We start from the raw sequence: 121,896 nt of genomic DNA on the forward strand, positions 1-121,896 counted from the left end.
GAGAGGAATCAATCCAAATGGAGCAGCTTTGATGAATCAAGTGCCAAAGAAACACGTAGATAGCCTTCCAGTGAGAGACAATTCAATGTACCAAACTTGTGTTCCTAAAGTGCCTGTGGCGACCGTAGAACCTCCTGGACAGGAGCAAGCGTTGCAAGGGGAACAACAGAACTGTGAGTACACTGAGTTGCCCTGTTAGTATAGCCTGTATCGACGTAGAATAATAAAATACAGTAGAGCCGCGATTAAATGCCTTGAAGAATTCTACAGTAACTACTGTCTGTATGTTAATATAATTTATAATACAACACTAGATTGTATGCACTTTTACTGTAAGAAACTTGAGTGCTTGAGAGTGGTAACTACATGAGAACAAACGGAGCTTACTCCACCTTTTGCACGAACTGCCTTATTATCATATTGTCTATATATGCAGGCTAATCCCAAATAGCACGATTTAAAAAGTTTTGGCCTACTAAAGAAACCGGCTTCAAAACTTATACCTTGTACTGAGAGAGAACTGTAGCAAATGAAGAAATCTGTCAACAAACCTCATATCATCTACTTTGTTAACGGTAATAATGCTAACCTACTTCCACTGAAATATTACCATAGTGTTTCTAGACAACAACAATTTTCTAAACAAAGCGTGTATGCAATAGCTTAGTAAGTGTGTAATGCATAGTTGAAATCGATGCACATTGAGCATGATGATGATGATGATTAGCTTCCTTTCATCCATACGGATGGTAGGGGAAGCTATGCTACCCTACTAGGGGAAAGTGACTATGAGCAAGGTGGAGTCCCCTTGCCCTCCTTGCCGTGCTGTCCTATGGCTGTGTCCTGTATGTTCACAGGTTCGGTTTGCCTATTTGTGGGATGAAAAACCCCAGAATAAACTGGGGAAAACACCCTACTCCACGCCCAAGACCGGCTTGGCAATGGCTGAGGAAAATCCTTCAGCTCCTCACGTCTCCCACGGGAATCGAACCTAGGACACTCCTTCCCCAAGCACATGGTTGCAAAGCGCAAAGCCACTAGACTAACCGCCCGGACACATTGAGCATAGATTAATAAAATATCCTGAAATGTCGTTTGATGAATCCTCCATCTATGTTTATCACAATGTTCTACGTGCTTGTGTTCAGTTTAATTTTGCTTTACTTTGCTTTGCTCCAAGAATGTCAGCAGAGATATTTGGAAAAATTTGGCAATGAAAACAACTAATATAATTTTCACTTTTGTAATAAGATTTTTCTGTCCAATAGGTAGGCAGGCAGGTTTTCAAAATCAGATTGGTTATCACTGGATAGTAATATTAAGACTTTTATAGTCTAGGTACAAAAGTTTGATGTGTGTGTGTGTGTGTGTGTGTGTGTGTGTGTGTGTGTGTGTGTGTGTGTGTGTGTGTGTGTGTGTGTGTGTGTGTGTGTGTGTGTGTGTGTGTGTGTGTGTGTGTGTGTGTGTGTGTGTGTAAAATATTTTCCCAATAACAGCGTGCACTATTCTCACTTAAAGATCGGTTGATCTGAGCATGAGTCGTAATAAATGAAGGGCATTTATTACGACTAACAAATACCTGCTTTTTCAGGTATTTGCTAATTGCATTTTTTTTTTCTCAAAAGGTTTCCCAACTTGATCATTCTGTCCATGTGTGCGTGATGAACTGAATTGTATGTCATTAACCGAATATGAATAGAAAATAGCGATTTGTCAAAAAAATGCAGCGACAGTTTTTCGATTCCTTAAACATTTTTCTCCATTTTGACTCCCAAGATAATAATAATAATAATAATAATAATAATAATAATAATAATACTTTGGATATTAATAACACAAAATATGTTTGAAATAAGCACGTCTTAGGAGAGTCATCACTTCTCAAGTATTCTAGGGTAAATGCCACATTGATCGTGTAATAGTGGGGAAATTGTAGACCACATGAAACCCAGATAGATAGAGAGAGAGAGAGAGAGAGAGAGAGAAAAAAAAAAAATCCGGAGATTTATCCGACGGCTAATATGACTTTCGGATTGTTATTGTAAAATATATAGAAGTACAATTTCTATATTAAATTACTTTCTAATATTACTGTTAATTTTATTTTACTTTCTAGAATTGATAATATAATTTAATTCTCATTCAGTATTTTATTTTCATTTTGTACATTCAAGCACCGCATAAAGGCTGAATTGGTGAAGTTGTAGTCTCGTGTAGGTTTATCAATCAAAGACTACAATTTTTGATTTTGATTTTTTCAGAGATCTGCAAAACTCTTTTGCGGATCATCACCTATTTTGGTAAAAATAAATATTTAAATAAAGGAATATGAAATATGTTAGAAGTTTTACTATTTTTATAACCTAATTTGTATTAGTACATTTGTTTTATTATTATTTGATATTAGAGTTGAGAAGCATATTAAAAAAAATTATATATATATATATATATATTAGCCTCCGGAAACCTTTAGGGTAGGTGCACTTACTTTTCGTTAAAAATTTTCCAACTATAGTTTAAGAAAAACTACTTTATGCTAAGCCTAATCGCTAAATAGTATACTATAGTATAGTTTTCATTATAAATACAAGTTTCAATTGTGGATGGAATCAGCTACGTAAACTATACTAAATGGTTCTATATGATGTAAATGAATATTCGTAATTTCTGTTGGTTCTTTTCTTAGATTTTATTCTCTTTTCTTTTATTTTTCTCTTAGATTACGAAGACGATATCGCCCCTTATGCGACCTTCCGACTGCCTGGATGTGATTCGGATACGGAAAGTTCCCAAGGCACTGTTCGAGAGATGCAGACGTTTGGCCAGCAGTATCGACGGTCGCTTTTTGACCCTTCGGCTCAGTATGAGGTTCTTTGCCACGTAATCATCTTTCAGCGTTGACTAAGTAACTGATGAATGTCATCAGATCATAGCACAAAAAAAAAAAAAAAAAAAAAAAAAAAAAAAATTAAGTTAGCCTTTTGGCTTCGAAATTCCGTAACGCTCATGAAAAATGTCATTCCTTTCAATACACTTAAACGCGAATATCTCATATCCTACTTTAACATTAAACATTAAACTGCAAACATCTACAATGGTGGCAGATCGTAGTTTTAATGTGTTAAATTCAACTATGGGAATCAATGTAAAATCCATACCGTTCAAAATGTGGGCGACTAATCTCCATGGAGAGAACAAAAGGATTTTTTCAATACACGTGCTTTATGGGAATACATTGTACTCATGTGTGCGGGGATTATGAAAGCGGGTGGGGGAGAGAACAAATACAGTTGACCCTTGAACAACGTAGGGGTTAGGGGCGCTGATCCCAGCGTTGTTCGAAAATCCGCGTAAGCCCTTAACGTTTGACTCCCTAAAAACTAAACTACTAATAGGCTACTGTTGACTGGAAGCCCTACCGATAACATAAACAGTCGATTAACACATATTTTGTATGGTATGTATGTATATATACTATATTCTTACAATCAACAACCGTTTCTTTTCTCTAGCTTACTTGATTGTAAGAATATATACTATATTCTTACAATCAAGTAAGCTAGAGAAAAGAAAAGGTTGTTAAAGAAAATCATAAGGAAGTGAAAATACATTTGCAGTACTGTACTGTATTTATTGATATATACCGATATCTACATCAATATTGTCTTCTTTGATACAGAACACTGTAGATGTTATACGTATTACTACTAACACTAGACATCTAAAATGAAAAGATAATTTGAAAAAAGAAATTCATAATTATTTGCAGGTATAACGATTCATGCATTGATAACGAAGAAGCAGCTATATAATTGCTTTATGGTAGCCTAGTGTAATCGATACATTGCTTCCCGGTAGCCTACACTAATGAATGGATCGTCGTTATAATTTTTTATTTATGCTAATTAATAACAGTTAATTTTATGCAGTTATGATTTAACACTGCATCTTTACGTTTGTTTGCATTTCTCTCGACTGCGAATGGCTCATGTACGGTCTGTAAGTGTTTGTGAGCGTCAGTTTTGATACATTTTAACTTTTTATAATAGACTTGTGTATATTTTATGGCAATAAATGACAAACTAGATGAGTATCTACATACAGGGTAGTTCAAAATTCCACGTACAAACTTTGAATGGAGATAGAGAACATCAAAATCAACCAAAAGCATGATCGGAAAGTGATAGGTGGCGCTGTTCGCGAGCGCTCCAGGTGAGCAATTGGAGCGTTCTCATTCAAGCTTTCGACGTCGTACGAAGAACATGCGTCGTTTTTCAAACGCTGAGATGGCAGACATGCACCTCGTTTACCATATTATGTATCCAACTACTGTTGAACTGATCAGTTACGCCTAATAAAGTTTTTTACACTACTTGCTGCCTTGTGTTATTTCTGTATCTTTGTGTCCCTGTTAGTACCTTCTGGTCATGCGTTCCTATGTAAATATGGTTGATTTTGGTGTTTTCTATCTCCCTTCAAAGTTTGTACGTGGAATTTTGAACCATCCGATATATTTTATGCATTCATGACATACCTAACTTTTTCTTAATTTTTTTCGATATTTCTAAGCTACGTGGTTCGTCTGCGAGTTTTTTCAAATTGTCTCAAATCTCCAAAAATGTTTCCAATATGTTTATTCATAAAAAACTCTGTATAAGTGGATCGCTCAGTTCACCGCGTTCTTCAAGGGTCAACTATACTGCTGCTTTTGCAAACTAATTCAAACCACCAATAAGCAGAATGGTAGTGTCGCACCAGGCGATGAAAATCATTTACCACCTTCTCAAGTATACATGGTGTAGTAGAATTCGAACCCATAATCTGCAAAGTAAAAAATAAAGACATTGAACAACTAGAACGCAAATTGTACAGGGGAATATCAAACAGAGATTGATCACTCTTGGTTTTTGAGAAGGATAAAAATTAGTTTTCCATTGAAAAATGTCTAAGCAAGTTCTTTTGTTTTTTAACAAGACTAAACTATACAGATGTTATTAGGAAAGAATTGAAATCCAAGATCTAAATCCTGAAGATCTAATCATGAAGTCTGATGCAAAACATTAAATGGTTCAGCCAAGAAAATTTATTATTATAAATTTTATAATTACTTAAATTAAGGGGATATTAAATCCCACATAGTTTTAAAACCGAATAAGAAACTCAAAGATAAGAATCAGAGAGTTTCTTGCCGAATATAGTGAACTATAAAGTATCGGCGAACACTAGCGTTAGCCAAATGCAAGTGATCCTAGTACATAGTACAATACTGGGCAGCTCGTTGCAAAGGTGGAGGAAGAAGTTCAGATCGCTATTCTTAGGTATTTTCCATAATGTAAAAACACATTTCCTAGGAAATGTATGCTGTTATTACATTATGGAGGGAGGTCATTACCCCTCCATAATGTAATAACAGCATACATTTCCTAGGAAATGTGTTTTTACATTATGGAAAATACCTATGAATAGCGGTCTGAACTTCTTCCTCCACCTTTGCAACGACTGCCCAGTATTGTACTATGTACTAGGATCACTTGCATTTGGCTAACGCTAGTGTTCGCCGATACTTTATAGTTCACTACATTTGGCTAACGCTAGTGTTCGCCGATACTTTATAATTCACTATATATTCGGCAAGAAACTCTCTGATCTCTGATTCTTATCTTTGAGTTTCTTATTCGGTTTTAAAACTATGTGGGATTTAATTTAATATCCCCTTAATTTAAGTAATGTTTTCATTGCCGAAATGAAGCTTATTAGCTCTTTATACGTAAATAAATTTTATAATATTATAATATAATAATAATATTATTAAAAATAATATTATTATTATTTTATTATAATAATAAAATAAGAACTCTGTAATATGTCAAAAAAATGTAGATAACCCAGACAAAAAGATGAAAGTTCCTAGCAAGTAAGTCAACAGGTGTAATGAAATTTTCATAGAAAAAAAAAAATTAAGAAAACTAAGCATAGCTGTGAGTAAAAATAGCGCAACAAAAATCATAGGAATACTTTACGAAGAATATCAGAAAGGTGGTAGTTGGTTTTGGAAGCTATGGAAAAAGCTTAGAAATGAAAGAAAAAATAAGGGATCAGAAATAATCATTCAGTAAGGATATTCTGGAATAATTACTTAAAAAGTATTCAGTGAGATCAGTGGCAGAAATTTTCAGGATAAATTTGGGAATATATTTCAGGTAATTGGACGTAAAGTCGTTAAGAACCTGTAATATGAAAAAACGGGATAGATAACATAACCAGAAATATTAAAATAAGCAGATATTATTTTAGAAAAGCTATATCGAATAATTAAAGATGGCTTAGTCAGAAAGTTACCAGTGTTCCTAATAAAGTAGCCACTCAGTAGCCACTCAATAGAACTCTTAGGACCCTATTTTTACTTTACGACAAATAATTATTTGTTGTAACCATTTAAATAACTGCATTTAAGTTTTATAGATTTCAAAATCCCACGACAGAAACATCCGGATTGGATGTTTCTGTCGTGGGATTTTGAGATCTTGGGACTTTATAGTGGGTCTACAGGGACTATAGGTGAAGAAGAGGATCTGAAGAAAGACATAATGACAAGATATAATGTAATAATATGATGCAATTAGGACATAATACAGAGAAATAAATAATCTACATTTCTGCAGTTGAAACTGAAGGAGATGCAGGAAGATAGTTTAATGTGAAATTAAGTAAGACAAGGGTGCATGCTACTCCACTATTATTCACCAGCGATATGAATCGCATTATGAAAGAAAGTGACATTAAATTGGACATCAAAATCAGAAATATTAAACTCATTTGTTTAAGTTATGCAGATGATGGTATAATCTTCAAATACACTAAAAGGCTTCGGAAATTTAAATTAAATAAATTCTAAGTGACATTTGAAATTAGCAGCAACAAAATAGATAAATGGTTCAAATTTATCTGTTTTGTTGCTGCTAATTTCAAGTTTTTGTTGCTGCTAATTTGAAATTATGCTAATTGCATAATTTCAAATAATATCTATACTGAGCATAAAGCAATATTTTAGTATTCTGAGTTATTAGTTATCAATGTAATGCTTTCACAAAATCTGAGGCTCGTGATGCTTTTGGTGATCTTTTTTGTCTTTTATTTTTCGTATAAAAAAAGTTTATATTTTTTTTCACTAAATGCGAAAAAAATAAAAAGTAATTTTACATTATTAGACAACTTCGATTGGTTATTTTAATACACCTAAAAATTTATTACATGAGGTATTTATCTTAAGGTTATGAAGTCAACTGTATTATTAATATATTATTAATAAATATATATTATGAATGAAGAATATTAAGAATGAAAACAGAAAGATTACCAAAACAAGCCAGTACAAGCCATTAGGAAAAAGAAAACCAGGACGTCCTCTTAAACGATTCAACGATGACTTCTAAGGCCGGAACAGGCCATACTAGGCCTAAATCCTTGATACGTATGATGATGATGATGATGATGATGATGAAATATATATTATTCATATATTTTCAGAGTTATTTTTTTAGAAAAATTAGAACATCATTTCAAATAATATCTATACTGAGCATAAAGTATATATATTATTAATATATTTTGATGTTAACAGATTCGCATAAGGATACAATAAGAGAATGGATGACACATCCATTCTGCTTGCGTCTGGGCGCCCCCCCCCCGCCACTCCTAAAAATTATTCCAAAAGACTCAGTCGATTATTTGTGTATTACCCGAAATAGTAATCTTATTCATTGGATCTTTATAATGATATTTGTCAATATAAGACCCGTTTTTGCTTTTTTGATAATATATTTTATTTAGTTACTTAGTGTTGAATATTTAAATGTATTAGATGTAGTTAAAATTTTTCTAGATTGTATTTTTTCTAAAATAAACACTTTTACTTTCTGTTTCCTTTCCCTTCGTGTAGTTCACTTGTAACTTGTTGTGGTTATCCCTCAAGTTACACTTTTTTGATGAACGCACTTGCTACCAGGACTGTATTTGCAACTCTGCCGTCTTGGGATATTTTTTTATAATTCCGATGTATCAAACCTTCATCCCTTAATATCCTACAAGAAAAGGAGGAAGAGGTTACGGGGTTTGAAAATTAAGGAACAAGAACGATGTGGAACATCTTTGATAGTTTGGGTTAGCTCAGTGATCGCAATGAGCCTGTTTACATTGACATCCTTGTGCCATATTTTCGCCCGTTTTGTTAGTCCACAAGCATTCTCAATGTTCAGCATCATCGCCTGATATCGTTTCACTTTGGATCTTGGAAAACAATTAGATGTTTTAAATTGCATTGTTCGTATCCCCATTTTAAACATACCAAAGTTTTATGTGACAGATTTTGTCAATTCTGAAACAGAACTTTATGAATATGCACCGATCTTTCTTTCTTATTCATTTTTTTTATTATACTTTGATTTATATGAAGCCAACTGGTGACTGTTCTGAAAAGCCACTGATATTTTTCTCATTTCTATGCTTAATCAACTTTAATACTAGAATATATAAATAGTTTTCAACACTTAGCTTATAAGGTTAACTCAATGATTGAGTACTAAAATCATTTTCATGTGTAAAGTTCGGTAATCTTTGAATTTTAGACTTGTAGAATAACTTCGTGGATGTTCCACACACACACACATGTAACTTTAGAGTATTGTTACCATGGGTACATGTACGAGAAGCTCAGGTAGAACCATTTGAACTATGGACAGTAATCCACTTCCCAAAAACAGACAGTATGCAGTAAAGTAGTACCATACTTTTTTAAATAATATTACGCCTACCCTTCAGGAAGGGTTCTCCGAAAGTAGATTTTTGTGGGAAGCGTAGCATTACCATGCATGGGTTAGTAGAAGTCCAGAGAGATGTCTTACATTCCGACAAAAACCTCTTGATTTGCTGTTATTTGTGATAGCTGCAGTTGCCTTTGTTCAGATTCAAACAGTTATACTGTTCGCCATTGTTCAGATATCTGTTTTGACCGGCATAGATGACAAATGCCTGTTAAAATTTACGCAATGCCTGTAAATTTTAACAGTCATTCTATAATTGTTTATGACAATCTGGATCTCATGTCAACGATAACTTTATTTTCAACCTTTGGATCTCTGGAACTTTATCTAAAAGGTATATAACCAATCTCCGCGAAGTTATTTTACAAATACTTTATATTCAAACATATCCAAGAAATATGAATAATTCTCGCAAATGTAAAGGCAAAATAATGATATGGTGAAGGTCACTAATTCATTTTGACTAATTTGTGGATACTTCTAACGAGTGATTTTTTTTTCTTTTCGTAGTGCGCCAGGCCAGCATCTACTGGTAAAATTGGAAGTAGGCCAATATCAAAAGCCTGGTATGTAGGATCGCCCAACAAATGTGCATAACTCTCTCTCTCTCTCTCTCTCTCTCTCTCTCTCTCCAGATAATTTTTGTTGTGTACGAAGTTTTTCTTTCTCCCTTCTTATTTAATTACCTCTTCTTTTTTCCTTAGTTTTTATTTCTTTTGATGTAAAATTATCGGGAAATTTAGATAGCGTTTAGGTATTTAGCAATCATTTAACAACGTCTTTTAATTTTTTTATTATCTTTTAAACAGCCGAATATCTGACTTATGACCGTAAATGGTCCTCGCTGCCGTCAAATGTATATAGAGAAACTATTCCATACATGACCAAAGAAGAATGGCCTGCCCCGGGGGATTACCGAGATCGCTGGAGGCGAAAAGAGCTCTATCGGAAACTGATTTGCCTCATGGAACCTTATCGAGGAAGGTATTTCTTATTCTTATTAATTAACTCTTAAATAACTCACTGCAACTTCGTGTATAGTATCGTTCCTAATGTGTTCTGTTTGCTTGGTTTCTTGCAGTAAAGCCCTGCAAAAGTGTAATCAGGATGGAGGAAACGATCTAGAAGCAAACTAACGTATGTAAGGGTCAAGATGTGACATCTTCGCCCCTCAGAGGAAATTCAAAACCACTGTGTTACTATGCTTCCTTAGATGAGTTTAGTTGCCTGGAGTAATACAACCACTTTGCTTAATGGAAACCTGAAATGACCAAAATCAATGTTTGGATTCCAAGCAAAGTCCAGATTAATTTGCTCCCATTCTCCGCAAAGCATGCGATGGAATGTTTATTGTGGAAAGATCTAGCACTTCTTTTTATTCTGGAAAGTACAGCTTTTGAAACGGTTATTATGCAGTCTGGCTTATAGATAGTCTATTGGACTGAACCTAATGGCAGAACCTTAAAAAGCTGCTTTCAAGTCAGTTAGTCAATAATCTTGCTGCTGTTGTTCTGACTGTTGTGCTATGAGGGAGTGTGAATAACGGTATGTGGGGAGAGCTGCAGAAGTCAAAGTTTGCATAGTAGTGGCTTAAATTCTCCATGTACACGGCTCAGTTAGGAGTCCATTATTACATATTCCTTGATCTCCAATTTGAACTTCTAAGGGGAAAAAAAGAAAGAAAAGAAAAGAAAAAAATTGTCAAGCGAAATATTACATGCGGATAAATGCAATCCTCTCAAATAATTTTCAGATTCACTTCGCAAATAAACATACTCTTAGTCCCAATTTCAGTTATGTTCATTTCAACCTCCAGTTCTCCTAACAGAAATTCAAATTTTTGTTAGGAGATGAATAGTGCTTCAAGAAAATTGATTGGGAATCAAGAGATTAAGAAAATTGAAATGAGCAGTGCTTCTTCAATTTTCCCAATCTCTTTTACGTTTTTTGTCTCAAAGATACATTAATGCATATATCTGCTCCAATATACCATGCTGAGAGTTTTTGCACTTAGAATCTTCTCCTCCTTTTGATCTTCTTTGGCTACAAATCTCTCATTTCCATTCTATCACATTCATTTCTTGTTTTGTTGCTCCTCTAATGACACCAACCTGTCTGTCTGGACTTCTTGATTTCCTTTCTGTAACTGTTGATTTTCTTAAATCTTCCTATTCTCTAATGACATCTTCCTTGGAGAAATTAATGTTTCACAACTCAAACTGGCTTTCCTTTAACTCCGCAAAAAAGTTGATAGAGATGCGGAGATATTTTGCCATAGCTAATTACATTATTACAACATAGTAATATCAACGTTGTTGTAACAAATGATTCCATTTCCTCATCGGAACGATTGTTTTTGCATAATTCCTATATATATATAAATTCCTATATATATATATATATATATATATATATATATATATATATATATATATATATATATATATATATATATATATATATATATATATATATATATATATATATATATATATATCGTTATAAATAATCTGATTATCTGATCGAACTCTGAAGTAGAAAGCCAATTCATTTCCTATTCGAAATGCATACATATATCACCTCTCCATTTGGAATGACCTTAGTTACTTTATATATAAAGAATCAAATAGTGTTTCTAAAAATTTCATAATTAAATATTTGTTTCTTAAAATATTAAAATTATTTTAAATATTTAGCAAGCATATTATAACTAACAATACATTATTATATTTTATTTATCTTTTATTTGGATAATTTTGCATATTTTGCATAAACACGAGAAATATTCTACTTAGCAATTTTATGAAACTTAAAACCACTAAAAATTCAACTTGCAGCGATTACTGCAATTTTAAATCCATATGAAACCTACATGTCAGATTAGTTAATTTTTATCTGACATATTCTAAAAAGCATTTCTCAGTTGGCATTGATATCAGTGAACAGGAAGAATATTTGCAAATCTCAAAATATTTTTCCATCTGAATAACTGCTAAATATGTTGCCATATTTATGTTCATAAATATAGTACGCCTCACATATTCATATTCTAAACTTCACATTTCTGCGTAATTAGGTGACTTTTCTTATTTCATGTTTGATTTACTTGAGTTTTCCTGTTTCCATGAACTACTATAATAATGATAAGGATAAAAAGCTTCGCTAATGACAATATGTACCGAATTATGTCGTAAATATATTTTACTACATATTAAAATATTTCATTAAGGAGGAATGCATTTTATTAGATAAAAATTCATGATTAATATTTTATAAAACTGATTTTTAAACATTTTAAATCAACTGCTGTAATTTAGCTCAATTACGTAAATATAAATATAAAAATTAAGATCTTAAACAGCTGTAAAACTTAATTTAGTTGGTTCTCTTTCTTCTTGTTTTAGGGACGATATGGAGAGCGATGTAGACGATGGGGAAGACTATGGGAAAAGAGAGATGGAAGAAGATTTGCTTGTAAGACAAGAAATGTCAGAAGCAGAATGCGATTGGGACAGGGAACGTCTATATTAGCCCTTCAGACAAATCAATGGATTCACACCCACACATACATTCATACAAACATTTTTTTTTTTAAAGCATTTATGCACTAGGGCATCCAGAAGACTGGGACGAGATTTATATCACTGAGTTGGGCGCCAATGCGGGGATTTCAGGAAACGCAGTTGACAACGACGATGTTGAGCGGGACCAGTGTTTGCAAAAGACTTGTATAAACTCCTGTACATACAATAGACACTGTCCAGTCTCGTAATAAATCTTCTCATCCTGTTACGTTTGTTTGTTTGTTTTTTTAATCTTTCGTCCAGAATCCTTGCAGTATTAAAATATTTTACCTGTTTTTAGGAATACAAAATAAACAACACGTGATAAGAAATAAATATTTATTACAATTCTGTTTAATGTACTCTAATACATAGGGCAACAGTGCTGCCCTCTGCATTTCCAATGGCATATCTACAGGCTGGATCTTGATGTCTTGGAGTTCGTCTGTGTAAATGGACACAGATGCAGTGATAGTACAAAACAAGCTTCGCTCTCAGCAGGTGTATGTCTCGTGTCGTTTCGAGCTGCATAAAAAGGAAGAAGAGTGATTAAGATTCGTATAATAACCAATATTATTAAATAGACATCTCCAATTATTATCAGGTCGAATATTTTTTTTCCAAATTTCACCATAAAAATGAACTGATTGAAACCGATATCGAATCATTAGAGTATTTTCTTGTATGCAATTTAATCTCATATTTTTATAAAATCCGTTTACTATAGCTATAGCAAAGTTATTGCAATTTACTATTACTATATTACACCGTTTGGTTCATACATTTGGCGAAATGTGCATAACTGAAAATGAAAAAATTTTTCATTAACAGATTTTACTAAAATATAAAGATGAATGGAAGGTAAAGATAGTAATCCTAATGTGCAAAAAAAATTGCATCAACATATATTAATAAGATATATAAAATGAATACACACTAGTAAAAGGAAAGACTATGGTAGTGATCCCAATATAAAAATGAATACCCACATGGAGACGAAAATAGTGATCGTAATACTCAATCCAAATTTTGATAAAACATAAAAATAAATATACACTAGAAAAATGGAAGATGAAGGATAGTCAACGACAAGTAATTTCTATGCCATTTCAGTTGAAATCCAGCTAGTTAATCTCTCAAAAGAAGGACGATAGAAATGAAACTTTTTTTTTTGACCCAAGGGCTGGGTGATCTCTTTTGGAAGCAATACTATGCTATATTGCAGGGCTAATGTAGGCCCATGGCATTTTAAGGATATGTATGTGGATAGATTTTTTTTTCTTTTTAATCTTGTTTTAGGAAAACGCAGTGCTTATGTCTATATGTATGGACGAATATATATTCTTAGATTCTATAATAATTGTGAGCGTTAAACGGTATCATAGCAACACGAGTCATGCTCCATTGAGATCATTGAGTAGTCACAGATATGATTCATTTGAAATGCCTAAAAGTACTGTTTGGAGAATGTTACTTTTTTTTTTTGAGTAGGAAGTTTATATATATATTCCACACACAATTACAAAAAAGAATAGTTCAGATATACTTTCACATATTTCCTGCAAACACCACATTCAGGATTAAAGTCATTCTTGCCGAAGACAGTTCAACTGCTACACGTAACTCGAACTCAGTTGCAATATTTTACACATTTCGAAGTAAACTGTAAAAATGGAAATACATCACACCTTGGGTACTTACTGAGGAAAGATTGGATGTCCATGCGAAAGAAATGGACGTGATGTTGACTAATGGCGTATGATGGGATTCTCTGTACTAGATTGCGATCTTTGGCGTTTTGTACAGCTGCACTTATAGTACATGGATTGGGTTTTAGAGTGCATTTTGCAATAAATGCTTGAACTGCCGTATTCTCTGCAGGGGGAAGCCACATGGTGAGGATGGCATCGAGAAATATGACTTCTCGGTCCACTTTTTTTTCCTATTAAGCTATGAGTGAGAAAGAGAATAAATGAATTTGCAACGTAGGCTATAACTCTATACTTCTGTTCAGTGATGAACGTGTAATTTGATTCTTGACAATGTGACTACCGTAAAAAAAAAAAGTTGAATTTTTATTTTATTTTTTAATTCGGAAAAAAAGCGTAACATACGATGATGATGGTGTGTTTATAATAAACAAAAAATAAATACTTGAAGAAGACATATTTTGCCTTCACATGTAAGGTTTAAACGTCAAACATAAGTTTTAATCATTTCTCCAAAAATTAATGTGTGTATCGATATTTATCACTAAGAAGTGATAAAGTTTGGCAAATGGCATCGTTACCGTTAACTAGAACTTAGATTTAATGACTATGTGATGAACCTAATACCAGGTTTTAGTATATTATCAATGTGCCAGACAATCTAACTATGTACGACAAAAGTTTTGAAAAGCTATAAGTATCTAGTGTTATCAGCGATTAATAAATTTAATAGAATATAATTTAAATCGAGACTCGGTAGCTTAAGTTGAAGTCATTTCGTTGTATAAGATGTAGGTTCGAATTCCGTCTAGAAAGCCAAGAATCTTTATAAAATAATTTCACTTTCAATTAGCCTGTCTTAATTGGTGTTGACAGGGTTTTTCCCCCCAAATTCGGTCTCGTTACATGACATAAAACTAGTATAAATATACCCATTGACATACCTAGAAAACTATGCAGATTAAAACAAAATCTCTGACCAGGAATATGTCAGTGATCGAATAAAAATGAAAATTAAAAAAAAAAGGAATTAAGAATACCCTAATTTGCAATATATAACAAATTTAAAATAATAATCTTTTTTTAAATTTTTGAACACAAAATAAGTTGGAAAAATAAATGAGTATTTATGATTATATAATAACAAATAAAATAGTAAACATGAAATGTTGGATATTAGAATGCTAGCTTGTACGGACAATGGAAGTAATTGTGAACTACTGATGGGAAAATTTGACTCAAACAAAATATAAAAACAAAGCAAGGAAATTAATTTAAATGATCACAGCAAAAGTGTAAAAAAATACCTTACCAATGCATTTAAAAGTGCAATTGCAAGCAAATGTGTTCAGTAATGTGGAAGATATAAATTCTCATCAGGAAAAACACTCGATGAAATAAACAAATTGCAAAACGCAAAAGAAGGTAGACTCCTCATCCGGGTATATACTGAAGAAATAAAGCAATATTAGCAATATAAAACGCATTCTATAAACGTTTACATAATACGTCCAAGAATGAAGAGCATAAAAGAATAATGAATAAAATAAACAGCAAAGTAAAGCTAAAGCAAAAATATTGGGACGATTATTCGAAAAATAACTGGAATATTATTTTATGGAGTACAAGTATGGGGAATAATACGAAATCAAAGAAAATAAATTATGTGAATACATAATTTTTCGGTCATAGAAAGATAACAGTGGGAAAATTATGTGACCATATTATGTGAAGACGGAGAAGATATAAGAAATTGAAGTAAACAATAATTTAATAGAATCACTCATATCAAAACTGAAAATTAGGAAACCAATGTTAGCTTGGTTGTATATGAAATGCTAAAATATGGAGATAAAGAATTAATAACTGTTAACAATGAAAATATACCACAGAACCAAGTTATAGAACAATAACAATAAAGTGAAGGCTAATAAAATATCAGCATGTTTAAACTGAACTATATAAAAAAATAAATATCTAGCAAAAGTAAGAATCTGTAGGTGGCCTACTGATTATTGCAAAAGTAATTTAAAGCGCAGCTTTATATATATATATATATATATACAGTATATAAACATGCATTAAGAAGCATATACTGATAGCACCTACTTTACGAGTTTTGGGGTTTACGATTTTCTTTTACGTACCAAAAATTCGAAAATATGAACGTGAATTGCAACAGATATAGATGAAAAACATTCATAAATATTGGAAATTCAAAAATTTCGCCTGCCTTATACTTTTCAATTTATAGATAAGTTTGAAAAAAAAATATATATATATATATATTTAACGAGAAGGTTATATATATATATATATATATATATATATATATATATAACCAGAAGACTGCTTGCGGGATGAAAAACCCCAGATAAACCGGGGAGAAAAACCCTGCTGTCCACGCCCAAGACCGGCTAACTTGAATACGCCTGAGAAAGATCCTTAAGCTCCTCAATATATATATATGAAAGGATGATCATTAACTCGGTTAACATACATATTTTATAAAGAATTGAATGACTAGAACCGAGATTTAAGTAAAAAGGTTTTAATATATAAACACGACTAGTTTCGGCTTAACAGCCTTCATCAGGTGAGATTATAAAAGAAAGAAAAAAGAAAAAACACTAAAACACCGAAGCTTAAATAAACTATGAACATCATAGAGAGTCTATATACATAATTGACATTAATCGTTGCGGTTGTATTTAAAGAATACTAGCACGCACTTTCCCAACAATATTACTAACGAAAGAACAGTTGGGAAAGTGCGTGCTAGTAGCATCTCGTGAACGCCAGTACATGATTACAGCTGTATGACAATCTGGGAGGTTGTAGCTCAAGTTATTATTTAGATGAACAGGACTGAAGATGATTTCTCTAGATTCCACGATTTTTCTCTCTAGTTCATCATTGCAACGGAAGATGTTAGTAGATTTTTCCCAGCAGACTTTGTGACTTTGGTTTTCATCATTAGGATTAGCTGAGAAAAGGATATGACTTGATAATGCACTCGCTCGCTGTCTCTTGTAAGTAATGTCCCTCAAGTGTTCTTCCATACGCAATTCGACAAATTTGTCTGTCTGCCCAAAATAAGGAATATCACAATCACACAATATTTTATATACACCAGGGTATTTGAGATAATGATGACAAGGTTTTGGGTGGCTTATTAAGAAACGGATCTTTGGAAGTGGAGTGAACAAGGTTCTTATATATAAGAAGAAAAAATATATAAGAAAATAAACTATTTACCGAATTCCACAAGAAATAAGACAGTGCTGCCAGTGTTAGGGTGAGTTTGCTCCTTTCAGGAATGAAATAAAGGCGATAGAAGATATATTCATAAAAATAGAAAATTGATTTATAATTCATAATTTAAAATAATAATAATAATAATAATTTTTGATCTGAAATTTTTCTTATCAAGCACAAAATTTTCGATTCCAGTTAACGATAGTAAAAATAATACAATGACGTAAAGCAAAAATAATATTGCGTCCACAACACAATGTCCTAACCACTAGAACGATCACGGGTTATATACTGAACGTTTTTCTATTTTCTTAAATACACATTTCAGCTATACGTTGTACCAGACATCATGTGTATCACGTCAGTCAGTTTTTATCTATGTACCCATTTTACGAGTAGTCAGGCGTGCACTCTAATGACAATAGCAATACAAGAATAGCTCTATTGCTATTGTCATGTGCAGACTTCATCTTTTACTTCTTCAGCAGCTTACAACAGCATACAGAGTTGATTTGCTTCAAGTAATTATAATAATAATTATCATTTTATTATGATTTCAGAATCTTCAAAAAGATTTTGAAATCAGTACCAAAATGACAGTTATGCAATTAACTACAAAACTTCGTTTACAGATATTTGCATATTAAATGTTATTTATAAATTGGAATTTTCACGAATGCACAACTACCTTCATAATACCAAAACTTTTTCTAATAAGAAACACTTTCATATTCATTTCACCAACATTACACCCAAGGGCATACCGTACGTATCAACGGATACCAGCTAGCAAGTGGTGGTCTACCACACGTCATTGATGACCGGGCTTGATGTAGCTGCCCAGGCTCGTACAGACCAACCTCAGGATAACGGTTGCACAAATCACATCCAGTTTCTATCGGAGTTCCAAGCAGCGTCAGCAAGCGAACTGTACCGAGTACCCTGCATGGCATCGGCTGTGGGAGCTGACCCCCTCATCGCGGACTACTCGTCATCGACCACTACGCCTAGCCTGGTGTCGAGACCATCAAAACTGGACCTCTACAGAGTGGACCAGAGTCGTGTGGTCTAATGTATCCCATTGTCAGCTGTACCGAGCTGACGGGAGGGTGCAGGTGTGGCGAAGACAGCAGCATGAGGCCCCGTCATGGAAGGTCGGCTGTTTTCAAGGAGAGGGTGGCTCTGTGATAGTTTGGGGAGCATGCATTCTCATATGACACATTAGGTCCCTTAATATGTCTGGAAAGGTCCTTAAACGTGCAAACTACTAGAATGTGCTGGCTGTTCACTCATACTTTCATGGCCTTCGTGCATCTTGCAACTGATGGTCTGTTTCAGCAGGACAATGCGCCGCCTCACCAGGCCGTAACCACCCAGACATGGCTAGAGGAACACTCATCTGTGTTTGGGACCATCCAGTGTCCTCTCCAAATGTTTCTGGATTTAAATCCGATCAAATCTAGCTGGGATTCCGTAGAACGAGACATCAGATCCATGTATCCGGGACTGACGTCTAAGGCGCAGTTGTGAACAATGCTGCAACAGGCATGGCTGGATTTACCTCCGGCAACCCTCCCGCATCTGGTGGAGTCAATGCCTCGGAGAGTACAAGATGTTATTCACGCTAGAGGAGGACCGACATGCTCTTAGGTAAGTATCGCTAATGCTTTGTTCATTAAGTGCATATCACCATCGAAACCTGATCTCTTTTATCCTAACAGAACCTCAGTTCGAGTCCTCACTTTTAGATCAACTCTGACTCAAGATTTCCTTATCTCACTTTACATTCTTCTTTTGCTGTCTTTACCGTTCTCCTAACTCTGACAATCCTCCTACCCTTTCTGACTAATTGATTTCTTACAAATTAATTACTCAAACTGATAATCAACCCGGTAGGGAAGCTGAAACATTTGGCATCACTCATGACCTAACCCATTGACGATTCCAAATAGTAAATCTACCAAACAGAATACCGGACAATCTTCATCATTCTACCAACCGTCTTGACCTTTTTAATCAACTCTCTATCGAAATATACCGTAGATGTCTGATCTCCCCTGGGCAACTCTGACCACAATTTCATAACTCTTCTTCTCTACAGTTCGTCCTCCGCTCGGCCAATTCTCAGCCTCTTACTATATGGCACTATAATTATGCCAACTGGGATGACCTCCGAAATTTTTATGCTACTTTTCTATGGCCAAATTAATGTTTTCGCTCTCATGATCCAAACACCTGCGCTGAGCTAGTAATCGAAATACTCGTAATCTCCACTGGAATGAGAGCCGCCATTCCGCACTCCACTATAAATCCCCCGAACTATATCCAAGCCCTGGTTCTCCAAAACGTGAATCTGCTGTCCATGATAAACATCCATCTTTTGTTTAATGGCTTAAATTAAAAACTTCAGCTTCTCACCCAGCTTACATAACAACTCGAAACATGTGAACAAAAAAAAAGTTATCAACGATTTCAAAGCAGACTTCGCAAGAATGAAATGCAATAATCTTGCCTCCTGCTTAACTGTCAGTCAAACCTTCTGGCCCATTGCTAAATCTGTTGGACGTAACTTCTGTCCTTCCACGTTGCCACTTCTCTGCATCCTGATGGCACTATGGTAACTTCATCCAAGGAAAAGGCAGACATCTTGGTATCAATTTCCTACCCCCCCCCAACTCTTGCTTAGACGACCAAAGCAAATCACCTCCCGTACTTCCATAAACTTCCTGTGAACTTTTCCCAAAAGGACATCAGGAAAAAAAAACCTCGTTAATCTTGATGCTAAGACTCATGGTCCAGATGGTATTCCTCCGGTTATGCTTAGGACTTGTGCTCCAGAATTGACATCCATCCTGTATTGTCTGTATAAACTTGGAACCATGGAGATTTGGAGAAACTCACGTGTCCCTCTAGATAGTTCTAAGGCATTTTAAGTTCTAAGGGATTGTGTCTGGCACTGAGACCTCCGGAACGAACTGCCATCTTATGGCCTCCCTCCTACATTCTGTGATTGGATTGCCAGCTTCCTCACTAGTCATTCATTGTGATGGTGAATGGTTCCCTCTGATCAGATTTCTCCATTAATGCTGGACTGCCTCGGGATTCTGTGCTCTCACCAACGCTCTTCCTCCTTTACACCAATGACCTCCTTTCTCTGACTTCAAATCCTATTCACAGCTTCGCTGATGAGAGTAATCTTCATTCCTCTTCGTCATTCGATAAACCCTGCAGTTTCCTAGAGTTAGATGTCTCAAGATCTTCACTGACCTCTTCATCATTACCAGCAAGAAAAATCCTACCTGATCCTCTCTCATTTTTGATAATGTTCCAGTTCCCTTACAATATCAACTTTCTCTTCTTGGGCTGAGTGTCATATCCAGTTTATCCTGACACAAACATATTACTCAGAGGGCCTCCTTAACCTCTAAACAGCATGCTGTTGTTTTTCATTCTAAACATTGCTTCTCTTCCTCTCAACTCTTAACACTTTATAGTCTTAGGTCCGTCCATCTTTGGAGTACTGTTCCCACATTTGGGGTGGAGCACAGAAGATCTCTCTAAGAATTATTGATGATATTAAGAAGAGGGCAATCCACTTAAGAGACGACTTTTCTCCTCAAATATTCCCTTCAGTTACTTTCTCATAGTCACTTTGTTTCCGCATGGTGCCTTTTCTATAGGTACTTTCATGGGCATTGCTCCTCTGAATTGGCTGCTACCATTCCTCCACTTTCTTCTAAACATAGAAAAACTAGAGCAACCACTGACCAACACCCATAACCGAACTTCTCATCTGCTTCTTTCATTCCATCCACCTTTGTTCTTTGGAACCATCACCCCTATACTCTTTTTCCCACTGAGTACAACCTATCACTGTTTAAAAAACATATCAACAGGCTACATTTTTTTCCTCCTTAATCGGCTGTCCATACATGGTGGGTAAGTGAACACTACAGCACTGTGGTATTATAGATCTTGCGACCTTTCAGGTTTAGGGTAAACATAAAAAAAAATCCCTTTATATTTCAAACGGTATGCCTTTGAAATACATCTATCAGGTCTATCATAATTGAAACTGATGATAAGAAAAAGGAAATTAACGAAATGAAAGTATCTCAGGATCCCATAGTGATGATATCGTTTTTCCTTGCAAAAGGGGTCACATAAAAAACTAATGCAAAACAAGAAATATTTAGAAAATATAGTTTCTTTCTGTATTTCTATGTTATTTATTTAATTAGATTTTATTTCACTTTTTCCATATTATTTTATTCTCTATAAAGTAAAATTAATATTTTGTATTTTACTGATCAACGAATTCCCTAATTTCTGTTTATTTCTTAAAATATTAATTTTTTTTGTTCTTACTTCGATACCATAGACTCTGTAGATGGGATAGTAATATGCTACAAAAGTGTGATAGAGTGGTTACGAAGTAAGAGCATAAAATGTAAGCATGTTTATTTTCTTTTGTAGCCTTTCACTAATTTTCTAAGCACTTAAGACACTTATTCAGATTTGTGTGTGTGTGTGTGTGTGTGTGTGTGTGTGTGTGTGTGTGTGTGTGTGTGTGTGTGTGTGTGTGTGTGTGTGTGTGTGTGTGTGTGTGTGTGTGTGTGTGTGTGCGCGCGCGCGTGCGCGTGCGCGCGGGGGGGTAGCAACCCAAGGCGAAATATCATTTTAATTCTGCTGTGAAAAATTCACTTTAGACGCATGCACCTATGCAGACATATTTGGAATGATCAACTATAGCGAGAAAGTATAGCTAATGGACAGAAAAAAATGGAAACACTGTCCTATCGGGTCTAGTTATCGGAGTTGCAATGCAGCGTCTACAATGCCAAATACAGATGCCGTTGATATGCAAATATACTCCCGTTATTCTTAGGGACGCGTGTGTAAAGGGAAACGGAGGTCTGCCGCCGTTTATTGCATGTGAGAATGGAATCCAAAGAGGACTTCAGTGACTTTGAAAGGGGCATGATTGTTGGAGCCAAGCTGGCAGGTGCATCTGTGACCAAAACAGCTGAAATTGCACAAGTTAGTCGAGGAACAGTCTCTAGGGTTATGGCAGTCGACAGGACAAACATCATCAGCGAAATGCAATAGTAGACAAAAGCGCTTACTGCAAGAGAGGGACGTTCGACCATTAGTGCGCAGTACACCGAAAAATAGGTCGGCTACTGCTAAGCATTCGCATGAATAATTCAACACCGGTCGTGAGAAATCCATTTCAACGAAAACTCTGCACCAGGAGCTGCACAGAGTTGGATATGACGGTCGGGTTGCCTTACACAAGCTTTTGATCACCCCCGTTAATGCACGCGTCGTCGCGTCCAGTGGTGCAAAGATCACAGACTACACGACACCGGGGGGATGCGTATGGTGCGATCATATTTTTTTCTGCAAACGGACGAATACGTGTGGCATCATCCAAAGGAAGCTTACCAGCCAGAGTGCTTGTTTCCAACTGTGAAAGGCATCCTTGGAAGCTGAGAATGAATGCCGCTAAGAAGGGGATAAGATCTACATTTTTCTCTCATAGAGTGGTACGTGATTGGGATGGATTTCCATTGGATGCTCTGAGTGCAAGCAGTGAGAAAGAATTCAAGAATTCCACATACTACACATGTGTTCTCCCTCGATGAGTCCCTAACTCACTGGTGGTCCCTCTTAATAATAATAATAATAATAATAATAATAATAATAATAATAATAATAATAATAATAATAATAATAATAGTAGTAGTAGTAGTAGTAGTAGTAATAACTGTGACAACTGGGTTGACCTTCATAATTTTTCCCTTCGACCCTAGGTCTAGTTACTGTTACAATTCTCCTTATCCAAACACTTGCTCTGACTGAATACGTGAAATTAATCTTTCTGAAACAGAGTTCTTAATTCTAGTTCCGTTTCTAATGGTCACCATCTTTTCTTGTTATTTCCCATGTGTTTGAATGCAGTCCAAGTAAAACGTTCATCAATAATATTACAGTTGGCTAAACACAAAACACTTAGTTTCGCATATGAATCCCCACAGTGCACCTAGTAGCAACGGTAAAAAACTATGTATAAATTCAAATTCGATTTTGAAAAATCATATACATAATCTTTTACTTAACTTACTTAACGGAATTGTACATTTTGATTCCTTGCCAAGGTAACTAGGCACAATATCTGTGTTTCCATGTTTCCAACGCCTCACACCCAGAGAGATGGTAAAATCATCTAAAGATAGTGTTGGCTTCTTGGCACTGTGCCGAAGTACCAACTCATATCACGACATACACACACACACACACACACACACACACACACACACACACTACATAAGAAGAGTACAATGCTTCCAGTTTTTGCTAGTAGGGCTTTATAAGGAACTTGAATAACTTGCATACCAAGGTCATGAAATCTAACGGATCAATTTCAGCTGTGCCCAAAACTGCAACATCATTATACAATATACATCCGATGTCGTTTGTATATACATCTTGCACATACACATTGAAGCATGCCTATATTCAATTCATTAAATAAATAAAAAGAGGAGGGCCATGACCATCAAACTATCTTCTAATTATCCTCATCTCTGTTCTCTTGAAAATTACCGCTGTCATGAACACTTGGTGATGAACCTGCATTTCATCGACATGTGAAGGACTACAAATTCTTCAAGTAGCCATTAGTATGCAATTGCTGTTACCTATTATTTACAGAAACCATAAAAAAAGTTTGGGGAAAACAGATGTTGTGGCTGTTTTATATTACCAAGGAATTGAATCACCTCGCCATAAAGAAGAAACATTTTTTTATTATCCCTAAAACGGACACAATATATTGTGTGTATTATGTCCGTTAATAGCTTTAACAGAATCTAACAAATGCATAAAAAAAACTGATTCGATATGAACACCCATATTCATATCGACATAAATCCTTATAAGGACTGGCTTAAAGGGGCGAAGAATGCTTTTCATCTTACCCGTTATCTGTAGAGGACAGTGTAGGGATAAGGTGTTATTGAGCTATTAAAGCTCTGATCATGGAAAGAGGATAACAGCAATAGCCGAGCCTCAGTTACAACCTCATTGGCTACAGCATTGCCATATGTTAAGGTAAAGCCGTCTCTAAAAATTCGGACGATCCCTAGGCCACTCAATCGTGGGCCAAAGGCCGTCCATCTCAGCGATGGCCTTCCACCTACCACCACCACAGAGCAGAATCGCTCATATTCCGAAGAAAAGCATTCACCGACAAAGCCCCTCAGCGGGCCGTGCCGGAGAACACCTTCCCCGGAGACTCAAATTGCTCCCTTAAGGCAAAAACCTTAAGAGAGCGAACTCAAACCTCTCTAAACTCTGCGCCCAGCAACAGCCAAACCTCAGTTAAACTTCATTGGTATATAGCATTTAGCATTGCCATCCATTACCCTCCAAGGGTATTAATCCATCGATCGACAAAAAATAGTCCTTATAAGGACTGGCTTAAAGGGGTGAAGCAAGAATGCTTTTCATCTTCCCCGTTATCTGTAGAAGCCAGTGTAGGGATAAGGTTTTATTGAGTTATTAAAACTCTGATCATGGCAGGAGGGTAACAGCAATAGCCGAGTCTCAGTTAGAACTTCATTGGCTACAGCATTGCCATCCATTATCCTCCAAGGGTATTGGATTGAATGAATCAATCCGATCGACACAAATCTTATAGTTCTTATAAGAACTGGGAGATGGACTGAGTCCTTGACTCTTTATCCCGTTATCTGAATGAAGAAAATCTGTGTGGATGGAGTGTTATTGAGCTAAAAAGCCCTAGTCATGGCTGGGTAACGGCAATAGCAGAGCCTCAGTTAAAACTTCATTGGCTACAGCACTGCCATTTGTTACCCTGGAAGTCCTAAAAAGGACTTTATTTCCGATCGACACAAATAAATATTAAGATATGAATTTAAACCAAGATAATTTTTTTTTGTAATAGGTGTGTAAACCTAATTGATGTTTTAATCTTTAATTCTAAAATATCTTAATTAATTTAGGCCAATTTGACAAAAACCATTTAAATGCTATTATATTATAATAAGATATAATAAACAGTTAATATTTTGATATCTAAATAATCAAAGAACATATTGGTTATTGTTTATCCAAAATAATCATATTTCTTTTTTTCTTATACTTACAATATTTTAAATATAAATTACAAATTGTTTGTAATTATGCGTATAACATTCTGTGTATTCTATCACTTCATTTGTTTATTCTGGAGGAAAAAGTGAAAACCTCCAGGAGACAAAACTTATGTAATAACCCGATGCAAAAAATCATTTAAAATAAACCGTATGTGCGAAGTCCAATTTTGAAGGATTTTTACATGGACATTTTTGCTATGGAAAAACGATATTATCATTGGCCGAATCCTAACATGTTTCATGGTACTGATTTCTCGTCCCCCTAACACTTCCATTTCATACTCAACTACCGGTGACTTGTTTCTAAAATATTTAAGCAGTGGATGGATGTCTTTCCAAAGCAGTCAGAAAAAATATAGTCAACTTCAAAATATCAAGGCACTTGTAGGTTGATTTCTTTCACTAAAATTGCAGGTTATAAATAACATTTAACATACAGATGGAAATAATTATTTTTTATTTGGAAAAAAAAAAATTTTATAACATTTGATATATTATTCCTTAAATTGAACAGAAAATCTCATAATTCATTGTTGAGCTTCTAGACAATATTTTGGCAATCTGGTTCATTATTACTTCCTAAGAAAATGCCAATAACGTCTTTAAATTAGTGATCAAGTTCATCATTCTTAATTAATATTTCTAATTGTCCATATAAAGTCAAGTTCCATTAACTAAAAACTAGCAAAAACTTTTATTTATTTATTTATTTATTATTTTCTAATAGGCAACTTATCACGTGGATACGTGAAGAAATCGCAAACTTTCACTGAAGTCTTTCGAACTGTTTCAAGACAAAATGTAATCTTGGGATGAAAAGATTAGCAGCAGTATACCACATTGGTGGAACGGTATTCCATGAGATTGATGAGGCCAGGGACTTGGGAGTGTTGGTGGATAGGGAGATAAAGTTTAAGGGGGGAACATTGCAAAAGTGGCTAAATCAGCTCATCAACTAACTTGGTTGTTGAAAAATACCTTGACGAGCAGAGACAAGCAAGTTATTATACCTCTGTACCGAGCCTTGATAAGACCTCATCTTGACTACTGTGCCCAGATTTGGTCACCTCGGTTCCTTCTTGATGGGGAGGAGGTGGAAAGGATCCAGAGCCGAGTGACTAAGATGATAGCAGGTCTATGGAATGAACCATATGATAGCAGGTTGAAGTTTTGTGGGTTGCAGAAATTAGTTGATAGGCGGAAAAGGGGAGATATGATTGAGACATTCAAATTACTGAAGGGTTTCTATAGGATTAATTCAGAGGATATTTTTGAGATCAGGACTGGTGGTGGGAGAACTAGGTGACACCAATGGAAACTGGGCAAGAGTATGGTTAGTAGGGGTGTTAGAGCTGGGTTCTTTACTTTTAGAGTAGTAAATGAGTGGATTAAGCTGCCAGAGTCTGTTGTGGGTGCTATGACAGTGAGTAAGTTCAAGGCAAGGTATGATAGATACTCTGAGAATGTCGAATAGTTGTGTGGACGTGATGTTTAGGGCCTCCCTCGACGAGTCTAAGGACTCTCTGGAGTCGCCCGTAATAATAATAATAATAATAATAATAATAATAATAATAATAAAGTCCAGTTTTATGTTAAATGGAGATCATAGGACAATTTTTTTTCATTTCGGTTCACAGTTCAAAATATCGCGTTGAATGATTTTAACAGCCGAAATCAGATCAACTCTTCTCGGATTTTGTTTCTATTTTCAATCCAGGTACTTGATATGTAGACCTATTCTCACAAAATACATAAAAGCTTTATATAACTGAATTTGAACCAGTAAGCCGCAACGAAGTTTTCAATTTCCACAAAGAACAAAGAAGCTATTCATTTATTCACATTTTTGAAGTTTTCTTCAAAATGAATCAATTACCATACTAAAGAACTCTTTTTGACTTTTCTCTCGATATCCTTGATATGTACGTATGAAGATAACTCGCTTTATATAAAAGTAAAAATGTGATTTTGTGAAAAATCTGTACGTGATACAGAAAAATGGACACGCATTTCAGTACAATGAACGAAGTTATAGAGCTACACATACTGGCTCTGAATTCCTGAATTACAAAATTTTATTTAATAGGTGTTAAACCCCCTTTAGCCCAAATTATAGCAAATATGCAGTTTGTCATAGATTGCCTTGCATCTACGTCTAAGCCGTTCACCAAACAGTTCCTTTAAATGGCTCTCATAGTTGGCAGAAGTGGACTTGTTCCCGGATCTTTCTACCTTCCTATTCATTCATTCATTCATTTTCAATTGGATTCGGATTCGGAATTTGTGATGGCCGCAGAAGATGGTGGAAGTCACTGTCATACTTGCTGAACCAATGCTGAACAATTCTTACACGATGGACAGTAGCATTGTCATCTACGAAACAACCGTCACTCACTTGCCGGATTGTTACAAGATGGATTTAATCGGCAACAATGTACAGACCTTCCTATGAGGGCACTCGACCTTCTAGCAATATCAGGGGACCTGTTCCGTAACAGCAGAATGTTGCCCAACCATGACACAACCTCCAGAAATTTGAGTTGTGTTTACAGGAAAAGCTGGGTCCATTGCCTCATGAGGCTCCCCAAACTCTCTGCGTATTCTCGGTACAAAACAAGGTGTGCCGTCACTTGTCATCCCATATGATTTTTTTTTCAGTTTCCGCTTACGGTGTTCCTGACACCACTACAGACGAGCTTCTGACTCCATACGGGCACGTATGGAAATCAATGGTTTTCGTATAGCCATGCGACTGCCAATACCGATGCTCTTCAATTCCCTGCGCATAGTTCGGTGAGATGTGGGTCGGGAACTGCCTTCATTAAATGCATCAGTCAATTGCTGCACACAAAAAGTTCAGTTTGTCTGTACAACTCTTTTCAGACGATAGCGATCTCGTTCCAGACGGACTGTGTTAGGGTCAAAGTCACGCCTCTTAGACAAGTAATGAGGGTTATTTTTTTTTTTTCAAACTGATTAAACACCCAGAATAATCTGAACTTTTGAGAAACCAGTAAGCTCCACTCTGTTTCAAAATCTTGGCTCGAGCCACACGGGCACTCACAATAAAACCTTTATCGAAGTCCAAAAGATCGTATCATTTTCCCATTGTGACCAACGCTATTGACGATTACTGACTAGCAGTAATCTTAAATACACTACTTGGAAAGAAGTCAACGGAGACCATAGTACGAGGAACAAACAGCCATGGCGTCTACCTTAATAAGATGTAGAACCTCCTTTTGGTGCGATCACTGCAGCGATCCTATTGAACATACTTTCCACAATCGTATGACAGTGATCAATGAGAATTTTGGACAATTCGCCCTATAGGCATGTAATGAGGTCCTGGACTATTGTAGGGTAGAAGACGTCCCTTGACCTTACCCGACGCTGCAGTTCATTCCACAGATGCTTAGTAGGGTTAAGATTAGGGAGACTCTTTGGAGGCCAATCCACAGAGTCCCCCCTGTGGATATGAACATATCATGATGTCCATATCTACAAACCACGCAGCTGACACCAACGTTATGACACGGTGCATTGTCTTGCTGAAAGAGACCATCGTCAGTTCCGTGGAAACACTGCAAAGTGGGAAGCATTTCACTGTCCAGAATGTTCAGATACCTCTTGAAGTTCAATGTTCGTGACGCTACAAACAGAGATTCGAAGCCAAACTAGGTAAAACACGACCATACCATCACACCGCTACCTCCGAATTTCATAGTTGGGTTACGCAGTCTGATAAGAGGCATTCACAGGTAATCCGTCTACCGAGCACATGGGCCATACCAGTCCATCTGTTCGGTTCAGCTGTTATGGGATAACGTCATCCCATAACAGCTGATCGTCCTACTGTGCAGGGTCTTTGCACCAGTGAAGACGACGATGCATGTTGGTTCGGGTAATGTGGGGCTTGCATATTTCGATTCTACCATGAAGACCCATGTTGTGAGATTCTTCTGAATGTTTCTGTGCAGATTCGTGTCCCACTCGATGCCCAGAACTTCGCATTCATATCGGCCGACGATTGACTTTTTGCACATTATCCTTCGTAGCACCCTACGGTCACGTTCGGTGAGTGTAGTGGGTTGTCCACTGCGGGACATCACTTACAGTTGACTCCGTGTGCTTCTCTCTCAGTATGGTATTACTGATTGTTGGCCTAGGACAGTATTAACAATTTGCTGAACAGATAGGCCTGCAACATGGCATTCTATTGCAACACCTCTTTCAAACTTTGTAATTTCCCTTCGCGCAGCCATTTCCCCCGGACACAGTTGCACTGACTTGGGAGCATTATATTCCTCCAATTTATACAGGCTATAAACACGTGACTTGTTACAGGGCATGATGCGCTTTGCCGATGGGGCTGTTCGTTGACTTCTTTTCAAGCAGTGCAGTTGCCTAGAACACGTGGTAATACACGTAATTAAGTATTTTGCATATACTTTGCGTAAGTCACGTTTACGTAATCTGCTGAACGCTTTCTAATTTCGTGGCTGGCATGCGTATGACAAATAAAATATTTTAGAGAATGAAATCATTACTGGCGTCTATTTATGACAGAGAGAGAGAGAGAGAGAGAGAGAGAAAGGAGAAAATGAGTAAAGAAAAAAGATGATGGGCTGCATTCGGACAGTTACACACTTGAATGCAACAAGAATCGAGACGAATTAACATCATCTCTTGGTTACTGCATCCAAAGACCCACAAACTTCACCTATACGAGTTTGGTTGCTTTATCCTGGCTGTTGCACTACAAACGGAATTGACCTTTCTTTCGTGAGGGAAAATATTTTCATCTAATATGCTGATTAAAATATCACGTCTTTCAGGTATGTTTATTGAGGTCAGTTTCGCTGTTGTGGAAATTTCAGAAAATAGAAATCAATATGTAGAGTTCTGAATTGAACAGAAAACAGAATTTCCTGGAGAACATCGTTTGGCAGCAGAAACAAACTACGTAATTAAATAATATCTGAATTCATTACTCGACTTATTCCAACTATTTGGCATCAAAAGAAAAAACGTTTGATAGCATAGCCCAAGTTCAAATCCATCCTAGAAGGCGATTATCTTTGACGAGTTCTTTTCGATTAAAGATGATTTAATCAGTCATATAGTTGATGACAGGTTTTCGCTCCAGAGAGCAAGATCCGCTAGAACACATACAATATAAAGTTGCAAGTCCGTTTGCATGCTGCAGCTGATCAATGAAAGAATTTGGGTATTGTGCATCGTAGCATTCTGTGAACCCTTTTCACGGTGTTCTTCATTCTTCATTGTTATCATTCTGAGAAATTATTTTACAGTATCATTTGGAGATTATCACCCTCACTTAATCAGAAGTAAAGAAGAGATTATTTAATATGGTGACATTCCATTTTCTTGTATAAAAAGATAAAAAACGTACGTGAAGTGATACTGTTCTATTAAAAGAGGTATCTTTGTATGAAATGAATATCAGTGTTATATTGATTTCATCAACAAAGAAGAGATTTAAAGAATTTATATAACAGTTTTGATATTAAGAAAAAGAAAAAAACAAGCAGATGTCCGAGTCCAGTCACTATCTATAACGTACTAAGCCTATTAACTAACTCGGTCTGAAAATGCAGTAACTGTTACTATTCCACATAGAAAAAAAATTATTTTCTTCTTCTTCAGCTGTCTGAACTTCTAAGGTTCTTTGCTGCATGTACCAACTTCTTCCATTCCTTGCTGTCGTGAGCGCTTTCATTCCAGTCCTGGATTCTCATCTCAACTAAGTCTTTTTTGGATAATATTCTCCCAACGCATCCCTCCCCGGGTCTACCTCTTGGTCGCATTCCATAAGACGTCATCTTGAATGCTTGTTTAGCCATTTCTCTCCTCACCCACTCTTTCCAAGAGTTCAAGCCATGTCAATCTGCATGCGCTAATCTCATCAATTAGAAGTGGCGATCTATAGAGTTCATATAATTTTTGATTATGTCTTCTTATCCTTTCACCTGTTGTGTTATCTTTTACAGGTCCATAGACTTTCTGAGGATTTTATTTCCAAAGATCTGCAACACTTTTGTGCGTCGTCGTCTGTTGTTCCCCAGGTTTCTGCCTCCATACAAAACAATCGGTTTAATGATTATCTATATATTTCTGTTTTAACTCTGCTTGATAGCATTTTGGAAGATGATAAATAATGTAGTGAACGATAAGATCTATTACAAGCATGTATTCTAGCTTTCATATTTATGCTAATTTTATTATCTTCAGTAATCAATGTTCCAAGATCTTTGAAGGAGGTGGCACTTTTAAATTTCAGTTATCAATGGTAAAACGGTGATTTTTCCCCTCTATTGTGATTTCTGTATACATTTAACTATTCAGTTTTATCCTGGTTGAGTTGTAATCCTAGTATTTCAGCAGCAGTTTTGAGTTTTTTTTAAATGTTGGTCTAATGTCTTCAGCATTTTCTCCAACAAGGCAACATCATCTGCATATCCTAATATTACTGTTCTTTTTATGTTATCTGTTACAATTTCTCGAATGCATGTTTCTAATGCTAAATTAAAAAAGATGAGCGAAAGGGCATCTCCTCGCTTCAATCCAGTCTTGATATAGAAAGGTTCAAATCTAATTCCATTAGCCAATATTTCGGCTGTGAGTGGTGCAAATTTTGATTAAACACATTATCTTACGAGGTATTCCTAGTTCATTTAATATTCCTCAGAGACCTCCTCTATGAATGCTATCATGTGCTTTTCTAAAGTCTACAAATAAAATATGGACCTGCAAATTATATTCCCATTTATTTCTATATCTCTCTAAGTGTAAACATTTGGTCAACTGTCGACTATTTCTTCGGAATCCTGCTTGATGTTCACCAATATTTTCTTCAGAATAAGGTAAGATTCTATTACACTTTTTTATATATAATCTTTGTCAAGTAGCTTTATTTTATCCTCCTACATGTTTCGCCAATTTTTTCTATTGAGATCCTCAGGGAATATAAACTAGTAAGCTAAAATGAAGGTTAGACTAGGTTATAACTGATGGTTCTAATTCATACAAAAAATTGGTATTGTGCGTGACAATGTGCGTGTCTCGTTAACGTGATTTATTCGTTATGGTTCATGACGTAATTGTCATGAAAGTTCATTTCTTTGATGTTTAATGATCTGATAAAAGTTTTCCAAATTTCTGGTAAAATTAGACCTTGATTCTTGTTTAGGTTTTCAGTTTTACGGGCGAATGTAGCTGCTTCTTTAAAGGTTCTTGAATAGTAGTTATCTTCTATGTATTGGCATAAGACTCTTATCCCACTCAATGTGATGGTTAGTCGCGGCAAAGTGGCATGAAAGGCCTGAAATGTCTTGTCTGTTATTTCTGACATACCCTTTGTGTTCTTTCTTTCTCGTTTCAAAGCTTCTAGAGGTCTGACCTACGTAACTAATACCACATGAGCAAGGTATATTATATACTCCAAGAGTACTTGTAGAATGGATGAGGATCTTTTGGTGATCTTAAAAATTTCCGAATAGTGTTGATTGGTTTAAAAGTGTAATAGTCTTATGAATAATTGTCAAGAAAAAATTCAACATAAGGTAAGATTCTTTTTAGTATAATATTAGATAAAATTTTGTAGTCTGCTGGTTTTTTGGTTTTCAATTGAATTGACTTCAATCAACTTTTGTCTGTTCTCTTGTCTTCCTTGCCAGGGCCGGCTCTACCGACGGTGCAACACATGCATTTGCGGGGGGGGGAGACAAGTTTTTGGGAGCGGAAAATCAATCTAAAGTATGCGAAAAATAAATCATGAAAAAGTCATTTATTCCTTCTCTGTTGAAACCAGACTTCAGGAAGGCGTTAAATTTTTACATAATAAAACTTCATTGTACTGCATATTTTTTTTAAAAATCATAATCTTTTACTAAAACCACTGTTCCTTGCTGTTGTCTTCTTATATCGAAACAGCCTAAATAAAATATAGATATAGTTGTCTAAAATATTTAATAAGATTTATGAATAAATGATTTATGTGTGTTATTAATGTTACATGTTTCAAAACTTTATTGCAGTGAATTAGTTTACTGTCAAAGAAACGGCAAGTCACTCAAATTCTTTTTTCATCATTTAGTATAGTAAATCATCAACAGATGGCGCCTTCAACAATCGTGTCCAACATAGCAAGTTAGTTGGGGAAATTTGACCGTGATCAACTTAAAAAAACAATTAGGCTATTCATGTTGCGATTTACCCCGATGCCAATATAAGATTATGAAGAGAGTGAGTTATGCCTATTAAACTCGCGTATGCTCGGGTCTGTTTGTGTATTTCGCAAGATGTTTATCACGTCCAAGACCGGATTCAAATTTCCCTTTCGAAACTGCCCTTTCCAATCAACGGGCAGTTTCGATACCAACTGAGAGGTTTCATTTGGTGCTCACGGAGTTCGTATTAGCAACCTATTTCCTTAAAAAAATACAGCTACTGTTTAGTCGAAATGATTATCCTCGCTAAAACAAAAAATACTGAATTTTAAAGAAAATTTTGAGAAGACATACAGTTTCAATAACTCATCACTCTTCTTCTTCTTCTTCTCCCTACTACGTATTAGGCCTACTGGCCTGTTACAGAGCTAATTAAGCTCTTCTAAGTCGTACCCATCCCTAGGATAAGGTGACTAGCCCTATGCCTCCCGGTATATTCTGTGACTGTAGCTCGTGTGTTCACTGGAACGGTTTTTGCCTGCTTGCGGGAGGAAAAACTCCCAGCTGTTCATGCCGAAGACCGGATAACTTGGCTATGTCTGAGAAAGATCCTTAAGCTCCTCACGCGAGCGACGGGATCGAACCCAGGGCACTCCTTTCCCAGGCATATGGTTGCAAAGCGTATAGCCACTAGATCTTGTTCGAGTACCATTACCGTTTATTTTAACTATAATTAGACATCCACATGACCAGGGCATAACTCCACCAAGGCCAATGGAAGACATACTCATTGATAAAGTACAGTTATCAACGTTTCAGCCTCCGCTTTCACTTCTTTAACTATACCTTATTCCTTTTGTAAATTACCATTTTGAATCTGTGACATTCCCATTGACTTGCTCCGTCATTGTCCGCTCTGGCTATTGTTTCAGCCCGAGGGGATTTATAGACTTTGCAGGCAGGCCTGGGAATCCTGTTGAAACTTATAGTCTGAAGGTAGAGGGCAGATAGGAAAGCGGAAGAAAAACTGGGCTTGAAGTGGGTGGGAGGGGTGGGTTTCTGTTAAAATATTCATCATTACTTGGGTTGAGGATCTCACTAATGAAAGGTGCCAGTCCCTTTCCTAGTTTCTGTTCACCGTACAGTCTATCCCATCCTAACCTATTAGGGTTAGGCTGCAGACTACACGGTGAGACAGGGGTTAATGTGTTAATAATTATTGAATAATATACTAAATCAATGCTTCTAAATAAATCTAAGTAACTCATTACTTGAGTAATTTGGACAACTTGATAAAAGCTTGGATATCTTATTTAAAAAGAGATAAGTGGACTAAAGAAGGAAAATCATAGCCACTAGACTAACCGCGCGGACAATAACTCATTACGTTATGAGTTATTGAAACCGCATGTCTTCTCAGAATATGCTTCACAGGATGATGTTTCCTCGGTAATATCTTTTATAACAGAAATGGTTAAATTGTTTAAATATCTCCCCAACAAGAAATTCTCTTTTGCAAATAGAAATAAAAAGAATGATATATATATATAGATATATTAGGGTTACCAAGTAATTTTATAAACTTGGTTATTTTACTCCTAATCCTAAGTAAGCAAACAGTTAAGTTTGCGCCTGAACGTAGTTCAAGTCTAAAGGTGGTGCAACACCAGGGCAACTCATTGTAAAGGTGGGTAAAGCTCTGATCACTATTCTTAGTATTTTCCATAATGTAAAGCACATCTCACTAAGAGATGTATACTGTTATACATTATGGGTGGGGAGTCACTACCCAGACCGGTTTCAACCTTTTTTGAGGTCTCCTCAGTGAGTAGCTAGACCCTAAATACCAAGGTTTTAGTAATACAGAGCCTTATCAACTTTACCTATACAGGTTGCTACAAGGTGTTTTTATTTTGAATAAAATAAAAACACCACGTAGCAACTTGTAGCTATTCCCAAAATAATTTTTATTTTATTTTGGGAATAAAAAAACTTATTTTCATCTATATCTCCTCCAGAGATTCTTATTCAAAATAAAAACACTTTGTAGCAACTTGTATAGGTAAAGTTGATAAGGTAAAGTTGATAAGTGTATCAACAGTCTCCAGTTGATTTACGCCGAAGCGTGTATCAACTGGAGACTGTCAAGAAGATTGATTTTTAAGGCATTGTGGAAGATCATAATGCTTGGATTGGTACAGCGCTGCAGGACTTGTCAAATGAAAATGAGAAATGGAATATCATGTCATCAGAAAAAAAAGGGGGAAATAAACTACAGTATATGAATAGAATCTTTGCTCAGTGAGAGAAGGTTATTAATGTATAAGAAGAAGAAGAAGAGTCGTTTAAGCAAAATTTACAGTACAGTTGGATGCCATCACAACGAGAGGCAGCGAGCGATCCTAGAAGAAAGTAGGGATCTAGTTGCAAAGAGTAAAGCATTAAACAATAGCTTTAAAAAGAAAGAATTTATGAAGGCTCACTCAAATTCTATTGAAAAGACAACAGCGATCACACGCACGTCTCAGAAAACATTTTTATGGCTTGTGTCTAAAAGTAGGTAAGGTTAGCTAGGAGATCCACAGGAAATTGAAAATAGTACAACCGCTGATTTATTTATGGACTCGTAGGATTACAAAGCTCAATACGATCCTAACATCGATACATGACTTCCATCCAAGTCTAATTCACTTGTATTCATTTACAGTGTTGAAATTGTCCAGTTTAAACTATGATCTTCGCTACTATAGATAGAACCATATTAACATACCCTCGACCACAATACAAAGCATTGTGGTCGAGGGTATGTTAATATGCAGAGGATTTTTACAGTGTGGTGTCGCACCTTTCTGATGGTACACTGACTGGAGTGTCATGCTCTGAATTGAGAATATTAAATGCCATTTCAATGTGATTTAATCCATATTCCATCAAATATTAACAGTAATCGATAAGATTCATCTATCTAGAGAAGATGGACCATTATCGCTGGCCATCAATATTTGGAATTATGTATTTGACTTAAAATTCGATTCCCACTCACTTGTCCAACCTGCAAACTTACCAATGTCGCCTCCCCGCTATATTTTGAATGAAAATGTACTGATCGAGTGTGTGATCCAATCTTTAGCAGTGCGTATGTGAGCTACTAGCCTTCTCCTGTGCCATTACAGGAGGATTTTACAGGAGCATGATATATATCATTTGCATATCATGCCCTTATGCTCAAGTGCCCCGATACATTTGGAAACATGAGTGAATTTTTTTTAGATAATATGAACAGAGATGATTTTCTCATATGATTAAAGCCATGATCAAAAAGACCTGCTAACTACAGTGGTATTAGTTTATTGAATGCATGCTACAAAATATATAGCAGATATACTTAATGAAAAACTAAAAATATACAGCGAAAAAATATTATTAGAATGTCAAAATGGATTTAGAAAAGGACGCTCTACAATGGATGCCGCTTTCTGTTTTAAACTACTTATTGAAAAAAAGAAGAAAATTTAATTTAGAAACTCATCTTTTGTTTATAGATTACTAAAAAGCATTTGACAAAGTAAAAAGATATATACTGTTTGATATATTACAAAGAATTTACTACATGCAATATCGAATATATATAAAGATAATGAAATAAAAATAAAAATAGATGAAAAGTTGCCTGAAAAACAATCTCTAAACCAAGGAGTAAGACAGGGAAGCCCTCTGTCTCCAACACTACTTTTCAATATTTACATTAATGAAATATTAATACAGTGGAACACCTTAAACAATCAAGGTATAGAAATTTCCCGGAATAACAAAATAAATACGCTATTATTTGCAGGTGATCAGGTAATAATATCAGATAAGGAAGACAATTTACAAAGAGCAATATATAATTTAAACATTATAGTAGAACAGTTTGGAATGAAATTTTCCATAGATAAAACTCAAACAATGGCATTTTGTGGACAAACTCCAGTTAGAAGCAAAATACTATAATTGTTAATAATAAAATAATAGAACAGATAAATACTTTGAGTTATCTTAGACGTGAAATATCATACGAAGGAGAAAAAGACATAAAATTACAAACTTCAAAATTTTTACAGATTATAGGCCTGATAAATAGAACACTCGACCCAAATATAGTACAAAAAGAAACACGCTTGAACATATACAATACTTTAGCAGTGTCCACATTATTATATGGCAGTGAAATTTGGGTAATAAACAAACAAGATAAACAAAGAATAAAAACAAGTGAAATGAAATTTATGAGAAAAACTGCAAAATACACATTATTAGATCAAAAAAGGAACGAATACATTTTTAAAAGAACTAAAAACAAAATCAATAGAAGAAAAACTGAACAATTATAACCAAAAATGGATTGAACGTGTAAACCGAATGGCCAACAGCCGACATCCTAAACAAATACTAAAATATAAGCCAATTGGAAAGAGAAAGCAGGGTAGACCTCAAAAAAGGATATTGGATGGATAATGAGACCAGAACAGACCCGTGATTGGTCTATACCCGTAATTAGCATTATGATGATGATCAAATAGAGAAACAAGTTCAGTTGGTTATTGGATCAGTTAGGTTATTGGCTGGATTCTTATGCTATACCCCGGACACCATCCTGGTTGTTATGATGGAAAGACAAGACACCATTAAAACGATGTAGAGAAATGTGAAGGAATATCTTTAACAGCACCCACAGTTGTGATTTCAGGGCTCAATAGTTTATAGTCCGTTAGAGTTAATGTCCTATCTATTCACGGAAAAAGAATTATTTATTATATTTTACAGTCTCCCTTACGATGATTGTAACTCTGTGGTCACGTTTAGTTCTAAGGATCAGATGAGAGATAGTAATTGGGCTCTGGAGACTAAGAAATATGGAACTTTTTGAAACCACTGAGGACTTTCAAAAAAACAGGATGGTGATCTCATACCGCAGGGAGTGAATAATTTATCTATCCACTCGTTGCGGCGTGCGACTTCAATTTCATCTATGATAGATTTTTATCCTTTACGCACTCTAGTCAGTCAACCGGTCGACTGGTGGACCAGATTTTTTTTTTTTTTTTAAGTTTCAACAATATTTCGTTTCCTAGGGAATTTACAGAAATGCTAACAAAATTCATACTGAAAAAAAAAAAAAAAAAAAAAAAACGTTGATAATTTAAAAGGCTGGCCAGACAAGTTTTTCTCAAAATTTATGCTACCTCGCCTTAAAAATATACTTCTCTTAGCAAAAATGTGAAAATGAAAACCTATTCAAAAGGAAATTTACAAAGAAAGTAGATTAAAATTATAATCTAATGTGAAAGCTGATATAGCAAAAATAGCAAAATCATTCTTGTTTAATTAAATATTTAATAGCTGTATGATAAAATCCGCTATTTTAAACCAGCTGAAGAAATGGATTCTTTCAAGTGGATTAAAATACCGATGACTATATAAACGTACAACGATTAATCTTTCTTTGCGCTTCTTTGGTAATCAGATAGATTCAGATTATATTGTTTTCTATAAAAATATACTTTTAATTTATTAAATGTATCAGTCGTTAATTGCAAAAAAATACAATATATTAATGCTGGTTATTAAACTAATATTTTTAAACTTAAAACATAAAATAATTAATTCTAATTATAAAAAATTATTGAAACTTAAATTTTTAAAGTAAAAAAGAATTAATTTATGTATATTTTGAAAATTTCAATTAAATTCTCTTAAAATATTTTAACACTGAAATCATTTTTGTATATAGTTACTATTATTAAAACTAATGTTAAATGGCGGGAGAAGGGGATCAATCGACCGTGAGATGCGGTAATTAATTCATTCAATCCAATACCCTTGGAGAGTAACGGATTGCGATGCTGTAGCCAATGAAGTTCTAACTGAGGCTCGGCTATTGCTGTTACCCTCCTGCCATGATCAGAGCTTTAATAGCTCAATAACACCTTATCCCTACACTGTCCTCTACAGATAACGGGGAAGATGAAAAGCATTCTTGCTTCGCCCCTTTAAGCCAGTCCTTATTATAAGGACTAATGTTAAATGTTGGATTGTTTACCCGTGTGGTTGCCGGGATAAGAATAGCACCAATGTAGCTAATGCATGTCGTACGAGGCGACTAAAATTGGTACCTTTGGAGGGTAATGGATGGCAACGCTGTAGCCAATGAAGTTCTAACTGAGGCTCTGCTATTGTTGTTACTCTCTTGCCATGATCAGAGCTTTATAGCTCAATAACACCTTCTCCTTACACTGTCCTCTACAGAGAACGGGGAATATGAAAAGCAATATTGCTTCGCCACTTTAAGCCAGTCCTTATAAGGACTATAAGGATAAGGTTGGATTGTTATTATATAATATATGTTGATATAATATATGGATGGGTTGAATCAATCGACCGTTAGATGCGGTGATTGATTCATTTAATCCAATCCCCTGGAGGGTAATGGATGTCATTGCTGTAGCCAATGAAGTTCTAACTGAGGCTGGACTATTGCTGTTACCCTCCTGCCATGATCAGAGCTTTAATAGCTCAATAACAGCTTATCCCTACACTGTCCTTTACAGATAACGGGGAAGATGAAAAGCATTCTTGCTTCGCCCCTTTAAGCCAGTCCTTATAAGGACTATAAAGTTGGATTGTTACCTGTGGGAGCCCACTTAGTAATATTTGTAGGCAACTCTTATTTCTTATATACCTCAGGAGTCTTGATCTTTCATTAGATGCCGCGTTAATCCAGTAAATATCCCTAAACAGCTTAAGGTCTAAGTAATAGTTACCGGATGCAGAATAGTCACGTATTTAATACCCCTCCCCTACCACTATAATCAAATCTAATCTAACGCTCATTGACTACTTATAGTGTCTGAGGAGGTTTCAGTTAAAGACGTAACTATTCTGCTTCCGGATGGTGACAGTGATCATGTGGTACTCACTTGGAAAGTGGCTAAGTTTATGAATGTTCCATTCAGAAAAGGATACATGCTGAACTACAAAGAAGAAATTATGACCACCTGAAGAGTATACTGAGTTCATCACAATGGTATTGATTGCTGGATGGGAAGAATATCAACAGTGCATGGGAAGCATTGAAACAATACTTAAATGATGCGATATCAGATGTACCCCTAGTGTTCGAAGAATAAATAAAGTAGGAGTGAAACGGATGTGTAATCTAATTAATCAAGAGAGTCCTAAGAAAAAATATGATGTGGAAGGAATATCCTGTGCATAAGGATGATATCAGTCATGATGATTATAAGCAGCAGGTCAGAAGAGTCACAAGCAGGGGCCGGATTTAGACTTGCTGAGGCCCTAAGCTATACAAAACCCAGAGGCCCCTACTATTTTAAATTACATCAGCTGGTTTCAGAAAAATTTTAAATATATACACCTTTTTAATATATGAAAATATACTGTCTTAAATATATAGCTGTGATATGCCTGACTTCATTTGAATGATTTTTCTACGAATATTTTTTATCAATTTTTATATTTTTTTGTTTTTTTATTTGAGGCCCCGGCAGATTGCGAGGCCCTAAGCTGTAGCTTTTTTAGCTTATACGTAAATCCGGCACTGGTCACAAGGATTGTACGGAAAGCTAAGTCTTAGGACGAAAATAAACTGCAAGTTAAAAACAATCCAAAAGAATTCTATCGCTATGCTGCAAGCAAAAGAAAGAATGAAAGAATAACTCTGCTAAATGCAGAAGAGATTGTTCAACTAATGAGTAATCATTTTGATAAAACCTGTATATACAACATTGGACTCACCACTACCTCTTCACTGTAAGAAGAAACTCGTGTGTATGAGGAGGAAGTACTAGAGCTGTTAGACTAACTTAATGAGATTTCTGCAATAGGAAATGATGGGCTATCAGCACGGATACTAAAAGAGTGTTCAGCTGAACTAGCTATTCCTTTGACCAGGCTATATAATTTGAGTCTCAGAACAGGGAAGATTCCACGGGAATGGAAAGAATGTATGGTAATCCTAATGCACAAGTGTGGTGTAAAGACCGATGTATCCAACTATCGACCAATTAGTATCTCAGGAGTTGTGTTGAAGATTTTGGAAAAGCTGGTTAGGACTCGCATTCAGAAATTGGTTGACACAGAATCTTTACTTTGTAATGAATAGCAAGGGTTTACTAAGGGAAGGTCATGTTTTAGCAACTTGCTCACATTCTATAATAATGCTACCATTGAACTAGACAAGGGGAATGGATACACCATGATACTTTTGAATTTTGTTAACGCTTTTGATAGAATACAGCATGGAAGACTGCTGCATAAATTGGAAAACATGGGATTGGATTATAAACTATTGGCATGCAAAAGAGGATGGCTGACTGACAGATATGAAAAATCGTATATGATGGAGAGGGATGAATCTGCAGGATTCAAGGTAACCAGTGTGTGCCTCAAGGATCAATCCTTGGTTTATTGTTATTCAAACTGTAGATTAATGATATTGGGAAAGATTTGACATGCGACATACAGCTATATGCTGAAGATGAAAAATAGTTAGGGGTAATGTGTTAGTGAAGTTAGAGTAATAAGTTAGTGATGCTGATATGATATGCTGATACCTGCAGAATGATTTGAATAAGCTGGAATTGAGAGAAATGGGAAAATGGCTGTCAGTTCAATGTTAATACATTTAAGTTCATGCACTGTGGTATGATTAGATATCCAATGGCGTAATATATTGGTGGTAATATGCTATAAGAAACTGATCAGTCTAGGGATCTAGCAGATTAAGCAGACAGGAAGTTGAAGTTCAAGGCCATAGAATAAATATTGTAAATACAACTCAGACAATAATTGCATTCCTGAAACGAACTTTAACATGTGAAGATAAGGAAGTCATTTTACCTCTTTACAAAGACCTCAATTGGACTATTGTGCGCAGGTCTGGTCACCTGGTTTCCGTTGTGATTCTGATTATAGTGGAGAGAGAGAGAGAATGAAGAGGAGAGTGTCAAAAATGATATCAGCATTGTGGAATGCTGATTGTGAAGACAGATTGAGAATTTGTAGGCTGAAGACTAGCAAACAGGAAAAAGAGGGGTGATATGATTGAGACTTACAAATTTCTGAAAGGGTTATACAGAATTTCAGTAGATGGAATTTTTCAATTTTCCCATGAAGGGTGGGATAAGGACGCCAAGATATCCATGGAAGTTGAGACTGATTGCTGTCAAGAAGGTTTTCTTTCATAGAGTGGTGTGTGATTGGAATGGATTGCCGTTGGATGTTGTGTGTGCAATTCGCGTGAATGAATTCAAGAACAGGTGTGACAGCTGGTGCGAATAGTGTGGACTTCTTCAATGAGTTCCTAACTCCCCAGAGGTCTCTCTCATAATAATAATAATAATATAATAAAGGGGAATCTTAAATGGTTGATCTTAATAGTTCGGGTTTAGCACAAAGGCCTATTAAATAAGTAAGCTTCTATTATACAGAACAGTATTTCTTAAACTTCGGGGAACCCTAGGGTTGCGAGAAGGCTTGTAAGGTTTCCCTAGTGTGTATAGATATTTAAAACTTGTTTTAGATGTAGTTTCTGAAAAAAAAAAAATCTTTTGTGAACGGGGGAAAATCCTATTTGGCGAAAGCACTTTCGTGTGTGTCAGTCTGTATTATTGCTCGGGGGCATCACTCATTGCTATTACAGGCCAGTGAGGGCGCTAATATTACTGCAATGATTCATTAACTTTATTTACCGAACGGACAAACAGCATAATTGAAATTTCTTTTAAAAAACAAAGTACATTTTTTAATATTTTTTTTGATTAAAATATTTTGCTTAGCACCGTTCAATAGCATCATTGCCATCCTTTTTGCCATAATTTGTGTGAAAATTTTCATAGTTTCGCAAATAATAAAAATAAAATGTAATAATAAAATTAAAATTAATTAAAAATAAAATAAATTAAATTAAAAATAAAGTAATAAATAAAATACAAAATAAATTATAAAATAAATAGAATTAAAAAATAAACTAATAAATTAAATTTAAAAATAAAAATTGAATTAAAAAATAAAACAGTTCCGCAGTTTGATGCAGGAGCTTACTTAAGTAGACGTAGTCAACTTCTCTCAAATAGTCTATCCGCTGCAACTGGTTTGCCAGCTGCCACTGTTCTTTTAAACTTTATATTCATCCACGGCATTATTGTACTTGTAGGTTGAACAGACTCACATGGATGAGAATAGGATTATGATTTTAAAAAAAAAATTAAATGGAACACAATAAAAGAACACCAATAGAGTATGTGAGTTTTTCTATCTTTTTTTTTCAGCAACACTTTAAAACTTTAAGAACGAATTAATTAAAAGCAGACAAATAGTAATGCAATATTAGAAAGTAAATCCGTGTTAATTTTGTTCCAATTAATATGCATTTTACAGATTCGTTGATTAGAACGCCTTAGAATAAGTTAGCTGGCCTCACTTGGAAGTGGCAGGACTTTTTTTCTCCTGGAAACTCGGGGTTTTCTTCCCGCAAAACAGACAAACCAGCCACAAAATGCACACAATTTACATAGCAGACAGTGCAAATAGGATTAACTGCCCTATCACCAGGTTTAGTAATCACGTTTCGATGATGCTAAGTTAATTAGCATTAATAGACCATTGTGCCTAACACGAAAGAGAAGATTGGGATAACTTGATTGTTATTATTGTTGTTGACAACATAATTCGAAATTAGTTTCATGGAATTATCGTATCATCGAAAACAGAAAAAATAATCAATACAGAAACTAGGTTGTATATATACACAGGTGTCCAAAAGCTAAGGGCGAACGACATTTTTACCTATACATGAAAAAGTTTCCATGACTACAGCCAACTATGGACATAAATTTATTGCCAGCATACCAATAAATTATATTTCACCAAAAATGCGTTATAAATTTCTTACAAATTAAATTGCAATACGTTTTTGGCAAAAGTTACACATTTCCTAAGGACGTAGTTTAGGAATTAATGCACAGTGCTTACAGAAAACTGTGCGGAGAGACATTTTTATGAATAGAACAACCACTGAAAACATCCACTACGATGATCTGTGGATAAAGGGATGCAGACTACAAGCCTTCAGGCATATAAGCCTACTAGTCGCAGATGTCTTGCCACAGTTTGTCGAGATATACGCGTATCTGTGTTTGAATAGAACTAACTTTCAAGCTGACCTACTGTGGTGCGTCGATTACGTTTTACTGTCATAAACAAAAATCTGTCTTCATGCTCCGTGGTAACGCAAGGGCAATATCTTAGCAAACGAACACATTCTATTGGTTTAAAGCGTTGCCCGAGCCCGGATACAACTATATGAGCTTCCAAACTCTCTGGAAATATTAGTAATTCTGTGGCTTTCTTCAAGCTTTTCAATAATTCTTCCGCACGTGAAATAATCTAGATGATGTCTTTGATAAAAACCAAAATAGAATAATTTCAAAATTATTTTAATAATAATATTTAATATTACTTTAATATTAAAATTAGTTTAATAATTCCATTTGCAGCAGAACGGTGCTTTCAAATCCACATGACGTGAATACACACCTTCACAAGCATACAACACCCACCCACAGGGCAGGATAGCTTAATTATTAACTTTACTTAATTTTTTTATTGTATAAAAAAATTTTCGGTCATCAACAACATAACTGAAAACGAGGAATGTTTACAAATCTCAAAATATTTTTCCATCTCAATAACTGCTAAATATGTTTATAAATATAAACATTCACTGGCTTGTAAGCCTGAAAGGTAATTTAGGTAACCTTTCTTATTGATTTACTTATGTAGTATTACTTATCTAGTATTACTTATTTACTTACTGATATGTTTGATTTACTTGAATTTTCCTGTTTTCATGAAAAACTATAATAATGATAAGATATGTCCGAAATATCTAAGGAATTATGTTGTTGTTGTTGTTGTTGTTGTTGTTGTTGTCGAGTTCATTGAAGAGCTTTTAGATATGACCGTGGATCTGTAGAACTGCTTTGGCAACCTGTTGAACTTTAATGGAGTAGAGCTTTTCTCTAGGGTTATTGTTAATTTTCTGCAGAGCAGCAGCAATTGCTGGACAAGAATAAATATGGACAGGTGTTAGTTCAACTCCTGGACAGTTTTTGCATGTTTCATAGCTCTTACTACCGTCTGGATGAATTTTAATACCTTTAAAATGCTCCATTCTTAGTCTGGTAATGATGTGGTTATTTTTCTATTTTTATTAATTTCACTGATTTCATTCTTCTTCTTAATAGCTTGTTTTACCAATCTTGTTTTGGCAACAGAGTTAGCATCAGTTAGTGACAGTGGGCGTAATTTTTGAGGTAAGTATCTTGCTTCTTTGGCTAGTCTGTCTGCTCTTTCATTGCCTTCGATATTTACATGGGCTGGTATCCTTTGCTGGTATATTTTTCAAATTTAAGGTTCTTAATAGTTCATGAATTTCCTGTGTGAGTTTTGTATTTCCATTTTTAATGCCTCAAGTAAGTGCAGATTTTGAGTCGCTGTAGATGGTTATTCCCTCTGTAATGTTTATTACTGGATTTGACAGATAGAATTTGAGAGCTGTTTGTATGGCTGTTAATTCACAAGTGAAGTTTGAAGCTATTTTGCCAGCTATGGTTTTGATTTGCATTTCCTCGCCTCCAGATAGAGTTAGAAAAACCCCTGAACCTCCTTGGTTGAGTGCTTCATCGGATGATCCATCGGTGTAGGCAATGACATGGTTTGGGTTGTTTAAGTGATGAATAGTGTCAAGTTCTTTTCTTTTATTTTCTTGCTGTGAATCCTTTTTTTGAACAAAGTTCGGGGAGATTTAAGTTTATCATTGTGTTTTTTGGTAGAATAGTGGAAAAGAATGGCTCTTTGCCTATTTCAATGGATGCTCTAAGTCAATCTGTTTTCTAATTTCATGATCATATTGTAACGTAGATGATCTCTTTAGTCTAAATTTTCTTGTCCAGGCATCGAAAGTCCTGAGTGAGATGTGATAATGTTGGTGGTTCCTGATTCTGTTAGTGAATTTAACTGTGGAGAGTTTTCTTCTGTCTTCTAGTATGCTAAGCCCACACTCTTGTTGAGCTTTTAATTTATTCGTGGATGAGACTGCACCTATAATAATTTTTGCTGCTCCGTGAAGTTTTTCTTTTGAGCTAGTAGAAACTGGAGCCCAGATTGATGAGGCACATTCCATAGTGGGTCGTATGAGTGCCGTATATGTAGTTTTCAGTGTCTTCGGTTTTGCACCTCACTTTGTTCCACAAAGCCTTTTGATGATATTAAACTTTATTAGGTATATTTATAATATGAGTTGTAAATCTCACTTCAGTATCTAGGGTTAGGCCTAAGTATTTTGGAGACTCTTTTTTTCTATTTTGCTATTATATATTTTGATTTGGGGGTTGTAATTGTGTCTATTTTTTTTATCAGTGAAGGAGACGCCAGTTTTGTTTTTCTGGATTTATCTGTAGTTTAAGTTCCTTTGCTCATCTTTCTAAACCTTTTATTGAATGATTTAGGACTTTTTCAGATTGTTGAGGATTTCTGCTTGCTTGTGTTCCAGATTTCTATGTCATCTGCATAGCATGTTATTTTTGCGTCATTTATTATGCGAGGATGAATATTGTTCATATACATGAGAAATAGGAGTGGGCTTAAAACAGAACCTTGTGGGATTCTAGCCCATGTTCGATGCATGTGGGAATAAATTCCATTAACTTTTACTTTCATTTTTCTTCCTTTCATGAAATCTGAAATCCAAATTAATGCATTTCCCCTTATTCCAGTATCGTATGCAATTTTTATTAACTTTTGTCTCCAGACTCGATCATAGGCAGCTGTGAGATCCAAGAATATTGCTAATGTCTTCTTTTGTGGTTGTTATTGAAAACCATCTATGACTGATTGGCAAAGATAAAAAATTGATCTTCTGTACTGTGTGGAGACCTGCATGCAGTTTGTTAGGAGTTGATCTTGTTATTTTATAAGAGCCAATTCATGAGTCTGGTATGTATTATTCTTTCGTTTAGTTTACAGAGAGAACTAGTCAAAGCTGTTGGTTTGTAGCTTTTACAGTCACTAGGGTTTTTGTTAAGTTTTAGTAAGGGTATAATGACTGATGTTTTCCAGATTTTTGGTAGTTTATCTGCATTCCAGGAGGTGTTAAATATCTTCAGAAGGCAGTTTTGAGCTATTTTTCCCTATGTGTTTTTAATCATATGTCAAAAGATAAGATCAATTCCGAGTGATTTGTCGTGGTCAAGTTGACTAATTGCTGTTTCTAATTCTGTCATTGTGACGTCCTGAGTAAAGATGTCTTCAGAAGGACAGGTGCTGGATTGTATTAGCAGATGTTTTGCAATTTTCCTGCACTTTTTTTTTTTTTTTTTGCTGTATTGCAAATTGCTTGCATTAGAATAACGTTTGGCTAGTAAATTTTCCATCCATTTGTTTCTTGCTGCTGTATTGGTTCCTGAGGAGACTGTGTTTGAAGAGTGGTCAGTATGTGGAAGTGCTGCGTTGTTTAATAATCTGATGATGTTCCAGTGTTGTGAGTCTTTTCTTGGATCTACTCTATTGCGCAATTCTTCCCACTTTTTTGTTTGCAGTTAGAAATTTCATCTTCTATGTTTTGATTTAATTCTATTAACTTCTTTCTGTTGTCATCTGTATTATTTTGTTTTAACTGTTCGTTGATAATATCTCTTTCATTGATCATAGCACTGATATTGCGATCTTTCCAAAATGGAACCCAATTGTTTTTCCTGAGTCCTCTGGGAATTGAATTTTTTGCAGCTTTCTGTATGTTGTCAGTTAGTTCTAGTAGTTGCTGATCAAGTTTGTGCCTGTGCAATATGTTTCTAATAGTTGTGTGCATTTAGGCCAATTTACTTTTCTGAAGTTCCAAGATCTCTTTGTCTGTGGTTTTTGGTCCAGCTTCAAATTAATGGTTGTGATAATACGTCTATGATCACTGATGGCATTCTTTAGTATTTTACACTGGGTAAGACATTTTCATAATCTACTACACATCACAGCAGTTTCGTAATCTACTGTTGTGATGGCTAATGCTGATTCTGTGCCTGTTGTTTTTGATATATATGTATTTTGTTTGTTGTTTATGATCTCAAGGTTTAGATCATAAATTATGTCTTCTATTTGTGCTCCTTTCCGATCTAGTTGTGTGGGACCCCCAAGTTGAGCTTTTGGCATTTAGATCTCCTAAAAGGATCTTTGTGTCTGACGTTGTTTGACTTATTTGTTGAAGTAGTTCTGTATTTATATCTGTGTTGTCTGGGTGATATGCATTGACTATTATAGTAGTGCGTGTAATAATAATATTAACAGACTATTGCAATAGTGTAAAATTGTAATAGTAAGGAATAATATCGTAAATATATATTAAATATATAATTGTTCTCGCAGTTAGCCTAGTGGCTATGCGCTTCGCACCCATATGCCTAGAAAATGGGTTCGATTCCAGTCGTTGACGTGAGGAGCTTAAGGATCTTTCTCAGACATAGCCAAATTAGCCGGTCTTGGGCTTGGACGGCAGGATTTTCCTCCCCAGTTTATATGGGCTTTTTCCTCCGCAAGCAGGCAAACCGGTGCCGTGAACACACGAGCTACAGCCACAGGATATACATGGAGGCATAGGGCTGGTAGTCACCTTATCCTCGGAGCGAGTACGACTTGTTAGAGCTTAATTAGCTCTGTAACAGGCCAGTAGGCCTAATACGTAGTAGGGAGAAGAAGAATAAGAAGAAATGTATAATTAAGAAAGAATGCATTTTGAATAGATAAAAATCTTAATTCATCTTTTAAAAATTCATTTTTTTATTTTAAATTACTTGTTGTAATTTAGCTCCGTTAAATAAATGTAAGTATCAAAATTAAAATCTTAAACACCTTTAAAACTCAATTTATTTTGATTTTCTTTCTTTTTTTGTTTTCGGGAAGATATGAGGAGCGATGAAAATGATGGAAGATTTGTTTGTAAGACACGAATCTTGAATCTTGTTTTTTTTTTTTTTTTTTTGTTTCGACTTACCTGTTTTTAGGAGTACAAAATAAAAACACGTGATAAGAAATAAATATTTATTACAATTCTGTTTAATGTACATCACAAAGGATAGTTTAGTATTCAAGTGTGACTAATGGACTATTAAAAATATTTCTGCTTTATCATTACGCGTTCCTTACTTGTCGGTGTATAAGATAAGGAACGGGATATTTCAAGCAGACGACAGATTCTCGAATGTCATTAAGGTAATTCTTAGTCCCGAATAACTGAGAAAATGTCCTGACTATCTTTCAAAATAAACAGAATTTTTTTTTTTTTTTTGAATGACGCGATACAATAATGAGAAACAAGCAAGAGGTTTGTGAGAACGGTCATAATAATTCCATCTCGGAAAATTATCTCCAAAAATGGTAGTGATATCTAAATTAGCACTTAAATACCAACCTGTCCACTTATAATAAATACACAAAATGTCTTAAACTTTCCAGGAGTGAACACTGAGAACGTCGAATGCTCCACTCGACTCTTCTTAAGAAAATTCGTTCAGATGGTTGAAAGCCTTAGCAGGTACGGAGCCATATTTTAAAAGACGGATCACCACTGTTATTTTCTGTTATAAATAAGAATTCTGGAGGCATGAGAAACATGAACATTCTTACTTGGACTGCTTGCATCTTGTGACGTGACAATTTCTTGAAATTCAAGTGGTGGAATTCACCAGGATCCATTCTGAAGGCGAAAACCCTACACATCAGAACGGAAATCTATAGGAATCGTTTCCGCTTAGAAATTTCCACATCACTGTGACTTATTTGAGCATTTATGAAATGGTTAGTTGAATAACGTCAACACGCTTACGTGGACCTATATAACAGTATGGTGAGGTCTTTGTATGCCAACCTAATGTAGCATTGCTTCGAATGAGTGACGCAGCTACCCCAATTCCTCCCTACAATGCAGTGCCACGTTGGATGGAACATTTGATCAAAGTCCTGCTTGATACTTTCAGCAATGTGCTTCTCGGTATTGAATAACTTCACTGCTTGAGCTGCACTCAACAATGCTGCCCTCTGCATTTCCAATGGCATGTCCGCAGCCTGAATCTTAATGTCTTGGAGTTCATCTTCGTAAGTGGACACAGTTGCAGTGATAGTAGAAAACCTACTTCGCTCACGACTGGCGTATGTCTCGTGTCGTTTCGAGCTAACGGGAAAGAAAAAAAAAGAGAGATTAAAATTCGTATAATAGCTAATAATTTGACATAGGGGAAAAACAATAATTACTTGATAATCTCACTTAGATCTAAACCGGGCAGAATATAAATTATAGACTTAAAAACGGAAAAGGCAAAGAAAATATGAAAAAGAAAAAAAATAATTATTATATTGTTAATATTAATATATATGCACCTGAAGGGAGTCACTGGCTCATCCATAAAGGATATTTGAAGGCATATTATTTATAACGGAGAAAATAAAGAAATACGAGGAAAAGCTGGAGAAATTATTTCGATCCATAAATTAATAAAAGCAAAATTAATCCACTCCTATTTCAAATTTTCATAAATTCCACCAGGCCGGTAGAGAATTTTTAATATTAGATCGAATCATTTTGTCTATAATAAAAAAAGTGCTGATTGAAACTGAAATCAAATCATGGGAGCATCTTCTTTTATGCATCTTTCTATCTAGACTAAAGTTATTGCCATTTATAATTTCGAAACGTTTTGTCCTTTCCTGTTTGCAAATGGTTTCATTAAAACATGGAAGAGCACAACAAACATTTGTGTAGATTCGTGAATATCAAATCGTGAATAAATCTGTCCAGCGAGAATGTTGAAGTAACTATTGAAACCTACGATCCAATACAAAACTTGTACCTTTACAAGTAAACCACAGTAGATAAAATAATTATTTCATTTATGATAATTAATAATATGTAGATGAATGAAAAATGAAATGCAGATAAAAATATATAAAAATCTTCTAATATTTTTTAAATTACGAGAGTTTGTTATTTGTAACACAGTTTTCAATCTGGAGTAAAGTAGTCATCAATAATAAAATCATAGAAATAATAAATATTTTACATTGTACTGAATTATGTAGCATAGTAAGATAAAAATATATTAAAATAAACTTCTAGTTTTTTCAAGTTAAGACAATTAATAAAATTAATAATCGTAATTTAGTTAAAAAGAAAAAAGAAGAAAAAAAACGCGTTTTAAAATGTGCATTTTAGCAATATCCTCATTACTGTGTTAAAGTGAGATATGGACATTAAACGCAACAAGATAAACAAAGAATAAAACCAAATGCAATGAAATTTATATAAAGAAAAAAAAATAATAATAAACCCTTCGGAAATATTGTGACGACAAATACTCTACTTTGATGGACTTCTGTTTATAGAGATTTCAACTACCATCACTTATCATAAATATTCTTTTTTTTTTCATTCGTCCATGATAACTATATTTCCTTATTTTCGGTATAAGAAAAAAAAGTCAAATATCGAGTCAATTAGAATCCCATCTGGGCTTTAGGAAAAAACCTTGACAGGAGCTTTTGTCTAGCTAACAAATCAGACAACATAATTTAACCCACTGAAAAATGGATAGCATCTCCATCTTCTCAACCTAGAGTCCGTGGATTAGAATCCGACTTAGACAAGAATTTCATCGTTCGTGTAAGACTGCTGCTTCGTTTATTGAAGACTTGAAAAATCCATACTTGCGGAAAAAGTTCAATGATTGCTCCATCTGGAACACATGCTTCAAGAATTATCTAACCATTACAATACCAGTTTCTTGTATGGTTTCAAAGGCCAAAGTTCGTATTGTGCCAGTGACAAGGAAGTTCTTCTATTTCTATTTAGTCGAAACTCAGCTGGTCAGTCTTTCAATGGAAGGAAGGGATTTCTGGAAACAGCAAACCTTTTTTCAACAAAATGAGACAGCCACAGTCGGCAGACATAATGCATGATTTCTTATAGACATTCCTGCATTGGTCCTAATAAAAATGGTCGCACCTTTCCAATCTCTTGTTTACGACTGGCTCATGTTAAATATTATAACTAAGTTTTTCAGACAATGATATATTGTGTGAGGATTAGGGACCACGAGATGGGCACTTGTTTGCCGTCTTTTCAACTGTATTCTGCCTAAAATTACATGTGGTTCCAACATGACGGGACTCCAGCCCATTTTGACATTTCTGTGCGTCAGTATTTGGACAGGTCCTTTGGGGCTCGATGGATTGGGCGTGGTGGACCCGGTGCATGGAACAGCTGTCTCAATAGTCTTGAGACAGCTGTCTCTAATTAGCTACCGGTGGAGACTGAATTGTCCACTCAGTCTCCACCGTTAGATAAGGCCAAAACCGCCTACTCTTTAGAAGGGAATAAAAAGAGTTAGCGAATTTTTTTTTTAGAATGCATTTGTGGTTTTGGTCGAGTTGTAATCTATGGGAAGGGCTGAGCATTCAAAGAATTTAAAAATAATAAAATAAGTCTTATTTATTCCAAAGATTAAAAAAATTTCTATTTTCAAAAGTATATTACTTCATGCTTCCTATATAAATATTGAAAAGGAAATAATGTCTTTAACTAAAATATTTCATTGGTTCAAAGCCATTTTAAAACAGTTCCTTTATTTAAAAAAAAAAGAAAATAAACTTACTGATTTACGAGAGGTCGTGGTATATAATCATCCATCTTCATTCGATCGAGTCTTGAAGAAGATTCAGATCCTCCTGTGACTTCTAAATAATAAAACAAAAGTCGTCATATGTCGGTTAGGAGATCTATTCATATATTTAATTGTGTGTCGATGACGAACTCTTAAGCTAATACATAATTATACGGAGTGGTTCAAAATTCCAAGTACAAACTTTGAACATCAAAATCAACCATATTCACATAGGAAAGCATGACCGGAAACGCCACCGGAAGGTACTAACAGGGACACAAAGATACAGAAATAACACAAGGCAGTAAGTAGTGTAAAAAACTTTATTAGGCGTAACTGAATAGTTCAATAATAGTTGGATACAAAATATGGTTTCACATCAGGTGCTCAAAGTTAGCAGCATGACCATTACGAGCATGATACATGCCTGACACCGACGACGCATTGATTGCCGTACATTTTCGAAAATACCTGGAGTTATTAGTTTATTCTCGGATATTAGCAGCGATGATGGCGATTCTTGCCACGAGGTCCATGTCAGAGGCAACAGGCGTTTCGTACACCATGGTTTTAAGGGTCCCCCATAGAAAGAAATCGATGCTCGATAAATCAGGTGAGCGTGGGGCCATGCAACGGGTCCACCACGCCCAATCCATCGAACCCCAAAGAACCTGTCCAAATACTGACGCATAGAAATGTCAAAATGGGTTGGAGCCCCGTCATGTTGGAACCACATCTGCCGACGCACAGTCATTGGAACATTGTTCAGTAAATCCGGCAGAACTTCTTCCAGAAAGGTCCGATACTTCTGGGAGTCCAGTCGGGGTGATAACAGGTATGGGCCGACTAAACAGTCAGCGACGATACCTGCCCATACATTAAAGCGTTGCGAAGCGTTGTTGTGCAGCATGTGATCGCACAGCGTGTGGGTTCTCATGGGCCCACACATAAGCATTGTGGTGATTGAAGACCCCTTCGCAGGTAAATGAAGTTTCATTCGTGAAAACACAAGTTGGAAAATCCGAGTCTAGGGTACTTTTCTGCAGAAACCACTTCGCGAATTCCACACGTTGAGGATAATCTTTGGCCATCAGTAACTGGATCCGTTGCAGATGAAATGGATGTAAGGACTCAGAGTGCAAAACGCGCAATGCACTGGATCGAGATATTCCTATAGCAGAGGCAACGGCACGTGTGCTTGTCTCTGGATTATTGTCCTTCGCATGCAACACCTCCTCTTCCATGGCGGGATTTCGCGTCGATCGTGGCCGCTCACTATCATGCCTGTGATCCCTGAATGATCCATAGTCATACAAATTCTGATGCAAATTCGCAAACATTTGGTGATCCGGTACACGTCTCTTTGGGTACCTTCTGCGATGCATTCGTACAGCTGCTTGTCCATTACCGTCAGCTAACCCGTAAACGAGGTGCATGTCTGCTATCTCAGCGTTCGTAAAACGACGCATGCTCTTCGTACGACGTCGAAAGCTTGAATGAGGAAGCCCCAATTGCTCACCTGGAGCGCTGGCGAACAGCGCCACCTATCACTTTCGGGTGGCGTTTCAGCTCATGCTTTCCTATGTAAATATGGTTAACTTTGATGTTCTCTCTACCTCCCCTCAAAGTTTGTACGTGGAATTCTGAACCACCCTGTATATTATGTAATCAATCATATAATATATATATTTAATTATTTATAATGTTTATAAGATATACTAATTAAGAAATGTATGTGTGTATAAGGTGAGGTAGATAGTCTCACACGGAAGTCTGAGAAAGGCAAATTTGGGATTGTAGGAAAGATGGTAAAGCAATTATCAGTCGTATTCAACCATCACCAGCAACCAATATGCGTTCCAGAAGATAATTCTCATGACTTGCCGATCTAGGATTCTTTGGAGCAATATTGTGATGCTATTCCAAGCACTGTTGCTTGGTTTCGAAGTGAAGTGATAGACACAGCTTTCATCACCCGTGACAATGATCACCAGTAACATTTTCCCAATATTTATATTTATGTTTATACTGCTCTAAAATAAGTTATTCCTTCATGAGTGCTAGAAAATAAGTACTTTTTTAGCGTTGATGTAATGTAGAGTATTTGCTTGTGGCTTCAGGTAGGCTTGCATTTCGTACTTAAAATGTGAAAAGAGATACGAAATACTGACATTATATCTGTCCTAGTTAGTAGATATAATGCAGATCGATGAGTTGACTCTCTCTCACAAAAATAGTTCGAAATAATTCAAAATCATAATATTGGGCAAAACCTATCCAGAAGAACAGCAGACAGCTAATTTTTCGCGCAGAAAAAGTAGTTTATAATCTTCCCTGCCTGCCCCTTAAAAAAACAATGTATTGGAATGTTATAATCAAAGGAAATACGCAATTTTCGCCTCCTACCTTAAAAAAGGCGATACACAAAAATTTGTAAACAAATCAAATCATCAACGCGTTAACTTTATTAGCAGTAACAGCAAACAACTCAAGCATGATAAGCATTTGTGTGTTATCGAAAAATAAAATAAAATAAAACTTCGACAATTTTCACTTAATTTGCAGCCAGCTATCTTTCACTGAAGCGTGAATGTGTGTGCAAAGTGCAACGGACAGTATACAAATTTTTCATAAGAATTAACATAAGTGAGACAAAAGTCTGAATACGTAACAAATATACACAGTTAAAAAAAAAAGGAAACTAAGTATAATGTAGCATAAACATAATTCATTCCCGTTCGTATCCTAACGTTAAATTAGTCAACCATATTAAACCTGTATGTTATTATTGTTATTTACAAGGGATCTCCAGGAAGTCAGGTCTCATTGTGGGAGTCTGAGAAGAATGACAAGAATGATGGTACTTTGCTACACACGAGAATCCTCGTATTTAGTGCATGCCCATCTCAGCTAGCATCCGTGTAATACTTAACTATATTATTGAAATATTATAAAGCGTATATATGTTGCATGCACATAAAGCAAAAGTATGTAAAATATGATTCATGTTAGAGATCATTATGATAGTGAACGCATGACTAAGCGTTTAACCCTTTCTTCAGGCACAAGATTCTCTTGTGAACTGGAATGTATCTTTATCGATATTGGCATGAGATGCCAAAGTTAATCAACCTTGACTTTTCATTAGAAAAATTTGCAGCGGAGTTCTCAAAAGAAAGAGTGAATGACAGGCTTTAAAATAAAATGAAACAATAAAAAAAAATGATTTGTCTGGTAGCAGTAGAAAGTACTGAAATCGGTTCCACTCTTTATTCTTCTCTTCCTAATTTTTATGACAATTTCACTCGAGAAAGATTCCAAATGTAATAACACAGTCAGTGCTATAAGACTCAGGTAATAATCAACGTTGCTATAATTCATTTTTCAAATTTCATTTTTGCATTATTATTCAGATAACCAAAGAGAAAAAATTGTTTCAGCTGTCAAAGCTGTGGGAAAGAGAGTGAACTCGAGCGTTGTACACAAATACTTGGTACTCACCCACGACATTTTCAATGAGTTGCCCAGCTTCAAGTTTAGAAGGGAAGCAAAGTATTTAAAGTGCTTTTGAAAACACAGAACATGAAGTACATTTTAGGGTAATTAATCCGTTCTGTCAGCTGCTAGTGCTAAATAAGTATGCCAAACATACGCGTAAACAACGGATATGAAAAGGAGAGAGAGAAAGAGTTTTTTGTTACTACGTTGATTTCATAACATGTTAATGCACTAGAGGAGAGTTCGAAATCCACCGGGATGTGTGTGTACGAAAGTGAAAAGTATGACATGTTCTTTGTCATCAAAAATAGTACTTCGCTAGTTTTAGCGCCAAAAAATAATTCAAATGTATTTCTTGATCATTATTCGAAAATAATTTTTGATTTGAAATGAGGAGGAAGTTGAAAAATCACCAGAATTACAAAATTGTAATTCTAAAAATTTACATTGTAATGAAGAGAAGTGTAGATCAATAGAGTGTCTGGCATTTCGAATAACTGACTACATGAAAATTATGAATTTTATTTATGTACTCGTATATATTTATGGAAGCACGTAAAACGACCTTTATGTTTGAGGCTAACAAAGATGTATGAAAGCCAGCCTTCTTATAGCAATGTTTTCGCATATTTTTATTGCCCAAAACAGGCATCCGAAACCATACACACACACACAAAAAAAAAAACTCCATTTTAAATATATAATTGAAAGTTTACATTAAGTTGGCCGAGTGGTTCAGGTATCCGTTCTCCAACCAGGGGATTCCAATTACGCTATGGACATGGATGTTTATTATTGCTTATAGGTGGAAGGTGAATGTCATCGCCCGGTGTAAGACCACAGCCACGCTTACTGAAGGCCTGAAGTGACTTGAAAAAGTTCCATGTTTAGTTCCATGTGTGTATGTGTGTGTGTGTGTGCGCGTGCGTGCGTTCATAGCACTGTGCACTCACTTAACAACTGGGATGGCTTCCGAGATCCAAGTAATTAATTATTAGTTTCCCATATCTGTCAATCCCTGAATTCTATGGCCTGCTTAGCAGTTTTGGGGATTTTCCGCCACAACATGAATCCATAGGAGACACTTAACCACACATTTAGTTGAACATTTTCTTATAAATATCCATGGCTTCCTAGATGGTATACGAATTCTAGTCGGAATTCGAATTCTAACTAAAGGGCATTTTTGATACTGTGGTTTCCAGTTGCCTTTCTTGTCCAACAATAGTCTGTGTCTGTAGACAGATCCGTAGCTGTCTGCATTCAAGGAACGGGTTGTCATCTGCCGCAGTATGAGAACAACTAACTCATCTTTGATTGAAAAGCCCCGATAAAGGTTCTTCGCGTCATAGTGGAATTTTCAAACCAATGAGTTCTATCGAAACCAAATGAATCACGGAGGCCCTAATCGTATATTTTTCAATAATAATAATTTTTAATGGTTTTATTTCTTCCTATACTGCCATATGGCTGTGAAACATGGACACTGCATGCAAAGGAAATTCAAAAACTAAGAACAACACAATTTAGTATGGAAACAAGTATGCTTGTTATCACAAGATTGGATCACAAAAGGAATACATGGATAAGAAATCAAACTAAAGTGACTGACATCATAGGAAGAGTGAAACACTTGAACTGGCAATTGGCTGGGCATATTGCTCGAAGACAAGATCAATAATGGACAAAAGAAGTACTGGGATCCACGAAAGGAAAAACGACCACAACGCCAATCTAAATCACGGTGGATTGATGATATCATCAGATTTGCAGGAGTGACATGGATAGACAGTTTTGGAGTAATCTTGGAAAGGCCTTCATCCAGCAGTGTATCGACAATGGCTGATAATGATATATATATATATATATATAGATAGATAGATAGATAGATAGATAGATAGATTTTTTTTAATTTTATTTTATTTTTTTTAGAGCAGATATAAGATTGATAAGATTAGAAATCAACAGATATACAAAAAAAAAGTGTAATTACTATAAAAAGCTGTAAAAAAAAAAAAAATCCACGGGAAGGCGAAATAAATGTTGAACTGTAAAATTTGGACTTTAAGAATAGATACCTACGCCGATGAAACTGTTCAACAACATTATTATGTATATTAGTAAGTGGATTTATTGATAAGTAATATCCTATAGACGCTTCAGTGGAACAGGGTGTAACTATTGAATATATCAAAATAATCGGAGCTATTTGCAAAACTCAAGAAGCTAGTTGCACTGCAGCAAAGAGAGATTATCTTCCAACCAATAAGCGTGTTAAAGAAGATGACCGAAATAACTCTCTGAATTTTTGCTACGGCTACACAGCTTACAGCTTATAAGATTCCACTGATGCAGGAGCTACGACAAGGAAATATCAAATATAACTGGATCATCGCAGTGAAAATATTATTGAGGGCAGATTATGTACTGCATTTATAGACCATGATGCCACCTTTTACGTTATTAGTAAGATGGTGACACAAGTGTCATCTTTAGGGAAGTGAAAATCAGCTCGTTTTAACGGTACATGAGCGCATAGTTCCAAACTGAACAGGTTGTGGTGCTCTGACTTTGGATTCAGCGGATGGGTCATTCTTCTTCGTGAATACCACAACAATAGGGGGCGATGTACTGAACACGCTGAAAAAATTAGTTGGTACCTCAGACACCTTCCAAAATGACGAAATTCCATCACATAATATCATGAAAGCTTTCTGAAATGAGCTGTTTCCAGAGTAGTTTTCAGTGACTCTTAGGTCACCACCTTTGACCTCTCTAGATTTGCGTGCGTACGTGTGTGTGTGTGTGTGTGTGTGTGTGTGTGTGTGTGTGTGTGTGTGTGTGTGTGTGTGTGTGTGTGTGTGTGTGTGTGTGTGTGCGCGCACGCGCTCGTGTGCGGGTATATATATATATATATATATATATAATATCAAAGGAGTAATAAATATATATATAATCAGATGTATATATATAATCAAAGGAGTAATAAATAATGAGATGTAAGAATGGGAGTTCATATCTCTCATCATCGGCCTTTGGAGTATAAAGAGTACTGAGGGTCAGCAAGTAGTAAGAGGGGAAGAGAACGAAAGGTAGAGTATGATAGTAAGAGATAATAAAAAGGCTTCAGTCAACCTGTGTAGCTATGTAACCAAGAGGTTGTGGCTAAACGGTCCGTGCATGTCATCTCTTCTCACCTGTTCTAAAAAAAACTTTAAACGTACTTTACTTTCTCCCATAGCTTAAACTAGATTAAACCAGGTGTCTGAAGATGACATCTCCTAACACCTATTGCTCTATATATATAAAAAAAAAACGTGACTTAAATTAAATTAAACCAGGTGTCTGTAGATGTTTCCTACAAGAAATAAAAACTGAAAACATTTTAAACTTAAATTATATAGGATTGCATTTTGGAACTTAACTGATTAGCTTAGTGCCGAATTAAAGGGATCCATTGTTTTGAAGGGCTGAGGGGAGGAAAAAAAAAACCTGAGAACGGACATTTGGGGGAAGAACCTGGCCCGAGTGATGCAGCTCACGAGGAGCCGCAACGCCTTGACGTAAAGCTTTCGCTGCTCGGGTTCTCAGGCTGATCCCTCCTGTTTGTGGAACTGTAAGATTTGTGGATTATCTTATAATAAAAGATAGCGTTTTATTTGCCTATGTATAAGGAAACATATTATGGGTGGTGTGCACCATTTGTTTACAAATTTGTAATCTCCTAGGAGATGCCTTTCTTGGGCTAGAAACTTTGGCAGATAGAAAAAAGCCCGCTTACGACTCTTGCGTAGATTACGCTTTCGTCCCGTATCTGGGACTTTTTCCGCACTTTCCAGATGTGATACTTGATCACGTTGATCAGAAAAATTATGAATTTTTTGGATTTTTCTGACCGGAGGAGGGAATTGCAGATGTACGACCTCCTCCTGTGTCAGCATCGGGATTTCCAACACTATACTTAGTCTTTGCCAGACACGTTGGGAGGGGGGACAAAAGTAAAAGAAGTGTCCCACCGTTTCGATGCTCTGGCAGACGTCACAGAGGGGGTCGCACAGACTTGGTCTATAGCGGGACTTGATCAGTTTCACAGGGGAGTTGTCCGTAGGCTATTCGCCATGCTAAATTCCTGTGAAACGGCTGTCCCCAGCTATTCCTGATGTTTTGGAATAGGATTTCCATATTTGTATCTAAATTTGGCTTATCACATCTGGAAAAATTCCCAGTATACTGTTTGTGATTTTAATTTTAATATATCTATTCCCTCTGTTTTAAATTTTTTGATGTGTTTACTAAGTGAATATTACCAGTTATGCAACCTTCGCGCAGGGACCAGCATGACCAGTGATCCCGAAGTAGGGAAGGAAATGTCCTAGGAAGTATTTAATTAAGTTGTCTGAAATATGGTTAGACTTTAAAGCCTTCAGTATGGTTTTAAGAGTATTTGCGTAAAATAAACATTTAAAACTGGGAAGTGAGAATCCCCCTTGAATGCTTTTTAATTTTAGATAGTCTTTCCTGACTTCGTGTTTTCTATTATTCCAGAAAAATTCTATCAATGGTTTGTAAAGCTGATTTTCTTCTATTCCCTTAACATCAGCAATATTAATTGTATGCATGTACATTAACGTAATAATGGTTTTGATAATTATTGCTCTTCCGTAAAATAAGAAATAGTTGGGTTTAAACGGTTTTAGCTTTCCCGCGCAGGCTTCCAGTGGTTTTGAGACGGGCAGTACGGGAGTCGCGGGAAATGGAACGCCAAGTAATGTAAGAGACTGAGTTTGCTGTGTTAAACCAAAGGGAAGGCACGTATTATGGAAAAATGTCTAATCCAAGGAGTAATAAAGACCGAAATCTTTATTTTCATTTCAAACACTTTCATTTAAAAATGAAGTTCTTATAAGAACTGGGCGATGGACTGAGTCCTTGACTCTTTATCCCGTCATCTGAATGAAGAAAATCTGTGTGGATGGAGTGTTATTGAGCTAAAAAGCTCTAGTCATGGCTGGGTAACGGCAATAGCCGAGCCTCAGTTAAAACTTCATTGGTTACAGCATTGCCATTTGTTACCCTGGAAGTCATATCCATTTAAAAATGAAAGTTCTTAAAAGAACTGGGCGATGGACTGAGTCCTTGACTCTTTATCCCGTCATCTGAATGAAGATAATCTGTGTGGATGGAGTGTTATTGAGCTAAAAAGCTCTAGTCATGGCTGGGTAACGGCAATAGCCGAGCCTCAGTTAAAACTTCATTGGCTACAGCATTGCCATTTGTTACCCTGGAAGTACCGAATTTCTTTGTTAGCAGCATTGTTAACTTAAAAATATACTAATTTATTATTGGTGGGAATAATATCGTTAATATTATATTATTTAAAAAAATTAATTCCTTATGCAATAAAAAATTTAAAATATATTTAATACTTACATTATTATTTTATGTATAAAATATTAATTATTTTGTTAGAATTCTGTAGTTTCCTTTTAATTTGAAATTATTTTAAACAATATATAAATTTAAAACGGACTAATAAAAGAAACATTTTAACGATTTCAATATAACTAGAAAGCGAATACAATTAATTTTAAGAATGTCATTAAAAATATAAATCTTTATACAATATTTTGTTAATACAATAGAAAATATTAATACATATTCCCAGATTAAATTTTACTCCCGACATAATTTTCCCAGCTATCTAAAATATTTTATTGCTTAAATACACGAGTTGTTTCGAGAATTAATGAAGGAACATAATACTTACGATTTTGATACGAGTCCATGGCTCCATTTTTGGCTTTTTTGTAATACGAAAATACACAGACAACACTGTAAACCTGTGGAAATTGCATAGTATGAAACGTCCATAAAAACAGAAAAAATTAGTGTATAAATAATTTTTTTAAATCAAATATTCTGTTAACAGTAAAATTTAACTTTGTTGAAGAAGATAAGAGTATATTTTTTTATCAATTAAATGCATTCTGAAAGAGAGAGATGAGGTAAAACATAAGGTAAAACAAAACAAGAATTTCAAAAATTTAGATGACTTGTTTTTGTAATTTGTGAAAGAAAGAAAGACACGTGGAATACCTATATTTAAAATTTAAAAAAAAATGCTCCGCTTATATTGAAGTGAAAGGAACAGCGTACATGAGGGACAAACAACTCGATCAACAAAGAAATAATAATAAAAAAAATGTTGTTCATTATATGAAAACAACTTAACCTGGTTATGTTAGAGAGAAAACATATTTCAGTTTACTTAAAAGTGTATATTAAGTTTACAATATAAACATAATTTCCATAAAATAGGAAAAATTATGTTTTTTCTTACTCTTCCCTGTAGGAAATTTCAGAAAAAAATTATATCTTATTATAAATATAAAATAAAAGTAGAATATTTTGTTTAGTAACACACTGAATATACCTTTCTCATATATTTATGAATACAAAGCAAACCACACAATTTACTTTTCTGAGCAAGATGCTGTTCAACTACAGTATCTCTATTTGTGTTCCTTATATCCTTATAAGGACTGGCTTAAAGGGGCGAATCAAGAATGCTTTTCATCTTCCCCGTTATCTGTAGAGGACAGTGTAGGGATAAGGTGTTATTGAGCTATTAAAGCTCTGATCATGGCAGGAGGGTAACAGCTATAGCCTAGCCTCAGTTAGAACTTCATTAGCTACAGCATTGCCATCCATTACCCTCCAAGGGTATTGGATCTCCTATTTGTGTTATAGTCCTTATAAGGACTGGCTTAAAGGGGCGAAGCAAGAATGCTTTTCATATTCCCCGTTATCTGTAGAGGACAGTGTAGGGATAAGGTGTTATTGAGCTTTTAAGGCTCTGATCATGGCAGGAGGGTAACAGCAATATCCGAGCCTCAGTTAGAACTTCATTAGCTACAGCATTGCCATCCATTACCCTCCAAGAGTATTGGATTGAATGAATCCTCCCATACACACAACAGCCCCTATTTGTGTTTAAGGAAATCATTTTCTTTTGTATCTCCTTAGTAACAGTTTTAAAATGGTGTACTGTGATAATTTTCATCAATTCGTTCTACATTTTTTTTATTCCTCATTCATTTCTTTTCGTATAATTAAAATTTATCAATATTAAATTTAATCATCTTTAATTAATTTCAAAATTTAATTGAAAAAAAATTGCTATTATAAGTGCGCAATAAGCTCAAAATACTTCAGATCTTGAATGCGCAAAGAATTTAAAAGAGACTACTCATAGCCGGCCTGGTTGGCCGAGTGGTCAGCTGTCTGCTCTCTAGCCAAGAGGCTGGGGGCATGGATGTTTGTGATTGTCCTACAAACTTTGTGTGGGAAGGGAATATGCGACGCTACCACTTATTCTAGCAGAAGACATCATTGCCAAAACTACGTGAGGCACGGCAGTGACCATACAGCGTCTACGGACGTCAAATGTGCAAATTTTTTTTTTACTCATATTCAAGACGAACTGCGCATGCGCAAATCTCTCGACTTTTAGTGTGCAGCGATTCCTCATGGCAAAACAAGTTGGAGAATTACTGCTGTACAGAAATGTTAGCCGAAGCAAACAAACAAAAAAATGCAAACGTAATGATTTCTCCAGTAGATTTTTTTTTTAGTTAATTTCTTTCTTTTTTTTTTTCCTTTTTTTTTTTCTGAACCATAATACTTGTTATTCCTGGCTTTTCGGAAACAAATGGATAAAAAAATAAAAAAATAAAAAAAAGTCGCCAAATAAAACTTATTATATTTTTTTTTTATGATGATGATATTTGGAGATAAAGATAATGAAGAGCGCATCTGATTCTATTCTTGTTCTCGGAAATCAAAAGCAGAACTTGTTACAGAAAACTTGAGTGACAACATTTCTGACATGGAAGCAGAAAAGAACAGACGATTAAGGAAATCGCGCAAAAGATATTGTGCTGTGTCGCTTTACATAACGAGATAACTTGATTGGGATTGGTTCCTCTCAGAAGTTTGCATGATAAGCCCGCAAAGAAAGACTTCACTCAAACTAGACAAAAAAGAAAGGAAAAAGAAAAGAAAATGATAGAAGAAAGAAAAAGAAAGAACAGAAAAGAAATATTCTGCATGTAACAAAAATCAGTTTTTACCCCCCTCTGAGTGAGAGCAAACCTAGAAGGAATAACAAGGAACCTAATTGCTTTTGGCAGCTCTTGTATTAAATAATGTCAAGTTTTAAGGTTTTTCCACAAAAATGTGTTTATTACTGGAATTATATTAGGAAATTTATCTATAATTTTTAAATACTCATTCAAAGTATAATTAAATTTCAGACACTTTAGTAAAACATAAATTAAACGAAAGAGAAAATAAAATAGTTTGAATACACCACAATATTTTTAATATAATCATTATTTTTCAGATTTTTTCAAAGAAAGTGATATGTGATTTATTTTAGACTAAACAAATTGCTTTCTTATTTAGAAGTTTTATGAGCGTCATCATATGCGATAGCTGGTAGTACACGTCTTCAGAATAAATTGATTAGGATGGAGATGTCATGGGGGAATACTTATTTACTTTACACTGCTTACAAAGAAGAAATCAGTAGCTAATAAAATAAAAGCAACACCTGATATAGAGGGACCTCTTAAACGTTATACCTTAGGATCCACCAGAACTTTAAATCCGGTCCTGGGACCGGACTTGATGTAAATATCACCTTGGTTTTTGTTACAATGAGGGTATGTAACATTTCTAAGCCTTCTTCGAATTTCCTAAGGAAATTGTTGTCACAATATATGGCATTTCTGTTTCTTGTCAATGTACTTATCTTCAATCGTTGCTCAGGAGTCTAGATTTCTATTTTCAACATCTCTGGTGTGTTCTGATACAGGAATATGTCCTGCTCGACCTGTTTGTGAGTGCAGTACATGCCAGATGATAAGCGGATATTGTAGATATCTAGTTTTAAGAAGTTTTGGAGTACGGCGAGATTTTGGAGTAGTTAAAACATTATGATATTGCAAAGAGGGATGAAGGCTACTTTTTTCGTTGTATGATTATCTTTGATAACCTGTCTGCTGTATGTTGGATATAAAGAAAGAATCGTTCTTCTCTGTAGTCCCAATTCTATTATTAGAGGTTTTCTACCGCCCCCTCTCCTTAGGAGGAGCTGTTATAGAATGTCCTTTATCCTTTTATATACTGGTATCCGTTTTGAGATAGGATAAGACTGAGATTTACCTCCCTGTACTACTAACGACGTAATCCCCAGGATTTGAATGAATCTGATTTTTTGTGTGTGTGTGGGGGGGTGTTCGATGGTGGCGGGAGGTAGCGTTGAGGTATCTTTCAGGATGTTTGGCTTTCTATACGCAGAATAAGTGAAAACTTCTTGCTGGGAGACCTCCACGAGGTTTTCTCAAAATGGGAGGGACCTATTGTTTTCCAATTCCAGTATGATCAGAATGAAGGTTATGGTAATAATATAGCTTTAATTTAGGCAAAACTGGTTATGGTATTTAATTTTTTTTCTCTTTGCAAAGAATTCATCATCTTCATCAAATTCATGATATATACTCTCAAGGGATATGCGTACAGGACATTAATTGCAACTGCCTATGGATAATTTCCGCCCAAATTAATATTTTGTTTGTAAGGACTCATATTTCTACCGATCTTATATTTCAGTCTTCTAAGGTATGTCTTACTGCTTTACTCCACCTACACCCTGGTCTTGCTCTGGGTCCTTTTTCCTCCCATCCTTCGAAAAACAAGTTTTGCTAATCTTTCCTCTCCTATTAGGTGCCATACCACCTGAGATTAGTTCTACTAACACATTTCTAAATTGGCAAGTTTTGGCAAACATTGGCAAGTTCCATCCTGATATCCTCGTTTTTAATGCGCTACTGCCATTGATGCCATCTGTTCACTCTCCTAATCATTCTCAGGACTCTCATATCTGTGGCCTCCAGCATTTGATCAAGTGCTTTATTTTTAACCCAGCTCACAGATTCAAAAGTTAAAATGGTTTGAACACTGTCTTTTATACAGATAGTTTAATGTTTTCACTGATTTCTCTTTTATTCATAAATATATTCAACTGCTTCCTAACATACCAGCTTGCTTATTCTGTTTGTCTATTTCCATATTTAATTTTCCAACTCCACTAAAAATTGTACCTAAACACCTGTAAGATTTTATTTGTTGTTTTTGTTCGCCATATGATATATATATATATATATATATATAGCAATAGATACTTCGAATATCTATTGCTGAGCACTTTTTCTACGGATCTCTTGTCTGAAAAAGGAAACTTCCGTCCAAATCTCGGGAGGAACCTTGTTAAGTAACTTAATTTAGCTGGTTTCGGGCAGAAATAGATGGCAATTTCTTTGTTTCTTTTTTTCCCTCCCTTTTTTAGTACGGAACATGCTCTCGGTGTTGATGAATTCTAATAGATTTGATTATGATAATTTAGTTTTGCGTAAATTCATTTTCTCTATAAAAATGAGGAATATTCTGACAACAACCATCTTCGGTTTTCACGGCAATATCTGGTATACTAATTCGTCTATTCTGGCTTCAATCATTTCTCTTCAAGTCCGAAGAACACACGGGTGGAGTTGTTCATTCTCCTTTGCAAAGTGTAACTGCATTTCGATTATTGAGTGAAAATCATTCCAAAAATTCGTTAAGATTACTAAACAAGAAATTATCATATTTACAAATTATAAACTACAAAATAAGTAGTTTACTTACCCTTAAGCCAGTGAGGAAACCAACCACTACAATGACCAAAATATCCGTGCTTCCGCAGCTAGACTGAAAGTAGAAACAACAGTTTCATTTAGATCTATAAAAATAAGCGTAAACAATTTGATTAATTGGGGTTAAATGTTATAACCTAATCAGTTAACCCTTAAAAGCAGGCTCAAACAGAAATAAAAATAAATGTTGTACTTCCTTAGAATGAGAAGCGATAGCATTATTATATTAGCTTTAATGCTGGATTATTTTCATCCGATAGCTTCGACAGGTTATGAAAATTCCAGTTGATAAAAGATTATATTTTAATGTCTAAATAAAGTTTACATTTGATATAGTTGGAAATAATTCTTTCAAGTTTCTTAGTCATATATTGTAAAGTACAATTCCTCATAGCTCCTAATATAACCTAATAAATCTATTTATAAACAACTGCGATTGTTCCGGATCTTTGGATTCCGATTAATCTGATAATCATTTTACTGGATAACGATGTAATTGCATAGTGACGTCACTCATACGAACAATTGTACGCTAAACATTTCTGAGGTTGGGCATAACAATGTAGTATGGTTTCATATTGTTCGGCATTTGAGCGTATCCGCTCTCTATGCAACAGATTGTGGATTCACATCCCGTCTCTTGGACGTGATCGATGTTTGGGATTGTGTACAGATTGTCTTCAGGTGGGAGATGAGTTTCCTCGCGCGATGTGAGACCACCTCACTGCTTATTGGAGTACTGAAGGTGGCTTGAAATAGTTCCATGTTTCGTTTGTAGAGTAGAGTTTTCGGAGTATGTAAAATATAAAAAGATATACCAAAAATATACAAAAAAAGGAATTTAAAAAAAAATTTTTTTAAATTAGTTCACCCACGGTACGAATCTACTACCAAATAAATCTTTCATGGTTCGGAGTCACATTTAAAGAAATAAAACGGTGAAATTTCCTCAATATCCGTGCAACGGTTATATTATCTATCTAGAAGGATCAAGATAAAAAAAAAATTTTTTAAAATCAACTAACGCCTTTTATTCCCTAATAGGGAGTAGGCGAGGCATCTTGATAAAAGGATCAAGATACAAAAGAAAATGTACTATGAAGAACTTCGCGCATATTTCTTTTCGAAAATAGTTTAATTTCAACAACAAATCTCCGATAAATCTATAAAATTCTTATTTCCTCAAAATTTTGTCAAAATTTGAGAGAGAAAGTCTATGGTTTCGATCACACATTAAAGGTGATTCACTGTGTAAGTTAGATCTGTGAATTAATGGCCTCGTCCCAAGCATAAATTATTATTATCTATAACTGAATGATAGACAGAAAATAAATAATTATATATTATTAAAATTAAAGGATATTAAAACAAAAAAACATAATGAAATTAAAAATTGGTATTTAAAAAAAAACTCTACTGAGTGTATCTCATCATCATCAACAACCATGGGTCCAATGCCATCTTGATATGATTCTTCCATTGCATTCTATTTTGTGCGAGATGACTCAGTTTGTGTATAGAGTTTCTGCACCATTTGACGTCGCCCCATTCTCTGTTTGGTCTTCCTCTTTTGTTCTTTCCTTCAGTCATTCCAAATAGCAACGTTTTTAATTTTCTCTCATCATTCATTCTACACATATAGCCAAATAGACGTAGTTTCCTTTTGATTATTTTCTGTATCAGGTTCTCTTTTGGTTGTATTCGTCTGTAGATTTCCTCATTGTTCACTTTCTGTATCCAGCTTATTCTCAAGATCTTTCTATATCATTTCTTCTCAAATGCCAATATCCTCCTTTTAGATTCTCTCAGGAGTACCCAGGCCTCACATCCATAGAGCATGCTGCTGAAGATACGGGTTTCTACAATGCGCAGTTTAGTTTGCATCTTTATAGGTCGGCTCTTCCATATTTTGTCCATGACTTTTAAAATAGTGTTGCTCTGGCTATTCTAATTTTTATCTCTTTTTGGGGGTCCAAGTCATGCGTCATGTGGCATCCAAGATATGTGAAGTGTTCCACTTTTTCCAGTTGAAATCTGTCTATCGTAACTCTGTTCAGTAACTCCCGTTGTGCGAAAATCATTGTTTTAGTTTTTTCAAAGTTTCATTTAGTCCATATCTTTTTCCTTCTGTGTATACTGTTTGCAATGTCTGTTCCAGTCTTGCTGCGTCTTCTTCAATCAGGACGATGTTATCTGCAAAGCAGAGGTAGTTTATTCTCATGCCATTTATTGAAATGCCTCCACCTTCTTCTTTAATCTTATCTATTGTTCTTCCCAGATGTGTGTGTGATGAAGATGATTGGTGATATTGGATCCCCTTGTCTTGTGCCTTGATTAGTGGCAAACCAATCTCCAGTCTCACCTGCTATCCTGATTTTTGCTTGTGCTTGGCTGTTTATATCTTTCAGCAGGCGGATCAATTTATTGTCCACACCATAGGATTCCAAGACAGCCCATGTTATATTTTGGTCAATATTATCAAATGCTCTTTGGAAGTCCACGAAACAGCAGTATATCTTTTTGTTCTTTTTTCGAGCTTTCTCTGTTATTAGTCTTAGTGCGAGTATTTGTTGAACTGTACTTAGATCTTGTAGAAATCCGGCTTGTTCATTAGGAAGATGTGCTTCCATATGACCCTTCAGGCATTCTGTTAATATTTTCATCAGCATTTTGCTAAGATGACTCATTGATGCAATAGTTCTGTAATTGTGTAATTGGTGCATTCTAAAACACTGCCTTTCTTATGAAGAACAAACAAGACCGATTTTTTCCACTCTTCGGGGGCATACCCTGATCTCCATATTTCATTACATAGATTATGTAAATCTGTTGCAAATAGCTTATGTATTTGCAACAGATTCTCCCCCATATTTCAGCATCTCGCCTATTATGTTGTCATTTCCAGGACTCTTGTTGTTTTTGAGATGTTTTATAGCCGTATTCACCTCCTCTTCCAAGATGTCATTTTCAAAGATCGCTGCTGGTGGAGAGATTGCTTTTAGTTCTTTGATTACTTCTGTTGCAGTATCATTTAGTTGATTTTTATATAGTTCGCTGCAGTATCTTGTCCATCTATGTGTATGATTTCTGTCTTGTCCATCAATACTTTATCATTTTCATCTTTTACTGCTACTGATCTTGTTTGCCACTTCCTATTGACATCTCTTATAAGTTTGTAGACCTCTCTAGTTTTGTGTTGTCCATAGTACTGTTCAATATATTTGCACTGGTCCTCCAACCATTTGGCTTTATCAGATCTTGCTGCTTTCCGTACTTCATTGCATTTTTGAGGGTGTAACTCATCTGCTGCCTCTGAATTATCCCTTTTAAGTTTCCGTTCTCTTTTCTCTTGTACCAATTTTAGGGTTCCTGAGTTATCCATTTCTTGTTGATCTTTTCTCTTTCAGGAATTACTTCCTCTACTGCTTTTTTAGCACTTTGATCAGTCGTTCTGCTCTTGTATTTATATTTTGTTTTTCATTTAGGGTCTTAAGCTTAGTTTCCAATATGTTCTGATATGCTGTTCTTAGCCTGTCTTCATTTAGTTTTAAGATGTTCTTTGTACCTCTGTTTCAGCTTTAGTCTTATATTCGCAATCACTAAGCTGTAGTCCGAATCAATATCAGCTCCTTGGAATGATCTGCACTGTTGAACTGAGGTTCTCCATTTCTGGTCTATTAATATCAGGTTGATCATATTCCTGTGTTTGCCATCGAAGGAGCGCCACGTCCATTTACGACAATCTTTTTGTTGGAATTTGGTATTGCAAATCGTCAGGTTATTATCCGTGGCAAATTCCAGAAGCATCTCTCCACGTTCATATCTTTCTCCATATCGAAATTTTCCCATAACCTTTTCCCATCCTGTGTTATTTTTGTCAATCTTTGCATTCCAGTCTCCTCCAATGATGAGTGTATCCTGCTTCGGCACCTCATCAATTTCTAGTTGTATATCCCTGTAAAATCTCTCAATGTTTTCATCTGCACTCTCTACAGTGGGCGCATATATCTGAATGGTCGTGATATTAAATGGTTGGGCACTGAATCTTGCAATCATTATTCTTTCAGTAACTGGTTTGTATCCTATCATTGCCTGACAGGCCTTGTTACTTAGAAGGAAACATATGCCTGCTTCATGCTTACTTTCATTTCCTGACCAGAGAACTCTTCCACCGTTTGATTCTCCTGACAATGTCCATCTCATTTCTGAAATACTCAATATATCACATCTGTATTTCTTCATTTCTTCTTGAAGCAACTGCAATTTTCAGTTGCCCAGAGTGTACGGACATTCCATGTGCCAATTGATATTCCATCCTTAACAGGCCTGAGTTTGATTTTTTTGTCTTTGTTATATCTCATATACATCTCAGACACCTGATAAAAATTATAATCATAAAATATTATAAATTATAAAATTATATTATTAATTATTCAATTATATTAAATTATTTTTTTTAATTATAATTATATTATTATTACATTATATTAATTATTACATTATATTATAAAAGGCGATTTACTGTATAAGTTAGATCTGTGAATTAATAGCCTTGTCCAAACATACTTTATTATTATCTATAACTGAATAATAGATAAATAGTAAATAGTTATATATTATTAAAATTAAAGAATAATAAAAAAATAAATTAAAAAATCGTAATGAAATTAAAAAGTGTTATTAAAAAACTCTACTACGTATATCTCAGGCACCTGATATAAGTTTTAATCATAAAATATTATAAATTAAATGACGCCTATTCCATACTGCATTTTTTTTCAAGATTTTAAGTGTGGCGAGATATAGTGATGGATGAATCGATTCGATACAGAGGAATGGATTTTGATTGAGATTTGTTCAGTGCTATTTTTTAGTAATTGACCGCCCCCCCATCAAAACCAACTAGACGTAATTATGACCGAAATAGGCTCCGACGCCCTGATAGAAACACTAGACAAAGGACTGGCCCTAAGCCTACTCAAAAAATTACTAAAAAAATTTGAAGTGGAATGGCCAGGCTACTTGAACCTGTACTCAACAACGAGGGACGATGAGGAAAGCGAAGATACTGCTAATACAGAGGAAAAACTGGATTTGGTTGTCTCCAATCACCCCCCCCCCCCCAGGAACAAGGAGAGACCCACCTGCGGAAAAAACGTAAAACACAGACGATAGAACCACTCACGGATAAAGATATGGAGGAAGACGGACACAACTCTGACCCTCCCTCCCCTGCCTCCACTAAAGAGAAATTTCCCCAATTATCTTAAGAGAAAAGAACAGATGGACGGAACTAAGGGCTACTATGACTAGTCTACAGATCACACACAACAGCAAAGAATTTAGACGATGGCATAAAAATTCATCCTGCCACTATAATGGACTACCGCAGACTTACAAAGGAGCTAGACAATAAAGGTGTACAATACCACACCTTCACCCTCGATTCCGAGAGGAGTCTGGAGGTGGTTCTCCTTGGAATATCAGAGCACATACGTACAGAAGACATAGCCGCCGATCTCTGCTAACAAGACCTACCACCCATCAAGGTCAGCAGAATGACCAGAGCAGACAAAATTCCGATGCCACTCGTCTTAGTAGAGATCCACCAGGCATATAAAAACATATATGACCTAACATCAATTTGAGGGCTAAAAATCAGCCCAGAATCACTAAAAAAAGGACCTCATCAGGACAGTGCCACAGGTGCCAAAAGTATGATCATGCCCAGAGATTATGTAATGCTGAATATAAGTGCTTAAAATGCGGTGAGAACCACCCCACAAACACCTACACCAAGCCAAAATCCACCCCGGCTAAATATGCAAACTGCGGGGCCCGCATCCAGCAAACTACAAAGGATGTATACAACACCCAAAAAACAGACGATCTGCCCCCTCTACTAATCTACAAAAACCAGTAGCAGTAGCTCCAACTCCTCAACCCACCAGAGGTCGACAAAACACGATACATAACACGATACATAACTACCGCAACCAGAAGCTCCGATCGAAGCAAACCACAAACGGCAGACGAAGTCCTACGCAGATGTAGTCCGCTCAACAAAGGCCACTCAGAAGCCATACAACTCAAATTTAGCAGCCGTCATCACAAACTCCCCTGCAAATATGCTGCAAGACTTCAGCAAATCTAACCCCACATCGGACTCCAGAAAAAGATTTCTACAAGAAACCCAATCCATCCTAGCAGCTATCATAAATGCGTAAAAACAAAAACACCCTAGTTTCCCTACAGATCATCGCGTGGAACGCGAACGGACTTAGAAACAAGATTCTGGAACTCCGAGAATTCGCAGTGAGATACAACCCAGACATCATCTTAATAAATGAATCTCACTTAAGACCAGCAGACAACCCCAAAGTTAGAGGATACCTCCTCCACAGAAACGACAGAATAAACTACAGAGGAGGTGGCATCGCCATTTTCATAAAAAGCCACATCGATCAGCACTCTGTAACCAACCCCTCAACCAGAAATCTAGAGCTCACAGGAATAGTAGTACCCACAACCTCAGCTGGGAAACTAACGCTTTATGCAGCTTACAACCCTTCATCAAAGAATCTACTACATTCAGATCTGGATGCCGTCCTGGGCAATAAAGAGCAAGTCATCATTGCCGGTGACCTAAATGCGTAACACCCTGCATGGAACAGCAGAACCACCAACAGAAACGGCTACACCTTCTTCAGCTACTCCAGTTCAAACTATGCAGTGGTGGCAGGCCCCGCAGAACCAATACATCATAGTACGTATGGCACAGCCGACATACTTGACATTGCTATCCTACAAAATATTAAGCTACAGTATAGCCTAGACTCTTTAAACGAGCTGACATCCGATCACAATTCAATCCTGCTCCAGTTGGGAAAGCAAGAACAACTGCTGCCTCCCCTCCCTCCCACTACATCATCTCAAGGAAAAAAACTGCCAGAAGTACTATCGGAACACATTGGACCTGTCCCGCACATCAGATCCATAAATGAAATTGAAAGTGCTGTCAAAAGCCTGACCCAGCAAATCAACACAGCCATAAAGGTTGTCACCTCTGCCAAAACCACACTTAAGCCTAACCGACTACCCGAAGACATCATGGATTTAATTAGGGACAAAAACAAAGCAAGGAAAAGGTACCATAACACCCGTGCACCTCAAGACAAAAAGATCCACAACAAACTGAACAATGAAGTTAGAGAAGCACTTAAGGCTCACAGGAACGAAACATGGGAAGCCAAACTAGCCTCTATATCACCCGGCGAACACTCCATCTGGAACATATTAAGAAGCCTCAGAAACAAAAGCAAATCTCTTTCCCCACTCAAGTCAGACAGGGGCCTAGTTCACACGGACGCAGACAAAGCTGAAGAGATAGCAAATAACCTAGAAAAACAGTGTAGCCCTGCATACGACAACTTGGACATCAAGCATGTGTATAAAATCCACCTCCATGCACTAAAACTCACCGACACCTGCAACAACAAACCCGCAAACACCTCACCAGCGGAAATCTATGACGTTCTAAAGAAGCTAAAGAATAAAAAAGCCCTTAGCCCAAATGGCATAACAAATAGAATAATTATACTGCTGCCCCGAAGAGCTGTTACATTTCACCACCATGTTCAGATTTAACTATTTCCCCATCTATTGGAAAGTCGCAGATGTGGTCCCAGTGCATAAACCAGGTAAAGATCCACACCTGCCTGAAAGCTATCGACCCATCAGCCTAATCTCAAACTTAGGCAAAATTGCCGAAAAAATCATCCTCTCCAAGCCTCAGTAAAAGAGTTAAATATCCTTCCAAAGGAACAATTTGGCTTTTGACAACATCAGTACTACTCAACAAATTCATAGGATAATTGAGTACATCACCACCGGCTACAATTGGCACCAGCACACTGGAGCAGTTTTCCTCGACATAGAAAAAGCTTTTGATAAGATACGGCACTTCGGATTACTACACAAACTCATCTCAGTAGGTATGCCATCAAGAATCGTCCAATTAAATCTTACCTCCAGGACAGACACATACAAGTCAAAATAAACGGAATAGTTTCAAGTCAGCGACGAATCTCTGTGGGAGTTCCCCATACTCTGTGGGAGTTCCCCATACTCTGTGGGAGTTCCCCATCGGTGCCTACTGGCACCGATCTTATTCTCGATATATATGGCAGACATCCCACACAACCCAATGTCATCCATCTTAGCACTATATGCGGGTGACACAGCAGTACTTGCCAGATCTCTACAACCACATCGCGTCACTAAAAAACTGCAAGAAACATACTAAAACTAGAACAATGGTTCTCCAAATGGAGATTACAAGTGAATCCCCAAAAGAGTAAAGCAATACTTTTCACCAGAAGATTGGCAACTCCCAAGGGGGACCAAAATCCTCTGGCAAACAGAAACAAAATATCTTGGGGTAATTCTAGACAAAAGATTAACGTTTAACCCACACATCAAAGCCTTATGTGCGAAACATATAAAACCATCGCACAACTTTACCCTCTAATAAACAGAAAAAGCAAGCTAAATACCAGAATCAAAGTACTCCTGTACCTGCTGACGATCCGCCCCATAGTGACATATGCATCACCAGCTTGGAGCCATACATCCAACACCAACACCCTCAGGCTACAGAGAGTGCAAAATAAGTGTTTGTGCATGATCCTGGATGCACCGTGGTTTGTAAGAAACGTCCAACTGCATAGAAATACAAACATCCCTTACATCCCTTCCTATACACTACAGCGGAAAAATTATTCTCAAAGATCTCTACACACCCCCAACGATCTAGTGAAACAGGCAGCAAACTATGACGAAACTGACCTCTTCAAATACAAGAGGACAAAAACCATCTTAAATACTAGCAACAACGATTAATCTCCGTGCCCCCCCCCCCAGGGCGAGCTCACAGCTCATAAATCTTTCCTTCAATTCGTCCTCCCTATCAGACAACGGGGAATAAAAAAGCATCTTGCTTCACCCTTCTGGCCAGTGATGTTATGTTATGTTATGTTCCGTACTGCATCTTAATCACACAGATGTACTAGATACAATGACGTATTTCTTTAATAAAATCATTAGCACTATCAAATAAAAAAAGTTAATGAAAAGAAAGAACGTGGATACTTCTTGTGTACAGATTTCAACTGAAAAGTATTGTAGTTATTTGAAGCAATGCTATGTACAAAATTTCATTGACAGATTGACTTGACGTGTGAAAAACGCACGTGGCTTCACATTCGATGATGAGATTCATCTTCCACCTAAAGACATGTATAAACATTATTATTATTATAAAAACGTCCATGGAGTCAAAGACTCATTGTAGGAGGTCCACTGTTATACACACAGTTTATCATACTGTGCCTTAAATATATTCACTGTCTCTGCACACACCACACTCTCGGGCAAAGCATTCCAATCACTCACCGCTCTCCATGCAAAAAACCTGCTCCTCACTCCCTTGCTCACACCCTCCTTATATAGCTTCCAGGGATGACCTCCTGTTCTCCTGCTATCTTCACCCATTCTGTGCAAAACTTCCCCGACATTAATCTAGTAATAGCTTATATTACTAGATTAATAGTAATTTAAGCTATTAACAGCTTATATGTATCGATCATATCTCCCCCTCCTCCTCCTTCTATCCACCAATTTCTGCAAATTGTATTTTGTCAATTTGTATTCATACTCTACATTCCAGTGACCAGAAACCACCTTAGTCAATCGCCTCTGAACTTTTTGCAACGCATCTTCATCTTTCTGAAAACCATGTGACCACATAATGTGCACAGTAATCCATGTGTGGTCTAATCAAAGCCCTATACAAAGGAACCATAACATACATACTTCTACAAATCAGTATCCTCCGCATCATTCCCATTATCCGCTGTGTTGTCTTCACAATTTTAGTAACATGTCCCCGAAATTTCAGGTCCTTGTCTACAATCGCTCCCAGATCTCTCATCTCGTCTACCTCTTCCAAGATATTTCCACCGATTGTATACTTTACATCCCATCTCTGCTCTTCCCAAATTTCAAAAACTTACACTTTGAAACATTGAATTGATATCCCCACTCATTTACCCATTCAGCCAGTGTATTCAAGTCCTCTTGCAAGCAAAGCTACAGCATCCGTTCTACTCCTGATAGCTTTCCCCCAACTTTGCATCATCTGCAAACAACTGCATATCACTATTCAGACCTCTCCAAATATAATTTACATGCAACGGACCCAAAACAGATCCTTGAGGTAAACCACTAGTAACTTTCCTCTTCTGGGATATCGCTCCTCCATAGACAACTCGCTGATACCTATCAGAGAGCCAATCTCCAATCCAGCGAACTAATCTACTGTTCAGCCCCATCCGTTCCAATTTAATTACCAGCTTGTCATGTGGCAATTTATCAAACGCCTTTGCAAAATCTAAATATACTACTGTATGTGCAACACCCATATCCAAAGCATTTGTCACTTTTTTATAAAAAGTAAGCAGATTGCTAAAGCACGATCTTCCTTTAGTAAATCCATCCTGGCCGCCAAAGAATATTTTTCTGTTGTCAACCCAATTCTGAATCTTAGTCCTAACTAACTTCTATAATACCTTAACCACAACTCCAGACACACAGACTGGTCTATAATTCAAGGCCTTACTCTTATCACCTCCCTTATGCATTAGAACAATTTTACCCTCTTTCCACTCTTTTGGAACTTGACCCAGTGAGAAACTCATGTTGAAAAGATATGCAAAAGCTGTTGTAACTCTCTGGCACATTCCTTCAAGACACGTGGTGAAATAGCATCAAGTCCCACAGCCTTATTTACATCATCAAGTCATATACCTCCTGTTCACTTACTAACAATTCCTCCTCCTCCTCCTCCTTTCCCACTGCTTTCAAGTTCTTCATGATGCCACATTCACAAGAATGAAATCCCTTTATAAATTTTTCATTAAATATCTCAACTATATCCTCCGCAGCGGTTATCATTCCTCCGTTTTCACCAATCAATCCCATCCTACCACAATCATTCTTTCTTCTACTTGCCACATATCGAAAAAACTCCTTAGGATTTTTGTCCGCTTTAGCTAACTGCTGCTCATACTGCATTTTTGCTACCCTTATCAAGCTTGTCACCTTCATCGCTTGCTTTTTGTACTTCTCATCCGGCTGGTTGTTATTATACTCATTTTGTATTTCTTCCATAATACCTTCTTCCAGATTGCATACCTTATCTCTTGATTCATCCATTTTACACCTACTCTATTTATCCTCTTGACCCTTGGAATACACTCTGATATTGCCTCCGCCAAATAGTTCTTGAGTGTGGCCCAAGCAGCATTGATATCTTTTCCATCCAGTTCATCTTTCCAATTTATTATCGCAAGCTGTTTCCTGAGATTTTCGTAATTACCAGTCTTATAATTCCACATATATCCCTTTCTAACAGACATCCTCGAATGACTGGTCACCCTGCACATGATCACCTCGTGGTCACTCTCACCAACTGGTGGAAGATTTGACACCTCATTTATAATAAAATCATCTGATGAGATGATCAAATCCAATATTCTTGATCCTCGTGTACTCTCCATTACGTGATGCCTAAGGTAATTGTCTTTCAAAAACTCCAAAAATTCATTTTCTTTACCCCCAGATGCAGTCTCTTGCTTCCAGTCTATATTACCATAATTAAAGTCGCCCATAATAATCACTCATTTCTTGTTAGCTAGGTCAATTTGCCTATACATTTCCTTCTCATTAACCTCCATATTACTAGGTCTATAGTAACACCCAACTAAATATTTCATCCTGTTTACTTCTACCTCACACCATACTGCCTCAAAACCGTGGCCACTATTTGCACCTTGCAAATCCACCTTAGATGGGCACAACTCATCTGCTACCATTAACAGTACTCCTCCTCCCTTTCTTACCTGTTTTCTTCACGAAAAATACCATATCCGTTCATCTCTATTTCTGTCAGGATGTCATCGTCATCTAACCACGTCTCACTTATACCAACAATTTTGGGGCGAATAAAATCAAGCAAAGCAACAATTTCTTTCCCCTTATTTCGAATACTTCTAGCATTAGTATATAAACATAAGAAATCATTACTGCTTTTACAAATCCTACGAACGTCAATACCTCCCCCAGTCACTTCCTTAATATTACCACCAATTCAACAACTTTCCTCACACCTAAACTCTCCCCACCCATCCCGAGTCATCTCAATCTCTGAATTCAGCATCCGCATGTTTCATAAAGTGTTTCCCCCGTCCACTCTATCCCCCCTCGTTTCCCTGTTTGTGGTGTACCTCCACTCTCTCTCATTTACTTCATTCATAATATTCACTTCCCCATTTGCAAGTGAGCAAATACCTCTCTGTACTCTGCTTTTTTGCTTTCGTATCACTTTGCACCACTTCAGATCTATTCATTACAGTCATTACCTCTCCTGCCAGTAACAATCTCTCCAGCCGACTCACACTAAAACCGTTTAAATGCAGCCCATCTTCTTTATACAGTTCCATCCGTCCCTCAAATTCCTCCCACACATTCACAAAATGCACTCCATTCTCCTCACATAACCACGCTAACATATCATTCATAATCTTTGCTCGCCTCCTCAATTCATCACTATCATATCCTGGCAACACACTGACTACCTTTCCTACCACACTGTTATCTTTTATTCTCCTTAATAATCTCCTTATATCCAATCTGGCATTTTCCTTGTTCCCATCCAAATCATTTATTCCTACTACAACCACCAACTCTTGTGCTCTCTTATTCCTAGACATCCATACTATAGTAGGGTTGGATCTGACACCTGTTGTGTGGAGAGTGGATACATTATTCTGTGCCAAGCAGATTGACAATTTCCTTTTAATCACTATGCCTATCGCTCCATTGCAAAATTCAAAGAAATGAAAAATTATTTTGAATAAATATAAAATAAAGATCTCTATTTCTCAACAAGTAGACAAGCCACTCGTTGTGGATAACTTGAAAAACACCATACAAAAGGATGGTACTTTTATCTTTTTTTTAAACAGTACTTAGCAATTAAAAATGAATCAATAATGCAAATAAAAAAATGACAAAATTATTACAGTAAATTTGTAAAATATGTTACTTAGATAATTTCAAACTACATTAAAATTATAAAATAATAATATGTATACAATTATGTAAAAATAATAAAGATACTTAAAATTTTAAAAAAATTTAAACATCAGATTTCATTCTTTTATCTTATTTTATTATTCTAATTCACCACCCTTTAGTTATGTATATGTTAGTATACTATCAAATAGTTGTTTCAACATTGTAGTACCTGAGAAAAAGATTGGATCGACAGTGAGATGCGGTGATTAATACCCTTAGAGGGTAATGGATGGCAATGCTGTAGCCAAAGAAGTTGTAACTGAGGCTCGGTTATTGCTGTTATCCTCTTGCCATGATCAGAGCTTTAATAGCTCGATAACACCTTATCCCTACACTGTCCTCTACAGATAACGGGGAAGATGAAAAGCATTCTTGCTTTTCCCCTTTAAGCCAGTCCTTATAAGGACTAAGAAAGGATCGTAGTACCTGAGGTGAAATGCGGTGATTAATACCCTTGGAGGGTAATGGATGGCAATGCTGTAGTCACTGAAGTTCTAACTGAAGCTCGGCTATTGCTGTTACCCTCCTGCCACGATCAGAGCTTTAATAGCTCAATAACACCTTATCCATACATTGTCCTCTGCAGATAACGGGGAAGATGAAAAGCATTCTTGCTTCCCCACTTTAAGCCAGTCCTTATAAGGATCGTAGTACCTTTCGTGTAGCTAAATTATATCCGGAAGGTATAATGGTGGTACGTTGAGATTATATTGTAGTTTTCATTATAATGCTTCTTCGCAACTTGTATTCATAAATAAATATTTCTGAAAAGAACTCTTTATGGTTGAAATCGATACAAAAAAAATGAAATCATCATAGAAACAATGATTTCATTTTTGGAATTTTTTTCTATTATTGGAAACTCACTCACTCACCCACCTATTTAGCTTGTTGTTGTTGTTGTCTTGTTGTGTAGGAAACAAAGAGCCTCTGCAACTCAGTGAGTATCGACGATATCCATTCTTTGGAAAGACCAGGTTCACTAGAACGCAAGAAAACCTTTTTAAAGTTTAAAGTTTTCTTCTTTTTTTTTTTTTCCGAATAAGTACGCTGTTCTCTATGGTAGCTTTTTTTTTTTCTGGAAACTTGGGTTTCATACCTTAGCTGCTTTGGCCATGTAACTCCAACTGACCACAATAGCAGAAAATAATACTCGAAAGAATATTTTGAATAATGCTGAAGTATTTTCGTGAAAAATATTTGTTCATAAAAAATGTGTTTTTGTCTGTAATTTAAAATTCATGCATGTTTTGTTTTTATTTGATTCTTTTGCAGAAAATAAAATAAAAAAAAAACATCGAAAAGTATATTTTCGAAGTTTTTTTAAATCTTTGAAATACAGTGGTATCCCGCTAATCCGAACCTCTTTAGTCCGAACCCTTCAGTAATCCGAACTTCGGTTTGAAAGGAAAAAAAGCTTTATTTATTATGTATTATTATTTTGTGTATTATTATTATTATTATTATTTAATAATTATATAAATAATAATAATTATTATTATTATTTATTTTATTACAGTACAGTATAACTACGGTGATACACAAAAAAGAGGAAATTCAAAACGTGCATAATTCGGTTAAAAATATCAATCCAGATGTTAAAATTTCACAAACACATGTTACGGAATGGATTACAGGTAGAACGGAAAGTGAATTCGAAATCAATCAGATGCTGAAATTATAAATATGACGTTGCAGAATGAACTAGAAAACGATGATGATGGTAAAGAACCCGAAAAAAAAAAAAAAAGTAAAACATGAAGAGACAGTTGGCAGTTTTAATATGCGTATAGAATGGGCTAAGCAGAATGATACGTCATTCCACATTTTATTGCTAATGCTGCTCCGAGAAGAAGCATTCGAAAAAAGTATAGCTTCCAAGAAGCAAAAGAAAATCAGTGACTTTTTACCAAGAAATAAAAAAAAAACTTTTTTCGTGTTATGTAAAAGAAAATGATAATTTTACGCAAATCAAGTTATGTACTGAACTATGCAATTTTATTAAATCTGAATCCTCAACAATAAGGTACATACAAACTAAATTTTTTACTAAAATAAACTTGTGTACTGTATTATATTTTAAGTTTTACATCACAGTACAGTAGCTTTTTTTCTATCAGTTACTTCATTTATTTACAGACTTAAATTCACGTACCACTAGAATTTGAATATTTTGGTCTTAAACGCTAGTTATAGTTGTCTCTTGAGGGAAAATTCGCTAATCCGAACGAGCACGGCATTAGTTCGGATTAGCGAGATACAACTGTACTTTCATTTTCATTTGTAATTTTGATAATCAATAATCACAATTTTTCTATTCTGATTATTGATTGTCAAATAATTTGTCAAAAAATATTGATTGACCAATCATAATTTTCTTAAAAATAACTTAAACTTTCTAGTTTGTCACGTTACCTTTTTTTCATAACAAAAATTATCTATGATGCTGGCAAATTAGTTTTTTAAAAATATTCTTTTAAAATATTAAATAATTGTTATTTCAGAAAACATCGATAAACATCAAAAATATTATAGTTTCCTTAATAACATCCGGGCATAAAAGCGAGATAACTGTAAATAACCAGCCATTAAATCTCTCGAAAAAAGTTCAGAGACCCGTTTTTTCTTTTCTTTTAAAAAAAAAACACAAAAACTCTTTCCCTCCATATCTTACCGATATCGTAATGAAAGATATAGATCAATAATCTATAAAAACAGGAAAAGAAATTAATTTCGCCTTTCCGTAGAAAATTATAGAGAACGAAATATAATTGTCGGCTTATGCTCAGGTAATCCTGCTTAATGTAAATAAGCCCATAAATATCACAAGAAAGATTACGTGTTCTGGTGCACTTTTCCGTCACAAATATAATAATAATAATGCAAAGTTACTTTTCATGTTTGCAGGCTGTATTGTGTACGCGCTCACCGTGTAGGAAATTCTTAAGGTGACGCCTCAAGTGTGTATCTGTAGCACGCGAGTGTTTACTGAGGGGTGACGTGCCCCACCCATTCACCCCCCCCCCAAAATGAGACAGAGTATTGGCTATAAATAATCACAAGAAAAACGTACTACAAAATCAATGATGCAATCTCTTTCATTCCATTATAGAATGAATGTTTCCAAACTACTTTAAGAGAAGATGAACTTCAACACCCGATGTGCTTTTATATTTGCGGATGATGCCATACATCATCCGCAAATATAAAATTACGAATTTTATTTCGTGTTTCATGGCTGATTTCATGTTTATTTTATTTATTAGTATTTATTAAACGACATTTCGATCTCAACTGGGACTTTAAACCTGAAATTCGCTTTCAGGTGTTCAACCCTCAGTTTAATGCCTTTTTTGACCCCTTAAATAAAAAAAAAACATACTTTGAAGAGAAATAAAATAAAAAAGAATCATGCTATCGATAATTACCTGGAGGGTTACCAGTCGAAGAGCTGCGAATGCCGCTAGTTGGTCGTGTTCTGCAGCACTGGACGGAAGTCTCATATCCTTGGGAAACATATAATCTCTCCTCACGTACTGAAATAAAACACAAAAAAGCATATCAAAGATGCTGAATTTATAACATCGTCCTAAGGCGAACAGGTTTTACACAAGCTGAACAGTCAAACAGGTAATTTTAGCAAACGGGGAAAAGTTTGCAACCCGTATTCGTTATCTTGGAAGCGGATCTGTTATTTATTCATAAATTTCCTAAAGAATACTTAGATCGTGCATATTATTATTTATGAGATCTTGAAAAGACACTGTAAATATGTTGATTGCTCTTCTTATATATTACTTAATCTAATCTAAATATTATGCTTGAGAAATTGACTAATAGGTTTTAAATTGGTTCTCAAACACTTCCACCTCTCTCTCTCTCTCTCTCTCTCTCTCTCTCTCTCTCTCTCCCTCCTGGAGAGTGAGATTCACTAGTGTCTTAAAAAGGGATCGCAGGCTAAGTTAAAATATTAAGTTCTCACGGTTAAAACTGACAATTGATATATATGAAGATCATAGCAAGCTTCGATGTCGCTTCCCTTTTCACAAATATTCTCACTGAAAATGAAATAACATTACTGCAAGATAAATTCTTAAGAAAAGGCATAGCACTCTTAAAACATTGTATAAGTTCTGGTTACTTTGTGTACAAGGACACTATCTACGAACTGATATTAGGCTTATCAACATGAAACCTCGCATCTCAGTGGGGGCCGGAGCAAATTTTAAGTGTATGAGGGGGGGGGGGGCATGTCGGTTTCCACATTCCCACACTGCGTTAGATCGCAGTGCATTTGTTTCGTGTAACGATAATTGAGAAAATATAATTCTTTTCATATTTTCAACAGTGACACTCGTCATAATACAGCCTTGTACTTATAATAAATAAATAATTAAATGTTAATAAAATAAGATTTACCAAAACTATTTCACCCTCACCACGAACACACACTAATAATAAAAGTTTCGTATCTCACAGAAATAACGCGCGCAAGCATACAATTTATCTGTAGCGACACTGCTCAATGAGCACTGTCAGATTCACCTGTGACGTGCAGTGACAAGTGCAAACGAATATCGGCGAGTCTAGTCGGAACTGACCGAACGCGATAATTCCGACACTGCGTTAGATCGCAGTGCATTTGTTTTGTAATCTAAAGCGTTAACCGAACAATTCCAATTATTAACTATTCAATCAATGTCGAAACATAAGCTGCAACCTTTAACATGTTGTATTGCATTTATATAATGTTGTAAGCATCGTTATTATTTATAAACAGAAACAAAATTTACTTATTTCGTTTTTTCTTTGGGGGTACTGCAGTGTCGCAGTGCTTATGTACGAGCCGCCACTGCCGTATCTCCCGTCATTGATTTTCAAGGCTCCGAGAAAAATTATGTTGAGGGCACAATACAATAAAGTTCGTAAATCATCTGAATAATTATTATAACAATACATATATATATATATATATATATATATATATATATATATATATATATATATATATATATATATATATATATATATATATATATATATATATATATATATATATATATATATATATATATATATATATATATATATATATATATAATTATTAATTATTACATAATTATTAACACCGTTGTTATTCCTCAAAGGAAGTAGGTGATTTTTTTTTTTTTTTTTTTTTTTATCGGTAGGCAGCTGTTTGCATCTCTCACGTTCAGGGAATTTAGGTTATTTCTTATCCAGAACATTTCCAGGATGTTCTGGATAAGAAATAACTTTTATAATCCTAACTAGTATTCGTTTCTATGCACTATCGTATGTTATACACATAAAGTGCATTTTGCTAGTTGCGAGATGAAAAACTAGGATTCCTTCCTGCAGAAAAATTCTGTTTAGCTGCGACTAAAATCGGTAAGCTCTGTAATGTCTGATAAAAGACCTATAAAAAAGTTTCGACGGTCGGTGATTAGAGCTGATACCTCTCATGGTCTTTCTTTTTCAGTCCGAAAAGACTATTTTAGCTAAAACGGATATGATATTACATCTTCGTAACAACAAAGGTTCTGATTTTGTTGACATTATATATAACCCCAACTCATATTCACACATGAAACCTCGATACGCCCTCACCTGGACCATTGTGCGCGGATGTGGTATCCTGGTATTTCAGGTGGCGCAATTACAATGTAGACGGTGCAAAAGAAAGTGGAAAAGATGATATCAGGTTTTTGAATTGTACATTATGAAAGCAGTTTGAGAATTCGTGAACTGCAGACTCTAGCCAATAGGATAAAAAAGCGGTAATATGACAGTGACCTACAAACTTTTGAAAGTCATATAGGATACCAAAATATGGAAATTTTTCATTTTATAAATGGGTAGGAAGAATCCTTTCATGAATGTTGAGAATGAAAGCAGACAAAAAAAGGGGTGTAAGAGCTAGATTTTTCCTTCGTAGAGTAGCGAATGGTTGCACCACTCTATTAAATGGAGATAGAGTGAATGAACTGGAGAAAGGTATGAAAAGGTCAAAGTTCCAGGCCTCACCTTGGCGTTAAAACCTCACAAAGTGCTTTAAATCTTAAAACACACTTAGTTATTCCATACAAAATCAAAACCTGCGTTGACATTTTTTTTTCAAGTTTCATAAATTGCAATCTTAATAAAACAAAGAAGCGCCAGTGGAATCCAACAGGAATCCCTTTCTGTTCATATTCCAAAATCACTTTATTCCTGATATTCCTTAGATGAAAGCTAAACTCAGTAATAATACATAATAACCTTGATTTAACTAACTGCTTGGGAAGAGAAGTGGAATCTACCACCAGCTCTACGAAAAGCTGGGGTTTGCTGAAATGCTGCTACGTTCCACAAATCCTGTGCTAATATTTTCTAGTATGAGTTGTTTCAACTGCTTATTTTGCACCGATTAGTAATAACTTCGTGATTTATCTTTCTCATAAATATTTTTCAATTTATTTTTTTCTTCAAATAATTTATAATGGATTGGTTATTGGTTATTTCCTAAGAACTTGTTTTACTAATTGCATAATTTTAAAACAAGTCTAATTTTATGATATACTTTTCCTTATAAAAAAATTATATCATAAAATTAGACCTGTTATAAAATTATGCAATTAGTAAAACAAGTTCTTAGGAAATAACCAATAACCAATCCATTATAAATTATTTGAAGTAGAGTGTGATACGTTGCAGTAACCAAACAACGAAATTGGCAGGTTTTTTCTATTTTTTTTTTTTTTTTTTGGCTGGATGGGCGAAGCAAGAATGCTTTTCATATTCCCCGTTATCTGCAAAGGACAATGTAAGGAAAGGGTTATTTGAGCTATGAGCTCTGATCATGTCAGGAGGGTAACAGCAATAGCTTAGCCTCAGTTAGAACTTCATTGGCTACAGCACTGCCATCCATTACCCTTCCTGGGTACCCATTTTAGTTGCCTCGTACGACATGCATGGGCTGCAGTGGCGCTATTCTTATCCTGGCTACCACACGGGGAAAATTAGCAGATCGCAGAATGTTACTGATATGATGGGTGAAGCATAAATGCTTTTCATATTCTCCTTTGTCTGAGAGGGAAGTTCTTTCAGTGGAGAGTTATTGAACTTTAAGCCTTCCCTGGAAGGGCAGTGAGATTAGCTGTGTTCAGCTGAGCACAGAATTGACTTTGGTCTTTTGTATTTGTAGAATTCTGCTTCATTGTAATCTAAAGCTTGCTTGTGCAGCGGGTTTGGATGATTGCTTGTCTTGATGAAGAACTTTTCTGCTAGATCATGAAGGAGGGATATGATGTAGGGAGTGTTGACTTCTATTATTGCCATCCTGTATATGAGTATTTGTTCCGAGTATCCAGTTTGCTTCTTCTGTTCATCATGGGGTAGAGTTGCGCGAATACTTTGGATGTCTTCGAGCTTATGTGTTTTATGTGACTGGTTAATTGGAGTTTTTTTGTCAACCACCACGCCGAGATATTTGATCTCAGTCTGCCATGGAATCTTGACTCCTAGCAGGTGTATGTTCTCCTTGGTCTGAACCTTCTGTTTGGAGAAAAGTATGGCTGAACTCTTCTGGGGGTTTGCTTGGATCCTCCAATCCATCAGCCACTTCTCCACTGTATGAATGCTGGTTTGGAGTCTTGTGATAGCCAGTTTGGGGCTGAGAGATCTTGATAATAAAGCAGTATCATTTGCATATAATGCAGTGATTGTGGAACTTGGGTTTTGAGGGATATCAGCTATGCAGATAGAAAACAGCAAGGGGGTCAGAAGTGAGCCCTGTGGCACTCCTGCCAGGATCTTGCGACTGGTTGATACAGTTTCATTAATTTGACCTGCATGTATCTGTCTTTGAGGTATGTCAATTATTTTTACTAGATTAAATGAACGGGTGAAAGACTGTAGTTTAGGTGACTGAAATTATTGCGTTTTTGATTTCACTGGTTAGGTTGTTTACAGCAAAATCTATCTCCTCTTTATTGTAAATAACAGGGACTGGGCCAATGTGCTCTGGGAGAATTATAGAGAGTTTCTCCCAAGATATAAATGAGTGTGGTGGAGTGAGTTGCTCGAGCGTACCGAGCTTAAACAGGATGGGGTTATGGTCCAAAGACAGTTCATTTAGTGTTTCCAGCTGATACTGGTATCTAATGTTTCTGAGGATGACTATCTCATGTACATCTGAGCTTCCAGCTGGGCTGTGATGAGTGGACTCTGTAGGTGCGGCTGTGAGTATTGAGTTTTGGGTTGAGTAATGGTATAGAATACGACCTTTGTCATTGATTGTGGAGGTGAACCAAGCTGTATGCTTAGCATTAAAGTCTCCAGCCATATTAAAGGCGTCAGTAGAGCCGAGAATGGAATCCAGATCAGCTGCCAACAGCTGGGTGGGTTGTATGCGGTGTATATTTTGATGCTGCCGGTATTGTTAGTGTGAACTTCAATACCTGTTGTCTCAAGGTTTTTGGTCTACGGGTTGGTCAGGACGTTGTGGCTTAAATAGTTTTTGATGTATACGACTGTGCCTCCTCCACCGGCGGTAAGTCTGTCTGTTTTATACATCCTAAAGCCCCGTAATTTTGGGTTATTAACAGGTTTAAGGTACGTTCGTTAACTAGGATATACCAGGATTGTATCTGTGAGTGAAATCTTGTAGTTCGAGGATGTTGTTAAGTAGGCTATTAGCATTCCATGCGCTTATCGTGAGTGAGTTTGGTTTGAGTTTTTTATACATTGTGTAGTTCTGTCAGTATGGATTGGATTTCTAGATAAAATCTATTTTAGGAATATGGCGAGGAGCTTGGTTTGCTGAATTCCTGCAGCATGGTGGCAAGAGACGCAGTTAGAACTAATGTTAAGTTGGAGCTTGTTTGCTCATGTGATGAGGGAATCTGAGTTCGAGCTGCCTCTGCATATGTCTTGGTCATGGATGAAGATCGCATGCCTTCCTGTGCTGCTGAAGTTGGGGTATTTTGAACAGGAGGACAACCTGCTTGATTGCTTATGGTGTCATTACTTGGAAGCGCAGGTTTCACTCTTGCTGACCCGATTTTTTGTGTGGAAAAGACACCCCCTTATAGTTTGCCAGGTGAGGTCCTCTACAATTGGCACAACAGGCAGGTGTAGTCCTTGGCTTGGTACAGGAACTGGTCTGGTGTCCTTCACCACATTTTAAACATCTGTAGGCTGCTCTGCACAAATTTTGAGAATTCCCAAATTTTTGGCATCTATGGCATTGGCTTGCTAATCTCTTTTCCTTAGAGGCTCAGTAGCAATTTTGAGCCTGCAGATATCTGTCACTTCGTATATCCTTTTCTGGGTGTTACTGATTTCTACTAGTAATAAAGGCATTGGCCTTTTGTCAGATCTCAGCATTCTACTGACTTTGATTGGGATAAGTCCTTGACTGATGAGGTCGGCAGTGACCTCATCTGTTGCGATGCCCTCGGAAACTGGGGTTTCCGAGGGCATCTAAAAATCTAAAAGTGGATCTGAGGACCACTTTTAAATTTTTCTCGCTTGCCAGTGCAAAGGTGTGGAAGGGCAGTTTGTAATTGTTCAGCATTTTTGTCATTTTACGATAATCTGAGACAGTAGAGGGATGAATCTTAACTCCCTCATCTGTTTTTGTCCCTGGATAAATTGATGTTTTGTTCACCAAGAGTCCTTGAAACCGATGTCCACTTTTCTTTGTCTCGGAGAATCACTGGTGGGACTTTTTCTTTTTTGTATTCTGAAGCTTGTGGTGTTAGATCATCTTCCATTAGATCTTCAGAGGTCCTCCGTCTTTTGGTTGCCTGTGCACCCTGGAAATCGATCTGTCGAGGATTCTTGAGCGATGGAACGGTTGTGAATTCGCCCTCTGTATCCCCTCCACTCCTTCTTGATCATTGACCTGGGCGTATATGTTTATAAATCCGGGGAATTCTGTATTAAACCTTTTTGATATCTTCTTGAGCAGGTCAATCAACTGCTCTTTGCTAAAGGCTTGAACAATATCGTCCGTGATGTCCATACCTGGACAAATAGCGCCTTGGTAGATATATCTCTTGTTCAGTTATGCCTGTTTTAGCAATCCTGTAGGCTTATAGCCTACTATTAGGTCCTTTAGACTCACGCGGAAGTCTACTAGCTAAGTTTGTAATGCCCTACTAAAAGGGAAAAGGAGTGTTAAGATCTCACTTGGCCACAGAGTGAAAAACCTACCTCCCTAAAATACCATAAATTCACCACTGGTCCTCGTTTCGGGTGGGACCTACACGGCCATCAGACCCCGTTCATTTTTCATACAGAGGGGGAGACAGTAGGAATCATACTGTGTCAGCGCAATGTGAGTTTCCTGAAAAACCTTGTATGAAATCTAATCAAACTCAATCGAAAATAATACATCTGTTCTCGTAAAAAGTCCAAAGCAAAATCCCCTATTCTAGTGGTTCTCAAACTGTGGGGTGCGATCTTCAAGGGGAACGAATAGCTTGAAATGGGGGCGCGGCATACTTTCCTACAGATAAAAATTAAAACTACCCTAATCAGTTTTCAAAATAACAACAAATAATACAGAAAGAAAAACTTTTAATGATACAGGTTTTAATTATCATGAATTTCAAAATAACTAATAATTATTTTCTTCATTCTCACTTATAAAACGCGTGTGCCAGAAAGCAAGAAAGGCTTTTCTGCTTTGGCAGCTATGAAGTCAAAGTATCATTCAAGACCAAATATTGCTAAAGAACTTAGAGTGGCCATTTCTGATATTACACCATGTTTTGATAAACTTTGTTCTCAAAAGTAGGCCCATCCATCACATTAGACTTTGATATTTAAATGTCTGATTATTTTTACAGAGAAAAATTAAATACTTGTTAGTTAAATATTGTTTCATTTCAATACATATTTTGGTTAATTGCAAGTGTTAAAACTAATTTTTATTGTAGGCTTTATTATTTATTTATTTTGTGTCAAAAACTGCTAAACAGTATGTAGAAAACACAAAATAAACTGAATAAAACGTCAAACTTAGTATGACTTCTATTTTGATAAATAAAACCGGCGGGGGGAGGGGGCGCTAGAGTGTTTTCTCTTGTCAGGTGGGGCTCAGAGGTAAAACGTTTGAGAACCACTGCCCTATTCCCATTAAAATTAGTTTAAAATTTTCATTTGTATGGATAAATTGATTTTATTAATTTAATAATGATTTTTAAATAGCAACTTTTATTCTATATGAAATATCAATTTAATAATGATTTTTAAATATATACTTTTATTCTATATGAAACATTTTTAAATATAAAATATCAATTTAATAATGATTTTTAAATATATACTTTTATTCTATATGAAACATTTTTAAATATAAAATATCAATTTAATAATGATTTTTAAATATATACTTTTATTCTATATGAAACATATACTTTTATTCTATATGAAACATTTTTAAATATAAAATATCAATTTAATAATGATTTTTAAATATATACTTTTATTCTATATGAAACATAGTATTATTCGTAACTTTTTTAAATTTAATATCATAATATTACCATAATAATTCGCAAAAGAATAAACGTAGAACGCCTACAGCCACGAAAGCAGCCAATAAAAGTTAGCCAAGTATTAATTAATCACCGTATCTCACGGTCGATTTTCAGTTCTAAATGAGCAGATAGTCCTTATAGTCCTTATAAAGATAAGGACTGGCTTAAAGGGGCGAAGCAAGAATGCTTTTCATATTTCCCGTTATCTGTAGAGGACAATGTAGGGATAAGGTGTTATTGAGCTATTAAGGCTCTGATCATGGCAGGAGGGTAACAGCAATAGCCGAGCCTCAGTTAGAACTTCATTGGCTACAGCATTGCCATCCATTACCCTCCAAGGGTATTGGATTGAATGAACCAATCGCCGCATCTCACGGTCGATTGATCGATTCTAAATGAGCAGATTAACATTAACATTAACATTTCTGGCTAGATGGGTGAAGCAAAATTGCTTTTCATATTCCCCTTTGTCTTGTAATGGTAGGACTTTAAATGGAATGTTTGTGAGCTTTATGCTCGCCCATTGAGGGCAGTGAAGTTAGTTGTGTTCAGCTGAACTTAAGATAGACTTTGGTCTTTTATATTTGTTGATTTCTTCTTCATTATATTCCGAGCAGACAATTGACAATTGACATTTATGTCTTTAAGGGTGAAGCAAGATGCTTTTCATATTCCCCGCTATCTGTCGTGGTTACAGTGAGGGTAAAATTTACGAGCAGTTTGCTCGCCCTGAATGGGCATGGAGATTATGCATCGTTATAGGAGGCTAATATAGTTTTTGGTCTTCTATATTTGAATATGTCCGTTGGCTCATATGCTGCAGCTTGTTGAATCAAATCATTGGGGTGTGTGGACGTCTTTAGAAAAAACTTGGAAGCTAAGGATTGTAGATAAGAGAGAATATATGGAATATTTGTGTCTCTATGGAGCTGGCTGTTTCTAACATACCACGGGGCGTTCAGAATCATTCTCAAGCACTTGTTCTGCACACGCTGAATCTTGATAATGTTAGCGTTAGAGGTGTGGCTCCAGGCTGGAGAGGCATAGGTGATTATGGGACGAATCGTCATCTGGTAAAGTTGCAATTTGATTCTGTTGCTGAGCTTGCTATTTCTATTAATTAGCGGGTAAATCTGAGCTATGGCTTTAGATGCTTTTGCACATGCAGACTTGATATGTTGGTTGAAAGATAGCTTTTTGTCGAGAATTACACCCAGGTAATTTGTTTCTGTCTGCCAGGGAATTTTAGTATTGAATAGTAACACATCTCCTGCAGGAGACATTGGCCTTTTTGAGAAAAGAACCGCTGAGCTTTTCAGGGGGTTGACTTCCAATCTCCACCTAGAGAACCAACCCTCCAGCTTTAGAATGTTTTCTTGAAGCTTTCTAGTAACGAAGTGGGGTCTGAGGGATCTGGTTAGTATTGCCGTATCGTCCGCATACAGCGCTAAAATGGAAGTCATCGGATTGTGAGGGATGTCTGACATGTATACAGAAAACAGCAATGGAGCCAGTAGAGATCCCTGTGGCACTCCAGCAAAGATATGGCGCTGGGACGATATAGAACCGTTAATTTTAACTTGCATTGATCTATTCTGAAGATATGAACGGATTAGATGAACCATTTTTAGTGAGATGCCGGCTGAGATAAGTTTGTGCAGGAGTCCAAAATGCCAGATTTTATCAAATGCTTTAGATAGGTCTAGGAAAACAGCTCCTGTGTACTGGCGCCAGTTGTAGCTGGTGATGATATATTCCACAATTCTATGGATTTGCTGGGTAGTACTATGGTGTTGCCGAAAACCAAACTGTTCTTTAGGGAGGATGTTTAGGTCATTTATTGAGGTTTGGAGTCGTGAGAGGATGACCTTCTCTGCAATCTTACCCAGGTTGGAGATGAGACTGATTGGACGATAATTCTGCGGTAAGTGTGGGTCTTTGCCTGGCTTATGTATAGGAATCACATCAGCCAGTTTCCAGGTGGAAGGAAAATAGTGAAGTCTTAAGATTGCATTTATTATACTGGTCAGATGCACTATAGCTTTTCGAGGCAGCAGCTTGATCACCCTGTTTGAGATGCTGTCTGGTCCAGGAGCTTTATTGTTCTTAAGTTTTTTAATAATATCATATAATTCAACAGGTGATGCGGGTGCAATATGATCAGCACTGGTATCCGGGAGGTTTAGTGCATGTCTAACCTGTCTGTGGATTTTATACAGATGATTGAAATCAATGTTGTTATAAGATGGTTTGCACTGATCCTCAAGATTTTTAAGTATGGCTTCTGCCTTATCTGCATCTGTGTGGATTAGGCCCTGGTTTGAGATTATAGGGGGGAGGGATCTGTTTTTGTTTTTGATGTTTCTCAGTAGGCCCCAGATAGAGTGATCAATAGGTGAGATAGAGGCTAACTTTTTATCCCAAACTTCGTTTCTATGCGTTTTAAGTGCATCTCTTACTGCTCCATTCAATCTATTAAGCACTGTCTTATCCTGAGGAGCGCGAGTGTTACGAAATCTCTTCCTAGCTCTGTTCTTCTCTCTGATCAGGTCCATAATGTCCTCAGGCAAACGATCAGGCTTGGGAACAGGTTTCTGGAAGGTTGCAACCATTATAGCGGACTTAATCTGTTGGGTGAGGCTAGTCACTGCAGAATCCACATCTTCTGGTGTGCATATGTGTGGGACGGGTCCTATTTGATCCCGAAGTGCTTTAGACAATCTCTCCCACGATATGCCTGAATGAGGAGGAGACAGGCATTCTTGTTCTCCCAATTGCAGTAGAATTGGGTTGTGATCCGACGACAGCTCGTTTAGTGATGTAAGGCTGTACTGTAGTTTAATGTCTTGCAGGATGGCTATATCCAAGATGTCAGCAGTGCCAGATGTACTGAGATGAGTTGGTTCGGTAGGTCCAGCCACAACAGCATGGTTTAATCCTGTGTAGCTAGAAAGGATACGACCATTTTTGTTAGTGGATTTACTGTTCCAAGCAGGATGCTTTGCATTGAGGTCTCCAGCGATGATGATCGGTCCTTTTACTCCAAGGATGGCATCCAGATCTGAGGTCAATAATGTCTTTAATGGAGGGTTGTAAGCAGAAAAAATTTTGAGGTTCCCAATTGAGTTTGTGAGAACATTGATTCCTGTGATTTCGAGGTTGGTGGTAGTAGGGTTGGTTATTGAGTGATGATTGATATAGCTTTTGATAAGAGTGGCTGTACCTCCACCTCTATACCCAAGCCTGTCGTTTCTGTAAATCTGATACCCTCTGATTTTCAGGGTGTCAGCAGGCCTCAGGTGAGTTTCATTAATTAGCAGTATATCTGGGTTGTTCCGAGCAGATGTAATATTTGAAAATTTTAATATAAATAAAAATTAGGATAATAAAAGGTGTGTATTCATATTGGAACTGAATAAAGAAAAAATAAAATAATTTATGATTTAACTTAAAGTTTCAATTATTTCTAATTAGTTAAAATTAAATAATATAATTAGATAAAGATTATAAATGAATAATAAAAACATTAAATTGATTATTAAATTATTAATTTAAAACATTCACATATTCAGATATATTGTGATTCAGAATAATAATGCAAATGTATCTAGCGATAAAATATTCACAGCTATTTTTTCTTCATTCTCTTTGTAAATTACCATAAAATAAATTTGACATGTCGTTAAATTTATTTTTAACATATCGTTAAATTTATTTTATAAAAATACATCAAATAAAATAAGCTCTATTCTACAACAAACTATTATTGATAATACGCTACGATTATGTTTTTAACTTCACACAGACACACATTGATTACAATAATAAGAAATTCAACTTTGTATTATATTTTAATATAATATAATTAGTAAATAATAATTAATTACTAAATTAATAATTTATAACTAATAATAATTAATAATTAATATAATCAATATATAATATTTCGATTACGATATGATTTTAAGAAAGTCATATAATAGCGAAATTATGATTTTAAATGTGATGAATCAACTCATTTGTATGGATAAATTTATTTTATTAATTTAATATTGATTTTTTAAATAGAAACTTTTATTCTATATGAAACATATTAGTAACTTTTTAATATCACCTTACCATAATAATTCGCAGAAGAATAAACCCAGAACTAGCGGCAACATCTACAGCCGCGAAAACGGCCAATAAAAGAACTGTCCGTAAAGACACTCCTCCCTACGATTAAATAAAACGATAACTTTAATATATTTATATATAAAATAAATGAAAATAAAATAATAAAGTTGACATTTAATTGCTGTTTCTAGAGGAGGAAGAAACACAAATAAAAATTATGTAATCATTAGACATCTTTTTTAATATTTAATAAAAATGTTTATTAATGGAATGATTGGAAATAGCGATAATTAGGAAATTCGGCAATTTAAGAAAGAATTAGGGGAATCAATCGACCGTGAGATGCGGTGATTGAGGTGATTGATTCATTCAATCCAATAGCCTTGGACGGTAATGGATGGCAATGCTGTAGCCAATGAAGTTCTAACTGAGGCTCGACTATTGCTGTTACCCTCCAGCCATGATCAGAGCTTTAATAGCTCAATAACACCTTAACCCTACACTGTCCACTACAGATAACGGGGAAGATGAAAAGCATTCTTGCTTCGCCCCTTTAAGCCAGTCCTTATAAGGACTATAGCGATAATTAAATTTAAACTACAGGGAGATGCTTTGCATTCTTTCTTGCAGTTTTTATCATCCAAAATATCCAGTCTTCCAAATACAAATATTTCTCATCCAAAGTATATATCAGATATATATATCTATTCCAAATATTTCTCATCCAAAGTATATACAGGGTGTTCGGGATAAATTTGACAGTTTCGTAAGGAAAAAGACAAAAAAATTGACAAAAAAACATTACAGGCAGAGTTAATTACAATACTATCAACAAGATTTACTCAAAATAACCACCATTAGCATCGATCACAGCTTCAATTCTGCTTCGGAACCTCGAACAAGCTGATGCTACAGTCTCCCTGGGAAGGGCCGCAAAAACTGTTTTAATTTTATCCATTAACTGGGCTTTTGTATTACTGGAAGTGCGATTGGTGTCTTTTTCAACTGCGCCCCATACAAAATAATCCATGGGGTTAAGGTCTGGGGAGTTTGGAGGCCAAACATTTGGACTGGTGAAGTCGTAGAAATTTTCAGACAACCATTTTTGACTTTTCCCAGAGGTGTGGCAAGGGGCCGAATCCTGCTGCCATACATACGGCCTACCATTGGCTACCCTTGTTATCCAGGGCTTGACTACAGTTAGCAACTCCACGAACAAAGCCCGAATTCCAATGCCAGGGTTCTTCAACACCTGTTCCTGCAGATTTGCGAGGAATTCTGCTGTACGAACGCAATCAGATCGTCTGCTAGGGATCTTTCTTCTTGCTACATCCTCGTAGTCACCATTGCAAGTCTCTAGTTCATGCCTGATTGTTTTTACTGTATTCAGGGAGCATTGGGCAGCAGTCGTAATATCCTTATTTTGATGGCGGGCACGAATCATCATGATACAAGTTATTCTCTTCCATGATTCAGGTGGGTTCCAGCTATCCATCCTTTCTGACATCTTGTATATGAATGAAGAAGGGTCCAAACTTTTAAATGAAGAGAAGTGTGTGTTAATACATGTAACTTACGGAAAAATATAATTAATTATAAATATGTCAAATTTATCCCGAACACCCTGTATATCTATTCCAAATATTTCTCATCCAAAATATGCAGTCTCTTCCAAATTTTTCCCACCCAAAACATTCGGTCTCTTCCAAATATACATAATAAGTTCCGTGCAGGCCAGTCAGGTTCTTCAACAGCCATCTGATCAAACCTAGACTCGTCAATTGGACTCTCATATATAGTGACGGGCGATATAGGACTCATGAAAACGCTTTTCCAATCCGACGATTGGCGTTGTCCTTGCTGATATCAGGCTAATGTGTTGCTGCGCAGTCACAGCTATGGAAATCCGTTCTTCAGCTCCTAAGAACAGTTGTGCTCTTCTTACTATTCAGAGCTCGGTAGGGAGTGTTTAAACGAAGACAAGCGATTTTTCGCTTCCGAACCCGTCAGTGAGTGGATTTTACTTTATTGGATTTCGGCATTTCAAAACGTAGTAATGGATGATGTCAGAGTTTTCTTCGTTCTAGGGCCTTGTTGACTGCTTCTCTACGGATATTTGGATGAGTGGGGCAGTACCTTCTCTTGTTGTGCAGTTTTCTGTAATGGAAAATCCCCGATTTTCTACATGAACTGCAATTTATTCTTCTGTTGAAGGATCGTAGTCACCTATTTCAAACAAAAAATTATTATTATTTCCTTTTCTATCTTCTTTTCTTGTAATTGGTGCAACATCTTATTTGTTTGTTGATGTGGAGAAGATGAGCGACTGCAACATTTAAAGTCAACTTTTCCGTCTGTTGGATACTGAGATGCTTCTGTAGTAGCAGAGTTAGATTTCTTCAATATTGCTAGGACGGTTCTAGAAGTGACTGGAAAGAGAGGGGGGGGGGGATTAGGAAGAATAATTCATGTAACTTGTAACATTTTCTTAGATAATTAATCTCCTAAATTCCAGCCTATTGAAAAACGACTATACTTGTATGCGACTTTAATTTAAAGACGCAGATGGATAAACACTGTACTAAAAATCTGTGTCAAATTCCAAAAATCTTTTGTAGAATTTGTGTTTCTTTGCCATTGGCACGGCTTTATCTGAGACCACCAGGAAGTCAAGGACTTATCGAGGGAGGCTGTAATTTACCCAACCCAGCTATCATACCTTCCCTTAAATTCATTCACACTAGATGCGCTCGCTATCCCTAAGGGTAAATTATTCCACTCACTCGCTGCTCTCTTGGAGAAAGACCTAGCTCTTACCCCTTTCTTGACTGAGAACAACCTTAACTTCCATGGATGATCCCGTGTTCTTTCCCCGCCTTCCATATAACGAAACATTTCATCATTTGAAATGCTATAACCCATCGAAAAGTTTATAGACGTCTGTCATATCACCCTTTTTCTCCTGTTAACCAGAGACTGCAATCCACATACTCGCAATCTGTTCTCATAATCTAAATCCAATAATAATCCAGATATAATCTTTGTAACTCTTCTTTGAACCCTTTCCACAGCTTCTTTATCCCCTTGGAACCGGGAGACAAAATCTGCGCACAATAATCCAGGTGTGGTATTATCAAAGTCTTATAAAGAGACAAAATAACTTCCTTATCCTTACATGTCAAGGTTCGTTTCAAAATAGCAATTATCCTCTGAGTTGTATATGCAACTTTTGCTATGTGACCTTTGAACTTTAAATTCTTATCCACCACTAAACCAAGATCTTTTGCCTCTTCAGTTTCTTGTAGCATAACCAAGCTAATATAATTGCCGCTGGAACTCTAATCACGCCAAGGTGCATAATTTTACACTTACTAATATTAAACTAAACTGACAGCCATTTTCGTTCGTCCAGATTTCCAGTCCATTCAAATCATTTTGTAATTGCTAAATATCAGTAGCATCCCTGATTGTCCTGCCTATCTTAGCATCACCATCATCAAACAATTGCAAATCTGATTGTAGACCCTGCTTGAAGTCATTCATGTATAGATTGAACAATAATGGCCCAAGGACTGAACCCTGAGGTACACCACTAGTTACCTTCAATCTGGCAGGCTCACATCAACTGTATACCACTTTTTGATATCTCTCTCTCAACCATCCTTTGATCCTAGTCAATATATTATATTCCAATCCAATTCCAATCCAGTTTAGGCAACAGCCTATAGTGTGGAATCCTATAAAATGCCTTAGAAAAATCCAACATTATCATAGTGTATCCATTCCCTTTATCCAACTCGGCCGTAACATTGTTATAAAATATGAGCAAATTGCTAAAACATGACCTTCATTTAGTAAACCCATGCTGTTCCCTACAGAGTAGAATGCTTATATACCCATTTCTGCATGCGACTTTTTTTTCCAACTTCTCTAAAATCTTCACTACCATATCAGAAATACTAATAGGTCGGAAGTTAGAGACATCAGTTTTTGTACCACCCTTGTGCAATGGAACTATATTACATTCCTTCCATTCCTGAGCTGACTCAAGTTATACAAATGTGTGAAAGACCTAGCCAATTCAGCTGAACATTCCTTTAGCAAACGGGCTGATATTCCATCTGTCCCTATTGACAAATTCTTATCCAGGTTATGCAAAAGCTCTTCAACCTCATTATCATGTACCTCTAACTCTTCATCCATTATAGCAGTAGCACTGTGCACCATGCTACATACACCTGGTTGATATATTTTAGCAAAGTGAGCACTCATTAACTGAACAATCTCCTTAGCTTTCGACACTCGTGTACCATCTGCATTCAATAAAGTTATTCTTCCACATTAATTCTTTCTTTTGCTTGCGGCATAACGATAAAATTCTTTTGGATTGCCTTTAGGGCCAATTTCTTTTCATTCTCCGAATTAGCTTTCTGCACAATACTCGTTACTTTTCTTGCCTGAGCTTTATATATTTCATAACTCCTCTTACTCTTATTCTCACGATATTCTTTCCACATCATCTTCTTATTGTGGCTCTCTTGCTTAATAAGGCTGCACATCCATTTCACTCCCAACCTATTTATTCTTCGAACACCAGTAATACATTGAGATACCGCCACATTTAAGCACTTTTTCAAATATTTCCATGCATTGCTGACATTTTTTCCATTCAGTAACCGATACCATGGAACCAAAGATAGTATTCTTCTAAGTCGATCATAATTTCCAGCTTTGTAGTTCAGCATGTAGCCTATTTTAATCGGAGCTTCAATACAAGTAGATACTTTCCAAGAAAGAACATTATGATCACTGTCACCAATTGGTGGTAAAACAGCCATATTCTTGACAGAGATCCCTTCTGACGCTATGAGCAAATCTAACACTCTTTGATCTCGAGTTTCTTCTTTCACATGCTGCTTGAGAAAGTTATCTCGCAACGATTTAATAAATTCCTGTTTTTTCTTATCATGATATTTCTCTTCTACCCAATCAATGTTTGGAAAATTAAAGTCACCTATAACGATCATTCGCTTGGTACTCATAAGGCTAAATTGGCGATGCATTTCTTCGTCCCCTACAACTGAGCCGGCAGGTCTGTAGCAACACCCCACCATATATTTCATTCTGTTAACCTCCATTTTACACCAAATAGACTCAAACTCATCGCTACATGGGACATTGTTACCATCATTGTTTTTTTATATTTCTACCCTAACTGGACTTAAGTCATCTGATATCATTAGTAGCACTCCCCCTCCTCCTCCTCCTCTCCTATCTCTTCTGTCATTCCTAAAAATAGTATATCCGTTACACTCGATCCCACTTACTTACCATATCTGGTTCTGATAGCCAGGTTTCACTAATGCCAACAATCTTAGGCCACATCGTATTCAATAAAGCAACACTCTCAGTCGTTTGTTTATAATGCTCCTGGCATTTGTGTATAGACATACTAAATTACGACCTAGCCTATTCTTATAATTAGATATGCAATTTATTTGGTCTTGTTCTAGAATTTTCTTTTTTCCCCTCTCCAGACATACTTAAAAGGTCCGAACCCAAAGCATATTTTTCCACTCCTTCGCCACATGCATAATCCTGTTCAAAGGCATTCATATCTTTATTACGTTTGTATACCATAGCTGAACTTTCAAACACATTTTTCCCATTCCTCCCTTGATGATCTAGTTTCCCTGACTCTCTCTCTGCATTGGGTTTCATACCAAGAAGTAATTACTCCAGGTCTCTGATGCCAAATGAATTCAAGTGCAAGCCATCATTCTTATACAAATCTTTCCTGCCATCAAACACACCCCACACACATCTAGAAACTCACATCCATATCTTCTACATAGCCTGCGCATGAAATCATTTACCATCATCGCTCTTCTTAACTCAGTACTATCATATCTAGGTAGTAATCCTACAATTTTTACTCTTTCACATTTCTTTCTCGCTTCTTCCAACAGACCTTTCATATCTTCTCTCATACTATGTTTGTCGCCACTTAAATTATTAGTACCTGCCAACACTATCATTTCTTTTACATTTCTTTTTTGCTTTTCAATTACGTTTGTCATGTTTTTAATTTGCGCTCCGGGAAAACTAGAAGTGGGACACCCTCTGCAAGTGCAAATTTTAATATATATTGTATTATTATTATATATTATTGTATTATTTTATTATATTGTATTATTATTATATATTGCATTATTATTATATTTTGTTGTATTATTATTATTATTATATATTGTATTATTGGTCGCGTCTCTGCTACTAATGGCTCACGCAAAACGTTAAGCAAGTCTGAGAGCGGTTAGTAGTTGGAAGGGATTCAATCGTTCGATGCTGTTGGCACACTCTCCCTCGATGAGTCTTTGGACTCCCTGGAGGCGTCAAATAATAATAATACTATATTGTATTATTATTATACATTATTATATATTATTATACTATATATTGATATATATAACGCAATGTAGGAAAGATGAATGTTGTAAGCATGACTAGAAGGGGAAGAGAGGTGGCAGACATGATGAGGAAGTTAGACATTTTATGCGTGCAGGATACAAGGTGGAAGGGGAGAAAGGCGAAGGAACTAGGAGACGGGTATAAATTGTTCTACTCTGGAGCGAATAAAGAGGGAAGAAATGGTGTCGGAATTGTGGTGTGTGGCAGAATGAAGGGCGAAGTACTGGAAGTGGGTAGGAGGAACGACAGGATCATGCGAATGAAACTGGGTCTTGGAGAAGAGCAACTAGTCATCTTATGTGTATATGCCCCACAAGTTGACTGTGCAGCAGAAAAGAAGGATGAATTCTGGAACGTGCTAGATGAAGAAATGAGGGAACTGGAAAAAAACGAGATGATGATTGTCGGGGGAGACTTAAACGGACACATAGGGAGACAGAATAAGGACTGTCAAAGGGTGCATGGTGGCCATGGAGTGGAAAAGACGAACCAGGAAGGAGAGAGGATTTTGAACTTTGCAGTAGCGTTTCATCTGGCAATTGTGAACTCCTTTTTCTGTAAGAGGGAATAGCATTTGATAACATTCAGAAGTGGCAACAATAGTCCAGATTGACTACATTTTGACTAGAAGAAAACATCTTAAGGCAGTAACAAATTGTAAGGTAATCCCAACAGATCAGGTGGCGCAGCAACACCGGCTGCTGTGCGCAGGCTTTAAAATAAAGTCGAAGATAGGAACCTTTCGAAGCCATGAGAGGAAGAAAATTAAGTGGTTTCGCTTAAAACAAGAGGGTGGGAGGAACCGTTTTAGGGAGAAGGTGTTAGAGAGGATTTCGGATGGACTAGAAAGTGTACAAGACTGGTGGAGACATAATTCCAAAGTAATTCTAATCTGTGCAATTGAGGTGCTTGATGAAACATCTGGAAAGATTAGAGAGCAGAAGTAGGATTGGTGGTGGAATAATAATGTATAGGATGCAGTGACGGCTAAGAGGAAGGCAAAGCAGAAGTGGGACGAGTCAAGAGTGGAAGAGGACAGAGAGAAAAAGTGAGAAGCCAAAAGAGTTGTTACACAGGCGAATGCCATGGCATATCAAAATCTTTATGATCAATTAGAAACAAAGGAAGGACAGAAAAATTTATCGATTGACAAAACGTAGAAATAAGGCATCAAAGGACATCGTACATGTGAGGCAGATCAAACACTCTGGAGGAAGGGTATTAAGAAAGGATGTGGATATAGAAACAGATGGCGAATATACTTTGAAGGGCTTTTGAATGAAGAAAATGCAAGGACTCACAGAGAAGATGGGGAGCCTAATGAGGGGATGGTGCAGAACATTAGTAGAGTGGAAGTGAAGGAAGGCGTAAAGAGGATGAAGCATGGAAAATCGGTAGGCCCAGATAGGATCCCAGTGGAGGCATGGAAGGCACCAGGGGAAGAGGGAATTGACCTGCTGTGGGACTTGTTAATAAAAATTTGTCAACAGGAAAATATACCTGAGGAATGGAGGGAAAGTACTCCTGTCCCCATCTACAAGAGTAAAGATGATGCCCAAAATTGTAATAATTACAGAGGAATAAAGTTGATGTCCCACACAATGAAGATCCTAGAGAGGGTTCTTGATGGAAGATTGAGGAAGGAGGTAGAGATTGCAAAGGAGCAATTTGGCTTCATGTCTGGTCGATCGACGACAGATGCTATCTTTGGGTTACGACAGATGATAGAAAAGTTTCGAGAGAAGCAACGGGAGCTACATCTGGTTTTTATTTATCAGGAGAAAGTTTATGATAGAGTGCCAAGGCAAGAAGTCTAGAGGTGTTTGAGGAAGAAGAAGGTACCGGAGAAATATGTCCGGTTGGTGCAGGAGATGTACAGAAATGTGAAGACAAGAGTTCGAACCTGCCTGGGAGAGACAAAAAGTTTTCCAGTGACAGTTGGCTTGCATCAAGGGTCAGCATTAAATCCGTTCCTGTTTAATATTGTGATGGAAGTGGACGGAGAAGGTGAGAGAAGACGCGACTTGGACTATGTTGTATGCAGATTACATCGTGCTGTGTGCAGAATCAAGAGAAGTGGCAGCTAAACTGGAAAGTTGGAGGAAAGTACTGGAAGAGAGAGGTATGAAACTGAGCAGAGGTAAGACAGAGTATATGAGTATATTGCAAAGTGGATGGCAGCCAGGACACAGATCTATAGCTGAAGGAAATGTCATCAGGAAGGTCAGTGACGTTAGATACTTAGGTTCAACACTGAAAGAGGATGGTAAGGCTGATAAGGAAGTGGAATGCAGGATACAAGCAGGATGGAGGAACTGAAGAGAGATGACTGGAGTGCTATGCGATAAGAGGGTACCAATCAATCTTAAAGTCAAAATCTTCAGGACAGTAGTGAATCAGCTATGACGTATGCTATGGAAACTGTGGCCCTGAGGAAAAATACCATCAGAAGGATGGAGGTAGCGGAGATGAGAATGCTTAGGTGGATGTGCGGTGTGACCAGAAAGGATCGTCTGAGAAATGATTATGTATGATGAGGAGGGAGGAAGAGTATGTGAGAAGAAAGGTCATGCAAAGGATGTGCAGGGGAAAAGGAAGCGCGGACGGCCAAAGAAGAGATGGAGGAAGATGGTGGAGGACTTGAGGATGAAGAACTTGGATGTGGCTACAGCCCTAGACAGGAGGTTGTGGAGGAGACTCACCACAAACAGCGACCCTACTTAAGTGGGTAAAGCTGCAGAAGAAGAAGAATGATATATATATATATATATATATATATATATATATATATATATATATATATATATTAAAGGGGCGAAGCAAAAATGCTTTCATCTTCCCCGTTATCTGTAGAGGAAAGTATAAGGATAAGGTGTTATTGAACTATTAGAGCTGTGATCATGGCAGGAGTGTAACAGCAATAGCCGAGCCTCAGTTAAAACTTCATTGGCTACAGCATTGCCATCCATTACCCTCCCAGGGTGGAATCGCTATATGATGCCACCTCGCATGTGCGGCTCATATATTTAAAATTATTGTTTAGAAAATCAAAATGGTGTCTATTATATATCTAATGGTATTACATGATTTTTAAAATATCAAGAAGAGTGTTTAATTTTATTATCTTGAAATCAATTCTTTAAAGTTTTAACTAAATTTTTGTATTAAATTAAATGTTTTTTTAATTTTTAAAAATCTACTAAAAAAGAGATCTGTCAGAAAACTTAAGGTTCGAGGGATAAAAATAAGGAAAATCACAGAACCTAAACGGTATTATATCAGCGATAAAATGTTTTATCCACTTTTATTGATTTTATTGCATACGGTTTATACGGATAAATGCCTCCACTTGTGCTGAAAATGTAATACATATTATATCTTCTTTAAATATGTCCCACAATGCACCTTGTTTTCTTACTCGTCACCGTCAATATGGATAAAATACATCACTTCTCTACACTTCGTATCCATCACATATTTCAATGTAATATCAATGATATTACAATTTTAATATGCACTTTGCATCCATGCTAACTTGGACGTATATATACGTCCTGGCCGGTGGTGTTTAAAATGTCGCAAAGAACAGAACTCAGTGAGTTTGAACAGGAATGAGTGGTATCGGATTTAAGTGAAGGGTGAAATGAACATAACTTGCCCTGAACTGAAAATCTATCATCCGGATATTGTCGATATCTCTAACATGAGCTTTCAGATAAAACCACTGAACCATCGAATTCGAAGCTATTTTAGAATTAGAGCATCGAATTCGAAGCTATTTTATGGACTAGCCGCAAATCCAGAAACTCCGTATCATAATTGTTAATGCTAGTTAAAGAAAGCGCCTTGGAGGAACAAAACAACTCTCTGTCGAGAGCAAAGGACCATGCTTGTCCTTGCTCCAGAGAATGCCTGATTCTTCTCATGTACAATAAAAGAATATGCATCACTTTGGCAAAAGTCTCCAACAAGTCTTCATTTCCTACCAGAAATATGAAGCATGCTGTGGTGCTGAGAGTCCAGCTCTGAATCCAAATAATTATTTAGATTTAGATGTGGACTCAGGAGAATAAAAACATGAGTTTACAGGAATGAAAACTCATATTTTTGTGCTCCTAAGACTCAGACATTAATTCGTTTGAAATTTCCATATAAATTTCAACCCAAGGTCTTCCGAACACTAAATGGCTTCGTCGCAACTTTGACCTCCAATACTATGCTATATTGCAGGTCAAATGTAGACGTACAACATATTACAAATATGTGTATGTGGATATTTATGTGATTTTTTTTAAATTATTCATTCATTTATATAATGCCCACGCATATAAGTACATGGACAAAATGACTAAAAATACTGTTTACAGAACTTTGCAGTTTTATTTATATATTTGATGGGTTACTCACCTCCCCTTTTGTTTGCTTGATGGCAAAAGCCATCCACCACCAGCTGAGGATAAAGATTCCCACAAACACCACACTCAGGATTAAAGTCATCCTTGCCGAAGACAGTTCAACTGCAAAAACGAACAGAGTTAGAATACAGTAAGCCGCATTTAGAATTTAGAAGGGGAGAGAGAGAGAGAGAGAGAGAGAGAGAGAGAGAGATGACGCATTCGATACTTACTGAGGAAAGAATGGATGTCCATTCGGAAGAAATGGACGTGTCGTTGGCCAATAGCGGATGATGGAACGCTCTGGATTAGAGTGCGATCTTTGGCGTTTTGTACAGCTGGACTTACAGTAGGTGGATTGGGTTTTTGCACGCTACTTGCAGTAGACGCTTGAACTGCCGTATTCTCTGAAGGAGGAAGCCACGTGGTGAGGATGGTATCGAGAAATGCGACTTCTCGGTCCACTTCGTAAAGACGACCTCCCAACATGATGAGGGCAAGAAACGACAGACCCTGGAAACGACACGACAATATCAGTGGTATTCAGATGCGCTAAAAACAATGAGCTAGCTCTGCAGCTAAAACTGCAGAGTAAGTATAGAAGAATAAATCATAAATTGAATAATACTGTTCGAGGAATATGGGAAGGGATTACGATGTATGGCATTAGGGATGGGTCTAATATGCATAAGGAATTTTTTTCATTCTAACTTATTGAAAGCTAATGAAACCTTATTAAAGGCTCCAAATATCTAGTCTTATCTGTGGTTTGTAAATGCACTACACTGTAGTTTTGCCTTTATAATTTCAGGTTACGTAATATATAATAAGCTAAATAATAAATTTTATATTATGTCTAAATGAGGGACTTCCATAACTCATTTGATAACGAAAATTGAAAGAGCAGTTTCAAGAAATTTGGAAGGTAGTACACATTCTCAATAGAAAAAAAAAAATTAAAGCAAACATTAAACAAGCAGAATAGGAACATAGACAAAAAAAAAAAAAAAAATTCCTGCCTAGAAAGATGCAGAAGAGACATGAAGTCTTTTCAGAAACAAACTGAAAAATAAAAACAAGATGGATTCTCCCTGGTATATAAACAATTAAAATAAATAAAATATAATCATTTAACAAAAGTAATAAGCAACAAAACTATTTAATTTTAGAGTGACACACCCCAAAATCAATGTTAATGAGGGGAAAATAATAGACACCACTTAATTTTGAAGATCAGCTTAATTTTATAATTCAGTATCAATGAGAAATTTGATTTTACAAAAGGAAAGTTTTAATGTAATAATGTAATATAGGCATATGAATATTAAATAATCTTTGTGTTTCAGATATGAAGTTTTGGAAGTGACAGCTTACAAGAATACAACTTTTGGCATCAGAGTTGCTATGGGTACGTACTGCTCGAAAGACGATAGATTTTGCCTAGATCATCTTCTATTAGAGCAGTGGTTCTTAACCTTTTATTAGTCACGGCCAGAGGATATCCCGTGGATAACATTCTACCTTCTGAAAGACAGACTCTCAAACGTTTAAGGAACAACTAAGACATCGTTATCCTTCCAGCATACAAAGGGAATGCTATTGTAATCCTGAACAAAACCAACGGATTACCACCAGAAGATCTTTGAATTATTACGTTCTGATTCCTATTCGCTTCTTGATAGAGATCCCTCCAGAGAACTCCACAGTCGGACCAATAATCTACTAAGAACGACATCAGAATTGCTTAGAAATGTACCCCTTACCTTCTGTTCACCACATCCTTTAATCCCACGACTGTATGGTCTTCCTAAAATTCATAAACAGAATATTCCTCTTCGAACTACAATAGAGAACATCGACTCTCCAACTTACAACCTCTAAAAGTATCTCGCATCTTCTCTGAAATGTTTTACCGGAAAATCTACTTCCTTTATTAAAAACGCAACAGACTTTATATCCAAACTTAAAAACTTTCGAATCAATAACACTGATATTATGGCTAGTTTTGACGTAGTGTCTTTAATCACTAATGAAGGAGTTCTTGCTCTTTTAAAGAACAAAGTTTCAAAGATCTTCGCATTACTGTCACACTTCGTTAACTCTCAATCTACTTTCAATTTGAAGACTATTTATAAACAGAATTCAGGACTAGCGATGGGATATACTTTGTCTCCTGTTCTTGCCAACATTTATCTAGAGAATTTTGAAGAAAAAAGAATTTCTTCTTCTCCCTTAACCCAAAAGGTATGGATCGCTTCATCGATGATGCTTTCCTTATCTGGGAACATCTAGATAGCCTCAAATTCTTTCAAGAATATTTGAATGATATACACCCGAATATCAAGTTCTCATCTGAATTGGAAGTTGATGACTCTATCGCATTCTCAGATATCAAAGTAACTCGGACGGCTGAACATTTCAAATTTTTCTTATTTTCGGAAACTAACACATACGGACAGGTACCTTCATGCTGACTCACATCATTTTTCTCCAGAAGTTAGGTATCATCTCCACTCTAGGTCAACGAGCTCGGTCTCTTCTGTTGGACGAAGAGGAACTTCATAATGAACTTAAATTTCTTCAAGTTACATTTCAACTTAATGGATATTCTAAGACAAAAACTATAGACAGACTACTATTCAATCCTCATCCACGACAGTATGAAGACACCATTACTTCTAAGGGCAGCATTTCTTTTCCATATATCAGTTCTTTATCTCCAAAATTGGCTAAAATTCTGAAGAAAGTTAATATCAAGACGTTCTTCACAACCCAACCTAAACTTCGTTCCATCTTAAGTCGTCCTAATACTAAACACAAGAATCTTAAATATTCTGGTGTTTATAAAATTCTTTGCGACTGCGGTAAGCCATACTTCGGACAAACGGAGAAATCTCTCGAACTCCATTTAGAGGTACACCAGAGAGACATTACCTACAACAGAACTCGAGCCAGTGCCTTGTCCAGTCATGTGTTATTTTCAGCGAATTCAAATGATGAAGGTTTTCCACATCAGATACTTTCGGATGAAACTGTCAACGTACACCTATGTTGTGACGAGTTAGAGAGAAGAATTTTGGAATCTAAAGAGATAGTTATCAATCCCGTCCATATTAATAACAACCTGAGTTACAGCCTGCCAGACTGTCACAGCTCCATCATTCAATATTGGCGTTCTTGAGACCTTATACGAATGTATGTGCATAATGATACAGTCAGAGTTCATGCTTCTATTTAAACTCTAGCCTTTATTCTCTTCAGTGTTTGATACGTTACTCTGTGTTTTTTTTAAAAAAACAATTCCTTTAGATTAGTTACTTGTATTTATATGTCTATCTCACACCTGATGAAGTCGAGGTTTAGACGAAACTAGTCGTGTAATTAAAGTTTTTTATTTAAACCTCGGTTCTATTCATTAAAATTTTTTAAAATATGATATCAAACCGAGTAAATCTTCAATCACACACACACACACACACACACACACACACACACACACACACACACACACACACACACACACACACACACACACATAATATATATATATACCAAGCTATTTTAAACCTGGTTTTTACTCCTTTTCCCAAGTAAGCAAACAGACAAATAAGTCAAGTTTGCGCCTGCACGTAGTGCAAGTCTAAATGACCCGTAAAGTAGTACAAGTCGAGGCAATGGTCTGAATTGAGGATATGTGTTGCCTTTTAGTACGGAGGGTTCTCAAGATTTTCCAGATGAAGTTATCCTCTGGATTCACTTAGACTTGCACTACGCGCAGGCGCAAACTTGACTTATTTATCTGTTTGCTTACTTGGGAAATGGAGTAAAAACCAGGTTTAAAATACCTTGGTATCTTTAACATATATTATACCCAAAGTAAAACCTTTCTACAAATATATATATATATATATATATATAGACTGCACTTGCTCACAGCAAATCAAAATCGCACTTCCATGAAAATCTCTGAACAATTTTTGGAGCGTTTTAACAAGAATAAAACTGATTGTGCATCGATTTATTACTATGGATGAGACTTGGATTCACCATTACACACCAGAATCCAAACAGCAATCAAAACAGTGCAACAGAAGCCGGTTGTTCAGCACCAAAGACAAAGTCGCTTCTATCAGCAGGAAAGGTCATGGGCATTGGTGTTTTGGGATGCTAAAGGCATTTTGTTTATTATCTTGAAAAGGGTAAAATAATAACCGGGGAATATTATTCTGATCTTTTAACCAGACTAGACGAAAAAATTCGTGAGAAAAGACTCGGTTTACAGAAGAAAAAATTATCTTTCATCAGGACAATGCACCTGCCCACAAAGGTGTTTTGACAATGGGAAAATTAAGAGATGTGGACTATGAATTGTGGGAACATCCACCCTATTCTCATAGCCTCAATAATATTCTGTATCAAACTCCAGACCAGGAGAATCGAGGACATTGTCGGGTAAGTAGTCGTCCACTACTCGCAGCCTGTTCCGGTGACGACTAATTCATCTGCTCTCTTTACTATACCACATTAATATTAGTACCGTGATTAGGTTGGGTTAACGGTAAGATAATCAGGAAATGCTCATCTAGAAACAAAAATGTGGTTTCTGGCCACTTGAGGCTTCCAAAACGTGGCTCGATAATCTCCCACCAACGCAAGTTTGTAAATGCCTAAAGGCATTTGTTTGTATATGCCTAAAGACATCCATACCCACTATAGGATTTGTAACCACCAACTATTCATTACTAGCTGGTATAAGCTATCAATCAATTTACTGATTAGTGAGTATAAAATATCACGCCTGGTTATTACAATGCAGCACGAGATTGAAGTAAACATCTAGTCAATAAGAGGCCTTCCTGTCTCGACATCAGATACATCGCTTACAAAATAGATGCTTTTGTATTATAGTGCAGTACTGAGCAAGCTATTCTAAACTTCCGTTTCACAATCCAGTGCCCATCTGTTGTTGCATGTTAGATATGATTTTTTTTAACCTTCACAAACAAACGCAATGACATTCAACTAGTCAAGCGTCAAGTTACACCAATTAGTACTTCGACAATAATGTTCTTAAAAGTTAACAATATTATTCACTCCTCTTGGTTTTTTTTTCTCACTCTTATTGATCTTTATTTAAGACTGATCAGTGTTTTGTTCAAGTAAACTTAAAACCAGCGAACAATAGGGACATAACGAAACATCAATTATGCTAATGACATCCTTTATAAAAATGCTTTTATTAGACATCACTTCTAATGATGAAAAGGTCAACGAACTTTGTTTTGGGAAACCAAAATTCTTCATATGAGCAAAAAGTTCGAAATAGGCAGAAGAATAAATAACGTAGTATTTTTTCTGAGCTAGAAAAAGTGGCTGTGTAGCGGGGGGGGGGAATTATCTATGCAGACTTATATATCCAAGAAGTGCTATAAATTTTATAGCTAACGCTTTCATTGGCAATAAATTCGCCAATGTAAAGCTTTACCATTGAAAATAAATTATCATTACTATTAAATATATATGTTGTATATAGGAAATACCTATGAAAGGTTGATATTTGAGGGGAAATGAAAAAGAGTTCCGCAAAATTTTGAATGTAAATAACATCCACGAAACGTCGTAAGCATAAAATAAATTACCATTGGTGAGCTAAGGATTAAATAATCCAGGAAACCAAGTAACATTTTTCAAGCCGGTTTGAACCCTCAATTCGGAAGATAGTTAGCTCACACCTGACGATGAAATGCATCTACTACCTAAATCTCTAAAAAACATGTGCATGCTCACGATAGGATGTAACGGAACTGGAATTGTTAAAAATTTTAAATTTGTGAATAAAGTGAAACATGCACCATCAATGAAATCCAGAGGCAATAAAAATTTTAAGACGGATAAAAGAATTTAGTGGGAAAAATTGAATAAAGAACATAAGAATCGAAGCAATACGATGAAAATTAGGAATAGTCACTATATATAACTAAGTTAATTACCAATATCTTAATATTTCCAATGAGCTTAATGATATTCATCGAAATGAATAGGTCCAGGTTCCGTGGTAGTTGATTGTTAATGGTTTATTATTTGAAAAAAGAATGGATTGTAGTTTGAAAGTAAGGATTATGTACTATTTCTAAGTTAAATTTACGTAATGAATTATTATTATACCAAGACACAATGGAAAAATTATTTCATTATGACAGATTAAACTACAGTTCAACTTAATTCCTTATTGGGTAATGTGTTGTTTTTTCCGTTTGATCTGGATAAAGTTCAAAAACTTAAAATTCATCACGTAAGACGGCTTGCCAAATTTGCATCAGCTAGGATATCATTCTTCCAATCGTTGATTGCATGGGAAATTCTATATATAAAATTTCGAAATTTCTTTCAGATCTGGCGATTTCAAGCTGCGATTACTTTTCTTATATTAACAATATACAAGCGACTTTGTATCAAAAATTAACAATTGCAGACTTCATTCCACAGATTTACTAGTAAGTTATGACATATCTTCATTTTTTAAAAATGTCTTCTAGCTGACACCCTGAAATTTTTATCATCTAAGTTTCCATCGTATATGTTAGACTTTTTAATGTTTGTCATGGATTCTGGATATTTCATTTAGAAAGAAAAAATTTACTAACAAACTGAGGTATCGCAATGGGCTCTTCAATTTTATCCATCCTTGCTAATCTATATTTCGAACAACTGGAAGAAAAAACATTCAATGTTTAATCCAAGCCCTTCTCTATGGATTCGCTATGTGGATGATGTTTTTGCTGTTTGGGATTATTCACGTGAACAACTAGAAAATTTCTTCCAAAAAATCAATAATCTTCCTCACAAATATAAATTCGCTGTGGAACTTATAGCAAATAGGGCTATCTTTCTTAGACGTATTTGTAAAAAGAGAATTGTATGGTTCGTTGTCAACATCTGTTTTTCGCAAACCTTCCTTCTCTGGTCAGTATATCCATTATACTTCTGTTCACCGTCTATCACAGAAATATGGTACTATTAAATGCCTTCTTTCAAGAGCTCATATTATCTGTTCTTCGTCTGATCTATTTCAAAAAAAAAAAAAAAAAGAGTAATTTCTACAATCAAAGAAACAGTCAAGAACAAAGAAACTCACGAAGGATCGCCATCCCGTAAAAAGTTGTGTAAAAATAAACTTCTTTAGGGAATTCAATTAGTTCTATGATGCTAATCCAAAAGATAAACCACCTGCACTGATATCTGGAATCTATTCATTCCCATGCAACTGCAAAGACCGATCTGTTTCTATTCGCATTTCGGAACACAAGTCCTATATTACCTCCATAAAGTTCAAAAAATCTGGTCTGGAAGAACACGGGGTTACTAATGCTATCCACTGCAATGATAAAACTATTACACACCTGTTGCCATAAATATGAGCGCCTCTTTAAAGAAATTTCTGCGGTCCTTCTACATCGACGATCTCAACCTTAGTGATGAACTTTCCATGCCAAAAATATGGGAAATTGTATTAAGAACTATACGGTTTAATGTTATATAATTGTTTTTATTTCTTGTTATTTTTATCAATCGTACGCACACACCTTATTTCATCCAAATAGTATCGGTTTTCACTTGTCTGTCTCGCCACTTCATACAAAGAGAGAGATTCCATTCTATACCAATTGTAATAGACTGATGATTGTGGATAATAGGTCAATTCTGTAGGTTAATGAGAGTCCAATAATTTTTCGACTGTGTCTACGCATGTCCTTAGTTTAATAATGACTAACACATAATTTTCCCTTAATTAATATACGTAATTAATAAAAAAATAGTAAATTAAATATATTTATATCTTTTTAATTTAAATTAAGATTATTCTAAAATATTTTTTAACATTTTATTTTTTTTCCTAGACACCTTTTATTTTTTAAAATTCTTTTTAGATGTAAATTTTGGGAAGAGTTATTGAAATCTATTGGAGGAGAAGGTGGTGAGATGCGGTGATTGATGCATTCAATCCAATACCCTTGGAGGGTAATGGAAGGCAATGCTGTAGCCAATTAAGTTCTAACTGAGGCTCGGCTATTGCTGCACCCTCCTGCCACGATCAGAGCTTTAATTGCTCAATAACACCTTATCCCTACACTGTCCTCTACAGATAACAGGGAAGATGAAAAGCATTCTTGCTTCGCCCCTTTAAGCCAGTCCTTATAAGGAAAAGGATTGAAATCTATTAGGAGAAGAGATGCGGTGATTAATACCCTTGGACGGCTGAGCTTTTCATGGGGTTGACTTCCAATCTCCACTTGGAGAACCAATCCTCCAGCTTTAGAAGGTTTTCTTGAAGCTTTCTGGTAACGAAGTGGGGTCTGAGAGATCTGGCTAGTATAGTATTGCCGTATCGTCCGCATACAGGGCCAAAATGGAATTCATCGGATTGTGTGGGATGTCTGACATGTATACAGAAAACAGCAATGGAGCCAGTAGAGATCCCTGCGGCACTCCAGCAAAGATATGGCGCTGGGACGATGTAGAACCGTTAATTTTAACTTGCATTGATCTATTCTGAAGACATGAACGGATTAGATGAACCATTTTTAGTGAGATACCGGCTGAGATAAGTTTGTGCAGGAGTCCAAAATGCCAGATTTTGTCAAAGGCTTTGGAAAGGTCTAGGAAAACAGCTCCTGTGCACTGGCGCCAGTTGTAGCTAGTGGTGATGTATTCGACAATTCTGTGGATTTACTGGGTAGTACTATGGTGTTGTCGAAAATCAAACTGTTCTTTAGGGAGGATGTTTAGGTCATTTACTGAGATTTGGAGGCGTGAGAGGATGACCTTCTCTGCAACCTTACCCAGATTGGAGATGAGACTGATTGGACGATTATTCTGCGGTAAGTGTGGATCTTTGCCTGGCTTATGTATAGGAATCACAACAGCCAGTTTCCAGGAGGAAGGAAAATAGTGAAATCTTAAGATTGCATTTATTATACTGGTCAGGTGCACTATAGCTTTTCGAGGCAGCAGCTTGATCACCCTGTTTGAGATGCCGTCTAGTCCAGGAGCTTTATTGCTCCTAGGTTTTTTTAATAATATCATATAATTCAACAGGTGATGCGGATGTAATATGGTCAGCACTGGTATCTGGGAGATTTAGTGCATGCCTGACCTGTCTGTGGATTTTGCACAGATGATTGAAATCTAAGTTGTTATAAGAAGGTTTGCACTGATCCTCAAGATTTTTTAGTATGGCTTTTGCCTTATCTGCATCTGTGTGGACTAGACCCTGGTTTGAGATTATAGGGGGGAGGGATTCTGTTTTTATATTTGATGTTTCTCAGTAGCCCCCAGATAGAGTGATTAATAGGTGAGGTAGAGGCTAACTTTTTATCCCAAACTTGGTTTCTATGTGTTTTAAGTGCATCTCTTACTGCTCCATTCAATCCGTTAAGCACTGTCTTGTCCTGAGGGGCGCGAGTGTTATGAAATCTCTTCCTAGCTCTTCTCTTCTCTCTGATAAGGTCCATAATGTCCTCAGGCAAACGATCAGGCTTGGGAACAGGTTTCTGGAAGGTTGCAACCATTATAGCGGACTTAATCTGTTGGGTGAGGTTAGTCACTGCAGATTCCACATCTTCTGGTGTGCATATGTGAGGTACAGGTCCAATTTGATCCCTAAGTGCTTTAGACAATCTCTCCCACGATATGCCTGAATGAGACAGGCATTCTTGTTCTCCCAATTGCAGTAGAATTGGGTTGTGATCCGATGACAGTTCGTTTAGTGATATAAGGCTGTACTGTAGTTTAATGTCTTGCAGGATAGCTATATCCAGTATGTCAGCAGTGCCAGACGTACTGAGATGAGTTGGTTCGGTGGGTCCAGCTACAACAGCATAATTTGATCCTGTGTAGCTAGAAAGGATGCGACCATTTTTATTGGTAGATTTACTGTTCCAAGCAGGATGCTATGCATTGAGGTGTCCAGCAATGATTACCGGTCCTTTTACTCCAAGGATGGCATGCAGATCTGAGGTCAATAATGTCTTTAGCGGGGGGTTGTACGCAGAAAAAATTTTAAGGTTTCCAATTGAGTTTGTGAGGACATTAATTCCTGTGATTTCAAGGTTGATGGTAGTAGGGTTGGTTATTGAATGATGACTCATATAGTTTTTGATAAGGGTGGCTGTACCTCCACCTCTATACCTACCCAAGTCTGTCGTTTCTATAAATCTGATACCCTCTGATTTTCAGGGTGTCAGCAGGCCTCAGGCGTGTTTCATTGATTAGTAATATATCTGGGTTGTATCTATTATTAAATTTCTGGATTTCTAACAGTTTATTTTTTATACCGTTGGCATTCCAACCGATAATCCTAAGAGAGTTTGGGGCGATTTTTTTCCTATGCATCAGAGAGTGCTGATAATATGGATTGGGTTTGCTGTAAGAATATTTTTGTGACACTTAAGGATGGATTTGAGTTGCTGAAATCCTGCAGCATGTTTGCAAGAGAAGAGGTGATAACAGCTGATAGATTTGAATGTGGATTATTTAGGTTCTGGGATTGTACTATCTGTTTGGAGCGGGCCACATCAGCATATGTTCTCGCTTGATGTTAAAGATTCGTTTTCTTAAGGGGTTCACAGTTAATGATGGGCAAGCACCTGTTGTCATGCTCTCACTCTTGGAGAACTGAGGAGCCTGAGCTTCAGGAACTCTCGCACTAGATGACTAGGTAAATTGATGATTTGGATCATTCCGTCTGTTTTTGGGGTGATGTATACACCCTCTATAATTAGCAGGGTGAGGACCCCACAATTAGCGCACTTATCCGGGGTGGACTTTGACTTGGCGCAGGTGTTTGTGGGGTGATTCTCGCCACATTTTAGGCATCTGAACTGAGCTTTGCATAGCTTCTGGGCCTGGCCAAATTTTTGGCATCGGTGGCACTGTCCAGAAGATGCTTTCTTTCTCAATGGTTCTGGGGTGATTTTTGAGTCCATAGATTGATTTTAAATTATAGATGTCTTTGTAAATGTTGTGAATCTCAACCAAGACCAAAGGCATAGGTGTCTTATTTGATCTAAACATTCTAGTGACCTTTATGGGAGGTAGTTCCTGTAAGTTAAGGTCAGTAACTATTTCATCCGTGTCAACATCCTCGGAGACTCCTCGTAGGACTACTTTCAGATTTTTTCGGAGGCGTCCAATTCCTTTGTAAGATTTCTATGATCAGCCACTGTGGTGGGCTGAATTCTTATACCTTCGTCTACATTTTTGGCAGATGTATAACTTATTTGTAAATTAGCCATGATGGTTCGGAGTGTTGTCCATCTCTGCTTTTCCCTTAGGATAATCGGTGGCACCTTTTCAATGGGGGAAGCAGAGGGATCTGAAATGGGAACATCCTCGTCCATACCAACAACATTTGTTGGTTCAGCAGCGAGAGTTTTTCTCTTCTTACGAGCGTGGATTTCTCCTTGATCAGAAGGATTAGAGGTAGAGACAACTAGATTGAGTTTTTCCTCCATTTGAGGAGAGTCTTCATTTCCCTCAACGTCGACTTCAGGTGAGGAATACAAGTTTAAATAGCCCGGCCAATCCCGTTCAAACTTTTTGAGAAGTTTTTTAATAAAAGTGAGTGCTAGCTTTTTATCGAGTGACTCGATAATGATGTCGGGGTTAATCATGCTAGTAGGCCATGTTGTCAGCTTGAATTTCTTTTGGAGTTTATCAATAAGTACAAGAGCCGGCTCTTTATCGAGCAAATCAGTGAATACGTCTAGGTCAGGTACGCTCATATCGAAAGACACAAAATTCCTCACCAGCAATATCAAGCGTGGGCTAAAGAAAGCGATAGCAATTAAATTGCATCTAAACAAAGTCTTACCTTGATATTTCACAAAATGCAGAACGCCATTCAAAATTGCAAAACGATCATCACTCGAACACTGAAAAATCACTGAAAGCAGACAATTCGACTATCACGCGCGAAACCAAATGGTCTAATGATGCGATGAATTTTAAAATAAATTCCAAATATTTAAAAAAATAAAAGGTGCTTAAGAAATTAGTAAAAGTTTCAAATAATTACTTATTAAATCAAAATTATTTATATTTATTTAATAAATTTAATTAATTTACACTCTTAAATTATAACAGAAATATTTTTTCTTATTAAAAGTGTTAGAAATATTAAAATATCTTAATCATTAATAAAATTAATGGTTAGTTCATATACACATAATAGAAGCAAAGGGAGAAAAAAAAAGTTTATTTTGCTTACTGTATTACATCGCAGTATACAAGAAATGTGCCCTATTTCATTCCCATCTGCCAAGTAGTTGTACACTGAGGGGAGGGGGGGGGGATTTAATGATCAACACGCTGTTGGATATTACTGTATATTGTTCCACGTGTAAGTAGCAGCGTGAGGAGAGGAAAGTGTTGGTGTTGAGAATGAGGCTTTAATCTCTCCTGCTGGTCACTGGAATATCCCACTGTGGCCTGTCAACATAATAAGCATCATTTAGGTGTTATTCACCTTGTTATAGAACACGTTAACCTTGTTCAGTAGCATTAACACGTGCATGTCTAATTGTGACGCTAACCCTCAAACAGGACGCTCGTTTCGAAATGTACCCCCCCTCCCTACTTTTTCATCTTAACAGCATACTTTTTAGAAGTTCGATGAACATTTCTATAATCATTGCCATGCTTTGAAATTGGTGAAATTAGGCAGCGTTGGAATTTCCAATAACAGCAGAATAAATGCGACTTCCATTTCTCTTAAAAAATAATTAAAAAAAAAAGAATGCAGAGAATAAAACATTGGAAATACTGGGATCAAAACAAAAAAAAAAAAAAGAAGCAAAGAGGAAAAAAAACGAGCAGTATAGAAAAGAAATTTCCTAAGCACGTGACTCGAATAGTTCACGTGAATCACTAGAAAAATATATATTTTCAAATCGTTTGTCTTGAAAATAACCAACGCTAGAGGGAGCATATCTATTACTAAAAATCTGCTCCCTCTGGTGCTGGTTTATTTTCGAGACAAACGATTTGAAAAAATATTTTTTTATTAAAATATAAAATGTTATTAAATTAAAACTATTAATTACTAAAAACTAAAAGCAAATTTTCTGATGAATTTTTATTAAATTAAAATAATGATAATATAAAAAAATAAATATATATAAATATGCCAAATTTTAATTTATGACAATACAAATAACTATGCGCAATTATAAAATAAACAAAATAGATAAAATAAGCTATATGAATATATTTCGTGCCCTGAGGCAAATAGTTAAATATCGTCCCTGATGAATTATAACTCAAAAATATAAGAAAATCGCCAATTGATATTTTGTTTTTATTACAAGAGAAACATTAATGCAAAACGATTACATAATATTAATTAAATATTTGCTCTACGGAGATATCGCACAATAAAACTGTTTATAAGCTTTTCTAAATTTAAATTATAAGCTATATCCGCGCCTATCGATATAGTTGCTAGACCAACCAATCTTTCTTGTTCGATGTTCGCCAATAATTTTTAATCAGTTTAAACTGATTATTTTTTTTTGTTTTTATTACAAGAGAAACATTAATGCAAAATGATTACATAATATTAATTAAATATTTGCTCTACGGAGATATCGCACAATAAAACTGTTTATAAGCTTTTCTAAATTTAAATTATAAGCTATATCCGCGCCTATCGATATAGTTGCTAGACCAACCAATCTTTCTTGTTCGATGTTCGCCAATAATTTTTAATCAGTTTAAACTGATTATTTTTTTTTGTTTTTATTACAAGAGAAACATTAATGCAAAATGATTACATAATATTAATTAAATATTTGCTCTACGGAGATATCGCACAATAAAACTGTTTATAAGCTTTTCTAAATTTAAATTATAAGCTATATCCGCGCCTATCGATATAGTTGCTAGACCAACCAATCTTTCTTGTTCGATGTTCGCCAATAATTTTTAATCAGTTTAAACTTGGAACAACTTCTTTACGCACTTGCTACAATAACAGGAATTGTTAGCGTAGCAACGCCGTGTACCACAATATGGCTGAACGAGCGCCCTTATTAAGCCGCGAATTTAGGTAAACTGCCTCTATGCTACACCCTGTCGATGGTACTGGATATATATATATATATATATATATATATATATATATATATATATATATATATATATATATATATATATATATATATATATATATATATATATATATATATATGTATATATATAGTCTGCAAAAATTGGGGGGAGTCTTTAACGTAAATATGCAAAAATATAATATCTGTGATACTGATATTTCGTGGATGAGCACTGAACACCTAGAACACCCGTTAATATATATATATTAACGGGTGTTCTAGGTGTGCAGTGCTCATCCACGAAATATCAGTATCA

The 121,896-nt window shown here is 36.0% G+C and overlaps 2 protein-coding genes across 4 annotated transcripts in view; one reads left to right on the forward strand and one right to left on the reverse strand.

Moving 5' to 3' along the window:
• The window catches only part of LOC150103929 (cell adhesion molecule Dscam1-like), a 563,926-nt gene extending 551,374 nt beyond the window's left edge, over positions 1-12,552 (forward strand). The window contains exons 29-33 of one of the 3 annotated variants that reach the window (XM_090396609.1): positions 1-173; positions 2,720-2,861; positions 9,333-9,388; positions 9,632-9,806; positions 12,227-12,552. The exon at positions 1-173 is cut by the window's left edge and continues 16 nt beyond it. In XM_090396609.1, coding sequence (XP_090252735.1) covers positions 1-173; positions 2,720-2,861; positions 9,333-9,388; positions 9,632-9,806; positions 12,227-12,353 — 673 coding nt within the window. In that variant the 3' untranslated portion in view covers positions 12,354-12,552. Of the gene's footprint in view, positions 174-2,719; positions 2,906-9,332; positions 9,389-9,631; positions 9,807-12,226 lie in introns of those variants that run through there. The other 2 variants (XR_016548664.1, XM_090396610.1) reach the window with 2 other exon arrangements.
• Positions 12,553-50,147: 37,595 nt separating this feature from the next.
• Positions 50,148-107,961, reverse strand: LOC150103930 (uncharacterized). The gene is made up of 8 exons (XM_090397099.1): positions 107,706-107,961; positions 107,486-107,595; positions 96,611-96,706; positions 84,371-84,478; positions 67,738-67,800; positions 62,756-62,828; positions 53,482-53,563; positions 50,148-51,050 (listed from the first exon to the last, which is right to left on the reverse strand). Exons 1-8 carry the CDS (start codon positions 107,959-107,961, stop codon positions 50,657-50,659), a joined length of 1,182 nt encoding a protein of 393 aa, XP_090253225.1. The 3' UTR covers positions 50,148-50,656.
• Between the last annotated feature and the right edge of the window lie 13,935 nt (positions 107,962-121,896).

This window comes from Typopeltis vanoorti, chromosome 8 (assembly GCF_054136105.1).
Source record: "Typopeltis vanoorti isolate ZY-2024b chromosome 8, IOZ_Tvanoo_1.0, whole genome shotgun sequence".
NCBI classification, from domain to species: domain Eukaryota; kingdom Metazoa; phylum Arthropoda; class Arachnida; order Uropygi; family Thelyphonidae; genus Typopeltis; species Typopeltis vanoorti.

Bases quoted from the DNA above. Each gene is read 5' to 3' on its own strand.
- LOC150103930 (XM_090397099.1), bottom strand. From the start codon at position 107,961: ATGTTGGGAGGTCGTCTTTACGAAGTGGACCGAGAAGTCGCATTTCTC. The intron at 67,801-84,370 runs GTAATTATCGAT...TTCTACTTTCAG, and splicing joins TTCGACTGGTAACCCTCCAG to TCTAGCTGCGGAAGCACGGA. The intron at 51,051-53,481 runs GTAAGTTTATTT...TCAAATTATTAG, and splicing joins CCACGACCTCTCGTAAATCA to CTATTATACGAATTTTAATC.